This window comes from Platalea leucorodia (genome assembly GCF_965183815.1).
Source record: "Platalea leucorodia genome assembly, chromosome: 7".
Taxonomy (NCBI): Eukaryota; Metazoa; Chordata; class Aves; order Pelecaniformes; family Threskiornithidae; genus Platalea; species Platalea leucorodia.
The window spans coordinates 7,039,188-7,183,366 of NC_138829.1; the positions used below are offsets into that span (position 1 = coordinate 7,039,188).

Genomic DNA, 144,179 nt, shown 5'->3' on the forward strand with positions numbered 1-144,179 from the left:
ATTACTTCCAAGGGAGCCACAGAAAAGGAGTCACGGATAACACACATCCAGCACACGCAGCTTTCCAGAAAGCTACACAGATAAGCGCAAGCATCCCTATGGGATGCAGAACAAAAAGACTGAATAAAACGAGGAGTCAGATTTCACTCTGACATCTTCTGTTTGGGAATGCCAGCCTACAGACCTCAATATATCAATAATTAACTTTGGGCATCCGGAAAAAGAGAATAACTAACTTCCATGATCTGATTTGAAAGTAACCATTTTTTTACCTAGCACTAATTCTCTTTAAAAGAATAATTTCCTACAAGCCCTGTCTTCCTTAATAGTCAGTAAATGCAAGAAAGCATCTGTTTCTCCCACCCTTATAGCTGTATATAAAGATGCATTCCAAAACAAAAATCACTTTTTTGGTTTATCTTTAAAGAGGAGAAAGGTCAGTAAGAAAAATATTTGCTACTGCATGCATCATTCTAAAGAAAGCAAACACTAAACATATGGAAATATGCAAAATGATTATTTGGGGAGTCGGGACTAATAGCCTTTTCACAAACTAAAAAGAAGCAAGCCAAAAACCAAGTCCCAAGTCTGCAGATATTTTATGTGTATCTTAATTTTAAGCAGATGAGGAGTCCTATTAATTTCAGTGGGACTGTTCACATGCTTGCAGTTACACATTGTGCGATATCTGCAAAAGACAGCTGGAGGTTGGCACAATTCACCTGGAACAGTTTACTCTGTTAGCAGGTTTTATTTTATATAACCAAGAAAATTCTTAGAACTCTTAAGAGAAATAAATTAGTATGCTCCCTTCTCCAGGAAACAGCTTGGAGCTTGCACTGACTGAAATTCTGATTTATTCTTTTGAGCAAAGGAGAAATCATAGGAAATGAGGACAGGCAAGAAGCCTTCTCTGAGTTTTGAAAGACAAGCAGCAGAGCTTGCAAAGAAATAAAGCTAATGTCTGCTTCTCCCCTGCAATTTTTATTTAGGATTTACATATTCCACAAAAGAATCATCATCCTTACAAAATCGTAAACTGAATTGGTAAACTGGGACAGGATGAAACCTGTCAACCAAAAAGTAAATGCCTGCTGCCGACCTTTAGTGAATTATACAGAGATGCTATTTACCTTGGAACATCTATGAGACATATGAATGCTTAATTTTAATAGGATTGCAAAAGATATATTTGAAGAACAGAGTGAGTAAATCTTAAGTGATGGATCCTGAAAAAAAAAAAGACCATTTGCGATACTTCTATCTGTTTTCCAGCAGGCTGGACTCTGGTATCATTTGTGCCGTTGAACTTCATTCAAAGGAAACTCAGTAAAGGCAAATGAGCATTTTTCTTTGGTAGCATTTCCAAGGTTTTACACTGGATACCCCAGTCTAACTGCCTTTATATTAGCTCTGAAGAATAAAGATTAACAGACCTACAAAAAGGTTCTGATGCTTCTGATAAGAATTAAATTGATTACAGTAATTCTTTTAGTGTACCTAAAATTCCAAGCATATGCCTGTGTGTTAAATTTTATTAGGGATTCAGATCAAAATGGATGTAACTGTAAGGATTTATACGGTGATTGTTATAACATCATATTAAGGTAGACATATGCATGCCCTGGTGCTCTAACGAATACAGTGAGTTATACATTTTAGCATTATTAGATATAAATTATATTAACCATGCTCACTCTATTAAATATTGTCACTGTTTAATGGGTGTAATTTGAAGAGGTAAGTAGCATTGCAGTATTTGGATTTACATTTCAATTTGCCAGTGAATGCTCAAGTTTATTTAACCTAAAAGAAAACTGAGAACGCACTTGCCTCTACCTGAGGCTAGAACCAGTGTTCTCATCCTGAATTAGCTGAACAGAGGAAGACCGTTAACATTGAAGATTAAGGAAACTTCTAAGAGCATTTTAATATCATGTCAGAATGCTAGATTGAGTATTTGTGCTGAATGTTTTAATGTAATACTACAGTGTTGTGCGTTGAATGTCGTATGTTGTAATGATTAAAGAAACAGACTAATTTGGTTCATTTTGCACTTTTAATGTGGGAAGATTATGAAAATGGCTAAAAAAAGTGATGAAAAACCAGCCTCTGACATTTCCATGCCAGCCCTCAGAGGGACGGAAAGAAACTTGAGGAAACCAAAGCCGTCTGGGTGACAAATTCATCAGCTGAAGGGGGACCTGCCTTGAAAAGCGGCGCTGCTGGCAAGTGGGATATGGACTTATGTTGACAGAGGAGCCCCAGGAGCAGAAGGCCCGGCTCACGGCTGGCAATGGCTGCCACAGGTAGCCCCCGCCTGCCTTGCCACAGCTCCTCGGCAGGCTGAGGGGTTTTCTTCACCCTTCTCTTCACTTCGGGAAGCTGCTGGCAGGCCACAGAGAGCTGCCTCATTTTACAACAGACGGACGACGGTTATGTGTGGAGAGCACAGCTGGAAAAACCCGCGCGGGCGGGTGGCCACCGGGCGGGGGCCACCAGCCTGCCGTGGGGGCTACCCCGCCGCAGGGGAGCGGGAGGGCGATCGGCCCCTCGCCTTCCCCGCCGCTCGCAGCTCTTGCGCCCACCCCGCCAAAAAGACGCCCGGAGCAGCCCCGCTCCCGCCACCGGCCCGCGGGCCCGGGCCATTTGCCGCAGGCAGCGCGGACCCCCGCAGCGCCTGGCCGCCACCGGCTGCCTCAGGCGGGCAAAATGGCGGCGGTGGCCGAGGGGAGGGAAGAGAGGGCGGGGAGAGGAGGGGGCTGCCGCGGCGAGGCCGGGCCTCACCGCCGCCGTTAGCCACCGCCTCCCCCTTCCCCTTCCCCGCCGTCCTCAGCAGCAGCGCCGGGGCGGAGGGGCACCGCCGGCGGGGAGGAGCGTCCGGCTGCAGCCTGCGCCGTGCACACTCCCTCAGGCCAGCCTTGGGGCGGGCGGGGGGAGCGCTCCGCCATCCTCCCTCCTCCTCCCGCCGCAGGCTCAGCCCCGTTCCCCTTCTGCCCCCGCCCCGCAGAGCCCCTGACCTGCTCCGAGCCCGGGCCAGAGGTAGGTGCCCGCCTCGCAGAGGCTCTTTACCGCGGCTGCCTCTGCGGACACCCATCTGCCCGCTTCCCCCCCGGGGGCGGCAGCAGCCGGGGCTCCGCGGGGCCCTTCGCTGGAGCAGGCGGAGGCTCCAGGGCCTCCCCGAAGCGGGGAGGCGGCGGTGCGGGGCCGGTCGGGGGAGGCAGCGCGTCCCGCCCGGCTCTGCCTGGCCGGCCTTGCCCTCCCCTGGGTTTGCCCACCGGCCGTGCCTCGGCGGGCCCGGTGGCTCCCTGGCTCCCCTCCGGAGTTAAAAACAGCAGGGGCTTTATTTTTGGTCGCTTGGTTGATGATGGTCGCAGAAGATCGGCGTGGGGGAGAGGTGGCTGGGTAGAAAGTGTGGTGGCTCTGGTGGGAGCCCGTCTGGTCAGGTGCGGAGGTGTCCCGGGATGAAGGTGCTCTGCAGCCCTTCCCAAAGCGGTCCCGAGATGCTCTTCCCGTAACTGGAGCGCCTGGGCCTAAGATGCTTCGTCCCCGGTCTCGCTGGGAGATGGCATCGACGCTGCTGAGGAGAGGCCCGCAGCCTGCTCCGCCTGGCTCCCGGGCTGGAAGCGGGCCTGCAGCACAACCTTGAACCGTGGAGCGGAGGCGCGGGTGTCTGGGCACGCAGGTGGGCACGGGGCGAGTCTGGGTTTGCCTGGACAGGGGCTGTCCGCAGCTCCCCTGCGCCTCCGCGCCGGCGTTCCTCCCTCCTGTGCTGGCAGGTGGTTTGTAACCATTACTTAGTCTCGCGTGAAAAGACCTCGAAGACCACTGAGGTAAGTATTTTTAAGCCTTACGTGCTTCAGCGGCTTAGATGGCTGAGAGCTTACACGTGTTCTTCTGTAATCTGCTTGAAATAAAACCAAACCGCACTGAGTTGATCCACCATCAGTGGATGTGAAGGATGGTGGTCATTTAGACAAAAATTCATGCCGTCCTGTGAGTTTCTGCCTGAATTTGACCAAGTTTTGCGTTGTTTCCTTTTGTAGTAAGGACATAGAGAGAATGTTGTGGGGGGAGGAAAATGTTAAATGACTTTATGGTGTTAACGTCCTTTTACCATCCTTGTGATGATAGTATCTAAGTCGCATGGATCCCCGCTGGTGATGACAAACTGTTGTGGTGCAGGTTGTTTGGGTAACCAGGCAAGTTGTCAAAGTCAGGCCAGGCCTGTATGTTAGGAATGTATATTGAAGCCAAGTCCTGTAAACACTCACTGATGTGTGGAGTCTTGTTGCTAGGGCTTTGCACAGAAATAAAGAGACACACACGAGTGCCTCTTTGAAGTCCTAATGTGCTACCTGGCTGTTTGGAAGCCAAGAGGATAGTTGAGGGTATCGTTTCCATAGTTTGTGAGCTTTGGTCTTGGCATTTTCATTTATAAATAAATTCACTGCTTTTTATGGCTAGTTTTGGAGTGTAGCCAAGTAGAACTATATTGTTTATGTGCGTAGATTTCTGTGTCTCACACAAAGATATCTATTGTTTACACAGAAACTGTAAGAGGGATGTTTTGTTAACGTTGTTAGCAATATAAACTGACAAACACAAATGCAGGCTAGAACTTCAAACAAAAATAGCCCTTCTTAGAGCAGAAAAACACAGCTGCCAGAAAACTGTTTTTCAAGGAAAACTATGCACCTTTTCGTTCTACCTTTTCATTCTATGTTTCTCTTAAAACTCAGCTTCTGTTGTTTATGTGCGTATAAATCTTCTACTGCATGTAACTTTCACAGCAACTTAGTTTCATGCCTATGTAGCCCTCTAAATAGTGTTTCTTTTTCTAAACAAGATTGGCTGAATTGTGATTTTTTTTTTTATTACATTTGAAATTTGTTTTTAGTTGGGTGTGTCCCTGTTACATTTTCAAATTCCTGAACTGACTGCAATGAATTCCCATTCATTGTCAACATGTGTCTTTTCCATTAAGACTGACTGCTGCCATCTCCATCCCTTAAGAAACTTCCAATGGCTTGAAATAGGATGACCAAAAAACCTCTGTGTTTTCAGTATTCCATGTTCAGTATGCAATGTGTAAAAATTCCAAATTGGAATTAAAAAAAAAAAAATAATTCCACAGCCTACATGGAGAGTAGTTACAGAGCCTGTGGGGTCCTGCTTTTCATTGTGGAGTGTATTGAAATGGCTTTTAGTCTCTCTCATTTGTGCTGTTTCTAACTTAGTCCTCTGATGATCGGTATCTACCCACAGTCAAGTGATTGATTTCTGTTTAAATGTAAGGAGTACATGGTTCTCAGAAGCACCTAAAAGCATTTGGTATTGTACAAAGAAGAGATCACAGTAGTTTGGAAACTCCATGGCAGCTGAGTGTTTCGTTTTTACTATATCAGCAGTGATGGCTAATAGGTATCCGTCAGATTATACAGGTCCAGTAGAAGAAAGTCAGAATTTCAGTACTTGCATATCTCCTAATGCACATCAACATCTCTTTTTTTAGAATTATTATTAATGAAGTGCTTTGATACTACATCTTTGTGCTGTTTCTTCACCCTATTTCTTAGCTTGAGTATTTCTACCTGTCATTCATGGATTCTTGCTTTCGTGACTAGTAGCATAAAATTATATTTGAATATCATAGTTACCGTCTTACATTCATTTTTTCTACATTGCCTGGTCCTCTCTAAATGAGTGTTCATATCTGATTTCTATTAGATGATTCATTGTAAATGTTTACAGGTATCTTTTTTCCTTTTTTCAGCTTTCTCCATTGACATACAGAAGAGTATATGCCGGTTCTGCTACAACTCACAAGTATTGTGTTTATTTTGTTTATTTTATATGTTTTAGGAAGCGGAAAGTGAACTGTTTATTTTATGTCTTGTGTAGTGCTCAGTACAGTGAGATCCTGTTCTGCAGCTAAGCTGTGTAGGGAGGACAGTAAAAATGCTGATGTGGAAAACAATTTTTAATGCTTCTACTAATTTTTATACAGTTAGTTTATTTCATAAGGCTTTGATTTTTACAGGGACCTTGGTGTGACTGTATGCTTGCACTTATATGGCTATTCACTGAAGTCACGGACTCCTCTGTTTTTATATGGAGATCCTTAACAGGATTAATTGGAATTAGAGGTCTGTGGCAAGATGTGATTGGAATCAGACCGGATGGAAAACAATTTCCGTTTTAGGAAGGTGTTCTGGTGTAGAGATGAGATGGTTTTATCATCTCCCAAGAACAGACTATATGTTTTATTTGTTGCCTAAAGCTTCAGATCATGGACATAATCTTTATTTTAAAATAGATAGTCTTTTTCCATTTTAGGTGTTTGCTTAGTAGTTGTATTCTAGCAGATTCTGTGGGTGCTTTAGGATGATGTTTACTAACACCAACATGTCAGAATTTCAGTGTAACTTCACAAATGAAAACAGGACAAAAGAATTCCCTGGGTAAGTTCTGAGTTCCAGATTCAGTAATGTTTCCGTCTTTTTCTTTCTGTTCTCTTACAGGAAAAATGATACTCATCCAGCATTCCTGAATAATAAGAATGGGTCCAGATGTACCTCTGCTGAATGATTACAAACAGGAGTTCTTCTTGAAGCGCTTTCCACAGACTGTGCTGGGAGGTCCCCGGTTTAAATTAGGCTATTGTGCTCCTCCTTACATATATGTGAATCAGATTATTCTGTTCTTGACGCCATGGGTTTTGGGAGGAGTAGGAACACTTTTGTACCAATTAGGCATTATGAAAGACTATTGTACCGCAGCACTTTCAGGAGGACTGATGTTTGTTACTGCACTTATTCTTCAGATGACAAATGTATATGCAAGACAGAAAACAGTAAGAGTAGAAAGAATGCAAATTCAGAATACCCTAACAGATGAAGATGAGTTTGAATTTTCCAGCTGTGTAGGTTCAGAGACAGTAAAATTTATTATTCCTGGCAAGAAGTATATAATCAACACTGTATTTCATTCCCTTCTGGCAGGGGTATTGTGTGGGCTGGGAACTTGGTATTTGCTGCCAAACAGAATAACCTTGCTGTATAGCAACATTGGAGGAACTGTTATGATCTTTGTATTTGGATGGGTGACTATATGTATAGGAGAGTATTCATTAATCATAAATACAGCTACCGAAACGGCTGCTTTCCAAGCACTGGATACTTATGAAATCACTGCTCTGATGAGACCTTTCTATATTTTTGTCTTTATTGCAGTGGATCTTGCACACAGGTAAACCTAATACGGCATTTAGCTAATATAAGTAATGGTTATTCTATATGTTTTTGATGAGAAAGATGAAATGATTCTTCTGAGGAAAATTTATTTTGAGATTTTAATCAACTGTAGGAACTCAAAAGAAAGAAACTAGAAGAGTGTATGGTAAAAATTGATGCTCTATGCTGTGCATAAAAGGTTGTTGTTAAATTTTTATAGCATTCCATGTAAATTAGGAAGAGCAGTTTCTAAGTAAGGGACAGCTAAAATTATCTGCTAGTGTCAACTTCAGTATTTTTGTACAAGAGCATTTGCATCAGCGTCCTTTTAAAGGGTAAGTTTTCAAAAAACATGTTCCTGATCTGGAACCACAGATCTAAACGCTGCAAACTTCAGGAGCACTGGATTTATATCCAGATCTCATTCTGGAATATTTTCTAATTTAATCTCTGCAAAGTGATTGCAGAGGGTTATAAATTACTGGCAAAAAAGGACCATACATTTGTTTTTAATGAGTGGATAAGCAAATGTGAAGGTTGCTATGTCTTTGTTTTGAACTTGGATTTTTAAATGCTTTTGTAATACAAAAGAACTATGTCAGTCTACAAATAGGAGACTTTGATATTTCCGCTTTTCAGATGAGCGTCTTACTAAAGTATTTGTAGAATCTCTTAAAGCAAGATGTTTTTAGATTTTCTTTATGCATTCTTTCTCCCTGTCGGGTGATATTTATATCACTTTATCACGTGTACGTATTTTATGGTTGGGGTACTTCAAATGCTTTAAAAAAAAAAAAAAAAAAAAAAAGCATGTTTGATTTTACTAGTTTTGCACGTGGAGATGTCTGTCTTAATGATTTACCCTAGTTGCCTCTTCAGTTATGATATGAAAATTATACTCGTGGTCTTGGACCCCAAATTCTTCTATCTAATTTCCTGAGGAGAAAACTTGGACATTCTTTAAATTCCTGACAAAATTGCTCTGAAGCTTACTTACTTATTTAGTAAGAAGTAGAGAAAAACCAAATATCTTAGCAGTCCATCTTTAACTTAATTAGCTAGCTGGTGAACTACGTATGGCTTAGAATTTATGCAGATTTCTAATACTGATCTTTGTATTTTTCCAGGAAGATGTTAATGCTTTTATGTAGAAAATAACATTTTGTATTCCTAGAGAGAGTTTAATTCCTGGTGTACAGGCAACATGCCAGTTCTTTCAGTGTTAAGGCTTGCATCTTGGGTCTTGGACTTCCATAAAGTTTCACTTTTGTAATTCTGAAAAAAATACTTAGCATTTTTTTGTTAAATGGTTGAGGTCTTAGACCCTGTGGACCTTTCTTTTTGCACAAGTATTTCTTGAGTGTATTGTCACAGCAGTATCAAAACAATTAGGATACTTGGGTCATTTGATTCATCTGCGTAATCTGAAGGCTTCAAATCTTTTGAATGAAAAATTAGCTTGTGTTCTTATGTTCTAATTAGTGTATTACTGCCCCAAGCATAAATGTATGTCCTTACTTTTCCTTCTAAAAGATACTAGCTGAGGTTTTGTAGATTGAATATGTAATGTTTATACTTCTGGATTTGCTGCAGTAGTTATACAAAAAGTCTTTCCACACATCAGTTATCTTTGCCTTCACAGAAATCAAACACGTTTCTTCTTTTATCCAGGTTTGCTGTCAACACAGCCATTCTAGAACAGACAAACCAGATTTTGCACATCATATTTCTTTTTCTGCCGTTCCTATGGGCAATGGGAATTCTGCCCCCGCTTGACGCACTTTTTCTATGGGGAATGGAACAACTGTTGGAGTTTGGACTAGGAGGTTCACCTATGTCAAGTAACACAAAGTAAATGTTGTTTATATAATTGTAAAATATATCAATATTGTTCATAACCTTTTTCTTTTCAAGCAAATCTTTTTTATTTTCTCCTTCACAGGTTATTAGTAATGTTTCTCATTTCTGCTGGAACAGCAATAGCATCGTATTTCATTCCCAGCACTCTCGGTGTGATCCTCTTCATGACTGGATTTGGGTTCATACTGAGTCTTAACCTAAGCGAGATTGGTTTTGCCTTCAAACACACCATGATCAGCCATTTAGCCTCCAGCAAATCTAAAAATATGCACAGAGGTCTTAGAATACAATCTGGGTGGAGGGAATTTATTTTTTATTTGACTGTGTTGACATTTGCGCTCATAGAAGCTAGCCTGCTGCATCAATTTGCAGGCTTTTCGTCATTTTCCAAAGCCAGTCCTCAGGCTATAGCAAGTTACATTCTGATCATATTACTTATAATTATGTGGATTCTTAGAGAGATTCAGAGAGTGTACTTGTTTGGAGTCTTCCGAAACCCTTTTTATCCAAAGGATGTCAGGACTGTGACTGTGTTCATGGAGCAGCAAAGAAGGCTAATGAAAGTTGGTGTTGTCAGGAGGATTTTACTAACACTAGGTAGGAATATGCGCTGTCTTGTTGTTTGTTAGATGATACTTGTAGGAAGATTGAAACAACGCTAGAATTACTGTATGTGCGAGATTCTGTGAATGAACTAAGAAAAACGAAGTAGCTGGAAATATTTGTTGATGTTTTGCTAAATTGTGCATTGAGGTCAAAATTACTGGTTCAGAATATTTGGAAGTGATTAGTGATTTTTATTTATTTCCTTTTTAGGGGTAAACCTAAAAAGTTGAGCTTTTTAAAAGTCCAGCTCAGAAAGCAAGGCCTGTTAAAGGATTTTAGTTGTAACATCAGTACTCACTTTTGAAAAAATAGCTCGAGTAGATTTTTTAAAAGGTACTCGGAAACAAAAGTGAGCTGAGAGTCTTCAAGCTGACTAAATATTTGGTTCTTACAACTTGCTAGTAAAGGGAACAGTCTCCCGAACTCCTGGTAGGTTAGGGACAAATGTATCTACTTTGGGGGAACCAAAATTTGATCTAAGTTATTTAATTTTATAAAGAAGCATCAGTTTGGGGAAGTGGATTGATGAGTGCTATTCCCATGTTTACTTATTTGAGTATTTCCTTTCTCTTGGGTAAACAAACAAACAACAAAAAAGTAATAGCGAGTGACAACTAAGCATCAAGATAAATGTTTGCCATCTTGGGTCATTAGTGCGAACACGCTGTTTCGATATCCTGGAAGTGTACAAAGAGGAGTTTGTAATAATGAAGGGAAGAATAATCTCTTTTTACGCCAAGATTTCCATTCTGCAATAAGACTGCTTACCTCTGTAGACTTTAATTATGTTTTTGAAAGGAAATCAATGATTCTTTTATTTCAATTACAGTGTCTCCATTTGCTATGATAGCATTCCTGTCGCTAGACCGTTCGCTACAAAATCTTCATTCTGTGTCTGTTTGCATTGGATTCACAAGAATATTTAGGATGGTAATTTGAATTTTAAATATGTTAGCCTAAAAAATTCTCTTCTACGTGATTTAAGCATTAAGATGACTTGGAAGAAATATTCCAGGTCATGAAAGCAGAGATAGATAAATACGTTTTTAAATGTATGTCTAACATATCTCTATTTTAGGTCTGGCAGAATACGGAAAATGCCCTGCTGGACATAGTGGTTGTGTCAATAGCACAAATGTTGGTGTTTAATCCAGACCTCTGGTGGAACAGGAGCCTTGATACAGGAATCAGACTCTTGCTGGTAATTGTCATAATGTAAATTTAAGCAGATAGTTGTCACTTAAAGTCTTTGTTTCCTTCCCTATGAGAGAATTGCAGAGTCCAGGACCTAGCAAATAGAAGCTAAAAAACTGTGTAATAAGCTATACGCTCTCATACCAGTCAATGATAATCACACTTCATTTTCTTAAAATTATTGTAGATAAGGCGGCTTTGGCAGTGCTGAATACGGTACGACACAGGTTACGAATAAACGTGCTTGTTGTATGTATCTTGCAGGTTGGTATCCTACGGGATCGACTGCTTCAGTTTCTCTCAAAGTTGCAGTTTGCCATAGCTATTCTTTTGACATCGTGGACAGAGAAAAAACAACGTCGTAAATCTACCGCCACCTTAATCACACTCAATGTCGTTTTCTTCCCGATCCTGCTGACGTTCATCGCCATCTCTGCGCTCCTGTCTTCTCCCTTGCTGCCGCTCTTCACGCTACCGATATTTTTGATTGGGTTTCCTCGGCCTATCCGAAGCTGGCCAGGGCCTGTGGGCGCCGCAGCGTGTGTTTGTTCCGATACGGTGTACTACCAGCAGATGGTTCCAAGTCTGGCTGTTGCTCTGCAGTCTGCACTAGCAGCTGGTAGCTTAGGTAGGTACAATAGCAACACTGTGAAGGAATGTAGCTAAGTATTTTAGGAAACGTGATTTTGCTGGAGAACAGGAGAATCACAGCATCTGATTTAAAACACGTTTCACAGCATAGGTTAAATCTGATATTCAGAGACTGTTCAGTTGAGGAGGAAGTCAATGCTTTTAACCTTCCCATCTGTACTTGTTACATTCTTGTATAAAAATCATTCTGGTTTGTTATCTTTAAAATAAGGAGAAACTAAATGGTGATGAAACAGCATCAATCCTAATCTTTTTATACTGAACAAAAAAGGATGGTATGCGTTCATCCCACCTAATTGGAGGCAATCGATTGAGGCGTTCTCTTGACAGTCAGTGGAGGGAAGGAGGTGCGTCAGGCTGCTTTTTATGGTGGTGTATGTGTCTTCCTCTGCATCAGTCCCATTATGCAGGATCCAGAAGGTGACTTTGCTAATTTGGCTGTGTTAATTATGTACGGTAAATACGGACTGGGTGTTTGTAAAATACATGATGTAGCCGAACTAGCAGCTAACAGTTGAGAACAGAACCAGTAGGTAACACTTAATGTCATGTCTTGTGCAGGCAGTTCGGGTAGGGTTCTAACAGGACTTGGGGTCTTAAAGCCTGTGAAAGACATCACGGTGGGCATTTCACAGAATTATATAAACAGAGGTGAAGAAATGCCGAGTCTTTTTCCCAGCTGGAGACAGAATAACTGTTAAAATTGCAAGCTCGTTTTCTTGAGAAGCAGTCTTTGTGTAACCTAAATAATCAAAAGCTTGTTGCCCTTAGACAAGAGGCAAATATTTACACAGGCTCTTAGAAAATGGCTTATGACTAGAAAAAATGGACTAAGATTTGAAGACAGTGGAAGTCAACCTTAATTACACTTTTCTGAAAACTACATGCTAGTGCTTTACTAGGAAACATTTGCTGTACTTTTAGTACTGGTGTCGAGAGAGGTATTAAAAAAATAAAAGTAGGAAGCTTTTTTCCTGTAAAGAAGAGAGATGCTTCAGTTTCTTTCCTGCATCAGCCTGTGTATGTCTTATAGATATAATAGATATATATTTATATCGATCTGTTATATCTATCTATTTTATATCTACACATTTATATATACATTTCCGCATTGCCATCATGACTGTGGTGGAATGTATGCCTCAGATTAAATAATTTAAAACACTAGTCTTGAGGGGGGGAAGGTCTCTTCTTTAATGGGAAAAGCTGTGAATTAATGTCTTCAAGCAAGAAAAATGTGGTGTTCTCAGATGAGTTCAAAATGAAGAGGTACCACTTTGTGTGTCTCTTAATTTAAAACCATACTTTCTGTGTATAGGACTTTTAGTAGCTTTAACAGCTAGCAAGAGGAGAATTAAAATCTTTGCAAAATGTTAGCAAGAAAATGCACTTCATTAGCTCAGTGGGGTAGAAAAGGTTACTTAAATTTTAACTACAGCTTAATGGTTGGTTTCACTGATTTCATCTTACAACATTCTAAAACTAAAATTCTCTGTGCAAGTGAGTGGTCACTCGGACGTGAGTGACAGCAGAAGCAGGTCATAAACTGGCAGCAAATGTCGTGCTTAAGGACAGCACCATTGTATTGGAGAAGCTGACAGTAGGCTATAACTTAAAAGAAATACAGTATAACCACCAGTTGCTAGGAAGTTTGGCATTGCACTTTTTACTGAAATAGGTAGAAGAGAGAAAAGGTACCATTTTTTCTGGACATCTGTCATTGAGTCTTTAAAGCGTGAGCCAGGTTGTGGGATTTTTGAGTACTAATTACTTTGATGTGTGATCTGAAGTTGTTCAGGACTTGATTTTCAAATTCCAGTTTATTTTGTGTGGCTGTATTTTAATACAGTGGGATCAGATTTATTCCACACACACAGAGGTATTTCAGAAAGACTACAGGTGATTTCCACTGTGTCTACTGTTAGTGTTCAACGTGTACGATACTGGTTCACAAATCTGTAAAGATGCTCTGCCTCTATTTATGTAGCTGTAAAATGGGTGTGATATTATGTCACTGGTAAGCTGATGCTTGAGCAGAATCGTTTACACTCTGGATTTCGCATCCTAAGGGATATTTTCTAATCATTCTGGAATACAAGCAAGTCAATTTAGAAACTGGTAGTACAGGTAAAAAATCCTGTTGAACTACATTTTTATTTCTCCCATAAAAAATAAACTTTGTACTCCACAGCAAATAGGGCCATTAAGGTACTCGTGCTAGATGATGATTCTGTAATGCATTCGGCAGTCATTTTAGATCTCCAGGTGACATCAGTGGGAACTGTGCGGTTGGAAATGCAGCCGCAGATGATCCTTAATCATGAAAGTTGTCTCTACAAAGGGAATTGAGGGTGGGGTTGCTTAACCCTGGCCCAGTATGAATATTGTCGTCCTGCAGTTGCGAGGGTTTCCCAGTTTTCCACAGTTTTTTCAAAGATTGCACTACAATTTCAAGATCTAGCTTTGCAGCTAGTTTCTTTAGGATTCTAGGGTACTAGTTAGCCAGTTTTAACTGATTTTGATGCTGATGGAGAAATGTTTTGGTTTTGCAGTTGAATTCCTCAGTTGGCACGTATTTTCATCAATGTAATACCATGGGTTTGGTTTGTTTTGGTTTTGTTTTTCTTGTCTAGGTCTCTCTCTGCCTGGATCACATTACTTGTGCCGTTTTCAGGATAGACTGATGTGGATATTGGTGCTAGAAAAAGGCTTCACTTACTGTGGCGTTAACATTAAGGTAACTGCATGCTAAGGACTGACGTGTTAATGTTTTGAAATCATGAAAACGTTTCGCTGTGTAACATTTCAGCAATATAACTAATTTACCTGATGTTACAGTCAATTTTTAAAATTAGTGTTATTACTATATTAACTAGTCTTGCAACTAACATGCTTGGCAGATGTGAAATTTATTATCTAGCCATCTTTAATAAGCTGGCTAATAAGATCTGTATGAGGCAAAGATTATTTTTTTAAGACATTGATCTGTGTCTAATATTGTAGTGAGTGCTTTGCTATTACTATTATCTGTAGTTAGATTTGCAGGTTCAGTTGTGGAAATATTGACAATGGAACGTACCTTTATTTGTTCAGAAAAATTTTGTTGCAAGAAAACAGCTTGCTAGCATTTAAGGATACGTACTGGCGAAGACCAAAACCTAATTGTTTTCATTTATGCTTCAGGGGCTAGAATTGCAGGAAACATCCTGTCATGCTGCTGAAGCTCACAGAGTTGATGAAATTTTTGAAATGGCCTTCGAACATCAGGAGCACACAAAGATTCTCTCTCCTAATCACCATTTCGGACACATTTTGACTCCTTGTACTGTTCTACCTGTGCGGCTGTATTCCGATGCCAGAAATGTGTTATCTGGAATAATTGACTCTCATGAGAATTTAAAACATCTGAAAGATGATTTCATTAAAGTGCTTGTATGGATGCTTGTCCAGTATTGTTACAAAAAATCAAAAACGTTGGAAAGCCCAGGCAATGCCGACAAGAACAAAAAAGGATCATTTCTAGAAAATCAGCATGGTGGTGCAGTAGAAAGATCCAGGCCTCTGAGGGAAGAAGATAGCTTTAGTGTTGATACAATTGAGGACTGGACTGATGAGAGTGACATTTTTGATCTTGAACCCAGTGGCAGAGTGAAAGACAGAAAAGACCCTGGACAGTTGGCAGCTACACCAAAAGTGCATCTGTCTATTCCAGGATCTGTAGAAACACAGAGCCAAGGCGTCCCACAGGAAATGTCACCAGAAGATAAATTACACAGGGCTGTTGTGCTTGGGCTTCCTGCGGTAGACAAAGGGAAACAGCAAGAAGTTTTACCTCAGGTTGAATTTAGTTGCTGTTACTCAGAGCTACTGAGCATCCCTGAAGAATGGAGAACAGCCCCGGTGCCTGCTTCCAAAGTCAATGAAATGAGGCAGAGGTTTCCAGAAGAATGGTACCATTTCATCTTGAGTCAACTGGACTTTTTTCATCTGAAAGAAAAGCCTTCCAATTTACTTGAAGACCTTATGAAAGATAAAGCTTTGAAAGACTTGTACATCCATGGAGTATTGTCATGCTGTTTTGGTCTGTTTGGCCTGGATAACACCGTGCCTGCCCCGAGCCACGTGTTCAGAGCGTACACTGGTGGTATTCCATGGTCTGTTGGTTTGGACTGGCTAACCGGCAAACCGGAGCTATTCCAGCTTGCATTAAAAGCATTCAGGTAAAAGAAAAATACTCCCTCAGATTATAAAAATGATATAGAGTCCTCTACTTTGAAAGTAAGTATCACTTCACTAAGAGTAGTTCATGTTAAAACCGTATCATTTAAATATATTTGTAGCTTCTTCCTGCACAAATATTGCCTGATTCCCCAGGCAATGAAGACTGTGATACGGAGATTCCTCCCCTCTTGCCTTTCCCACAGCAGCTGCCTCCCGCACTGGAAATCCACTGGGTTAAGTGGGGAAAAATTAACCCATTTTCATTGTCCCCATAATCTAAGAGAACTGCGATGGAGTTAGATGTTTGGCACTTTCCATTATCAGGCAGCAGTAACAGCGTTTGAGGTGAATGAAATCTGTTTAAGCTAACGTGTTTTACGTCTGGGTGAGCTAAAAGCCTACCCGTACTAACTTCTAGTGACTCAGCCGACAAGCGATAACTTACAAAGCTGCTAGCGCTTGGTAACATTGGATGGTGCCTTCCTGCCTTTTCTAGCCTGAAGGGGGTTTCTTCCTCCTGTCTGTTGCTGCACTCCTCACTGTATGGCTTTTTGCACCTTCCAGATACACTTTTAAACTCATGGTTGACAAAGCAAGCCTGGGTCCGGTTGAGAACTTCAAAGAGCTGGTTAACTACCTGGAAGAATATGAAAACGATTGGTACATTGGGTTGGTATCAGATCTTGAGTGGCAGCAAGCAGTTCTCGAGGAAAAGCCATACCTTTTCTCACTGGGCCATGATCCAAACATGGTAAGAAATAAAATTCCTAGTAAGCAAGATCAAACTTTGGGTTTCTTTTCCACTGCTTTTTTTCTTTTTAGTTTGTGTTGCGAAACGAAGGCTGTGCAACCGAAGTTTATGTTTGTACTAGGCAGGAGCTGGCATCCCTGCTGTTGAAAGTCACACTGTTAATCACACTGTTCTTCAGATGCAGCGATATTTCCTGACTCTCTTCCTAGGTGGAAGAATTGATCCAAGGAGACTAGTTTATACACTTTGCCATTTTTAAAGGGACGAAAGCTGGTGAAGGGTGTGGAGCACAAGTCTTATGAGGAGCGGCTGAGGGAGCTGGGGTTGTTTAGCCTGGAGAAGAGGAGTCTCAGGGGAGACCTTATTGCTCTCTACAGCTACCTGAAAGGAGGTTGTAGTGAGGTGGGGGTCGGTCTCTTCTCCCCAGTAACAAGTGATAGGACCAGAGGAAACAGCCTCAAGTTGCACCAGGGGAGGTTTAGGTTGGATACTAGGAAAAATTTCTTCCCTGAAAGGGCTGTCAGGCCCTGGCACAGGCTGCCCAGGGAAGTGGTTGAGTCCCCATCCCTGGAGGTATTTAAAAGAAGGGTAGACGTGGTGCTTAGGGACATGGTTTAGTGGTGGACTTGGCAGTGCTGGGTTAAGGGTTGGACTTGATGATCTTAAAGGTCTTTTCCAACCTTAACGATTCTATGATTCTATGAAATATTCATAGTATGTAGCCCCAAAGCTTCATTTAGTGCTTTGTAACCAAAATGCTTGTGTATTATCTCAGAGAATGTACTTAACGTCTTGATCTGTTCTTAAAGGGAATTTACACTGGGCGAGTCCTCACTCTTCAGGAATTGTTAGTACAAGTGGGAAAACTTAATGACGAAGCTGTCCGAGGTCAGTGGGCGAATCTGTCCTGGGAGCTGCTGTACGCTACAAACGATGACGAAGAACGCTACAGCATCCAGGCACACCCCGTGCTTCTGCGAAACCTTACTGTGCAAGCTGCGGACCCGCCTCTTGGCTACCCCATTTATTCATCTGAACTTCTGCATCTGCCTTTGTTCTAGAACGTCCGTAGCACTTTTTTTTTTATTATTATTTTGTATTTTCTATCTGCATGCTGGGAATCAAATGCTCATGCTACATTTATACACAACAAATAAGATTTTACTCTCAAAATGGCGTTGGGTGGCAGTGCCAAGCCAGCGTACGTAATTTGCACAGAAATGGTGCTAGCCAGAACCTGCAGCAGGCAGGAAGGTTTGAACTGTGTCCTTGCTGCTGGAATGTGGGAGACACCATTGCCTGTGTGGCTGACGAGCCAGGAGATGCTGGAATTCTCTTCTCCAGGTTAGAGAAGAGCAGCATAATTCTGATCATTTACTCCTTTTGGTGTGTTCTGATTTTTTTTTTTTCTTTTTAATAGTTGGACAGGTGACTTGCACTGACAGTCAGGTTACAGCTCACTGTAGTACCGTCGACCGCAGAGTTGGTAACCAAAGTGTACATATGACTATTTATATGATTTTTTTTTTTTATTCTGGCCATTTTATATTGGACTGAGTTCAATTTTAGCATTTGTTATATTATATGACGTCAGCTGCTCTTCCTTAGTTGTAGTAAGTTATCAGCTATGCTTTAACAAAGTTGTAAGGGGCGATTTTCACCGAAGTACTTGTTTTGGGGGCAAAGAGAATTTATATAAACCAATGTGCATTCTGACACATTAATAACCTGTGTGACCTACTGATGAAAGTAACCGTGTAATTAGGGGAGAGGAGGAATTTAAGTCCAAATGGATTAATTTTATTTCCTTCCTCCAATATCCGTATATTTTATATATATAAATATACGTTGGTTTTTGCAACCTATGTCCACATCAACCAGTCTTCCACAAATACCCTGAGAGCTTGATGATGGCGGGGGGGTGGGAATCCAGCTGCCCCTGCCAGAATTCATTTATTTTTTTTAGCCTTACCAGAGGTTAGAACAGAATTTGGCACTTGGTTTGTAACCTTACGGCTCTCCTTGAAAACAGGTCCGGGTCATGTCTTCAGGGCTTGTTTATCCTGGCCGTTAGCACCAGACATTAGCACATAAATGTGTTTTCCCTGTAGATCCGTAGTTACAGTGTGGTCGCTGCTGGCGTACGCCGGACGGGGGTAGGGAATTGTCTGTCTTTAACCCGTAGAATCAATTTAAATCAGATCTGCTCCCTAACAGAATTCGTTCTGGTTTAGATCACCCAGAGTTGTATAATTTGGAGTTTGTTTATTACTTTTTACTCCTCACTTTTAAGACCTTTTTGTATCAGATAAAATTTGTCACAGGCCTGTGTACTGTGTATTTGACTATTAGCCGTTTCTTTTGATCAGTGACCGTAAATGATTTTTAAAAAAAATATGCAACCCTTGTAGTGGAATTCGGAGGTGGTACGGGAACACCCGTCAGCCGCCACGGTATAACACTTTACGTACAGGCTGAAATTCACGCAGAACAGTAAGGGAAGCAGCTTTTAGAAGGGGATTGTTTGGTGTGCGGGAGCGTAGGTCACGAAGTGCTGATAACCGAACATCGCCTTGCTTGGCCACGAACGGGATCTGGAAACAGAGTCATGGAAACTGATCTGGAAGGGGCTTTCAGAGAGCACCTATTTCAGCTCCCTCTCAAAAGGAGCTACTGGCAAGCGTTTAATCTGATTTAAAACTTTCAGTACCAGGAGTGTCATGAACTCGGCAAGTCGTTCGCTCCACTTCTTTGCTGTTCTTGCAGCAGTTGCAAAGTTTGGGTTTTTTCCTAAATCTAATGAAACCTCCCTGCCTCATTGTAAGCCTCTTACGACTTGTCTTCTGTATGGTCACTGAAAATTTAACTACCTTCTTTTGCAGCAGCAGCAGTCTTTTATTTGAAGGTGGCTGTAATTTCTGCCCCCATTCTTTGTCTTCTGTAAAGCGAATAAAGTAGTTGAGAAAAAGCTGGAGCGAGCTGTGATCCTTTTCCTCTTGCTTTCGTCTGGTTCTCTCCATCTGGCGCCCAGCCTCCTTGCAAAGCGTTGCTGTAGCGGGCCCTGGTGTTCCAGCAGGGATCTCCACGGGTGCCAGATGGAAGGACAGAACCAGCGATGTGCAGAATTCCGCTCTGTGCGCAGGAACGCGGAGCTGGGCTGGAACGCGCTGTGCCGCCCTGTGCCCCGCTGTCGCAGGCAGCGTGCCCTACAGCCCCGTCTCCCTTCGTGCCCTCAGCCACTTCACGCACCCCGGTACGTTGCAACCGTACGGCTCCAATTCGCGTTACGATTTTCTGTCGCCCTCTTCAGATTCCGTTTTTGGCAGACGCACGCGTTACAGCCTCTCGTTCCGTATCACAGATGCGCGCAGCCCAGCGCCCCCGTTAAGCCTGTTGGTTCGTTCGCGTGCTCTTGAACTGCGTCCTGTTTGTTTTGGAGCATTTCTCTGATTTCTCTGATTTCTCAGGCATTCAGAGCACCTTCAAGCCTGGTCTTGTCTGCGGCTCTCAAGCATATAACGGATTGCAACGGAATACCAGGATGGACGGGATATCTGGGACTGAGCTTAGGAGAGGCCACCATGCCATTTTCCCGTGCGAGCACCCAGAGCTGCTCTGCGTTTTCTAACGAGCTGCACGCACCGGCTTCACTGCAATTCTCATCAATGCCTACTTGCTTTACAGATTGCGCTCTTCGTCGCACGAAGGTAAGCCTAAGACTTGCATAGGGGCTTTGGAGAAGAACCTTTACTTAACAAGATCTGTTTTAAAGTGGTTTTCTAGCAAGTGTTTGGTGCTTACTAGAGGATTTTCACCCTCTTTTCTTGAGCCTTTACAAAAATGTTAAGTTCCGGAGACCGCCTCTGTCCCATTCGTGTCCCGTAAATCAACGGGATTCAGATTAACGGAACGAAGCGTTGGGGAAGTGAAGTTTTCAAACAGCAAACGCTTTGTCCTTTTTGGAACAACTCTACTTTCTGCATTTTCCTTGAAGGCCAGCTTCCTCTCTGGAAGAGGTAATTTGTCGCCACCCAGTCCCTCTCCTCTCTACCGTCGCTCCTTCCCTGCTGTTCCCTTGTGCACTGGTGGCAGGAACAGCACGGTCCGGGAAGGAGGGTCTGGGTTTACACACCCAGCAGCACCTGCCCGTAGCTCAGGCCAGGGAAGCGAACTCCTCCTTGAGCAGACAGGCTTGCGCTGCTTTTGGCAGGAGAAAAAAAAGCAGAGAAACCCGGGTATAAATGGGAGCGCGAGCCTTCTGCTGTGCGCGATACTGCCAGATCGTCTGCGGGCCAGAGGACGGAAGCTGAAGCATCCTGTGAACATCATCTGCGCGTGGGGTGTATTACGAGTAGCTGCGTTTTGTCACGCAGGCTTACTGCTGCCTTGAGCTGTGGTTTAGTGAAACGTGCTCTAGGAGCTGGCGTGTTAGCGGGCGGAATGAACCTTCCCTTCTTCCAGAACAGCACGGGAGCAGACGCTTGTCGTCATTTCATCAGTCTTTTTTTTTCCCAGACAGCAGTTTCCATCTTTGTTAAATGTCACGTTAAAAACGTCACTCTTTGCTATGGCTGGAAAGTTTCAATAATTTATAAATGGGTTGTTATTCTTTTACTACCACTCAATATTATAAGTAAGAATTTTTTTCTTAACTAGGTAGCGTGTGGCCTGAGGTACATCCAAACATTTCTGAGCTTGTCAGCACGGAGGAGTTACTGCTAGAGAGGTGCTCCTGGCTAATGGTTGAATTGGGTGTCCGTGGGATGGGAAATGGGTTAACAAGTACAGTCCTTGGTGCCTCCTGGCTGTTGCTGCCCAGCCCTCAAGATTAAGTACTTCTAAACCTTGTGCCAGAAGGTAAGGGATTTAGCCCTAAGTACGCACAATGATGACACACATTTTGCTCTCAGAGCACGTGATGATGAAATAGAACCTCTTTTTCCCAAAGGAACACTTCACACAGACTGTACCTCCTTACCCTTTATACCACAAGCTTCTACTTGTTTGGGTTTTTTTTTCCTCAACATCCATTAGGAATGAAAGTGAGGGAAACAGGATCCTGGGGGTATATAATTTTTAGCCTGCTCACCAAGTATTTGCCGATGTCATAGCAGCAGAAAAATAAAATAATAGCACCTCACCTCTTCTGTCTCAATTCTGTAAGCTTAAAAATTCAGCCTATGGGAGTTTGGCATGAAACAGGTATGTTTAGAAAGTGATTTTTATTTAGTCAAGTGTGTATACAGCTTCATAGATTTGTCAAGTTACATGATGACAAAGGTACAACAGATGATAAAAAAAAGCTTTTGTTTGCAGTCACGCAAATATGAAAAAGTTTCTCAGCCTTAGCACAAGCAGGACTTTGTACACGCTTGTCCTTACTTCTTCTTTCTTGAGTACGAGACATCGGCGTCCTGGAGTGAGAGTACATTAAATCAGTATTTCCCCCCCTTACTTAAGTCCTTCACCCACAGTGTTCTTTTGCTTAAAACAGCTTGTAACAGCGAGCAGTTACAGCGTGGCAATAGGAAGTTTTAAGTTGCATGTGCCACCCTTATTTTTGCATTTCCTGCTTTTGGAAAATTAACTTTTTTTTTTTTAATCAAGTTCAACAAAACCACAGTCAGAAAAAGACTGCAAGAACAGAGCACTGCACTGCACATCTGCCTTCTGGGAAGTGAAGGCGAGTGAAGAGCCCCAACAGACAGCAGTATTCCTTAGCGTAATTCGGGGAGGTGCTCGGATTACCTGCCTGATAGAAAAGCTAGACACAACCAAGGGAGAGATTTTCAACAGCCTTAATTCCAAGCTGCATTAATAATCTACGCTGGTGACTTATAGCTCAGCTCTGCGTTAATGCCGAGTTCTGAACTCGCAGCCCGTGTGATGGAGATGAGAGCAGACCTGTGGCACTACCGGACGCGCTGACTGCCCCGTTCCGGGATGCGACCACGCTGCAGGAGTCTAGACAGCCAGGCAGGCAGCGATGGAGCCCGGCCTGGCGTCAGCTGCTAGGAAAGCGAGGGGGGGGGAAAGGAAACGGATCCAAAATGCAATCCCAACATTCCTGTGGCTAAAGAGTCTGTCAGCAGAGTAAAAAAAAAAAATAAATAAATAAAAACAAGGAAGCGGAGGAGAGAGGAACAAACTTACCACTCCGCTCTTGAAGTTCTGTATCCTCTTCTTGCCCATTTTGTTCATCAGCCACCAAGCCCAAGTGGGTGCATACTGCCAGAGGTAGCAGACGGCCAGGTAGGGGTGGTCGCTGATCCAAGCCTCCTTCAGGTCGTTGGCTGCGCTCACCAGGGTGAGCCGGACGCAGCGGTCGGTTGGCATCTTGTGGGACTGATCGCCGCTGTTCTCTATGGACTGGAGGGGAGAGGGAGCGAGGAGGGATTAGAACTGGTTTGTGGGAGAGAAAGGGCCAGGCTGTGCGCGACAGACATCCTCCTCCCAGTTTCTACACCATGCACAGGGAGAACAACCCAGCCGGTACAGCAGAGGTGGGCTGGGGAACCTGCCCCTCGCTCTGCTAATCCTCTAGTGTTCGCTGCAGGAACACTTGCCACCTTCAGCGCACGTGCTTAAGTAAAGCACCCTTTTAATCAAGGCCTCGATTGATGCGTCAAAGGAGGTTAAAAAAAAATGGATCTCCAAACTCTGTCCTGCTTCAGCATGGCTTCTACTTTATTGTGAAACAGATCTATCAGAACAAGTTACCCGTTCCGCAGCTGAGGGCTCTGAGAAATGAGAACCTTCCTGTTCCCAGCTGCCTACCCCATTACATGCTACAAGTTACTCAGTAACCAAGTGAAAGGTGAGGCCACATTCCCCCTTAACGTAAATATTCCTGCCAGCTCTGCTCTGTAGGCACCCATCTCGAGCAAGAGAAAAGCACCAGGCTGCTTCAGTGGCCAGGATGTCCAAAATCTCGTTCACGTGTTATCACTTAGTGAATGTAAGCCACAGTCCTGTGAATTTATACGCATTTCATTCCAGCAATAAGACACTGCTCTATCCATCTCTTCTTCTATTTCCCAGAGCAAAAGCAATTCTGGCCTAGACTCAGCCTTCCTCCTAGGTCTTTTGCCATGCTGAAATCGGAGGAATTTGTTTTGCAAGCTTCCCAGATTGCTCAAAAAGTACATCTTTTCTTTCATGGAAATATGAAGTTTTGCAAGCCAAAAATCCTTTCAGAACTTGATTCAACAATGGGAGATTTCCCCCCACCACACACACTGGTGGGTTATCCTGAGCTTTACATCGATTGAATTTAGGACAGATACATTTTGCTGTATCATAGTAACAATTTTTGCCAGCTGCTTTGTCAGACAGCCTTTATTAAAAGCAATTGTGCAGTTGGAAGGGTTTGCCTTTTCTCCTTGAACAATCGCTAACAGGAAAAGAATGCATGCCTCGCGTCAGCTGACCCCAGCGGCTTTGCCAACAACAGCGTCAACCGAACAGGGGCCATCGTGACTAGGGCAAACAAAAAGCTACCTGCGCAGAAAGGATGGTATTTTGCATGCAGAATTCCGTCCAGAAAATCCTGGCCTTTCCCCCAAAAGTGCAGCAGCGTGGCTGTGCAGTAAATTTTATTAGACTTGGACTGTATGTGATGGAAGAGAGAAGGCATAACAATTCTCAAACCTTATTTTCATTTGATACGGACTTGATACCACAAAGAATTACAAGGCTATACATAGTTCTGCACCAATCAAAGCATTTCATGGTAGGAAGATGAGGTTAGTGTTTGCTAGGAGGAGAAAAAGAAAACCATGAAAGGATCACTGGGCCTGCAGCAAAAGTTGGATTTATCACAGAGAACAGAATCGAGTCCTTACCTTTGCGAGATTCTCCGTAAATACATTTTGTATGATCTTAGACTGTACAGGCCCTGGGCATATGTTGATAATGCTTATCTCAGGGTAGTCAGTCAGCTCAGTCCGAAGAGAATTAAAAAAACCCTAGAAGAAAAGACTAGAATGTAATCGTCCTTTGCCATATTTCCTCACACAAGTAAGGTTTAACTGACTACATATTTTCATTCTAATTGTATGCTGTAAAGATAACGGTATTCCACTAAAAGCAATTCCTACTACTTTGACTTTTCACATTCAACGGCTAATTTAAAATTTTATCTGCAATTATAGACACGAATATATAAGTCGCTGAGGAATCTATCCTTGACTGCTCAAATACACAATAATTTCTCTGAACTACGGCCAGATTCTGCTGTCTCTGTACAGAGGATGAGCCTCACTGTTTTGGTAGTGGTAGTGCCACCAATCGTAAGAACTGCAGTATCGTGGAAATTATCTTTTGCAGGTGAACTGCTCCTTGTGGTGACATTAAAGATCCTAAGTTGTTTCTGTTGAGTAAGTGGCACTGGTTATATATATAAGGAGATGATAAACTTTTCAGCATATTAAGTCAAAGGTGCACCCTGCCATTTTAGGGGGTAATTCTGCACCACTGAATTCAATACAGAGTTTGAAATTTGCATCCACATAGATACAAATCTCATTTCAGCCCAGGAATATGCTACCAGTGTATGTAAGTTAAACTACAATTACAAAAGCTGCAAGTATTTCTTTTCTTTAAGCTAACAGGATACAAGGTTTTTTAATCTCTGTAGCAACTCACATTTAGACAGCAACTATTATGGGGAACGTGATCAATTCAGGAAGGTGCTTCCTACCAAAGTTGCTGGTCAAGGCACTGTAGAGCTGTGATTTAGCAAACACCACATCATGTCTTATCTTTGACCTGGTTAACAACAGTTCCCTGTATTTATGCTAACATGTAATTTTGTGCCACCAGAGAGACAGAGTGAGCACAGGCTGATAAACTTCTCCCACTGTAGTAAAAATTCATAATTTGTACTCCCATCCAGCTTAGGAAGAGGGCTGGCTGACCCAGAGCTCTGAACTGAATTGCAACACAGGGCTAAAAAAGAAAAAAAATCGGTCAGATAGGCTCCTGCGATGACACAGTCCCCCAGTCAACTGGGGCAATCCAGCAATGAGGTACACACCTATGACCAAGAACACAGGCTCCAATTTCCCAATTGCTGGTGACTAATTCCAGCATATAGATTGCATACGGGCTTTGCAGTGATGTTCTGTAAAAGCACTGACCACGTATTTCAAGTTATAAGTACCTGCAGGCCCCATAACCAGTATCAGATCTTCACAGCATGTTATCAAAGCCTGGAGATGTGTAACTTCTAGAGGAGTAAGTTCTAACATAAAGACACTTATATGCCCAGAAGTCTGCTTCTGGACACATCGGGAAGCATCTCAGATCTGCCAACCACCCAGTTCTTTCGGACCAAAAACCCGGGCCCTCCCTTAGATTACCTCCTGCCCTGACAGGAGCCTCCTTCGCCCCGGTGCGCGCCTTCAGATGTGGCACCGACACGCCCGTGCTTTATCCACCGCTCTAAGCTCATGCGACAGCCCAGACCTGCACTTTCCACATCCCCTCCTTTCCCCAAGGGGTCCTGAGCCCACTTATCTCAGAAAAGCTCCTTAACCCCCAAGCTGCGCAGTCCTGTCACAAAAGTTGTGCCATCAGTCCAGCTGAGGAAAAAGTAACAAGTAAAAAGACACTAGACCCCCAAGGGGAGAAGGTGGCAGCATGTCATGAGCATGGCTGCTTGGGTGAGGGGATGATGTGCTCCTCGTTCACATCAGTGCTTTGTATCCTGTTCACTCAGCAACTACTGGAAGTCCAGGCTCTCCTAGAAACACAGCCTGAACAGCAGCCGACGCAGCTGTCTTCCCTCCTTTGGGCAATCGGTAGGTACTCCATCAACACCGAACTGCGTGAGCAGGACTAAGCCAGAGCCCTCCCAGCCCACACTCACTTTTCAATCCCTGGTGACTTAGTGAGGAACAGAACTGACTCCAGTTTTGCCTGAAGGAGACAAACTCAAGGTGTACTTCCAGAAGTCAAGGAGGTGGAAGGGTGTGTGTCTGGGAACGCTGCGATAGAAAGGAAGCCAGAAACATTGCTCGGTCACTTGTGACAAAGCACCTACACCAGCTTAAATGCTAGGAGGCTTCTGGGATACAAATTCTACCTAGAAATGGGCACCTGCCCGCAGTCCTGAGCAGCCACGTGAAGGCACACAACAGTAGCCAGCTCTGTAGGCAACTTCAGGCACCTCACTGCAGAGGGCACTGGCTCTGGCACCCTCCACTCTCAGACTGCTGCTTCTCTCCCCAAGTATTACAAAGGGAGCCCTGCTGACCCGGGCAAGCTGCGAGGTACCAGAAGCCGAGCGTTGGTCCAGTGAGCTTATGTTATCTTTGATCCTGTCCACACAGTAGCCGACCACAGGGCTGCTGCGGCTTTTTTCAGAGTGCTGTTTGAGTAGCGCTGTCAACGTCAGTGCTACTTCATTAAAGGGCCGCACAGCCTGTAAACATGAAATGCGCGTAGCCAGAGAGCATAGCGAGCTCCTGTTTCTGCTCTGTGGCCATTCTGCTATCCCCCTCCGTCTCAAGGGGTTTGTGTGCCCCCTCCTCCCTAGGGCTGCAGTTCCAAGTTTTTACACCACGGAAGAGGTGCTGTCTTCACCAGCAACACAGGACAGCCAGGGCACTGGCTCAGCTGAAATCCTGGCTGACACACGCTGAACAGAGCCTCTTGGAGACCAGAGTCTTACATACTTTCAGTCCCCCCAGAGGCTCTATCTACAGTACCTACAGGTTCTCTAATTCCAGCACTTAGCTATCCAAAGGTAGGTGGTATGAAATTCCTCCACTTCCTCCCAGAAGAGAAGCTTAAAATTCCTAAGTAAGAAAAGAAAGTGCTCTCATCTTTAAATTCAGGCAGGAGCAGACCCAGATTTGGGAGCAGTAAAGGAAAGCAAGTGCCAGGGGAAGAATCTGAGTGTTCCCACCAAGCCCCGACTGAAGCCAGCTCCGACATACAGACATAGGGTGGGGGGAACAGGAACTGCTTTAAGCCATCTCTGGGCCTTTCCAGCTTAGTGACCAAATCCTAGAAGATGCTGAAGAAGACAAGGCTGAACTGACTTCTACTATGACAGAAACATTTAGAAATTCCCCTAATGACCAGAGACTGAACAGAGTAGTGGTTGCTGCTCAGTGCAGCCCATGTGCTTACTACACAAGTTCCTGATTAAGGAGCATTTTGAAGGCCACCATTTCTGATCCACTCCACATGCCACCAATGATCTGAATTACAACTAGGTGGATGGCACATGATCTCCATGAGCAGCATCACACTAGGATAGAAACCGCATTGGTCAGATGCAGACTCCTGTGGACTTGACTCATGCTCTTGCAGCACTCCCAGAACCAAAATAAAGGGTAGTTTCATCACTAAAACATTGGTATGAAGAATTCCAATTGGCATGAATCAAAGCGTGATTGTTTCAAGAACAGATTTTAATTCTTAGCAGAATTCTTTCCTTCCTCCTCCAACTGCCATTTAAAAGAAATTAAAAAAAAAAAAAAACAACCACAGAATAAGAGGAGGGACTTTTTCAAAAAGAGGTATAATTAAGATTGCAGTATTAACTGTGTCAGCTGTTAATTTAAAAAAAAAACAAACCATAATAGATTAAATATGTGAGCCTATCTGACATGAATTAATAACTGGTGGCCAAAATGCAATCTGCATTTCACAAAGATCTTCGAGTACAAGCTGATACATGCTGGGAAAACAGAACAGGAAAAACATCGCTTTAGGCTTCATCTTATTTTTCCCCTACCCTCTCTCTAGCCATTTCTTCTTGGTCACCGTCAGAGATGGGCTGCTGGGGTATCTGCAGAGGACTGCCATTCCTACAGACTTCCTTTACCTGAACCGTACCGGTGAAGTTTGATATTTCAAAAAAGCTTTTCTAGTTTTTCAGGGTTTCATGCCCACACCTAGCCATAACTCCAGACTGATAAGAGACTCTCAGACAAAGTCTTTTCGAAATCTATATTGCAAATCACATGTTTTAACGCCTGCAATTAGTATTCACAGAATTACTGTGAAAGAAACAAGAAAGGAGGTTTGGAGCCCGGCCTGGTTATTGAGCAGAGGTAGAAGCTAACAAAGATATAAGGAGTTCAGTTAGTTTACTAAAATTTCTGAATTAACTAAAAATAAGCTCTCTCTTTAAAGCTTCTTTCATGTTCGTGGTCTTAACATGAGATTAAGCATTCTGAAAATTTTTAAAGCAACACGTGAATTCCTTGTGCTCTGCAAGTAATCAGCCATGCTCAGACCAACGACACCACACCCAAAAGATAATTCAACTGAAAGAACACTTAATAAAGGAGTATAAAGGGAATTCATGCTTCTGCTCATTGCATTCTTCTCATTTAAATCTACTAGACTTAAACCAAAAGCTGGCCTCTAATGGGCAATTTCATCGCTGCCACTCAAATGCAGAGCAGCAGGTCTCTCCCCATCACTAACTGAAAACCTTTTATTAGCAGAGGCCTGTCACCGTCTTCTACATCTTCATTCTTTCAAGTGTCTAGTGGCTTTGCAGTGTCAGCCACTTGTTACATTTTTGTTGTTGTTAGTCAAATTGTCAAGAAGATATTGATCCCATAGCTCAAGCAGTTATTTACCCTGTTTATGTGCTTAAATCCAGCAGGGCGTAAGAAGGTGCTGTTTTTTTAAATCATCACTGAGCACAGCTGAAGTTTATTTTACTGAGATCAAAGTGTACATTAGCAGAAAGTCAAACAGTGGTGAAAGACAAATATGTCTAAATAAATTTACTAGTTAAACAAATGATTCCTCAATGATGCAGGCTTTCTTTTTTCCCCAGATACTTTTCTAAGCTCTTCTTTTATGTTTTTCTACACAAGTGAGACTACTTTCAAAAACTCTTTCCAAGCAATACTGGGAGTTAAGTGTTACACAGAAGATACTTCCTAAGATACTATGAGCTGCCAGTGCTTCACATCACAGCAAGATTCAGAACTGCTGGGAAGGCTCGTTCAGATGTTCCCAGCGAGATCAGGAATTCTCATTTCTGAGTAGTCTGCTTTACCACTCACTGTTCTCACTTTACGGTCCTAAAGATTTCCTGTAGCCTTAAAACTCTCACCAGTGACTTTTCCCCCCCCAACTGAACTAAGATGAGAACATTAGGGCTTCTATGCCACAGAAAAATCCTCTGATTTAGGTATTCCTTCATCTGAAGGCCAGAGGCTAAGGTCTAGCGTTTCACATTGGAAGTTAACTACACAGTGGTTGGGACCAACTAAGATGGCATTTGAATTTTAGTCAGGAAAATAAATGTACACTGGGAGCTGAGATATTTCACGTTTCAGAGCAAATTAATTTTAAAGGACTTTCAAAACCTGAGGAAGCTACATATTCTGTGTGCAATTTCAGGTGAGACTTGCTTTCTGCACAGAATAAAGTCCTCTGCTACAGTACTAACTGCTGCTGGTCTATTACACAACAAGACTTAATTAATCTCAGAAATTTAACTTACCTGCAGAGCGTGCTTGCTGGCACAGTACCCAGAGGCAAGAGGAGCTCCCATGATACCCATCACACTGCTGACAGTAACAATCTTTCCTTTTTTCCTTTGGATCATGTGATTCAGGACATGTTTTGTTAAAGAGATGGTACCTAGGTAGTTGAGTTCCATTATGGCACTGTAGACATCCAGGTTTGTATCCACAAACAGAGAGCGTTGGGAACGTCCACCGTTGTTGACCAAAACATCAATCTCAGGAAAGATACAACGATAAATTAATATAACACATTTTCTTTAATATTTGCACTTCCTCAGGCAATTGTTAACTGACTATTCTCTCCCCTCTAGCGTCATCTCTGCCCTACACAAGTAAGATGTCTCAGCTGCTGAAGTTTCAGCAGTTGCTCTCCCCCACTAGACTTCCCCTTTGAATTGAAGGCTGGCTAATTTTGAGCTGAGTCAACAAACAGGAATACAGTGTTTGATGCCAAACAAGGTTAACCCCGAGTACAGGAACACTGGTGGCTGCAAAGTTGTTTTCCCACACAATGTTTTTTTTTAACTCTATCACCCTGTAGCACATAACACTTAATACTCAGGTCCTGCAAGGTAACCTCTGAAAATACCTTTTGTGCAAAACCAGAAACCAGCTAGAGTAAAGAACAGAAGAAACAAATCTGTTACCAATAATTTCACTGTGAAACCAAAACATGAAGGGACTAAAGGCTTAGCTTGAAGCTTTGCACATTGTACTTAACATTAGTTACACCTGACTGCTATTTTCTTAACTCCATACTCTGGACTAGCAAACTAGAAAACTATGCACAGAACAAGGAAAACAATTGTGCCTGGTGTCCAGTTTTGTCCCATATGGCTCTGAACCCAAATTCCATGCATTACTGAAACTACAAAATAAAGGTTCTGACTTTCATACACAATTCTAAGCCCTAAATATACAGCTGAGGATTGTTCCAGTTGGTCCAGAAATTCAGTGACATCAAGCAAGTGAATTTTTAGTTCTTGGTAATGACCAGTGATTATTTTTTCATTGCGGCATCTCTGTAAAGCCTGCTGAAACCCAGAAGCAAGCAACAGAAGGGATGAGAATTCAGGTACTTTTTGGCAAGTTTAATATTGAAACTTAGGAAAGGTGTAGACACTGGCGAATTTATCATATGATAGAATAAAAGTGAAATACAAATATAAATGCAGGGATAGGAGATGGAGAAGAAATTTAACCCCAGAAGCACACCTTACCTTGCCAAAATACTTAAGAACATTGTTGGTTGCAGCTTCATGAGAGCTTCTATCAGTCAAGTCAAGACGCAGGACAAGGATATCCTTTTCACTCAAGTTGCTAATCTCTAAAAACAACGATAAAATGAACGGGAACCAATAAGATTGCCGACATAGCAATTGTGGGAAAGGTAATCTGCTTTTAAACACCAAATTTTCACTAAAAAGACACCAAGAAACCATAACATTAAGTTGAAAATAAAATGCTTGCTTTGTTTTCATCTTCATCTCCACTTTTTAAATCTGTTCCTATTAAGTCTTTCTTTTCTCATCATTATGTTTTTGCTTATGAAAAGCTTGACTTTATTAAATGGGCTTGTGTAGCACAATACAGATAATTCAAGTCTCCAAATACATTGCAATAGTTGGGAATAACGTGCAACAGGATTATTTGATACTGAAATTTTTCACTGAGCCATTCAGAAGCGCAGTGTATTGACAGCATTGACACTTTGCTCGTATGTTAACTGGCCAAGTATTCCTGACAATAGGACTAGTACAATTTAGACACAAAACACAACATATATCCATGAGTAGCTACAAGGCAAAGTCTGGAGAAGTTAGATTATTGGGAGATTATTGGAGGAGGCAGAAGGAGAAGCGTTTTGTGTAACTGACAGCTTTTAATAGATCCACCTCCTGAAATAACTCAGCTGTCATCCAGTTCAAGCCTTCACATTGAGTGTCTCTACCACCGTCTCTTCAGAGCAACTGACTTTTTTCACAGAAAGTATTTCTTGAGCAGTGATTTGTTACCCTGGGGTTTTGGGGCAGATGACTCACAAAAATAAAATCTTCAATGATGATCTCTTCAGGTTTTTTGGGTTTTTCTAACTACATATAACATGATTTTTTTACCTTCTTTATATTAGTTTGATAGTGCTATTTGTTTCTAAATTGATTCCTAGCCACAACTAAGTGTACCTGCTCCCCTTTAAGCAGCTGCCCTCGTTAGAGGGCCTAAGGCTCTGATTTTTTAATTACTACCTCTTCCATACACAGGTAAGGTTGAACTTTGTCTTTACAGGAGGTTACTTAAACCCCTACGTTGCCTCTTTTCAAAGGTCACTAGTATTTAGGCTACTGATTGTAGTAAACCCATCTGTCTGGTTTAAAGCTACCAGTATTTCCATGTATTGCTCCTTCCAACCTCTCCATGTGCATTTTCCCCTCCATTTCTTCCAGAAAGACAGCAGGAAAATCCATGTAGTTTAAACCACCCTCTCAGAGACACACTCTACCTCATGCTTCCTCAAGCAGATTTGTGCAGTTGAAGCCTGCTGCGGTGTGGAGTGTTTCTGCCATGGATTAACAAGACCACATGGTTAACCCAGCCAAGAAAGCTACACAGGGGAAAAGAAAAAGCAGAGGAAGAGACACAGACTGCTGATAAGGAAGGAATTGCTCTTTTATATGATGTAAGAAACTTCTGACTTCAGGAAATATCAAACCAGAGGCCTAGTTCTTGGTTTGGTGCAATCAGCAGTCCAGTCTGATTTCCACCCTCCAAAGCACTCAGACCATACATCTCTATCAGCCTCCTTACTTCTTTTCTAGGGTGAGGAATCCTTGTCTAGTCACTCCTCAGGCAGCTTTTACAAAACTTCAAACATTCTTGTTACCCTTTTTCTTCTACCGTCCACCCATCCCCTTGTTTTTCTGGCAGATGACTAGAACTGTGCAGTGTCAAAGGCATGTGCATGTCCCAATTTATATACTGTTGGAATGATGTTCTCCATTCCTTTTACTACTAATAACCCCTAAGATTCCGCTTCCTTTTTTGCTGGCTACCAAACTGATGTTTTTAAGGGAACAATAATGATAACCCAGAAAAACACTTGCTCCCAAGTGGGAGACCTCAGTTTAGGGCTCATCATCTTACACAACTGCTAACACACATTAGTTAACACCCTTTAGTGAAGAGCCTCCAGCTACAAAGTGAATTGCACACAGCCACCAGCATTCAGATGCAATCTGAAACTGAGCGCTCAAAGCTCAGTCTACCCAGAAGAAAGGCCATTTTCAGAAAGCTGTGTGTTTTCTGGAGGTCTTTCTGGAAGTCTCCTTACATCGCAGCTTTACACTGCATGGCTTCTTGTCAGGATCAAAGTGCTCAACCACCAAGCAGCAGGTCTTCTGACAGACATTTTCCTATCAAGCAATCAGGGGCTGCCTCTTCCTTGTTGATAGTTCATTAAGTTTTAAGTTACTTTTTAACTAAAACATGGTTACAATCACCCAAAGCCAACTTGTTTTTTGAAAGACAGCTGCATAAGTAATGCTGACTTAGCATAATATTTTGTTACGACCTCAATGTACATCTCCTTCCCTTAGGATCTTCTAGAGGATTTCAGATCATCAACTCTTTTCAATACATGTTAATCTAAGATAGCAGTTTCTTGTAACACAATAAATGCTGTCACTCAGCACAGACCCTTTATTTTCCAGCTCTTCAGCACTTCCTCTGCTAATTCTGTCTTGCACAATACCCTTTAACAGAACATGAGCTTTCAGCAGCGGCTGAAAAACATGACCTCCTGAGCTCCATTCCAACCTCAATTACTGTATAATTCTATAATTTATAGGTTGTCTGTCATTCATTTGGCCTATCTATATTTCAATCATATTTGAGCTTTGTCAAATCAAGAAACACACCCCTCATCTACTTTTTTTTTTTCCTTTTTAGGGCTTTTGAGAGAAAACAGCCTCCAGAATTACTGGTGAAATTCAACTCATGTTGCAGAGAGTGGTTGGGGGAAATACAGAAGCCACTTGCAGGAACCATGTAAGTTACACAAGTTGTTTTCTCTCCCTCCTGCAGAGAAGAGTTGAGTTAGCGTTCACATGACTCAACAGGTATTACCATAGCTTTTACGGTACTTTCCTTCTCTCTCTCTCTCTCTCTCCTTCAGCTTTTAAGCAGTGTAGAATGCATAAACGTGTATCATAGGGTGGTGTCTCTGAATTTTGAAGAAGATAAATATGCTTGCTCCTGACATTAATATGAAAATTACCTAGTTAAGTTGCTGCTGTGTATAGCATCTACAGCTGGCATGTTAAAGCCTATTAGCTCCAATTATGCCATAGAATTCAGCCAAATTCAAGTTGATGTTACATCTTGTAGCTCAATCTTAATCCATCCCACGCTACTCAAACCTTACACAATACTCTTGAACTCAATTGCAAAAAGAAAACATGCAGGTGGAAGCAGGGACAAACTGCCCAGGAAGCACGTGGACCCACCGTCCAAGCATGCAGGGATGGAATGAGGAAGATCAACACTCAGACGGAGCTGAAACTGGTGAGGAATGTGAAAGGCAACAAGGGCTTCATAGGTACAGCACCAACAAAAGGAAGACCAAAGACAGAGTGAGCTCACTGCCAAACAGGGATGGTGATGAAGTGAAGGGCACAGAAAAACATGAGGTACTCATTGCCTTCTTTGCCTTAGTCTTCACTGGCAAGATCTCCTCTCAGGTCTCCCACACTCCTGAGGCTAGACTCTGGGGGAAAGAAATACTACCAACGTCAGAGGAAGACCAAGTTTGGTACAAATTGCACATATAAGCGGGGCAATATATACATCCAAGATTTACAAGAGCTGACCAATGTCACTCATCTTTGAAAGGTACTTGGTAAGTGGAGTAACTCCGCAGTGATTTGAGGAAACCAAATGTCATGCAGCCTAACCTCAGTCCTTGGGAAAATTATGTGGCAATTCCTCCCAAAAGCAATTTCCAAGTACATGAAGGACAAGAAGGTGACTGGGAAAAGCCAGCACAGATTTAGCATGGACATACACTGCCTGGCCAACTTAATTGCTTTTTGTGATGAGATGACCGGCTCTGTGGACAATGGGAGAGCAGTGGATGTTGTTTACCTTGACTATGTAGCTTTCTATGTTGTCTTCCATAGCATCCTTGAAGCTATATTGGGGAAATATGAGGCGTCTAGATGAGTGGATTACAATTGCATGTGAAAAGCAGGCTGGATCACCGGGCCCGAAGAATAGCAACCAACCATTCAAAGTCTAACTGGTGGCCAGTTATAAGTGTTATCCCTCCATGATCAATATATTTTACTATCTTATTTTACTATCTTCATTAATGACTCAGATGATGGGAAAGAACACAAGTTTTCAGCAAATTTTCAGTTAACATCAAATTCAAAGAAACAGTTGCTATGCTGGAGGGGAGGACTGCCATTCAGAGGCATCTTAACAAGCTGTAAGAACGGTATGACAAACCTCAGTAAGCTCAACAAAGTCAAATGCAAAATTTCACACCTGTGACAGAATAATGCTATGTAGCACTGCCAGCCAACATCCAAATGGCTAGGTATCAGCTCTCCAAACAAGACCGGAGGTCCTGATGGAAGGACAACAGCAAGCTGAACGTAAGTCAGCAATGAGCTCTGGCAATTACAAATGCTAGTGGGCTGCACTAGCAAGGGCAAACTGAGGGAAGTGACTTTTAAGTGCCTGCACTTCAAAACTGCACCTAGAGTACAGTGTCCAATTTTGCACGCCCCTAGTTCAAAATGAATACTGATAAAGCGGAGATAGTGTAGCACAGGGCCACTAAGATAGCTAGGGGGTCTAGCACATGTGATAATCAAGAAAAGGGGTGGAAAGCTAGGTTTACATAGCCTTGAGAAAAGAAGGATAAGAGGGGAAGGGGGCCCAGTTACTCTCTTCCACTGCTTAAGATCTGGCTATAGAAAATATGGAGTAACTGTTCCCAAAGAGTTCCAATAATCCTACCAATCTGACCTATAGTTAAAATAAAGTTCAGTAGCATATATTTGCAAAACACATGGCTACATAAGACTTTAAAGCTAGTATCTACCACAGTTAAGACATTCACAGGGTTACTTCAAGTTGGCAGAGCCAGAAATTATCTTACATAATGGTCTTACTCTTGGTTCACATCAATTGAAATAATCTTTCTGAATGTTCCTTAGCACATCGCACTCTCATACAAGTGTTGCCTGAAAAACGATATCCAGGATTATGGCTCCTGCCAGCCTATCTAGTGTTATCAGTTTTGCAATGACAACAAACGGCCACAGACGCAAATGTACTTGCATACTTTTACTGACCACTAAACATTGCGTCACCTGGCACTGGAATTTTGCCATGATTACCACTTAACCACACTGTCGTCTTATGTCCCTTTCTTCCTTTTGGAGATATCTATTTAAATGACTGCTTTTTTGAAGCATCAGAATAATAGAAATAAGGAGTCATGCATTTTTGAAGCTCCTTGACAGATTTTCATAGTAGCCTGCTGCAACTTTTAGACTTCTAGAAATGCTTAGGTGCTAAGCCAAGACAAACATTTCATTATTCACCAGCACTCATTCCAAGCAAACTGTGGACATTCTGTCAACATTACCAGGAACGAACTGTCAATGTCATAATATACTCAGTATAAAATACTGTGTACTGAGCCACAGAGGATATATAGTCTGAAAAAGACATAATGTTAATCATGTTCAAAACTTCTATTTATCAACATGAATTAACTGTCTATCCTGCTTGCTATCAAGCCAGAAAACAGGAGGGAAAAAGAGAAATGGGGAATGAAACCAGACTACTGACTCAGCAGGCATATGAAACATAACTGTAATAGTTAAACATTCCGCTTCACATTTGTTCCTCTTGATCTACAGGAGATCCTCTTTCTTGCACTTGCTCAGAACAACTTTTTCCGAACATTTCTATTCATTCCTTTTCCAAAGAGGAAAGTCAGTTGTCAGTCTGCCTGTAACATGCACAAACCTGAAGGAAGAAGACTTCTTAGTAGCGTGCAGCTACATGGTTTGGTTCTTAATAGTGTGATACCCCTCAGATTGTTTCCTCCATTCCCCACAGTATTTATTCCTTTTTCTTAATCTAATATCTTACAAGACCATTTGCAATTGATGACAAGATTTTTAGGTAACGTTGGCTTATGAAGGAACTCATAATGCAAGCCTATACAAAGGCTTCTCACTCACAAAAAGAAAATACCAGCTTCAAATGTACAGTGAAGCTATGTATAAAGTTCACCTGCACCATGAAATTTATTCTTGTGATATGTGGGTTAGTATTTCTGTGGAAACTCCATCACAGCAAGAGCAGAACTGCTCGCACAAAGTAGCAAGTTGTACTTACCAAGGCATTTCTTCTTCACTCTTTCCAGCTCATCCTCTCTTCTTGCTGAGATGACAAGCAAGGCTCCGATCTTTGACAGCTGGTAAGCCAATTCTTCTCCAATTCCACTTGAAGCTCCTGTCACCCAGACAACTCTGCCACGCAGTTCATTTTCTATCAAAAGAATCAAGACAGTAGTTCACACATCACCAAGGCTAGGATAAGCATTTAAGTCACTGCAGGGGTATAATCTGATGCTGTTTTTAAGAAATATGCTCAATTTTTTTGGCTATTACAAAATCCTGACTTCTTTATTTTTTGGTCATGTGCAGTTGTGAAATCATTCATAGCTGTTCTGTCACCACTTGAACTTTGTTCTAAGGCTAATCTGAATAAACACTGATTATCTACCTGATGGAAGAAATTTGATTGCATTTCTGCAAGCCATCCACACATAGCGTTTCCACTAACCTCATCAAAAAGGGCTTCAGAGGAAAAAGGAGAAGAGAATTCTTGGAAATGACAGGAAACAGTTACTGTATTGCAAATCCAAACAAAAGCCTAAGCAAACCTTTCCCAATAATGTTCTACCTCAAAAATGTTCCTAAGTAATTGTCGACAGAAGACAATTCTCTGAACAAAGACAGCTAAATCATAACAAACCAAATGGGTGTTCATCCACTCTGTTTCGTATCTGATGCAGATTAATTCCTGCATTGGCTGGAGTACAGTACACAGAGCTGCCAAGGTGTAAGCTCACATGTGAATTTCCCGTGTACTCGTAGCTCCTGTCCAGGCACGCTTTTTTAAACTGTAGTAAAAATAATAGCATCTTATGCCTTTTACTCCTCTGCTTATATGCCTGTTCCCCCTTGTTTGCAATCATCCCCACTCCATGATACACCTGGGTACTGGGAAAAGGCTTAGCTTTCCAGACATATCTCCAAAACCATCAAATACAACAGATGGGTCAAAATCACCCATTTAATTCTAGAACATGATTTAAGGATGAATGATCACTAACATTCTGGAAAGTGCTTAGATATATCACTGCCTAACACTTGTATGTTTTCTTCAAAATTAGTGCTAGTGAATATTAGTCTTAGTGAAAATCAAGTACTCAGAGCACTGCTGACAGGAGCTCTTCCTTCTATTTCTCAAGTTCATACAGAAGAGTATTCCAACAATGTCTAGCCAACCAAGAAAGATTTCATGGTATAATTCAAATAGAGTCAAATGCAGTTCCTAAGACTTAAAGCCAATTCTATTCTGAAAAAAGGCCAGAATAGCATTCTTCAGCTCACTGAAACCTACCCGCTCGTTTAATTTAGCAAAAGTACGTTTTCACTGCAGCCAATGGCTGGGCTGCTTTTACTTCCTGCTTACTTCAGTAATCAGTTCCTACACCACACTGTGTTTCAAATGTCTACTTTCAGCATCTTAATGACATAAAGCCCGTGAAGAGATCAGCTCCAAAACCTTCGACCCTTCTGACAAGAGCAGAGAGCACTCAAGACTATCAGAGCTCAGCTCGAGTCTGTGGGACTGGCAGTTAGTATTATTTGTCTGTTTTTAAGCTGACTGTATTTTAGTCAAAGAAAAATCCCTCCTAAACCCAAGCTTTGGTGGTGTTGGGTTGTTTGGGGTTTTTTGCTTGCTTTTAAAAACAGTAACAACAGCAGCAAAAACAGTCACTTTCCAAAGCAGAGATGTATTCTAAGGTTATGAACTTGGGAGGTAGAAAGAGGTGTTGCTGAAGTTGTAGGAATAACCACTGCATTAATCATTATACCAAACGGCTGCTGACTGTGAAGCTTATTCACACTCTTTTCCTACAGTTTTATTGCAATGTTACCAATTCATTGAATTAACTGCAAGAAACATGGGGGTTCATCTCTGCTATTACAGTTCTTTTGGCAGAAAACCTGTGTAGACACACACCACGCGAACAAAAGAACACACGGACATACTTTCAACCCTGCTTACCACACTCATCTCTTCTTGCTACTGAAAACAAATCCGCTTCCTCCTACCACTTAGTTTCCCTGTTCCCAACCTGTCTTGGCCAGCTTCACTGCAGTTATTCAGGATCTTGTTCTGTGGACAGAATAATTAGTTGAGATAAGGAAAGTTTTCCATTGATTCCTCAGTGCTGATAGTTACCAAGCACTGAGCTACTGGGAGTTAACATAATGGAAAACCTAGATCCAATGCTGTTGTAGAACAAGCATCAAACCACCAGCTTGCTCTAGAATAAATGTCCTGTTGTTACTGGAAATAAGTTTAAAAATTAAACCATGCCAAATTAAAAAATAAAAGCAGATTATACTATTACTAACCATTAACTACATGTTACAAGGCATAACAAATGAGAGGTTGAACAAAGTAGTACTGCAAGTAATTCAAGAAGTGCTTCTGCAGTTCTATTTAGGTTTTTTCCCCAATATTTTATAGCTCCTATAGCACAAGGTTGCCATATCATTTCATTCATGAAAAAAATTTGGGGTGGGGAGGTTTAAAGCAGAACATCCTTCCCACACCACTAGAGAATCACACCATTATTCCCAGTTTTAAGAGTAGGCTGTCAGATACACAGGCTTTCATACGTAAAAGGATCCTCCTTAGCTTGATATTATGCTGCCTGTGAAAAGCACACCATTTAGAGTGATTGCTGCTCAGCTAATGAAACACAACACATAAGGAAAGTCATCCAGCACCCGGTAACCCTTGTCTCCCGACCACATAAATACTTAGAAGATGGGAAGCAATCCAGCACCTCCCAATGACAAAATGCAGAAGTGAATTCTCCCTATAGAATTGAATCATTGAAAAGGAACCGATCTTGCCTATATTAAGGTCTGTCTTTGTAATTATAGTTCACAGCACAAGAGAAAGAAACATATGAGATCAGTCTGCTTGCTGGTAAGTATTTTTATCTCCAAAAACGTCAACATCCACAATAAAGTTGTAGAAGTGATAGCACAATATAATGACTGCAAGAGTGGCAGCTCTTATAACAGCTTTAAATAAAAATCAAGGTTTTTTTCCATGGGATCCACACGTTACTTACCTAGGCACACTACATTACGTGCACAATATGGGGAGGAGGAAGAGAAAAGGGGGAACATATTTAGAGAAACATCTTTTCTAGCGTTCGTTTGTCCCTTCTGCTCTCCTACCTGAACAGTTAGGATCAGCACTGTGGCACCACCATCCCACATGTATATGACTGAACTATCAGCAAAACGCCCCTTAAATGCTACCATTTCAGCTACATATTTTATTTAACTACAAGCACTGAGGCTGCAAGGCGCAGGTAGGGGGGAAACACAGCTCACCTCTTTGCAGAGCAAAGGAGCTTATGTTGACAAAATTCTGCCTGATTCTTCTTACCTTACATGTTGAAACAACCACATCAGAAAATTACTACATTGCTCTTTTTATGGGAACTTTTAGAGACTAGTAAAAAGGTTTCCAGGCTTCCAATAAGACCGAAGGATACATTCAAATAACACCATGTCTTCCTGAGAGCTCCTACATCTTGATGTGCATTGCACATAGATCCTTCAGGACAAAGTTTCAATTCTGTTTGTATTAGTCAAGATGGATCTTGTTTCTCTGCCCTGAGTCTTTCCATGATCTTTGTGAAGTCCGCACATGAAGCTTTTTTGTAGTTTTCTTACAGTAGGGGAACTACCTGATGGAGTTACTATAAAACTTTGGGCTGCATATCCAAAGAGTTACAGAAGATTGCACGCACACATTTAAATTTACTATTTCTTAGAGTTTTATTACTTGTGCATGCTTTTCTGTTCTCTTCTCCAATATATGGACTAGCACTTTTGCAGTAAGCTTCTACTGAAAGCAAAATACAGAAATATCTCAACAAGTTTGTCCTGCTCTTCTCTCAAGCCCTTCCTAATGCTGACCTTCACCCACGCCACCATCCCTACCAAATCATGGTCTCAAGCCCAAACCCTTACTCCACATTTCCCCCCCAGTCACACACTGCTGATCCGCCTTCATTCGATGCAGTTCTATCTCCCTATCTCAGCCCAACATCCCGTTTCATTTCCCACATGGGACAGGCTTGTAGTGTCCCTTGTCCCACCTTCTTTCAGATCAGCTTCTTCCCCAGAGCGGTCAGATGCCAGGAGAGCTCCCTGCTTTCACCTCAGCCACCCGCACCCAGCACAGCCCACAGCAGCCCCGAATCGCCACTGTGGGCTACGCTGAGGGAATATTCAGAAATTTGTGGCTTTTCTGATCAAAAATCTCTATTAAGCAAATAAAACCTATGATTTTTAAAGATCTTTGTCCAGAAGTAGGCAGAATTGCAGTCAAATTAGAAAGATTAACTTTTGCAAGAGTTGAAAATCCCTGTCTGACAGCATTTTATTGAACCTTTGTACCCACAGGTGTCAAAAGCAGCACCTTACAGAAAAGCGGTGTAAAGCCACAGACGGCAATCGTGTGCTGCTCCCCCCCCCGCCTCTCGGGGCACAATTCTCAGAAAAGGAAACCTATTTAACCCGAAAATTAATATTCATGTTTACTATGTTGTAAACACCTTCACCACTACCGTGAAACTGAAATCTGCTTGAGGATGTAAGAACAAACCGAAACCTCAACAGACTGCAAAGCACCTCGCCCTGGCCACCGACCCTCCTTCGAGGCCCCCCGGACCGCGGGCTCCCCGGCAGCCTCAGCACCCCGCAGGCCGATGTCAGAACTGGGCACCTGCCCAGAAATGCTGCAAAACAAATGGGTGTGGGCCAAACGAGCCAGCCCTCACCACAGACCTGCTGGAGCTGACCGCTGCTGCCAAGCTGCTCTTAGACAGCTCCTTTATTGGCATGAGGGGCACCCCGCCTTGTTGGATACGGGCAGGAAAACGATGCTTTTGGGGTTATTCTTATTGATCTCCAGCCAAGCCCGCGCGGCAGCTGCCGAGGGCTGGGTCCTGAGGCGACTTCAGCCCTGCCCTCCGCTCCTCCCCACACGCCGCCATGCCCCCTTCCCTCACGGAGCGCCCCAAACCCGCCACCGGCGACACCGCGCCCCGGACCCCCGCCGCCACCGCCACCCTCCCGGCGGTCGGCGGCTGCTGGTGGGCGGCTTTACCTGGCTTCTTCCCCCGCCACTCGGCCCACAGCAGCGTGAGGTCGCCGTCGGCCCGCAGCCAGCGGAACAGCTGCGCCAGCAGGGCCAGGAGGGCTCCGCCCGCCAGCGCCAGGCAGAGAGCGCAGCCCCACGCCATGGCGGCCCACCGCCACCCGCGCCTCCCGCCGCCCCTTTATCAGGGCCGCGGCGCGGCGGGAGCCGCCCCCGCTGCCTGAAGCCAGCGCCTGCCCCACGGCAGCGCGGCGCCGGCCTCCTCCCCGCCTCCCGCCTCCCTTTCCACCCCCTTTCCCCGCCGGGCAGGGGTGGGCAGCCCCCCCCCGCTCCGCACCGCTCCGCACCGCTCCCCCCGCCGCGGCCCGCCCCGCGGCCCTCAGGCGGCCCCGGTGGGAGCCCCGCGGCGGCCGGGCTGGGGGGTAACGCCGGGGCCGGGGCTGGCGCAGTCAAGGCTGCGGCGATAGGCGCTGGGTTTGTAGGGGAGAGGCCACGCATGTGACAGCGGGTGAAGGTCGGCTTCTGGGAGCGGGGCCCTCTTTCCTTTCCCCCCCTCGACGTGCCCCCGAGGGGAGAGGGGGCCTGCCCGCCCTGCCCTTTTCCTGCTCGCAAACAACGCTGGCCGCTGCACGTCCTGGGGCATTGGGCGAGTGTCTGGGGCGGTTTGGCTTAGGTGTTTAGAGATCAAAACCCGCTGCCCGTTATCCTGAGGGGAGTCTCACGGCTGTCCCTTGGGGACACTGGTGATTCCCCCCCGGCGGCCCCCAGCCCAGCTGCAGTCACCCCTCCGCTCCTGTCACAGGCCGTGCTGCGTCCCTTCTGCAGGAGGCGGCGGCTCGTACCGCACGGTGGAGGCCTTCCCCGCCCGGGTTTCGGCAGTAACGCTACGCTATGGCCATGCCTCCCGCTGTGCTGCCTGCTAAGGCAAACCCAGTTCTCAAATACACCCGGCTCTGGCCAATGTTTCACACCTTGGGTTTAAAGCCTGGGCTCTGAAATCAGTGGTGCTGGATACCCACAAGTACTAAAAACCCAGGGACTGCGGCATTTCTGGATATCATAAGTTGGAAGAGACCTTTAAGATCATCAAGTCCAACCATTAACCCAGCACTGCCAAGTCCACCACTAAACCATGTCCTCGAGCACCATATCTACACATCTTTTAAATACCTCCAGGGATGGGGACTCAGCCACTTCCCTGGGCAGCCTGTGCCAGGGCCTGACAGCCCTTTCGGTGAAGAAGTTTTTCCTAATATCCAACCTAAATCTGCCCTGGTGCAACTTGAGGCCGTTTCCTCTGGTCCTATCACTCGTTACTAGGGAGAACAGACCGACCCCCACCTCGCTACAGCCTCCTTTCAGGTAGCTGTACAGAGCAATAAGGTCTCCCCTCAGCCTCCTCTTCTCCAGATTAAACAACCCCAGCTCCCTCAGCCGCTCCTCACCAGACTTGTGCTCCACACCCTTCACCAGCTTCGTTGCCCTCCTCTGGCCACGCTCCAGCACCTCCATGTCCTTCCTGGAGTGAGGGGCCCAAAACTGAACACAGCACTCGAGGTGCGGCCTCACCAGTGCCCAGTACAGGGGGAGATCACATCACTCTCATCTACAGCTCTTCACTATAGATTTGCTGGTGCTTATGTGCAGAGGCACAAAAGTCTGTTCTTACTACCTTGATGTTTCAAAGTCTTTCGCAGCAGGAGGTACAGATATAAAAGGGGAACCCATAATAATTTCTGCCTCCTTGCCAGACACTTGACACAAATGCATGAAGAGTTTATGTAGGACAGGCTGCATAGTTGTTCAGAGAGGCACGCAGACCCTGTTCCCAAAATCTCACAGGCTAAAGCCCCTGATCTATCAGAAGACTTAGCACCGGATTACCACATTTACCGCACACAGCTGCCCAGTCTGTCCCAGCACCACAGATGACCAAAGGATTCATGAATCAACACCTGAATTGCCACAAAATTTGCGTTACAGCTTCCTGAGGCAAAACACAGCCATGGTCTACCTTTAAACCTTTAGGTTCTGACCGATTTTTCAGCAAATCAGTCAGAACCTAATCCATATGACAAGGGAAAGGTGACAGAAAAATAAAAATAAAAATACACCGCCAACATACTCTGTTTCTGTAAATAGCACCAATCCTCAACTGTGTCTAAACCAATCGTTAATTAAATGGTCGTGGTGTTTCAGAATACAAACAGGCCTTTGGAGGTTATGAAGGAGACTATCACAGGAACTGTGACTGTTCACAGTTATACATCACGGTTACAGGTATTCTTTGTATTTCCCTGTTTTCTCTTGTTTTACCAAGTTGAGAACTATTTTGTGTTAGCACAATGCATAGCATAATGGAACCTTAATGCCACACAAAACACAAATAATATCAATAAATAGCAAGTAATTTAAACTGTTTTCCTTACTTTCCAGTGGAAAATTAGGGCATGATGTACAAATTTTCTCATTGCAAAATTCAGCTGTCCATCCCTGTCAGACCTTTATCAGCTCTGGTAAAAAAATTTTCCAGGTCTTATTTCCTCCTTGTGCTAAGTGCAGATGGTGCACACGCGATCATGGAGCTCTGCAGCACAACACACCAAAACAGGCAGGATAAAGTTGCAAGAGGACGTTTACTGCACCGCACAGCATAATCTTAGCGGGGATTTTCCCAGCTATCCCCGAAGACACAGGCATCCAGCAGCTCGGGCCGCGCGCAGAACGGATGCGTAGGAGAAGCTCACGAGGTCCCAGCATCCTGTGACTGGTGAGCGGTGAGAATTTATCCTGTAACTCTGTGCTTCAACCATTCTTTTACAACAAAACTGAGTAAAATAGGTTTGTTAAAAAAAAAATGTTCAGTTACAGAGTTCTTGTGCATTTGTACAGCTGCACAGTCACCATCAGTGGGGTTTTTACTGCCTGTCCCCAAGATTACAAAAAGACAGGCATGAAATGCCTGCTCAGTGCGGGAAGGCATGCTGTGTCAGACTGAGCATGGGAAGGAGAGCACTGGAAAAAGGTACAAGGTCCTTTACAAGGTAATGCCCATTCTTGCTGTTTTCCAACTTATAAAAAGTAAATATGCTCATCTCATTAGTATTATCTTGATGACAGATAAATATACTTAAGGAATTATCTTAATTATACACACCCGAGTCTATTAAAAAGATTCCTTTTGGGATCCCCACCAGCTAGAAAGCAGCAAAGCTACCACAGGCTGCAGCTTTTACATACGGCTGCTGTAAACCACCCGAATCATGCCAGACTGTGAGATCTCTTCTCAGCCCCAAAGCAACGGGCAAAAGACTGATGGGAGTTCAGGGTTGCCAGCGTCCAGTCTCACCTTGATGGCCAGCAGTGCTCTGATTTTCCTTGCTGGAAGTACAGCTTTGAGTGTTGACAGTCACATACGCTCTTTTTGTTGCTTCAGAGACAGCAACTACTTGGAAAAGAGCTGTTTGACAAAGTACCAAAGCAAAGTGAAACATATCTTAATGGATCACATCATAACGAAGCCCTTCAATTTGACCAACATCTAAATTCCCAAGGACAAGCAAAGATATTTCTCCTTCTAATGCCTGAACTTGGTTTCCACATGAGAAGCTAATTTTCACTTTCTGAAGAGGCCATTACTGCTAACAGTTTTTAAAAGTCAACCAAAGTCAACCTGAACATCAACAGAATGAATGACAGTTCTGTTGCACTTTGTGCTGTGATAACTGATGCAGACAGCACTTTGGAGTTCAGTAAACATATTCTGATATCTATACAAAGTACTTAACTGTGGTTGTGAAGTGCAAGAGCCAATGTAAAGCTGAAGTACAAGGCTCTGAAAACAAAATGAGAAATAGTTACGAATGTGGGAGGTCACAGTCTTGCTCCACACCCTGCTGTGAACCTTGCTGAGGTTCCCCATGTTGACTCTGTGGCACCAGATAACAGATCAATTAAATTCAGCACATAACATGACAACATGCCTTATTCTTAAGAGTTACACAAATTATATTGACCCACTTAATGTAAATAAAAGCCAGATAAGCTGCCTTCTGTCTCCAAAGCAATAAGGCAGAAATAAATGTTTTATTAGATTGCTGTTTCTATATATTTCTTTTTCTCCAGTTGTGCAATATTGAGAAGACCTTGTGCAAAAGTGCAATGGCACAATGGAACTGGGGGATGAATAGATTGAGAGCTGTCCTGCAGAGAAAGACTCGGGGATACTGGTGGGTGAAAAACTGGGCATGAGCAGGCAATGTGCACTGGCAGCCCACATTCTCCCCCTCTGCTCCGCTCTGGTGAGACCCCACCTGGAGCACTGCATGCAGCTCTAGGGCCCCCAGCACAAGAAAGACATGGACCTGTTGGAGCAGTTCAGAGGAGGGCCACGAAAATGGTCAGAGGGCTGGAGCACCTCTCCTATGAAGAAAAGCTGAGAGAGTTGCTGTTGATAATAGTAGCCTGGAGAAGAGAAGGTGCTGGGGAGACTTCATTGCAGCCTTTTAATATATGAGGGGGCTTATAAGAAACACAAAGACAGACTTTTTACCAGGGCCTGTAGTGACAGGACAAGGGACAACAGTTTTAAACTGAAAAGATTTAGTTTGGGTTTAAGGAAGAAATCTTTTATGTGAGGATGGTGAGACACTGGAACAGGTTGCCCAGAAAAGCTGTGGATGCCCCATCATTGGAAGAGTTCAAGGTTGGGTTGGACAGGGATTTGAGCAACTTGATCTAGTGAAAGATGTCTGTGCCCATGGCGGGGGGGGGTGGGCTAGATGATCTTTAAGGTTCCTTCCAATCCAAACCATTCTGTGATTCTACGATTCTATAAAATGAGTAAATTTTCACAGATTTATGGGTGAAGTGCTTCCTCTTTGAATATTCACAAGGGGGCCCCAGATGACTTGATGCCAACCCTGGTAATAATACTGTGAGAGCATGGGTGTGAATATTTTCCACAGTACTGTGATGCAATTTCTTTGATCCATGTTAGAGTAAGTAAAGCTCCAGTGCAATTATCTGAGATTATTTCAGTGTCTGTGTGAAACATAGGTTTGAAAAAGGCTCTTACTTCACTAAATTATTTATGCAGGTACAATAACATTAAAATGAATAGCAATTAGAGCAGCACTATATTCCCTTTTCCTGTATTTCCCCTTCCACTGTGAGCATAACAGAACAGCTTCTAAGGAGAAAAGCTCTTTGCTTTGTTTAGGAAAACAAAATTTTAAGGAGAATCCGTCATAAAATGCATGCAAGTGAAGTAAGGACAGTTTTGACTCCATGCTATCAGCTTCAGAATGTTACCTATGCCATATGGTCTAGTGCTGCTGGAAGAGGAGACAAACACACACACATCCAGGCCAAGACAGTCCCACGTAAATGTAACGGAGTGCCAGAAGTACTTCTTACATAAATCTGTTTGATCAGACAGTGGATATATACATTCTTTCTCTAGTTTTTATTTTACATCTCGTTTAACCGCAAATTATTATTTAATAAAATGTTGTCTCTTTTGTAATAACATTTATTGAAAACTTAAAAATTTATCCTAGGTAAGGGATATCCATTTGAGCCTTTTAAATGTGGGAATCATTTTGATCCGACGCTGATATGAAGTACAATTCTGCTGTCACTGTGTCAGTGAAATTTTTCCTGTTGCTTACAAAGAGCAGAAGCTGTCTGCTTACTGCATCAGAATTACCTTCTTGAGTTCAAGTCTCTGAGTTTTTGTGCACTTAAGCCTCTGAATTCCTAGCTACCCTAATCTCCTCTCATCTCAGCTTTTAGCATGTTGTGCAGTCTTCATGGTTTTTAGCCCTTTCTGCCTGCCTTCTTACTCAGAACACTTAGAGACAGACTTGAAGGAAATAACTTCCATCGTTTCTTCCTTCAAATCTCTCCTTAACTTTACTTACTCCTTGCATCCATTTCATTTCAGTCTGTTTAGTTAAGGTTTTGTGTGTGAGCTCCCATCAGTTTAAAACTTGGGAGTCTAGTTCTAATTAGGGCAGGTTGAACTACTGTGTCTTCTATCCGTTTTTAAAACAGTAAATAAAACTGTAGGTACTGCCTTCCTGGCCACTGCATTACCTGTTCCCAAACAACAGAAGGTAAACCAGAGAAATCACGTTTTTGCCAGGTACATCTACACCAGTAAGTCAAACAGGGCCAAGGAGTGGAGTCGTACACTGGTATGTGATCATCTGTACTTTCAAACTGTTCTCGTGGTTCATGGTACGGCTTTGCCCACACACATTCTCCCAAGGAATGTGGGATATGTCAGGGGGGCTACAGACACAAGCCAGGCCAGGCCAGTTGGTCTCAGGACTAGAAAGTCCACAGATTGTAGCAAAGACATAGCAAAGAAAGTCACACAACTCTTCGCAACTGTTCAGCTAAGCAAACTCTAAGTTAAAGTGGTGTAACTGTTAGTAAATCATTCTTTCCTCTTCTTTCCTCCTTACACCTCACTGTTTCCTCCCTCAGAAAAAAAAAATAGAGAAAAACGTCTGACAACAACAGAGCATCACAGAAAAATACAAAATAGTAATATAAAAAGACACAGTGGCAAGGCAATTCTTATTCAGACAGCCAGGAAGCATCTTCAGACACAGAAGCAGACGACCCCCGGTTGTTCGTCAGTGACTTTTTGTGGCGTGCCCTGGGAAGGATTTCCTCAGCAAAAGATGTAAGAGCCATTTTCTACCTTCTGCCCAGTGTCACGCTTGTGTTTGAAGCTATAAAACTCTGCAGTGATCCCAGCCACCTGCAGCTATGCTGGGCCCTGCCCTTCTTCCAAATTTCACATCCATGACTTTTCAATTAGATTATAAACTGCTTGGCTTTGCTTTTTGTTTGCAAAGTGCTTCCCGTGCTTTTATTGACTCCTGTGTTAACTCTGTTTAAAAGGGGCATGTTACTTTTTAAAGGACAATGTTTGCCTCCAGACAACAAGCCCCTGCACACCAAGTCTCCTTCACTGACCTAACTGGATATTTGAATGTGACTTAAGTGTGACTTCCAGATGTGTCCCTCACACAGGGGTGAATTTTATTCAGGACTGCCTGCCCGAGCTCTGCTCATTCCTCTAGGCCACACTACTTTGACTTCTCTTCCTGTTTATTGACATGAAGAGCACTTTTACTCAGAAATAATAAAAAGAGAAATCCAGAAAAACATCAACCTTTTCTGCAGGAGATGGGCCGTTTATATGAAGATAAGACTTGTTTAGCATGATGGGACAGTGATGGAACCCAGAGTCCTTAAGTCATATTATCCATTTCCTTTTCGTAACATACTTTCTTTAGTTTACACTAAGGGGTATGACTAAATCACCTGTGTTTATAGAAATAACAGAAATACAGAACACGTTCGGGTGAATTGAACAAAACTCCATTTGACGATAATGCCATTTTGTTTGTGTGACATTACTATTATGTCATTCTTCACGATTATTCAAATGAAATATTAGAAGAAGTCAAGGAACAACTACATGAAGGACTTTTCCTCAGAGGAATACCTATAGGTGAAGGCTAGAACATATCTGACGTACCATGCCATGTGAATGTATCATATCTGGATAAGTGAGGGAAAGCAAGTATTTCATGTTTTTCTTTAAAAAAAGCTTTCTTGCTTTCTTGATATGGAACAAACCTCTCGTGACGGTGAAGAAGAGGAAGGCATTATCACTGATATTTACATTCTGATTGTTAGATCCCTGTTCTGCGCCTGTCATCCCGGGCTGGGTTACAAGGTCACCAAAGTCAACAGGAAGATTTGTGCCCCCTTTTCCACATTTGGACTTTTCCAAATACATACACAGATACATAAACCAATATTTATTCAATTTAAATCTGTTGTAATGAATCTAGAAAGGTTCCTTTCTGTGCAGGCTCACTCATTGCACTAGTACTGAAAAGACTGCTCATACAGGGAACTAGTAAAAACTGTCTCTCCTGCATCACTTAACGTTAAGTGAGGGATAGGAGGAAGAAAAGGAGGTGGTGTCCAAAAGGCTGATTCTGCAGAGCTTCGTCTCCCTGAGCACCCGCTATAGTCAGCAGAACAAACTCCATCGTAGGGGGTGGCCAGCGAACATAAATTAGGAACCTGCTCTGGATCCTCCACTGAAAGATGTTCTCTTCCTCCGCCTCCTCACACAGAGGCAGCGTACGGAGTAGCTTAGGGAGGGAATGTCTCCCAACCCATGAGAAGATACTTCAGGCAACCAGTCCTTTAGTCGCCGTTAGCTAATGACAGAATCAGATAACTAAAATTCCTTTCCTAATCCCCAAATTATTTTTTTCCTTAATTATTAGTACTACTTTTTTGACAGCCTCTTAATAGTGCAGTTTTCTGAAGGCAGTTAGTTTCCCTTCATTTTCATTAATCTATTCCTCTTCGCTTTTAATAGAGAACTAAATTAAAGTTTCTTTTTTTTACACTCATATTGTTAACAATTCCAGCACAAATTTGGGACGGGGTTTGCTCGCTCTCTCTCAGGCACCCTCTGCTGGTCTTCCCAAAGCAAAACACAAAATACCAGAGAATTTTCATTATCAACATTTTTAAGAGAAAAATCTAGCTTTCTGTTTCTAAACCTCTTACTATCAGAATATAAGTTATGAGGAAGATCGGTGTTGGGGCTGTAAACTGAGCATGGAGGGAGTTTTTTAATGAATTCAAGAAAATAATTGCATAATCAAGCATGTGAACCTGTGGAATTTCTCAGGCAAAAAGTCCGAAAGTGAACACGACCTAAAACGCTGATCACAGCCTGCCCTGGCTCTTAGCAGAACCCTGTGATTGGCATGTTAATGAAGATATTATGTAAGGAGCTCTAGAAGCATACGCTACGGGGGACTTTTTTTTTCTGTGTATCTCAGTTAACAAAAGTCATAGGCAGTAGTCCTGCTTAGACAGTACATATTTTAAGGAGGTAAAGAGGTAAGGAGATACAGTGGCTAAGTATTATCTTCCATTCCAGCAACACACTAAAACAGAGAGCTGATCTAATTATTCATCTGGGAAAATCCCTGGGTGTCAGAGAAGTGAATTAGAGCGCAGTGCTTTCCTAAGCAGCTGACGGAGGGGACATGCTGGTGCTGGGAGAGGGTAAGTTTGGTGCACCTGGTACTCCAGCAATCCCTTTCTGGTAACCAAAACCAAGAAAAAGTAGCTCTGAGGTCAATTTTCACTTGACATTAAGCATGACTGCAAGCAACCGGGTGCTCTGTTGAGGATCCATCAGCTTTCTGTGTATGGTAGCACAGGTGTCACAGAATCACAGAATCGTTAAGGTTGAAAAAGACCTTTAAGATCATCAAGTCCAACCCTTAACCCAGCACTGCCAAGCCCACCACTAAACCATGTCCCTAAGCACCACATCTACCCTTCTTTTAAATACCTCCAGTGGATGGGGACTCAACCACTTCCCTGGGCAGCCTGTGCCAGTGCCTGACAGCCCTTTCGGTGAAGAAGTTTTTCCTAATCTCCAACCTAAACTTCCCCTGGCACAGCTTGAGGCCGTTTCCTCTCATCCTATCGCTTGTTACTGGGGAGAAGAGACCGACCCCCACCTCGCTACAGCCTCCTTTCAGGAGAGTCACAAAAGATACTAACATTTTATTTTGCATAGCTGAGTTTTTTAATGATGTTAAAAAACATTTTCTATGACACAGCAACAGGCAAGACACTAGCCACAAGTATTTAAATCAAAGCTATGTAAGCAACCTCCTGTTACCTTTCCTGGGTAAGTAAATTCCTCGACATGCTAGAGAAAGTGCAGTGGAGGGCCACCAAGATGAAGAGAAACTTAGAGAGCCGTCTTCGTTCAGCTGTAAGAAGAGAAGGATAACGGGCGATTTTATTGCTCTCTTCAACTGCAGACTCTTTTCAGAGGTACACGGTGATGACAAGAGACAACGGACACAAATCGCAACACAGGAAATTCTGACTGGAAACACAAAAACAGGTGCCCAGAGAGGTGGAATTGCCATCCTCAAAGATATTAAAAATTCTGTTGGACAAAGACCTGAGCAACCCCATCTCGTTGGACCTGCTTGGAGCCAGAGGTTGAACTAGATGACCTCCAGAAGTCCCGTCGAACCAAAATTATTCTATGATTGTATGATAAATGACTACCGTATCATTAATCCAGCTTAAACTGATGAAAGTCATTTTGACAGTACTAATGCTTCCCCAAGCAAAGAAGAAATTTAAACCCAATCCAGACTCATTGAGCTCAGTGGGAACCTTGAGTTTAACTTGAAAGGCATTGGATCAACTTCAGCGCTTTTAGGATTCGTATTCAGAAAAGATCCCAAACTTCATTTTTGTAGACAGCATTAGAAATTGCATCAGGGTGGTGGGGTTTTTCACTGGGGGTTTCTCAGTAGGTTGCCTTCACAGCGAGATGAGAACGAAGCATTCCACAACCGCTATCTTTGAGTATTCACAAATTCGAGCCAGAGTTAGCAGCAGGATGAAGTGTTTGCGCAGTGCTCTGAAGGGATGGAACTTTGCCTTTCAGTTTGCACTCGCAGGAAAATTCCTATTTGCTAATTGTCATTGGTAGTGAGCCTCTCATCTCAACTTGGGTTCAGCTCAGGTCAACTGCTGCTTTCATGTTGAGACACTGTCTATATTAATTGAAATTTGTGTCATAGAATGGCAATCTTGTGACCTCTGTACAGTGAGCTAATGATTCCAATCCCATTTTCGGCAGGCTGCTGTGAATTAACATCACCAATGCTTTCCCTTTTTCATCTCATGGTTTGTCTCATCTTTGTAAGACAAGCTTTTTTCCTCCTCCTTATCTTGTCTCTTACAAGGGATTATATTATTTATCTTGAACATGAAACAGAGTAAAACAACACAAGGGAGTAATTAGAATACGACGTGATAAATGTCAAGTACTAGCCAATTATTTCGATTATGCCTATAAAGGTTAAAAAATGCAAAAAATAAATGTGTTTGTAAAAATATAATGTATGCCTTTACACACACAAATATAATGGAAACATAGATTTATCATAATAAATACATGAGTGATAGAGTACAATGAATGAAAACAAGCAAGAAAACAAACCTATTTCACATCCTTAAAAGAAATCACATTTCCAAATCTCTCAAGAAGTAGTTGAACTCCTAATCCATTGGATCAACTGAAATTTCCTGAGAAGGAAGGATACCTTTCTGTTTAGGGTGGAGACTTGGATTATCTCCAAGTAGTATCCATGTTTTGAGTAATCCTCTGATACGAAGCTGCACCACATTATTTGCACTTCAGTGTTCTACAAAATACGTAATATGACCTGGAATATGAGATTTTCGTTCCCTGGTAGGTTCCTCCTCCTGAAACTCTGAGCTGGAACTGCACAACAAGCAGGTTCTTTTCATAAAGGCCCTGATTGCTTTGCTAATATTTCGTTCTGCACCATCCCCAAAGAAACACAACATCATCGGGGGGGCGGGTGTTGTCATTAAAATGCTAAAAATCCACGTTACTACTTCTTCTGCTTTCCTAAGAAAACCATCACATATAGCTTGTGATCTCATATCCATTTTTGTCACGTCCCTTATGCCAGCAAACATGAAACAATGTCTTGACTTCTTACAGTCATACCACATCAGCACCTATGTAATGAAACTGAATTTAAAGTTCAGTTATGTTGTCAACTAAAAAAGGCGTAAGTGGCAAAATCCAGCTTCAGAACAAGATTATCCTTTAAATCTTGGACTCTCCAGCGTCCTTGGTACTGTGTAAAACCTATTTTGCAAAATACTGAGCAATGTTCGTATTTCACGTATCCCGACAGCTCAGCTATTTGATTCTGACATGTTGCTTTTAGTTTCATTTCACTGTTTAATTGACACCAAAAAAAAAAATTATCTCCTCAGCTGTGTCCCAGATAACAGGCTTGTTAAAAGAGACAACTGATTGAGCAGGTTTATATGAACAAATTTAGCAAAAAGTAAGTTGTGTTTGGTTGTACAACGGAGGCGACTAGAACCGGCTATTTAAAGAAGGAGTAGCAACACAAAAAATTGAGTTTACAGAATATAAATCTTATTCTCTCATCAGAACTAATCTCCTTCACATCTGGAAATTCCAGTCTTTATCGAATTTCAGAATCTCTCGCTTGAATGTTAATAATTATAAAACTCTAAGAGCATCATAAGACTCTTGATGACTCAGTATGAAGTATTCTTCTGCATCAACAGTCTGACATGTAATTTTAGCTGTGATTGCTAAGCTAATTTTTAGGTTAAACAACTGACAATTGTAGGCAGGCCCATGAAAATTGGCTGGGATAACAGCCGTTTTTACAACATGCTAATGACTAAGGGTTTGATCCTGCAACGCTGAGGTCAATGGAAGCTTTGTCACTGACTTCAGTGAGGATACAGGCCTTCATGCACGGACTACTAATAGCAAATGAAAACAGCAACTTACATATACCCTCACGTTTTTAAAACAGAAGAACCATCTAATGAACGGAAAAGGCTAAAGCCTAGCTGATAAAATATTCTGGTTGTTCTCTACTTCACAGCTTGTCTTATAGCAAAAGAAGATCTTGTCAAGAAAACTAAACTTTCAGCAAACACAAAGCCTTTTTAAGCAGTCACCACCGACAGATGAAGAGTCAATAAAGTGTATCCCCTTCAGGTTGGAAAGAACCGTAGAAAGGTATCTGTGCTGGAGTCTTGTCGCGTGTGAATTCGACCCAGCCTTTAGAATACTTCAAATCAACTTACGTTTCCTACTAACGTCACTTTAAGCTGATTCATGGTTTCTGCATTGAAGAGCAATGCAGCTGGTCCCAGTGAGACCATTTACATCGTACCATCATGAATCTGGTAGACAGCACAGGGGACAAAATGAATTGGCGCACCCTGGAATGCCATGCCAGCGCTTCTTCAGGCATCACGCCTGTCTGTTTTGTCCCTTCCTATACAACAGGTTCAGGACACACCGGCTTTCTAGCAAGACTTTTCCATTTCAACTACTGAGGCAGCTGAGATTCTAAAGGGAGCAGAAAAAAGAACCCAATATTTAAATGGTTCTTTCTTTTCCCCTCATTTTTTATTTTCTGTAAAATGCTTGTAGACTATATTGACGTTCTTTTTAATTTCCACATTTCACATGAAAAGCAAATTTTCCAGGCCACTAGGTCTTCAGTGACATTTTGGTACAGACAGAAGGAACCACGTGCAATGCAGGTGATTTGCAGATGAGCTCTGAAAACCTTGACGAACTGCATTTATCTTCCTGAGCTGTCAGAATTTTTGTCTTCTTAGTTTTGTGTAAGTTTTGGACTTCTGTAGAAATTGGGAGGTCCCATGCTTTTCCCATATTTCTCCTACATAAATAAGAGAAAAACGGCAGGAGAAAAATAATAACAATATTCTAGAATAAAGCTTTATATTAATTTTCAGCATAAAAGAATTTTCCCTCTATTGATATTTAGGTCTTTACTGTACTTTGCTTTTGCTGATTTTCCTGAATTGCAGGTTACTTCCATCAGCAAATTCTCACCAGAAAAACAAAACTCATGACTGAGCATTGCTTTCTGTCTCTTACAGCTAGAATAAGAAAACCAGATTGTGATGTCCTAATGATTTTGCACCGAATTTCGTAGATTGAAAATTACTAGCATTTGTTTTTAACAAATGTCCTAAATGTTTGAATGTGGTTTTAAAAAGCTATCAGGAGAGCATAAATCTCATCTCGGGGGGGCAAAGTGTGGCAGCTTGCATAGCACTTTTCAAGAGTCTAGCAGAAAGCAAATATTATCAGAACTGCTACATCTCAAGAATGTGGGACGTTGGCATACCATGTTCTTCAAAAGTCCAAAGTCTTTGTGACATCTTTCAGATAAATTCAGTTTGGATACAGGATACACCCTAGGTGTGCGCTTTTGATGATTTAAACATCATGTGGTTATTAATCATAGCTACAGTACTGGCATTTTATGGAGTTCCCAATGGCACAGCTGCCTGAGCAGATACCTACAGATGTCATCACACCAGGGTGTTGCAGGAATAGTACCAAGAAGACGTAAAGCCTGCAGCATAGTCATCGAGCTGGCTTTTAGATTCCAAAAATAGGTACAGCCCGCTGGAGGAGATGGGGCAGGGCATCAGTACTTCACAAGCCACGTATAAAACCCTGGCAAGTTCATGATCACGCTATTACAGGCCACACGTGTCATTAATGTGAAGATTTCTATTAGATAACCTCTAAGCACCACAGGTAATTAACTCATTTTAGCCATCTAAAAATTAAGGGTCTAGTCTAGGTGGTCATCTCAGCTTCTTCTGTAGTCACAGAAACTACAGGAGAGAAAAAGTCACCTTCAGAAGGCAACTCACCCAACCTGCTTTAGACACCAATGTCTAATGGGAGTAATGATCACCTGAAGGTGCCTCTCTCTCTCTGCTGAACCAAGACAGCCTGGAAAACAGCTTGATTATACGTCTAACATTTAGATGAGGTGATATAAATCCTACTGCAAACAAAACAAACTCCCACGGTCCAGCAGCTTTTTAGGCTGCAGAGTAACTTCAAATACATTATTTCCCATATATGTCAAATACTTGCGGTAGACAATAAGAGAAACAGGGACGATGAGTAAGGGAAACTGAAACCAAAAGGCTCTGCTTTTCCTGACCTGTTGAATAAACTACACGTGAGGCACTGAAAGAAGTACAGCTTTTTCACTTAGGGATCCAGAAATCTAAATCATGCAACACAACAGTTAATATTTGTCCCCTCTTTAAAGAATATACAGCCAAAATTCCAACACTTCATGATATACCTTATAATAAAAGAAGTTTAACCAACTGGTATTAAAACTGAAAGAGTTAAAAGGAGCATTGGGCAACACCAACACGCAGAGATGACAGCAGACTCATACAGAATAAGGCCATTACGATGGAAACTTATTCCAAAACACAGTTAAATTGCCATGTGATCCCAGAAGCAACTGCAGTTCCGTATTCTCTTTTTATGGGAAATTATGTCATTGGGAACAGCTTCATTGGACAAAGTGTGGAATTTTCTAAATTGACAGTTTCAGTGAATACACTGGACAAAATCATCCTCCTGCCTGCAATAACCAAGTGTGCATACGTGGTAAATATCTGTTTATTTAGACACACAGATTTTTTTAGAAATACTCTTGGCAACTACCATCCATCTAAAGACTTTTTTAAAGCTTTTTAAACAGGAAGCAGAAAAAAAATCCTCTAAAAATAATACTCTCTAAAAACGTCCTGTGGAACAGCACATCATTTTAAATATGCTTTATTATGCTAATAGACTTTTCTTGTTGCAAAGAGTGAAATATCATTCTTCCCAATAATTCCCTCATGGTTTATGATGCAGTGCTGAAAGAGTTTCACGGTGGTTCTTGTTAGTGCCTCCTCGACTGTGGTGCCCATGACTCTAGCGACTACAGGTCCCAATCAGCTGTAGCCCATCTTGAGCTACAGCTAAAGGGAAAATAGAGTTGTATGCTGGGAGATGTAGTCTCATCGGCTACAAATATGCATAGTCGAGGCATACGTTGCACACAGCTGTTTTATCCTAATTAAATGCAATGTTTGAATTTCTTGTAAATATTTATTACCATCATCAGTACAACAGGCCAGGCAGAACTAGCAAACTAAATAAAAATTACACTTTAAGAAAATACTGTGGTAATTTGACTCCATCCAATTTCCCAAGAAAAACATATAAATAGAAAATGACAGCAGCAAACTCTCTGCTGTCATTACATTCCTGCAGCTTAAAACTAGGGCATCACAAAAAAGCTGGGCCATGTTTTTCATTCACTTTCATTTAAAAAAAACCACACACACAAAACCCCAGCTGTAGCTAACATAGAATCTAAATGAAATCCACAATTGTGTATAATTCAAAGTGTTACGAGAGATTTATTGAAGTGGAAAAGGAGGGTGAAAAATTAAATTTATGTTTCAGTGTAGAGGTTAAAGAAGCATGGCACATGCCTACAGGAACAATTCTGCGTAGTCTCTACCTTGTCTATATATTGTAGAAGTTCTTGGGGGGGAAAAAAAGAAATGCAGTTTTTAAAATCTGAACTGCATCAAAATTGTAACTAATTGTCTTTGGATACCAAGAGGAAATTCAAACTTGCATTGACGAAGATTATGGGAATTACTCCATGACCTTCCCAATGTCCCTTTTCTTGTGGAATACGCTGCAGGTATTCTGCCCCCCCCCCCCCCCCCCCGCAACATATTTTCAGAGTATTTTGCATTTCAATCTCCCTAAAGGTTTGTTTCCACTAACAAATTTTATTGCGTTTAACTACAATTCAAAGGCCTGAAACGGTTAACACGACATCGAGCACTACTGAGCGGCGTTCAGTATCATGCTAACAAACACGATTAGGCTGAATACAGCGAGATCGGCTCCAAACATACCGTTCAGTCACAGTCAGCAATGGAAACTGGGGATTTTGTAATCACACTGAAATACAGTCACTTTATCTGTTACAGGAAGGCCCCACAACGATGAGGTTTTGTTATATTTGTTACAGCTTTTTTCGCTATCTCAGGGTAGGGCTTTGCTGGTTTTGTAGGGTTTATGTGTGCAAGAGCCCTCATTAACTGTCTTCAGTCGTTGGCACACTCGGGTTGGAGCTGCACTGATTGGTATCTACAATGGCTGGGGGAACATAACCAGCAATTTGAGGGCATTCCAAACATTCAGTTTAGGGAAACCTTAACCTATGGCTGTTTGCTCTGATCGCTCTTAACGATGGAAACTATCTAAAGTCGACAACCTTCCCGATTCTTTAGCTAAGTACCCACTTCACCCTTCCCCAGCCCTCTTCAGTATCTCTCCCTCTGTAGTCAATCCCTTCTTCACAGCCTCAAAACTACTCTGCATCTCTAATCCTCCCTTTAAAAGCACTCCTTGTCGCAGTCACTCCACCTTCAAAAATCCCCAGCCCCGCGATTTAAGCCTGGCTCGGTGGAATTAGCCACACGGAGCGTTGTGTGCGACCCCCCCCAGTCACCCCTCTCCCAGCCAGGCCCCGCTCCCACCGCAGCCCCCTTGAGCATCCTCCCCCTATTAAACAAAATAGGGGTTTGTTTATTAGCTTGCCCAATTTGTTCCCTGCAGACTGGCGGGGGGGAGTCGCTCCCTGAACATACTCCCGTCCCCTTTGTCAACAGGCCAGCCTCCATCAAAGGGTATCTGAAAATCATGGGATTATTAAACCCATTATGCGTTCATTACTGGTAATCCGCTGCTGATTTTGCCAGCAGTTGTGCTTTCAGCAGGGCAGCCTGCAGGGCTCTGCTTTAGCCGGGTAGGAGGATACCCCAGCGTGTCCCTGCGCCTGCCCGCGGCTCTGGGGGACGGGACACGACCAGGGTGGCTTCTCCTCGGCCTGTCCCCGGAGCGACAGGCGCTGCTCCCCGCGCACGGCGGCCGCCTCCTCAGGGAGACGAGGCAGGCCGCTGCGGCTGGGCCCGCCAGGGCCTCGGCCTGGGCACCGCTGCCCCCCCGATCCCTCGGCCTCAGGCGAGCAGCGACCGCGAGCTGCTGCCGCTGCCGCCGCTGCTGCTGCCACAGGTCCAGGTCCAGGTCCAGGTCCAGGTCCAGGTCCAGGTCCAGGGCCCGGGCCCGGGCCTGAGCGCCTCTACCGCCGGCTGCCGCCCCGGCCTCTCCCCTCAGGGAAAGGGGCGGTGCCGATGACGTCTTCGCCCCCCCCACCCGCCCGACTCGTGCCTCTCCCACGCGCTCCGCGCACGCTCAGTGCGGCCCGGCGCGGGGGGGGCGGGAGGGAGGGTGATGTAATACCCCTAACGGCCTCGCTCCGTCACGCGCCCCCCGCCCCCCCCGCCGCCTATTTCAGCTCTCCCAGCCCCAACATCCGGGGATCCCGCCCGCTACGCCAGAGGCGGGTTTTTTACCCTGAAAAGCGGCGTTTGTCGCGTTTTGGTGGTTTTTCTTGGGTTTTTTGTTTTTTTGTTTTTTAACGGGAGGGGCGGCCGGCGCCTGCGCACGCACGCACGCGCCCCCGGCGAGGAGGGAAAGGGTGAGGGGGCGCGCGCGCGCACTCGCTCCCGCCTCCTCCCCCCCCCCCCCGCGGCGGCGGCGGCGCCCGGCGCGCCTGCGCAGAGGGGAGGCGGCGGCGGCAGCGGCGCAGTGCGTGTGCGTGTGTGTGCGGAGAGAGCGAGAGGCGGGGGGCGGACGGCGCTGCGCCGAGCTCGGGCGGGAGGGGGCCGGGGAGGGGGGGCCGCCGGCGGCGGCCGAGCGAGGAGGAGCGGAGGCGAGATGAGCGCTGGGCTCCCCCTGGGCAGAGAGCCGCCCTCCACAGCCGCCGCCTGTGAATGAACTGAGGCGAGGCCGCCAGCCGGGTGCCCCCCCCCCCTCCTCCTCCTCCTCCTTCTCCCCCTCCTTCCCCTTCTCCCCCGGCCGGCCCGCCCGCCGCCGGCCCCACCGCGGACGTCCCCGCCTGCCCCCGGCCTCCCTGCCCCCACGCACCTTCGGGAACGCGGAGCGCGGCCCTGTCCGCCACAGCCGGCGTCGACCGCCGCGGCCCGGGGGGGGGTAAGTGGCGCTGCGCAGTGCGGGCCGGGCTGAGGCGGGCTGAGGGGGTGGCGGCGGCGGGGCCGGGCTACGGCGGGGCGGTGGAGGGCCGCGTCCGCCGCCGCCTGGGCCCCGGGGCCTGTAAACAGGCGGGGGGGGGGGGGGGGGGGCCTGCGCAGGGCCTGAGAGGGGAGGGCGGCGGCGCTGGGGGGGGTCGTCCCGGTAGCCCGGGTGAGGAGCGAGGCGGCATCCCCGGCGGCGGCGGCCGGTACCGGGGTCGGAGGGAGGGAAACGGGAAGGGGGGCGGCGCGGTGCGAGCCTGCTGGGGATGCTGCTGCCGGGGCCCCGGGGCTGGCGGTGGCCTGGCCGCGGGGCTCCGCGGCGCAGCCCCTGCATTGCAGGCGCCTTGGGGGGTGGCACGGCAGCCCCTTGGGGCTGGGCATGGGGGAAGAAAGGGAGGCGGAGGGCGAGCAGGGGGGTTTGGGCCTGGCTCAGGTAGCAGCAGCTTTCCTTTTCTCCCTTCTTCCCCCCCGCCCTTTCCTTGGCCGATTCAGAGTTCATTTAATAATGGCTATAAACAGCCTCCTCTCCCATCGCCACCCAAACGCTTGGGGCACGGCACTGGGGAAAAAAAAAAAAAAAAAAAACAACCACGCATCTATTTATAAAGCACCCCACCCTAGCGAGGGTCGGAGCATCAAGCGCTCCCCAAATAGTGACATTATTATGCAGCGGGCGGTTTTCCCTTCCCAACGCCCTTCAGGCGTTTAAAGTTTGAGAGAGATTTCGCTGCCTTCGAAAACAATGTCGTGAGCGAAGGTTACGCTGACGGTCTGTGATCTGTCACAGCGTGCGCGTTAAAAGTGGATAGAAGAAAACGCTCTCCTCAATTAAAAAGTTGTCCCGTGACGTACTGGATAATTGGGCTCGCACATTAAATGCCAGGGGTTCTGAGCATACATCTGACCTTTTTATTGCATTAGCATGTATTAGAGTAGATATGATATAGCTTTAAGACTGTCTGCAGGTTAATAGTTCAGAAGAATTGATTTTGTAGACATCTGTTTGTTATAGATCTGTATCTATTTAGTACAATTAAAATATTTCGATGTTGCCATGCGTATGGCAAAATTTTGTTGTTGCAAAACTAACGTTTAAGTTTACAGTAGTACTTGTGAGGAACTAATTTTTTTTTTTTTGAGTTGTACCGTTTGTCAAATGAGAAAGTGCTGGTCGTTCAGATGGCCTGTGTGGTAACCTCAAGGCTTAAGGTCCTATATGTCATACAAAGGAATTTTTAAATTGTATTTTTTAAGCAGAAGGCAGTTTTAGGTCCTGAGAGCAGTAGGTTCGAAGGTAGTTGATATGTTTTCCTTAGGTTGTGATGCTTAGCATCAGAGTAAGTAGAATCATTTTTTAAAGTAGAAGTTCTAACTTGTGGCTCTAGGAAGTGACTTTCCAAATATGAGCCCGTGTAGCACTTTCCTGAGCCTGTACCTGTACCATTTCAGTGGTTAGGTGGCTGAAGCAGGATTTGTGAAGGACTAGTGAAATTGAAACAAGACGGCTGCTGGACCCTGTGTGAATTGCCAAATGACCAAGAATTGTGCAAGTTCTATCCGCGTTTCTTCTCTGATAGCTTCCCTTCTGTTACTATTCATAGTTTTTCTATGAATAACATCAGAGACAGGCGATGGGGGAAAAACATGGGTCAGGGAAGTTTTGCGTTTTACCTATCCAGTCAAGTAACAATCGGAGGAAAGGTGTTGAAGGAAAACAACTTTGATAGGTGTACTGGCATTTTTCACTGGGGTAGGGACAGCTGCTCCTAAAGCTCTCCCTTCCAGGCCGTTCTGGGTCTCCCTTTTATACATGAGACTGGGCTAAGAGTAAAAGACTTGCTGATGCATCATGCCAGTTATTAATGTTTTCCTCACAGACATGGATATCTGATAAAACTCTCTGATAAGCGTAGCTTCTGCTGGAGAGAGCTGGTCTGTACTCTCACACTCTTCTGGCATAGCCATGTTTTTCTCGTATACAGACCAGGCCTAGCTCTGGTTAATAGGTTTAGTCCTTTGGTTGGTGGTTGTCTGGTAAATCTCTCCCCTTGAGGTACAGTAGAAAACTATACCTGTTTTCCAAGTATTTACTTAACTGTCTATAGGTAAGCTTGAGATACTTTTGTTGAAACTGAGGAGGAGAGGTGGAAATGCCAAATGACTGGTAAAGCTTGCAGGTCTAAACAAGCAGAACTCACTCAGTGCAATTTGAATTAAAGCAGCATACAAAAAAGTTTTTTCTATAAAATCAAGCTAGTTGCTTCTTATCTGGAGTGCAGCTTATGCAGTGAAGTTGAGTCATTCTTGCTGAGATAGCATTTTAAGAACTGTCGTTAAAATGCTTAGATATTTAACTCTGGCACGGCGTAATTTGCAAACTTATGTAACTGGTATGTTTTTGAATGCAGCTGTCAATAAGCGATCTTATTGCACTTTTCCTTTCTAGTGGAACTAGGAATATAAAGCAGCTGCTTTCAGAAGATGACCTAAATATAAGTCATTTAACAATAACGGATTTCTTACTAAAATATTGACATTACTATTGACTTAATTTTTACATGTTCGAGTCTATTCTGATGTAAAAATATTTTTTTTAATGTAATTGGCTAAGCAGAACTGCATTGGAATTAAGTGATTGAATAATGCAGGTTGTGCTATTAAATAAGCAAGTTTTGGAATGGGCAGTACTGTAAAATAATTGTATTCATTTTGTCTCTGCAGACCTGCAACTCATTTAAAAGACTTTAATAGTAACCATGTTTGAAGTCAAGACAATTGTGGCTTAGCATAGCTGCACGTGAGCCAAACAACATTTATTTTTACCATTGCATGTGGCCCTTTGTAATTTTTGCTCCTCTATTTGCATAAGTTGTACCTCACTTTTATATTTTTTTGAAACATCGGTGTATCATCTGTAACTGTTTTTAAATGATGCAACCTGTAGTCTCATTTCTTCTTTTGAAAATTAAGCTCTTTTTGGACACTGCTTTGTTGCTGAATTCTTACTGATCTCTGTAGTTTTAGTCACACGATACAAATTTCAATTAAAAATGCTAGGATAAGAAATAAACCTGTGTAAAATTTAAACATGCTTAACTACAGTGCTCTGCATTGAAAGGACGACAAATTGCAAAGTGTAAAGTCCATGTAAACAATATGTAATCCCTGAAAAAATGCTGGTGGTGGTAGGTTATTTAGAAGATCCAGGGGAATGTACATAAAATGTGATTTTTATGACATTTTATGTACATTCCATTAGCCAGTGCATAAAAATATTGTTTAAGGATTCATGTGTTTGAGTCATGATGTGGTGTGGAGATAACATTAGCTCCTTGTAGCTTCTTTATGTTGTTCCTGTTGCTATCTGTCTGTGAAGGAACCATTTGAGATTTATTAAGATATAATATTCCTAGAGTAAATCATTTAAATCTTAAGACTAGGAAGAATGTTTAGACTAAGGAAATTGTCAGCAAGTGTGATACCATGGGAGTGAATGATTTTTGTTCCTGGATAGAAGTAGTATCTGGCTGAGTGTTACTGATGTGAAACCCAACGCTGTAAGGTCTGCTTTTCTATATTTCTATCTGCTATAAGGTCTAGTTTTCTATTGTTCTGTCTGCTAAACTCTGCTCTGTGTTAAGCCACATACTAAATTACAGATGTCTGTAAGTCTCTTATCTTTTTTTGATTTTATTTCTGTTTGTGTTTAAACCAAACAAGCCTTTGTTTTACTGGGTGTTCATTTTAAATTTTTTGTTTTCACATACTGGTAAAATTAACTAATGGATATTTCAGCTTGCTACTGAAGTCTACAGAACAGAGCGTGTTTATAAATGTATGAAACAGTTGCTCAGATTTTTTTAACAGCTCTTCTGAGAAGGTGGTTATATGTGACTAAAACAACAGAATAAAAACTTCCTTCATCTACAGATCGTTCCAATGAAGTACACTTCTACTGTTTAGAGTGTAAACTTTAGAGCAATATACTAGCAAAAGAGCATCTAAGAGTGATACAAAGGAAAAAAACCAAAACTGGCTAATTAGGTTTCACTATTGAAATGTAGATAAATGCTAGCAGTTTACACACAGAGGAAAAAGAACACTAGCCTCTTTTGCTAACATCTTAGTTCTCAGTTCAGGTAAGAATATTTTAATAGATAAAAAGGTCTCTGAAGTCTTCTAAGATAATAGTCTACAAACCCAAGAAACTCAAGTGTAACATTACTTGTGTTCTGATAGCTGCAGTTTAAATACAGCAAAGCACTTAAATGTGCTTAACACTGATAGGCCACGTGCAACTGAATTATGTGGGACTCCTCAGATGTATGGTGTTGCTCTTGCGCTTAAATGCCTTGCTGGATTGTGACCTAGAGGATGAAACGTGCTTTCATGTTTGGGTCTCAGCTGTAACTTGAAGGATTTTCTGTATCTATGCGTACAATTAATTTTAACTGCCCACTGTACTTTTGATCTGGAATTTGAATGGTAGCCTGTACTTTTCTTGACCATGTATCATAGCTATTTCTGCATAAAATTATTTTGTATTTTTTACTTACAAAATACCCTAAAATGCAGTAGCCGTGAGAACTGTGTAAACTGTGCCTAAGCTCTTTGTGTTTGGAGATGAGTTTAAGGAATTCTCCAGCTGTCTGCTAAGTTAAGTAAAACCCAATCTCTGGAAAGGGGTGCAGAATGCAGAAAAATGTGGGCAGGTAAGTGGTTAGTATTAAATTGTAGGAACATTTCATGAAGAAAGAATCAGTTTCTGTCAGTAAATAATTTTCTGGTTCCCCTAATCAATTATAGACCCTTCTTAAAAATCTAGTGCTGCTTCTCTCTGTAAAGAACCATTCTGAAGCTGCAGAATGAGGCCCTGTAAGCTTACGAAATGCTGGCATTAGCACTGCTTATATTTTGAAGAACAGGTGAATTTGCCAATGTCCTCTTTCGGTAACCGAAATATTTAGAGCTGCAGTGAAGTCAAGCTTGGACTCAGGAGAGCACCTTTCTGCCACGTTCATCATAGGCACATCTGTCAACTCTGCACTGATAGTGGTAGAAGTGAACTTGGTAATCAGGGTGACCCTCAGAGGAAAGCCCTCTGTCCTGAAAGTTATTGTCTGCATAAAAGGCTAAAACAATAGGGTTTTTCCCTTGGTTTCTTTTTTATATTTTTATGTAGTCTTGGGGGGGAAAAAAACCCTACTTTATTGCAGCAGTCATCCTCTATCCTTGTTCTTTTAATGAGATAGGAATGCTGGGGATGTGAGGGCAAAATAACTTTGTAAATAAAAGCTCTGTGTGTGTACAAATGAACAAACTCCGGCTTTTCCTAAGCTTTGAGGATTTGACTTCCAGGTCTTAATGTGCTTCTGGCATAGTTTTGATGTCATTTCCTTGCAAGCAAAGCCAGGGTACAGCTGTACACTTCAGAACATTTCCTATTTTATTCCCATTTGTAGTCATCAGATTTTAAGTCTCCTGTATGCTGCTTTTCCGATGTCCTCACCAGAATAGTGGTAATGTTGCTGAGATTAGAACCCCACAAATATTTTCATGTAAAGTGAAGGCTCTGGGAAGTTGCTTATGTATCTTACTTTGAATTATTTCATAATATTGAGTACTTGGCCAAACAGGATGTTTTGGGGCCTTCATGCAAACATCATCTAATCATTGGGCGCACGCATACTGGTTGCGTTTTCTCTAAATAGTTTATTTTTATTTTACTCCCAAGCAGTAACTGTATAAACTTTATTTTCACTTAGGTTTTATTCTTCCATATTGATAAATAAATTACTCATAAGACAAATGAGAAATAGATGGCTGATGCTTATTGTTGAAGTTAGGGAGATCTGAAGTTTGAAAGCTTTAATGATTTTAAAAAATGAGCGGTGACCTTGGTGAGCAACTGGAGACGCAAAGACTAAGAATTAAGAGGAGATAGCATGACGATTCCATGTGTTCAACTTTCTTTAAGGTATATAGCCCTGTATTAACTTAGATTTTAAGATGTTTGTGGTGAGGCTTTCAGTGAAACAGTACGACAGAAGGATGGTGGGATTCTATAAGAATTTGTACACGCTACCACAGGCGACAATACCAAGTTATGCTAACTGTAAAAAAGTAGCAGTTTCCTGAACTTCGTCGCCACAGATGAGAGAGAGTGTGTGTGAGTGTCATTTTTTTGCCATGTTTCAGGAATGGTTCAATTAATGCACTTGGTGTTCTGTTGTTTTTTAAATTATTGTTATTCAAGCCTCCCTTTGTTTTTGGAGTCTCCGCAAGTAATCCCATTGGGACCTTTTTCCATGTAGTGTCTTTTTCCTAGTTTATTTTAACACTTCAGCTAAAACACTGACAAAGACAGATTGGCAGTAGCTTGACTTCACTCCAGTGGCTTTTGAACAACCTGAACAGTCCTGGCCATTCTAGTTAGTCATTCTGGTCTAGAGGCTTTTACCCAAGAACTTCACTTTCCTCTTTCGGGTGGTGGCAGGACGGGCTAGGACTCCAGTTCTGTCTGATTTTTCTGAATAGGTTTAGCTGAACTTGATAAAAAAAGCAAATGCTTTTTGTTTGTTTGTTTTCTGGCACACAAATAGCAGTGGAATAGTGTGGTTCTTCCTCTAAAGACAACATTCCTCTATGAATCTTCAACCTTTTTTTTTTTTTTTTTTAATGGCAGATCTTGTTTGGTTGATAATACTAGCAGTGAATGAAGATGCTGAGTTTTCAAGCTGTAAGTGAGAGATCAAAAAATGAAGTTTAAAGAACAGGGAGTTTTTAGCTACTACTTGAAGCATTTGATATGTTGAGATCTGTTCAATTCTTGGGCTTTCAGTGGCTTGTACTCAAGAATTGTCGATTAGGCCCACAATGTCTAGGAGTGGGGTGATACTCTGTTATGATGGGAGGTGACAGTGGCAGAGCACTCTTGATATTACAAATACTGGAAGAAGTTGTAGTTCAACTTTTATGACCTACTATAACTCCATTCTTCTGTATTGTCTCTTTCTGTTTCCTTTTCGCCTGTATCTTCTTTCTGATGAAAGCGTATTGCTGTGCATAGCTCTGTTGGAATAGCTGCATAGCCCTGTATACTCTTTCTGACACGAGCAGTTTCGTTGGAATTCTTATTTTTACTTGTTTGCCTTGCTCTTTCAAAAATTTTGAATCTTACTGCATCTCATTGATATATAAAATGAAGCAAGGCCTTTCTTTCTCCCGACTTCTGTCTACATAGACTGCAGCTTCCTTGGATCTTCCAGTTCCTTTTTACAGTGCTTGCTTCAATGGGGCTTTGAATTTTGGCTGGAGTCTGCAGGAGTTTGTGTGCTATTAACAAAGCAGTTGTCTAATCTCTGAGTCTAAAATGGGTGTCTTTTGTTTATCTTCCAACACTTTTAACTAAGAAATCTTTGGAAAATGAAGTATAACCAGAAAGGTGCTGAACTAAACACCAGCATGGGCATGTTTTCTGTTTATTAATGCTTTCAAGCAAGGACCTTGCCTTTTTCATTCTCATACTGTTCAGAGAGCAGCATATGAATTTATGCAGAGCTACCTCATTGATTTTCATAGTACTTGTTAATGCCATTTTGGTTGTCTACACAGTTTTTCATAATGATTGGGCTGCTCATACTTTGATACTGCTGCCTAGTGTTTGGGGTTTTTTTTCTTATGCTTTCCCACCTCTAATTTGTAGTAGAAATATTTAGAAAGAAGCAAGAATTCTGTCTGGGCCAAGAAATATTGCCTTAATTGTGTTCTGAGGGTGCCAGTCATGTTATGATCCTGATCAGTGACTGGTACTTGTGGATGCAAGTTGTATCTCCTCTCAAAATCAGTGTAGTAATTTTTCTGTTCCCAGAAGGTGGTCCTAGTGATTCTGGAAAGAAATTATTTTCTTTAGTAACTGACCATAGAGCAAAATGAGAACAACTCCATAAAGAAATCTTGAAACTACGTAATGGTCTTTCAGATTTCTGCAGGAACAATTTGTTAGAGAGATGAATTCTCTTTTTCAATGTCCAGGGCTTTCTTTTTCAAAAATCAGATTACATACATCTCCTGTGGAGAGAGTTTGAACCTCGGCCAGTGTACCTTCATATCGAGAATAGCAGCTCCTAGTTTAACCTTGGAACAGGTTTAGTTGTCTACAGAAAAGGTAGGTAGGAGCAGAAAAAGATGCTTTAAGAAGCTGAAACATGTTGTTGGAGGGAGGGTGTTAACTTAGAAATGGTTACCTTCTGTGTTCCAGAAGACTTTTGGAGGCTTTAGCAGTCCTCTCCTAAATCCTGCCTACCCCGCCATACACACACACAAAAAATAAATTGACATAGGAAAACAAGCAGGATAAAACACTTGCTGCTCAGTATGGGTGGGCATTCAGAAAGGCTGTCAGCTCTTAGCAAGGAGAAGGGATTTTAAGCAGAAGTTATGTTTAGAAAACAAAACAACTCACAAAACAGCCTAGCTCCGTGAAATGGCAGTGCCTGTGGACCAGCTCTCAAGAGGCCAGAGCTCATAGGCGTCTGTATCGGAGGTGCAGTGATTTAGTGGTTTCTGCTGTGGTATGAAGTTGTAATTGTAATCACTGTTGCTTATTAATCACAGGGAGAGAGGGAGGGTAAGTGGGGAGAGGTTGAAACAATTCATACTTTCCTTTGTACACACAGAGTCATTAACTTGCTTACCTTTGGGTTTTTTTTTTTCCCTGTCTCACTTGCAATCCATTCTTGCCTGTCTGAAGGCCTGTTTCTGAGAGCTTTGCTATTTCTCTTTACTTTCTTTGAACTACTGTTTCCAGCTGTCTACCTTTTCCTGTTCTCTTTGTCTGCCACATGCCATAGCTCCTACATCTGTTCTGAAACAACAAATTGTTAATGTTATTACGAACTTTTTTTACCCCATGGGTAGTTTCTTCTTATGTTCTTCTATTTGCAGTTGTCTTACTGAAGTGTAACACAGACTAGAGTTTCATCTCCAAGAAGCAAGTATTCTGGTGGGGAAATTGTGTGTTAGTCCATGTTTATTAAAATAGCCCTATTTCTGTTTGGGTTTTTTTTTTCTGTTACTTCTTCTTCATAGACAATTCACGTCTCCTAGTTGGCCATGTATTCCTGTGTCTGAAAGTACACATTCAGAAACATCAACTGTAATTTTCAGTACTTTATTGATGTTGAACTGTGAGTGCCAGAACTCAATCATATAGCCTCCAATAGTTTTTAAATAGTTTCATTGGCAAGAAGCTTTTTCATGACTTCATTCAGCCCATGACTGTGGTGTCATTATGTCTCCTCATTTGCGTGTCCTGTTTTATTTTAGTCATGCTTCCAATCCCTGGGATGATCTTTGACATGTTGTTTGTTCACGTGAATTGATTTGGGGCATCCAGTAGGTACCGTCAGTTTTTCATTCAACAGGCACTAACTGCTGAAAACATTTCCACGTTTGCACAATTACATGCTGACTGGTTACTGCATCCTTAAGGCAGGGGGAGAAGTACCACGGATCAGATTGAAGGGACCAAATGCCCTTTTTCTGTTTAGTAGCCGTCTGTATAATTTGGTGACTTGCTCTGTGTCCTGTAGTTCAAGTAAAGGTGGTAATCTTTCTTTATGGTGCTCATTACAACACACAGGGCGTAATGTCACTTGGAAATTGTTCCAGGAAATTGGAGTATGGAGACATTTCTCAGCTTGGTTTGAACAAGTGCCTGTGACTCCAGTGTGGTTCATATAAGCAGCTTATCCTAGTGGAAGGAATACAACTCGAACATTGTTTAAAAAGGTTTATTAAATTACATGTTGTTAAAGTACAAGTTTCAGATGGGGGTGGTTGGTTTTCTTGGACAAGATGATCAAATTCTTGTCAGGATTCCTTGGGAAAACTGTCCTTCGTGAACAACTTAAGACTTCACTTCACCTGAACCTTCAAGCAAATGAATAAGCAAATAGCAAAACAGTAACATTTATTTTTGTGTGTATCAGAAGGTGTTACAGTTGGGCTGTCTGGATAGCACAATTTGAGGGACAAATGAAGGGGCAAAGAGATTTCATGCATTCCAGTGATGTATCTGTGGTATATGTATCCATGGTCCAGTATACTAATTACCCTCCTTTTCTTTGCCACTCTGTTCTCCAGTTGTGGCTATTTTCAAGGAGTTTAGCTACTGACTCTTTGGCATGCTCCATTCATTATTTCAGTTTTGTTTCCAATGCTGCAGTCTTTTGAATTTTGGCACATTTGTGTTTTATCCAAGATCTTGTTGCTTGTGTTGTTTTTTCTAGGCCCTGTACGGTATTCTCGCTTTTCTGTCTGCAAACTGCAACTTGAGTCTTTCGTGCTCTTGCTATAGAGGCTGTCTTTCAGTTTGACCTCCACAAAATCAGCATTTCAGAAGTCATGGTTTAGATGTACTTGTAGATGCATAGGTGTGTCCCCTGCATATTTGTTTTTATGAATAGGGGTCCTTTTTCACTTTTAATTTTGTTCAGAAGCCTCTCCATTCTTCAGAGCCAAATCCCAGGGACTTTGACTGCAGATAGCTCTTTCTTTTAGGAGAAACTAATGGAAGTCACTGATAAAGAGATGGTGAACCAAGAATCATCTTAGGTTAAAATTGAAGTTTGCTTGACTAATTATTGCGGCAGTTGCAGTGCCAGGGGATGTTTTAGAGTTATCATTTCTGAAGAAAATGTTGTACCTCTGATCTTTTTACAGGGCACCGCTGCTATAGTGCTGTTCAGAATTGTCCTTCTCTAAGAAAAAAAAAAAAAGGTGGTATACATTTGCCGCTAAACTTCATGATTAAAGTGCATTTTCTCTTACTTTGGCTTTAATAGGAATAGGAAGAATTTCTGTCTCCTTTAGTACCTAAGTGCATCGTTCAAGCATCCTGAAAGTTGAGGCTTCCAGAGCAGAGGACTGGTTCTGTCTTCCGCTATGGGACTGCAGTTTTCTAACAGGATTGCAGAAATGTGTGGCTGGGTTAAAAAGGGCAAGGGGAGGGGTAGTAAAATTACTTGGAGAATAAGGTTCCTAAGGTGAGGACTCCTGTTTAAGAAGATGACTAAAGAAATAGAGGGCTAAGTTAAACCACGTTCAGAATCCGTTGCTGTATCGCACGTCATGCGTGCAGGCTGTTCTGGGTCTGACTTCTCTCTTTAGTGTTACTACATAACAAAGTCATGCTGTAACTTGGGTGCTTGCACTGCTATAGGTTAATCTGATTTGCATACAGAGTTATTTGTTTAACTAAAGGTGTCATGCAACTTAATCAGTGTAGTACACAAACTACCGCATGAAAGAAGGAAGAATGTACTAGTGATTTAGATAGACACTGCTGTGTGAAAGAGGTTTCCCTCGATATGGACTCAAAAAGAGGTCTAAAAGATATTTTTTTAGTAGGAAGGAGCCGCCCCTTTCTTACGTCTTGTATGTGTGCATGTGTCCCTTTTAAAACTAAAATTTTTTTTTTAACTAAGACTCTTTAAATTCTTCAGGTTTTAGCCACTCATAAGGGTGTGGGGGGAGAAGTAGCAAGTAGCCTCTGATTCATAAGAATTCACAGATTGGTCATATTAAACTTAAATTTTTCTGAACAAGAATTGAAATTCTGCAAGAACTAAAGGCTTGGCATATTCATCCTATCCACAAGTAAACTATGCCTTCCCTTCAGATACAGTGAGGATTTTGAAAACCTGGGCTACTCTTCTGCAGGTTTGGACTGACATTCTGGTGGAAGTATGGTTAGCTCGAGTGTTGCAAGGAAGGCAACTGCAGTCTGTTATTGCTGTTTTCAGAAGGTGACTACTTTATGCTATGGGCTGTGAATAATTTCCTAAGTAGAAGTTATGTGACCACATTGTGGTTATCCTTCTGTCTGGTTGTATTCGCATCTGTGGTGGGTAGCTCGCACCCTTGAATTGTGTCAACATCTCACCTACAAGGCTTAATTTAGAATAGCAACAGCTTTCAGTTCACCTTCTGGGGAGGGATAAGGCAACTTGATTTTAAATGGAGAGTGGATTTGTTAATTTTTGAAGTGCGCTAGCAGTTCTGTATGAGTTGCTAGAACTGCATACGACCTGTCTGTATGTATTTTTAATTGTGGTTTACGCGACAAACTACTGAGAGGGACAAACAGCTTACAAAGCACAACTCTGAATATTGTGTACTTAGTAATGTGAGAGATTAGAAGGAAAACTGCCTTTTTTTGTCCAGATTTGACAGTGCTTGTGGTCAGTTTAACTGTATTCTGTTCTCAATGCTTTTCTGTTTTGTTTTAAACACAATAATAATGTAAAATACTTCACAAAAATGTGGCATTTTCCAGAGCAGTTTCTGCTTTTTTTCAGCTCTAAATTAAGGTGAAATAATTGAATATCTGCATTCTGTTTTATGATCTCTTCAACAATAAGAAAGTGTTAGGCGTTAGTTTAAACTCTGCTGCTATCATGGAATGAATAAAAAGTCTATTATTCTGCAAAATAGTTCCCCATTTGATTTATGGCAGCATTCTGTAATTATTTCGATCACTCTGACTTCACTAGAGTTGCATGTGAAGACAAAAAAGTATAAGTCCTATTTTTTAACTAGCAACTGCAGTAATGTGAACCTCATGCATGTGCTTAGGATACAAGACCAGTGTATATTATATTTTGTTGGCTAGTTACAGTTTGTGTGGGCATCAATATTTTGTGTTTCCTCGAGAAGAGACAGAACTTAAGAGCAGGGTTGGGGTGAGAGGAAGCAGAGGTGTGCTGCTGCTGACATCTCTCTCTGTACAGCTGAAGTATGTGTGGTTTTTGTTAACAAAGCATGGGAGCTGAAGAGTGTATATCCAGTCCCTGTGCCTCACATTTGACTCACTGTTGTGGTGAGAACAAATATAAACGTTTCTTGACTGTTTATTCTAACACATACAGATGTTTTAGAAAGGTTGATAGTGGCTGGAAGAGACAATGTGAAAAGCTTTCTCGGATATATAGTGTCACTTGTAGCTGGAGCTGTATTGCAATAAAAGCATGTTATCAAAAAGTGGTTATCACTTAGAAAACTGATCAGATGTATTCCATCTACAAGTTAACCTTCTAAAATCCCTAGGGTACTAACTTTTCTGCTAGTGCAGCTGCTTAGTTGGGGCATCAGGTAAGATCTGTTTCGCAGACTCTTCTCACAGTTAATTTTTGTCCACTGTCTTCAAACAGAAAAGCTCGTAGTCTTGTTCCATTACCTTGTATTGTATAACAGTGATTCACACGCTCTTTGATGCTTCCCAGGGCAGAATTTGCAAGTATGTAAAATGTGTGACCTATTTTGTATGATTTTTTTAATAATGAATGCACAAATAAACTGATGTGGATTAGAAGGGTGGGTTGGATGGTTAGGGTGTGAAAACCATGAAGATAAACCAGTCAGTTTACGCTGCCTGCAAATATAATTCTAATTCTCTTAAGCATGGATGTTTGCTGCATCACATCCCAGTGACAGGAGGTAGAGGAGGATAGGGTGTGCAGTATATTGGTCTGGCTTGAATAAGGAAGCGTGAATTTACAATACTTGTGATTTTATTTCCAAACAGATTTCCTTAGACTTGTCAGGGACAGTTGTCTTTCAGTGAAGCATGAATACATTAAGGTTTTAAGCAAATCTGCAGCACAGACATCTGAGAAGCTTGCTGCGTAATTTAACTGAAAAGCTAAGGAAGAGCTTTCGCAAGATGGCTGAGCCAAACTAATGGCTTGCTGCTGCCTAAAGGGACAGCTGCTCTGTTCCTTCCGAGTCCTGCTCCTAGTTATCCAGTGTTGCCTCTTCCTTTATGCAGACTCTGGCATCATCTTGATCATTCAGATCACTTTATCTGTTGGTTTTTTTTTAAAAAAAAAAACAACAACAACAACAAAACCCCCACAAACCTAACCAAACAAAAAGCCCTGAACCTCCTCACCCAAAAGAAAACCTAATCAGTTTGCTTTCATTTCCCCATCACCATCGGAAAAGCAGAGTGTGAGCAGGACTTTGTGGCCAGGAGGTAGGGATCTAGGGAATGCTACTGTCCTGGAAACATTGAACTCTTTCATTGGCTCAGTAATCGCAGGGAACATAGCTATTCAGATGTGTGTCAGTTAACAGATCCTCTTTCAAACTAATTTCATACATAGTTATACTAGAGGCTTTTGTCAGAACCATGAATGATAGTGGAGTATAAGTTGTTCAAGTAAAACAGCTGAAAATACTTACAAAAATATGAAAAGTGCAGTTCAGCTAGTAGCAGTGTCCTTGTTTAAATTAAAGCAATGCAAATTTGACTTGAGAGAGACACAGAAAAAGTCAGCTTTCTGTCTGTGTATTTTTGTCATCTTAACATTATTTGGGCTATTATTTAATAGTTTCCAATAGGATGTTTAAACAAGAGACGTTTAAGAAATATTTTAATAATCCTTTTTTTCTTTTTAGAACTGAAGGAAAGTCATCATGGGAGCATTTTTAGACAAGCCAAAGATGGAGAAGCATAATGCCCAGGGGCAAGGGAATGGGCTTCGTTATGGTCTGAGTAGTATGCAAGGCTGGCGAGTTGAAATGGAGGATGCACATACGGCTGTGATTGGTTTGCCAAACGGACTTGACGGATGGTCATTTTTTGCTGTATATGATGGGCACGCTGGATCACAGGTTGCCAAGTACTGCTGTGAGCATTTATTAGATCACATCACGAGCAACCAGGATTTTAAAGGGCCAGATGGGCCACCATCTGTGGAAAGTGTAAAGAGCGGCATCAGAACAGGTTTTCTGCAAATTGATGAACACATGAGAGTCATCTCCGAGAAGAAACATGGCGCAGACAGAAGTGGGTCAACAGCTGTGGGTGTCATGATTTCTCCCCAACATACATACTTCATCAACTGTGGAGACTCGAGAGGTTTACTTTGTAGAAACAGGAAGGTCCACTTCTTCACACAGGATCACAAACCGAGTAATCCACTGGAGAAGGAACGTATACAGAACGCAGGTGGCTCTGTAATGATTCAGCGTGTGAATGGCTCTCTTGCTGTTTCAAGGGCACTTGGGGACTTTGATTACAAATGTGTCCATGGGAAAGGTCCTACAGAACAGCTAGTCTCACCCGAGCCTGAAGTTTATGAAATTGAGAGATCAGAAGAAGATGATCAGTTCATCATACTGGCTTGCGACGGGATCTGGGATGTTATGGGAAATGAAGAGCTGTGTGACTTTGTAAGATCCAGACTTGAAGTCACTGATGACCTTGAGAAAGTTTGCAATGAGATAGTTGACACCTGCTTGTACAAGGTAGCCAGACTTGAGAGAAGAAGTTTACTGTGTTTTCACGATAAGATGTTTATGAACAAGTTAAGAATAAGTTTTGATTCCAGTCTATAAGTAGCCAATGGTTTATGTTAATGTGACTTTGACAGTAATTACTGTGATTCCTGCAAAAATGGTGATAGAGGGAGAATGAACACACAACAGAAACAGTGTGGCCTTCTGGGTGGTTTCGGTTAATGAAGAGTTTAAAATCATGTACAGATACGTTGTGATCACTGGGAAACTAGAAGCTGATGGCAATTTATGGGCCAAGGATAACAACTGCCCCTTTCTGTTTCACAACGTACTTTACAAAACCTTCACTCTTAAGACTTATTCAGGCTAGTGAATATTCTTTCCCTTCCTAATCTTCCCCTCCTTTCTTGAGCATATAGTAGTAACATTACTGTCGTGATTACACCAAGATAAATGCAGAATGAATGAACATTGGCTTCATATTTTGCAGTTTAAAATTTCTTCTTGCTTATATGAAGATCTGACTTCCTAAGTTAGTTTTTATTCTGGTTTAATTACTGTATTTCTTATTCAGTGTTGTGTGGTACAGGTCTTAAACTAGCTCAAGTAGAAGAAGATGGGACTGCTTTGTTTAACAAATCTGTGTAATCTTGTCTGCAATAACTTCTACTTTGTATCAGTAAGTTGCAGGATGGTGCAGTTACAGAAGAGATTTGAAGTATTGAATTTCATAGCGTGACACTTTATTTTCCAAAGGCAAGCTATAAGTCATAATGTAAAAAAGCCAACATTTTTGGTATTAAGGGACAAGACAGCATCTCTGCTCTTGCCACATGGCTAACAAGGTCATTGTTTCCATTTTGGAAAAATGTAATTGCTTTCCAACAGTTTTGCAGATTGATAATGCATGTATTTTTGTTTAAAAATTTTGTCTGGTTATCCTGAAAACAAATACCAGGGGAGGAATGGTGGCTTGTGGATTCTGTAAGCTTTGCAGTAGCAAACTGTCAGCACCTCCCCATACGCCCATATACTCTTGTTTTAAACACTGGCTTGTTCTTGGTCTAGCTGACTTCAGTGGATTTAACTGGTGTTAAAAGTTAAGCATACGGATGCATGTTTGTAGACCGGAGCACAGGGTTATTGAAAGTAAACTAAACAGTTACTTTTCATAATCAGAATGTGTTTGTATTTTAACGTATTCAAGTATTAGTGTTCTGTTTAGTTGGAGTTTTAAATGTTTCCATTTCAAAGAATGATTTTGTAAAGGCCTGGGCCCCTTCCAGCTGGTCTTTTAACAGATTCTATCACTTGCAACTTTTCTTGTTTTAAAAAGAAAAGGGGGGCAGGGAGGAGGCGGAACTAATAGCTGTGATTTTATGTGGAAGCACTGTCTGAATTCAGCACCTCTCTACCTAGTGCTTTTAAGCAGTAATAGTTTTCTTTACCCATCTAATATTCAGCCCTTTTCCCAAAGTGATTGGGTAGTACTTAAAATAAGATGGAAAATAACTTTGACATTACTAATGAGTGATATGTAATTACAGTTTTTAAAAGACAATGGGCTGTCTGTAGTTGATTCTGTAGTCTGCAGACCATAAAACAGGAAAGAACAAAGTGACTTAAAAGTTGTACTGAAGGAAGGGGCAGACTTCTGGAATTCTCTGAGGGGGTGGGGAGAAATTCAGGCTAATGATAATGTTAATCCATAGTAGTAAAAGTTGTATTCTAATACCACATGATTTTTTAGTTTCCATGTGTAAAATGCTTTGATGTATATTTAGCCTGGTGTGTATACATTCTCAAACCATTTTTTCTTTTCCACCAGGGAAGTCGAGACAACATGAGTGTGATATTGATCTGTTTTCCGAACGCACCAAAGGTATCGCCAGAGGCGGTGAAAAGAGAGGCAGAGTTGGACAAGTACCTGGAAAGCAGAGTAGAAGGTGGATCATTTAAAAAAAAATAAGTAACTTTGTTTCTAAACAGACCCCCGGCCCCCTTCCCCTTCCAAACAACTAAACTTTTAACACGTACAGGCTTTTTAATAGACCTTCAAGTGCCATTGGCCATCTAGTGTACATCTCTGAGAAAGGCACTCGTATAGTCCTGTTGTATGTCCTGAAAAAATCCTGCTATGGAAGTGCAGTAGCCTATAGCCCTGAAAATTATTCAGGATGGCAGAGAAATAATTCATTTGTGCTCAGTGTTCTTCATGAGTCCGTTGAAAGCACAAACTTCCGACCAGTAAATCCTGGTTCCTGTTATGTGAAGCTAAATGAAACAATCAGAATATCTTGCAAAGTGTCTGTGAAGATGGTAATTTGAGTGCCATTTTTCTGTATTGTTATGTAAAAATTAGCCATAATATTTTATTATCCAATTATGGTAGGGTTACAGCTTAATTACTATCTTCTTTAAGGCACCTGCTAACATGTTTACTTATTTGAAAGTACGTCAGAAATTTATTAGGGCTAATCTTTAAGCATTCATAATGAACAAAAGCTGGGAGCTCATCTTACTCGGATAATAACTTCAAAATTTTGCTTTAAGTTTGTATTTTGGGAGTTTTTAAACTTTAAACTGAAACCGCAAGTCTTAGGCATTTTGAGTCACCTAACTAAAAATTATATTTGACATCAATTGGATTTAAAAGATTTTTCATTAAAACTGGATTTATAGTGCCTTTTGGTATTTAAAAATGACCACAGCTTGGAGTTTGTTTCTGAAACATAAGACACGCTGTATGCATTATTTGCATAGGTTAAGTCTATTTTTGAAGTGGACTCCTCTAGACCTATATGTTACAAGTCTAGTTATGTGTGTGTACTCCAAGAAACCTTAATAGCACACAGGGCACGATATGCAGAGTTCTTCACAGCTATGGTATCAGTGATTAGTAAGTTAGAGGAATATATTGTGCACTTTTTTTCCTCCTTAAGTCACATGAAGATAACACAGTGCAGCTTCAGAAATTTCAGAGAACTTGTCTACGTGGGAATTCTGGGTTCAGACAAATCAGTGTGCAGTTTTAAAGCGCTTACTACCTGTGTAGGTGCTCCTTCAGAAAGTATCACCGTTTTCAAAGGCCTCATTTGCAAGGTCTTGGCAAACTACATCTGTTCTGCCCCTGAACAAACGTCCAGACAGACGTTTCTGTGTTTTAATCTAACACTTGCCTAATAAGAGAAGTTGGTGCACAGTAAGCAGTAGTGTGAATCTTTTTGACAGCGGAGCAGGAATATCCAAGTGCATGGTAACACTGCTTGAGTTAAGTGTCAGATGGCTTTCTCCATTTCAAAGCAGTGAGCAGTTTTGCACCAGGCATTTGAAGAGCTTACTATGTATGCCCACTCACAGAATTGGTGAAGAGCAAGTAAATTCATGTGTGAATTTACAGCATGCTAACTCTCCTAATTTGGGCAAGTATTACCTTCGTATCTTAGATATTTTGTCTGAGTTCAGACAAACCCATGACCTAGAATATGAAAATACGTTCAAATTAAGGCTGCATCTTCAGCTGGCCTCATTGTACCCCAGGAATATTATGATGAGGAAAGCTGACATTTTTGTACGGACACTTGATTTTGTAAATGAAGAACTTAAAACACTGGAACTGCATGTGATTATGGTACATACAATGAATTTGGCTGCCGGTACTTCATTTATACAATTACAAAATTTCAGGAAAGAGTGAAGTGTGATACTTGCATAGAGGCAGAAGGATTCTGTATGTAGTTATAAAGCACTTTAATACTAATTTAATGGGATAATGTCTGAACAACTTGAGGAAATTCATTGTACTTCACCTCAAGGGTCTTTGCTTCTTTTTTAGACTTGTCCTCAATCTTGTCTACTGTTGCACAAAGATATTTAAATTAATGAATATGTAGTAAACACTATTCAACCCAGCAGTGATTTGTATCAGCTGTGTACAGAATTTGGCCTTCTAGGTCTTACTCATGAGGGAATTTGAGAGGCTGAACTAAAGCAGAATTTCAAGAACAGGAGTCGATTAAGTTTAACTTAATTCTTGTGCAATTAAATTGTTTCCTGGTGTAAATGGATAATGCAGTATTGGCTAGTAAGGTAGGACTGCGACAGCATCTGAAATGTTCAACACTACAGTGAATAAGCTTGCTGTTATCCTAGGATACTTTAAGAATGGCAGTGCTTAACTTTAAAAGCCTAATCTTCAGCTGAAAGAACTAGAAAATTTACAGAGTACTTTTAGAATGATCTTGCTAATCTGTAATGTCAATTTAAAGTTAAAATCCATTAAAATAGAAACTTGGTGAAAATGCGTAGTATGTATTTTTATGCACTTCAGTACTCAATGCAGTCCAACAAGTAATGAGACTTGACGCCTACTAATGTGCATTTTTTTTCTGGTTGTACTTTTATTCTCTCACCCCAGAATATATCTTCATACTGTTAAGAAGTAGTGCAAATTTTAAGACTGAATAGGGCTTAGTACTGATGGTCATCTTGAGTAAGGAGAGACAATTCAGATTTTAAAAAAACGTAGAAAGTTTTCTACTTACCATGCCACCTAAGACTCTCCTTTTACTAATTTTGATGTGTTTGTGGTCCAGATTCATAGCTACAATAAATAATAATGGAAGAAGCAGCAAGTGTGGAGAAGCATCTTTGTGCCGTTACTTGCAATAAATCAGTGTTACTCCTAAAATATCATGTGAACTTCATGGTAGAAGTAATCAGTCATTCCCAAATGTGTTGCTATTATTTGCACTAATATGTGTTATTGATGTGTTGACTCTAAAAAGAAACTTGTCTAAGTTTTTTTTTTTCTGTTCTCAGTTTTTTACATAAACACATTCCATAATAGATAATCCTTGCAATATTTATACCTATATAGAGATAATTTTAAGTTAGCTATTACGTGTTCCTTCCCATATTTTCATAAAATCAAAGCTCTGGCTTTTTCGTAAACTTTGTATGGAATTCCCATTCAGAATATGAAAAAGCAGATATGTTTTGAATCCTTTATTTTAGGGTTGTAAGTACATTTTTCCAGTACTTGATGCCATGGAAATGTGTAGAAGGTTTAAAAGTAAATTAAAGGTTGGGGGGAGGGTTGTAAGATGTATTGAAAGAAGATAATGCCAATAAATTAAACACAGCTAGCAGACCGACTCCATTTGTTGTGTCTTCAGTGTTCATTCAGTCTGTATCTATAGTTTTATCAAAATACAAATGTATTCATTTAGTGGAGACTGTATGTTAAATGTACTGCAGTTACAGGTTGTGAAACTGTGTAGTATAGGTAAACTATAAATTCAATATTTTTGTACAGCAGAACTCTAGCACTAGCACAATGTAGAATATACTAGATGTTCAAAATTGCACAATAAAGGAACTTGGCAAACCAAATCCGAGATCTTTGCTTCTTATTCAGATTTAAGAGTGTTAGATTATTTATTTACTAAATACTAGATGGTAAAATGAATTTTGGCTATAGGTTTTGAGGAAATGGCGAGTTTTTGAGGTGCCTATGGTGTGTGGTGTCATGTATTTAAAACGTAGGTTTCGAAGTAAACAGCTTAAAGCTTTGCGTTGCAGAGTTTGACACTGGTTGAGGGCTAGACAGCGTTTCCACTGTACCTTGCAAATAATTTACACAGCCTGACTGCAAAATAGAGCTGATGCTTTTTGTAAACGGACACAGCCCTGAAAAACTATTACGTGCACAAAAATTAATTCACAATTGTTTTTAATTTTTTAACTAAAAAAGACTGGATACATGTTGGGTTTCAAAGCTTCTAATGCGCCTTATTTCGCTAATTAAATTATAAAATGGAACCTTGGTATGCTCTTCTGGAATTGCCATTTAGGGCAAAAACTGAATGCTAGAGTGTTTTTCAAAAGTGGTACTGATGAATTCCAACTACTCTTCAAGCTGTATAAATGCTTTATTACATGAAGAATAGTCTGCATGTACATACATGCATGTATAAATATATATGCACATATGTACGCATTATTGTATGTGTGCTGCAGTATTCACTTGAAGATCAACAGCGCCAAGTCTTAATAATTCATGTCTCTTATAATTTCTAAGAGCTCATGTTTACAGAGAAACTGATGAGATGCATTTTAAAAAATGTGCTCGTTCTTTAAATTTCATAAAATCCCTATTTAAAGAGCAACTCTTCAGGGGTGGTATTGTCTGAAATCTCTTGAGTTCAAATAAAATTGTGTGTTCACGACTTGGAAAAAAATAAAACAGGCCTAAGAATAAAGTTAAAGAATTAATTTCTTAGCAAACATGTACTGTAGCCACAGTCAGATTCTCTTCACCCAGAAGCTGGAGTGGATGAGCTTTAAATAACTGCCCAATATTCACATATCCTCTAAGTGAGCTGAGGATGGAACTCTCTCTTAGATATGATGTCCCTGGCCTTTAATCTGTATGTAATAGTTCTTGAAATTTGCATGTTGCTGTAATGCAGTGAGGTACAAGTATTGGCTAATATCCATACAGCCATGGGAGTTATTTTTAATATGTCTAACCTTTTGTTTCTTGAAAATACTGTGCCTTCTATGATGGTGATAATCTTTTATCTTCTGTTGCAGTGAAAAAGCTGATGTTAATATCTGCCTCGTGCCCAGGGCATTTTGTTGGGAAGATATTACATCTTCTATTTTATCTAATGTATCTAATGTATAGCAGGAAAGCCATTAAAGAATTTTTTCCCACTTTTATTAGGTAGCGGTTTGTTTTTAAAACAAGTGTGCATGTTAAGTTAGCAGTATGTCTTTGTCAAATCTGTTACAGGTTCTTTTTCTTATGGAACCAAAGTTAACAATTACCATGTTGAATGTGGTCTGTCATCTTTTTTTTTTTATATATGTTAACAGAAGTTAAGCTGCCTTTTTATAAAACTGAGTGTTTCAATCTTTTTAAGTTAAATTTGGACTGCACTTACAAAAAAAGTACTTCTGATTCCCAGAGATCATAAAGAAGCAGGGTGAAGGAGTCCCAGACTTAGTCCACGTGATGCGTACGTTAGCAACTGAGAGCATCCCAAACCTCCCGCCAGGGGGTGAATTGGCAAGCAAGTGAGTTCACATCAGTGTCAATGTGGTTTTTGATTTAAATTGAAACTTAACTGTAAGGCCACTCTTAAAAGTGGGGGGAGGGAAGAAGGGAACAGGACAAAAGGTGGTGATCTGTTCTCCAATTTTTATTACTCAGTTGTTCTGAATGAAAAGGACAAGCATAAGAACAGAGTTAACTGTGAATCACTACTAAAATTAAATCCCAAACTGTAGTTTTGGGAAGGACTGAGTGTTTTTTAAGGGTGGCCTGAGTGTGTCTGTGTCTTGGAATTAACTGGGGTTTCTGGGTGGGAGGTTACATTGAAGATGCAAAAATAATGCACTGGCTTTAGTAGTTACTTGGTTATGTTGTTCTACACTTCAACAAGAAGTGATACGCATATGATGTTTTGCTTGGCAGCTTTCTTTTCTTGTCTGTAGCTAAAGCAATGTTGTAATTGCTTAAAAGTTTGCTTTTGTATCTCTCTGCTTGTGACAAACCTGGAAACTAGATAGACGTCTATCAGAAAAGTGGGAAGTTAAATTTACAGCTGTATATAGGCTGGTTTTGTCCTTGAAGAGTTCAGTGTCGATGCTCTGTGGCTTCTCAAATTGCTGTTCAGTCTTTAAGGAAGCAATGTGCTTTGCTCATTTGCACACCAAGTGCTTTTTGGTTCAAAAGATTGATCATAAACCTGTGCTGTGTTAAAATGGATTGGGCACGTACGGTACAGACTATATTTTTTTAACCCTTCAGAGTATGATTTTTGTATTGTTACACCAAAACATGAAGACTCTAGGTATGTAGTTGAATAAATGATAACTGAACTGTAAAGATGACTTCTACAAAACAAAATTGTTCTCATATGAGCTGTTTGACTAAGAAAAGAAGAGATGGCAATTTTATATGTAATAGCAGCATCTATTTAGGATGTGTTGCTGTAGTCTTGAAGTATTGATGAGTCAGTTACTCATGAAATACGTCATACAAATTGATTTTTCTCAGTCTCCCTTGGCTAACTAGCATCATGGTTATGAGGAAGTGCTGAAGTGACTGACTTCCCTGGGATTTTGTGTCTTAGTGATGCTAGTTTGAATAGGGATTGATCGAAGTATGGATTTAATTGGATGTTAGCATAACTCAAAGCACTGCTGCCAATTTGGAAGGAATATAATGCTTTTCAAGAAACCTGCCATTAGAATCAAAGATACCTGTTTCTTGAAAGATAAGGGAAACTTCCCAGTTCATATGTGCAATGTATTTGTGTGTAACTGCTTGTTTTTATTGCTTTAAATTCAGCCTCTTCTTGTGTGCCCTATAATCATTCACTAGATTCACTATGATGTTTGTACTGCTGCATGGTAGTTTCTGACTTCAGTGTTATAGGATGATTATAAAGCCTATCATCTGCTTTTTTTCTTCTAATGCACTCCTTTGTGATTGCTCTGCATGCATTCATGAGCAGTTAAAAGGTTGTTCTTTGAAGTTTGTCTTGTATCGCGGTTGTAGTCTGCTACTTCATCATACTTGGTTCTGCAGAAGGGGATCTGGAAGAAAGTTGCTTTTAAAGTCCAATCTATAATTCCTGTCTTTTACTGCCCTCTTCCTTCCTGTTCCCCCTCCAAAGTTGTTTCCTTGTATGCTGGGTAAGACAAAAGCTTCCTCTTCCTTGAGCCTCACATTGGGTTTTTTGAGTATCAGTTTTCAAGAAAATGTAACAAAAAACAAAACAAACAAACAAAAACAAAACCCAAAGCTCAACAACAACAAAAAGCCAAAACACCCCCCATGTTGCTCATTTACATGTTGTTTGCAATTTTTCTATTAATATTTTAGCAATATATTTCCTATCAATAGTTCTATCAATATTAGGAAAGCTGAGAATCCCAGAGGCAAAAGTTAATTATGAGCTATCTTACATATGCTAAGCAAGTTTTTTTTAAAGGAGGAAACTGTCAAAATGCTTGAATTTTTTAATATTTTTTACCAGACAAAATTCTTCTCAGTCTGAAGATACAATACGTAGAACTGCTATTTGCAGTGTAAATTTTTCTGAGAAAAGTTGCAGGAAAGTATTGGACATATTATTGTAAAAGAGTATTGCTTCAGAAGTAATTTTTCCAGGTTTGCACATGGAAAGTACATTTCAGAATGTAACACGACCAAAAATGTACTTCAGAATGCAATTTTTGTGCATCCAGAAAATAAAAAAAACCCCACTGCTCCCCTATGAAAGTGCCATAATACATGAAGTAGTACTGCAGTGTTCGTCAGACACAGAAATGACCAGGGCATTCAGCGTCCATCGAGTTTTCTGATGCCCTTTTTCAAAGTCGAGACATAGCACCAAGCAGCGTCCAGCCTCATCCGAATGTCAGATTCTGCTCTTCTCCTGCTGAGCTCTGAGGGGTATTCAGCCTGCGTTTTCTTGCACCTAAAGGTTTTAAAGGATGCAGTAGCTGTGTTCAAGGTATAATGACACTTAGTGCTAACTTGCAGTAAACTTGCTTCTGTGAATTCAAAATTTTCTAAAGTTTGCATTTTAAATTAAATTTGTACGTGGGGAATTTGACTTTAAAAAGAAAAAAAAGACACAACCTTAAAACCCTGTGGTTTGTTTTTTTTTTTCTCTAGACGGAGTGTGATTGAAGCTGTTTATAACAGACTGAACCCGTACAGGAATGATGATACTGTAAGTATCCTTTCTCTTACATTATCTCCCCCTCTACCCCAATTATTTTAGCTGTTTTGTAAAGAAACATATTGCTAGTTCTTGTTAAAAGACCCCTTTCCCCAAAGAAGCAATGGCAATGTTGTGTTCTTTGGACTATGTTTTGTAATTGTTTTCCGCTGTTTTCTCTTGCTTTCTGCTGATCATAGTCTCAAAACTCCGGTATGGTTGATTAGTTTGTCCTCTGGAATTTCATTATTTGAATCCTGCCCGGGTTTCCAAATGCTTTCCTGCCAAATGGTGCAAAGAGTCATGTATATTTTTTTTTCCTTCTTCTGGGAGACATTTCCCCCCAAATATCAAGAAGAAAAAGGCTATACTTGTAGGTTACACAGATTTGTAACTATCAGCTTTAAGGATATATTAATTTTCCAAATGGACTGCATAGGCACTTCTATTCTTAAGCGTACAGCATCTTACAGCAAGCATACAGTTTAGGTTCTTGTATGTCAGTGATCAGAGTGACATGAATCTACTGTCAGTGGGGGGAAGAAACCCCAAAACTGTAAAATATGAACAGTGATCACAATTGCAGGTAGATCACTGGAAGCAACATTCTGTCACCAAATGTGCCGTACTTCATGAAGTAGTTAAATTGATCGTTTACCTATTAGCAACAATTACTTGGGTGCTTAGGTGTGACAGAAGTGAAATGCATCCAGACAAAGAATTGTGTGTTGGCTTTACAACTGGGTGCTAGCTTACTTGGCAGTTCTCATTATATCTTTAGCATAAAAATTCCTAAATAGTGGCTGAAAGAGGATGCTTTACCTTTAAAATACATTCTGTAGCATGCTACTGTTCTACAAATGTACAGTACACAAATGTCTTTGTTTTGTGATGATGCTGGCAACTTGGATACAGGAATTTGCATACTGAATAGCTGGCATGCAGCTCCTGCGTTTTTACTCACTACTGCTTTTATTCTTCATCCTTGCACTTGAAACAAACACAACCATTTTGGTCTTTCATATAATTGCTCTCCTTTGCTACTTCTGGTCTTGAAGAAAAAAATGGAGGTGGTACTTTTGCAAAGGGTAATTTTAGTGATTTGGGTTTTTTTTTTTTACTACACCTCCGTGCCAACTGTTCTTCGTTATGGTTTGTAATGAATTCTGTCTGCAAGTTTGAATGAAGGGTGCAGAACTTCAGTGCTAAGAAATTGTCATATGTGGCATTGCTAGAGACTTAATTAGCCTCTTTTCTCTTGAAGGAATCAGTAAGGCGGTGCTTCTAAAGAGGAGTAATATTTCTACCTCCTGCAGTCTTAGTAATGATAGGGAAGTGTAGCTGTGGAAGCACCAGCATACGCTGCTGTTAAAGCCCATCATGGCCCTTGATTACTTAGGGGAAGGTAGCAGGTAATGCCGAAACAGCCAAAGATTGCTCTACAGAAGCAGTTTGCTCTCATGCCTGTGCTACTGACTTAGCTGTTGCTTCAGCTACTGGGCTGTGGTCCCACTTCTTAGTCGTGGTGTTAACCTATGTACCGAACGGATGAGGCAGAGAAAGCTGAATACAGAGCAGTCTAAGCAAGGGAAAAGGAAAAAGACATGACACAAAGGTAAATGGGTTAAAAAACCCTTACTAGGATTAAATATTCGATTTGTACTAGGATTTTTTTTTTAACTGATAGCAGGGATCGATTAAACATTTTTTGGGGGTGTCGTAGTTACACAAAAGCCACTGTCGCCTCTGAGCCTAAATGGACCAAATTTTAGGGATACTCAGGTATTGGATGCATGGTTGTAATGCCATGTAGTGTGGCCATACGGTTATGATTTAGAGCACGGCATGACTCTGCTTCCAGTTTTTTTCCAATATACATTTTTTTTTTCTCCTTGCGGTTTTATTACCATCCAAAATTAGGGTTTCCTGCAGTTGCCCAAATTACACTTCTCTAACCTTAAATTATAAGTGTTAAAATCGATCTGAATTATAACAGGGTGTTAGTTGATGACTGTATCTTCTTATGCAGTGAGGGAGGGCTGAAAACACAAAAGATGGTAATGATAATAACAAATGGCATGAGGCACATTCTGCTCTTTTATTGTACCTGTGTAGTAAGTGTATCCATTTTGTATTACTTCTAACTACTCTGGGAATGCTTTTGAGTAACGTTCCTAGGATATTATTTTGAGGATTGGTAAGGCTGTTATAAAACACTGGGTCAAATTTTGAAATGTCTTGGTACTAATGCTTCATTAATTAAGCATATGTGGTTTTTAGCAGCTACTTGAATGCTGTTTCTGAAAGGAGAGAGAAAACGGACTTCTAAAATGATTTAAGTCTTTACCCTTTTCAGTCTGGATTATCCAGAAACTGCTGCAACTATGGGCACTCCAGACTTTAAAGGGTTCCTTCTTTTTTCTTTAAGGATTCTGCCTCAACTGATGATATGTGGTAAAACTGCTCATCTAGCTGTGGAGTTCACGTTTCATCCTTCAAATGAAAGTGCAGCCCAACCTCAGTGACCCTTCTTAACATCCATCCTCAATCTTCATTAAAGAAGGGAATACGATGTGTTGGCGAGAGTGACTACAGCAGTACGACATCTGGCCCAGGAACTGATCTTTTTTGTAAAACAGACTTCTGTAAACGTGATTTCAAACCGTAATTCATGTTGTAAATCAGACTCCAGCAATTTATGTTGTATGATTTTGTTTTTGTAAAGTGCAATTGTCTTTGTACAAAATGCTCATATTTAATTATGAACTGCTTTAAATCACTATAAAGGTTAGAAGAAATGTTTGGCTTGTGTGTTGCAACAATATATATCCCTTTAAATTCATGTTGTGGTTTTGGATTGCAAGGAGCAGCAGCCTAGCCAGCTAGGTGCTCAAGAGGTGCACAAAACTGTAAAGATAACTTTTTGTTTTATTCGAAAGCTGAACTTGTGGGCAACTTACCAGAAATTACAGTGTGTGAATTTGCTTGGCAATGGAAAAATAACTAAGTTGTGCACATTCTTCAACAAATGTATATCGTTTTCTTGGACGCACTCCTGCTCTCACATTGAGTTAAAGGGAGTTCTGATTTTGACTTCAGCGGGAGTTAAATCATGCCCTATTAATAGTGTCATGTTCATACGCATATGAACCTTGGGATTAGGATGCCTTGATTCTTTGCACCTCTTTTTCATTAACCCTTACCTGAAACTACTAATCAAACAGGCAGCTTTCTACATACAGTAGGAGTCTGCAGCATTTTTACAATCCTGATTGGCTGGGTCTGCTGCTGTTCCAAGTAAAATACTTTGAATTCCATTTTATCAATAAAGCTTGATTTAACAAACAAGAAGTTTATCCATAAATGTGTAATTTCCTTTTTTCCTGCCTTTTAAAATGTCAGTGCCATTGTAAATGATATTTTACTTGTGGAAGAATATTTTTATTAATTGGTAGCCCATTTTTAAAATGGGAAGGATTTTGATTATTGCCCAAGACATAGCCATATGCTAGAGGATGATGTGGGATTAATCCGTTACCCTATTTTTTACAAGTGTGGGTTTTTTCAGGCTTTTTGGTGTTTGTTTTTTTTTTTTCCCCTCCCCACTGAAGATGTGCATTGGTTTTGAATTTGCCTACTGTTTGATAAAAATACATTTGTCAAAGCCTGACAATCTTTAACATTTTATGGTGTGTGTTTTTAATTGACCCACTTACTTAGAATGAGAGACTAGTGGTTAAACAGTACTTGTGATTTGAGATATAGCATGTTGACTATTTAACTGTTCGTTGTTTAAAATTCTAATTTAAAATTTTATAAGATAATAAACTAATTTGATTTAAGCTTAGCTTTCTTCCATTGAGCATACAAAAATTAAGTTTTCAAGTCAGTCGTGTTTGCAAAACTGCTGTTTTGTGCACCTTGTATTGTCTTTTTGGTTGAGAATATTGTGTTTAATATGTAGTTTACTCATTTAGGAGGCAGACTCCCCAAAAGGAAAATCAGTAAAACAAGTAGATTGTAACATTTACTGCAGTTAAACAGAATCAAAACGTGGTGTATAATTACTTTTTGATAGGAAAATGTAGTACAATGCATTTTGCTATATTTGTCTCTCCCTAACTTTGAAATATACATATTTGTATATATAGCCTTAAAACTAATGCAGAGTTAGGGAACACTGAACAGTGAAAAAGTAACTTATAGTGTCTTGGAACTAAGTATAGTATATACCAGCAAACTTTTCTTTAATCCCTCTTGTCTCTGTGGGGTGCTTAAACGTAACTTCATTGTATTCAGTTTGTAATCTGTTCAAGCATGAATGAAGAAAACATAAGCACTATTTGTATTTATAAATTTATAGCAATTTTTGCTTAAAGAACCAGTTCCTTACCTACCTATGAATAAATGCTTAAAATGTCTAATTTTGTTGTAGAGTGCAAAACTATAATAATGTTAAGTTATAGCTTCACAGGCACCTAATTAACAAGCATATTTAATAATACATGGCGTATTAGTGCAAAAAGCTAAACCTAATTTAGGACGAGGCAGATAAAGTTCTGTCCTTTTTCGTAGAGACTAAAGTTTAGTTTTGGAAACTGCAAAACCTTGAACTGGACTGTGGAACCTTTGCGTTTTAAAGTTTAAAAAATCGGAAGCAAAACTGTGGTGTGAAAAGCCATATTTCAAACTATAATCACTTAAACTGTCTCAGTGACAAATGATGTATTTGAAGCCTCTTCTTATGAGGTCTCCTAAAGGTTAGAAAGAAAATAATTCTGCTATTGCTACAGGCGATGTAACTAGGTTTGAGGGTAGCGGAAGAAAGCCCGTTTCAGGCCTTTCTCTCTCCCGCCTATGTTCAGCATTTTGGTGAGGTCAGAGCACTGAATCTATTATGTATGCATAAACACTGCCATTTTAGATACAGATTTTGATTACAAAATGTACGAATTAAGTATATAAAGAATCCTAGAAAAGAGGCAAGCTGTACTTTTCACTGCTCTGAAAAGAAAAAGGCACTTTTGCACCTTTGTGCATCTCCTTGTTGCACCAGAAACTTTTTTTTAAATGCTAAAAACATTAGCACCTCAGGGGCAAGGCAGCAATTTTTTTTTTTTTTTTTAAGTATTATGTGCTATTTATTTCCCTCTTGGAAAAAGATTCTTGTGTGACAAAAATGAAAATTGTGTGATGTTAAAAGATGTATTTTTAAATACATGTTCAAATAGGATGGTCCCAATTTGCTTGTTTTTAAAAGGAAATGACATTTGTAAAGCTACTTTGCTTCGTATGCCATGCAACTTTGTTTTCCTTCTACATTTGACAGCTTCACTGGCTTCAGTTTCTGTGAGTTTTGTTACAGTCAGATTAAATGTTTCACTGATCGTTCTGGGAGAATACCTGTACTGCTTTACAGACAACTGTTTCAAATAATTCTCACTAATTCAGCATTGAGATATGTTCAAGACAGAGGCTTCTAAAAATGTGTTTTAAAACCAACGTCGGATTAACTAAATGCAATGACATGACGTAGGGTCCTAGATTTGCAAGGCTTTGTCAATCCGTTGTTGCCAATGGAGTCCCCGGTACGGGTGGCGGGGCGGCAAGCTGCAGCTCCCCTGCCAGTTGTGAAGCCAGGGCCTTGTAGCTGGGGCGCTCTCGCCTCGCCAGGAACCAGCGCCACAAAGACCTTGGTGCCTGGCCGTCGTTCGTTTCCATCTCCCAGCAGAAGTCAGAATTGGAGAGAGAAATTTCATCTGCTTGTCATTAAACTACGCTGAATTGCGGTAATCCTAGGTTGTGTCATCCTAGCCAGAGATGCCTGATGAGTAGGGAGCAGCAGATGAGTCATGGTGGCCCTCACCTTGGTTGCTTGTGCAGGTGCCAAAGCTAATTATTCTAGCATACTTAGGATAAACTGACTTCAGCATCCATTGAATTGCTTAGCACAAAGCTGGTACTGTCTCAACTATATAGGTTAGATTGCTCAGCTCAAGAATTAGAAACTTTAAAAGGTGATTTAACAAAATTAGGGAGCGCTTTTAACTTCAATTGATTCCTTGATAAGAATCTCATCTTAATTTGTTACGCTGGGATAGGATAGGCTTCCTATTGCCTTTCACTTTCTAGTATTTTATGAACTAAGGATATGGTTTCATGATCAATTTACATCAAGACTAAACTATTGCTATAGGTTTGCCTCTGCTGTCCTTTTCGTGCCAGCAGCCATGCTTATGTGGCCAGGCAGTTAGGAGTAAAAAATCTGTACGTTTCAGCTGGGTAAGTTGATAATCCAGCCGTGGGATGCTGGTGCTAGGGCAAGATGCAGAGTGGGGAGATGGGACTGGGAGCAAAGCAATGACCGCACTGCCCCTTCTGCCACGGTTTGGGAAACCACACCCTGAACACAGGTGAATGACTGACCTGTGTAGGGAGTATCGGAGCCTTTGCAGATCTTTCTCCACTCTGTACTTAAGACAAACATTTTGCGTTGGTAACCATTCTTTTTCTTAAAACTGGGATCGTGAGACTTTGGGTCTAGTGTTGTCTTGTGTACGAGTTCCATGCTGACAAACTTATTTTCTGTTCGCTTTCTCTAGATGTATGTAGCTCTGTCCTGTGGGAGAGGCAGCGTGGCTGCCACAATTAGGTTAATGATATGGCTGTTACTGTTCACCTTATTTCAGTGTACGTCAGGATTTCATCATGCTGAGATGTTCACCTTCATCTCTACCTGCACCTTCTTGAATTGCTTTTATGTGCAAACGACTTTGTATATTTAAATTTCTTGATATTTAAACTCGGCCATGTCTGTAATGGGCTAACCTTTAGTAAAACGTTACCCTTTTCCTCATCATTTGGCAAATACAGTATTTTAATACAAACCTGATGTACCTTGCCATAGGTTCAGAAACAGCAAAATTGTATAGACCTATAGAGCTGTACCTGACAGTTTTCTGTAGAAAATGGAATTGCTATGCTCTGCCAAGCTTCGTGAGGTGTGAAAATAACATCTCCTAGATAACTAGTATAGCTCCTTGTTCCTACAGCTGCGTGCATTTGAGATGATCATAACCCGAGCCTTCATACCAATACAGGTCTCTACTTGACTGGATAGATTCTTTAACTCTTTAAGTGGTAAAAAGAGGCTCCACACATGAATTTCTAGGATGCTGTAGTGTAGAAAATGAATGCGATTCCTGCTATAAGCCGTAAAAATGGAGCAAAATTAAAAAGCAGCAATCTGGGCCTAAGTACTTTTGACTGACCTGTGTGAAATATTGATCAAAGAATGGGACCTCCTGGTGAGCTCTTTCTGTGCTGTCCCTGTGGAGTGCTTGCACGGTCTGCAGGTCTCTGCGGGCCCAGGCGTGCACCTTCTGAACCTCTTCATAGCCTTATTTTGCTTAATCGTGTTGCTTTGTCAATGAGGTAGCAGTCACCTGGGCTGTGGCATTTGTTCGCAGAAGTTCAAGAAGCTGTAGGAAAATGTAAAGCTCTTTATTCTCATGGACTGCTAAATGCTTTCAAGTAAAAAAAAAGAATATACAGCCTGCTAAAAGTTGAGTTTATCTCCCACTGAAAACTTGTTTCCAGAAAAATCTACAAATATTGCTACTATTTACTTAATACATGAAAAAAATGTCTAGAGCTTTAATCTCCTGATTGTCAGAGTTGTTGACCTATAGTGACCTAGACCCTATGCATAGCCCTTGGTCTATCTGTGGTTTTACTTGATGTTCCTTTTGAGTAGCAGTAAAGCAGATCTTTTTTTTCCCCCCCCTCATGTAGACACTCCTCTAAAGTCTTTGCTTCCAAGCAAAGAGAACAGGAGTGATAACGGTGTCTTAGGAAAGGGGCTCGGGGGAGGCTTGCTTTAAACGCAACAACAGCAAAACCCCTAACCTTTGCAACCACAAAATACGGGAAAGTGGGCTTAACTTTAAAAATGCCTTTTATAGAATTAATGAAACAGTTCTGTTCTGAAAGTGTCGGAACTTCAGTAGAGTTGGGAAGACAGGTCAGTTTTTTAGAGTATATATTGTTTTATGCCCAGCCAGATTTTTGCACTTAACTTGTACTGATTCCTGCCCAAATGCTTTTTAAAATATCACTAGACATCTACTTATTGCTTTTTCTTTTTTTTTCCCCAAAAGAAGAAAAACAAAACCAATGGTCCTTACTACTGTGTAACCAGCCATTTATTTGCAAGGGTGAGTGCTGTGTCAGATAGTAACATTTTCCTTTAAGAGCACTACATCTGTACTTCTCCGCTCGCTCGGCGCCATTGAGCCAAAACTGAAATTCATTTTTGCTTCCATTAACTCTGTGGCTCTGAAGAGCTGGTGGGAGCATGGGTTTTTTACAGCTAAAGTGGACAGGACTCTCCATGTGTATTGTGAATAAGCCTCCGGAGTTGAAGGAGGTGCCATTGTTGTTTCTTTTGAGAAATAGCTTTGAGAAGAAAAATGAGAAAACTGAGACTGGCGGGTCATAAAACATTCTATACTTTTACTTCTATCAATGCCTATAGACTAAGGTGCAAGGTTTAATTTTACTTGCGTTAGAGTTCAACCCACTCTGAGCAATGGAAATACTGAGTAGCCAATTTCATTTTCACTGTTGGGTTTTCAGGCTGAAGCACAATATTTTTGTTTGTAGTTCCCTAACTACAGGGGAGAATGAAATTAAGATAGTCTTGAGAAAATCAGGCACGTACTTAACTTTATATTCTGCTGACGTTGATGGAGCTTCACTCACTGTATAAAGTTTGCACATGTATTGTTGGAGCCTTAACTGTCCCGCTTTTCTTGGAGTGAAAGAGAAATGTAATCTTTATTCAGTTTTGGTTTTGAAAAAGCTTTGCAAAGCCAAAGGGAAGAAGGTGGTAATGTTAAAGCAAAATGTTAGATTAATTGGAGATAACAATTTCATAATTCTTTAAGTCAGCAGTTTTTTCTTTTAAACCATCAGAAGGGCATGGTTTAAGAGGTTCAGTCTTTGATGTAGTGCTTTTAGCTGTAAAGAACAAATAAAAGGATGAAACCCAAAGTGAGCTACCCGGGATGGAAAAACAATGAGACCCTAAAAATCTAGGAATAAATGCACTGAATTTACGTAGCATCATTTCCATGTCCAGTGATGGACCTACTGAAAGGACCTTTGTCGGTGTTTTTAGGGGAACTTTTTATTCTTGCTGAGTGTTTGATGCTAGACTGGCATGTCTGCTGCAATTTGAAATTTCCAGACTCTCAAATTGCAAACTGGGCATTGTACAACAGAGTCCCCAGTACGTGAGGTGCCGCGGTACCTGTTACCACGCGTTCTGCGGGTTAAGGCCGTGCAACCGTTTGGTGCTGGAAGCTGGGGTTTCCTAGCACGCGTTATATTGCTGATGGTGTGATTCGCCGTGACCTTGAGTACCAAGAGTTAAGTTGTACTTATTAACCGGATCTAACTCTTTGGTGCCAGGAATCTAGTTTTTGGAGTAAGTGCTGAATTAAGCAAATGTTCTGGGCAAGTCGTGGCGGGTAGTTCACTACCCAGAAAACTCAATTACTAGCGATGAAGGGTTAATACGAGACAAAAGCCTAGGTTCTCCTAGCCAGGGCATACTGGAGATTTGAGAGGTGTGAAGTTTGATTTCCAGAACTGGCTGCTTTATATAAGTCTTTCAAAGCAGAGATTTTGGTTTCTAGCATCTGTCTTGTTACTAAGACCACGTACAAACATGCTGAATTAGAGAGTTTTCACCTGTCTTCTCACAGGATGGACTCCACGTCGTATCATACGAGTCTCGTTTGTAGTGACATGCTGTGCCTGTCTTTTTAGAAAATTCATGACCTCTTTATATCTATTTTGTGGAAAGTGTAACTTTTTTCATTGATGACCTGTATAAATGTGTGTTACGAATGGAGAGATTTAAGCTTGAAAAGCATGTTTGCAGATTACACAGCTTCAGTATGGAATTTATAAATTTAACAGAGTAATATACAAGAGCATAACTATTTTCCTTAAGTAGAATGTATAACAATATATAATAAATTATTCTCCACGTAGTTCACCCACTATTTACAGTTTTACACAATTCAAACTGTGTGTTTACAGAAAGTTCAATAAATGTATATTTTGTACTATGTACAGATTCCTGGTCCCAAAGAAAATGTGTGAACTTAGTTTCTAACTTAACTTTGAGATTGTACTTTTTTTTTTTCTTTTTTTTTTTGGTTTGGAATCAGTTGAACAAACTGCGTTATGCCTGTCGATGGTGGAGGCTTGCATTGGAGTAAATGGGAATTGGAAATATTTCTAATCTACAAAATTGATTCCACTAAATAAAACAGGCAATTACATCATGTGTGTGTATTTGAGTGGTATGCTATAAACCATTTCCACATCTGTTTTATTGTCACTAATTTACCAACTTATCAGGCCTCCTTCAGTTTTCTGATTCAAGCTAGTTATATTAAAATGGAATATTGAGTGCTTATTTTGATCATTTCTAGTTATAAAAATCCCCCTTTTCACTCGTTTTCCCCTTGCATGTTGAAATTCCAAGATAAAGCAGCATGCGCTTGGCTCCAGCCACGGTGTTCCCCAGAGACCACCCGGTCTGGGCTCGTCGGGAGAGCTAGGGATTGATTGGGATGCCCAACTTATGGAAAACCAAGTCACACAGGAGCAAAATGTATTTGTGCCTTCTCCCCTGATTCAGTACTCTAAAACACAGGATAGACTTTTGTAAAATAATTTGTCAGAATTTAAGGATGCTAAAGGATAAAATAAATCTTTACACTGGTTTTAGCCAGTATGATTTGGAGGGAGAACGAGCCTAGATGTTATCGGTTCACATTTGTCTTCCCTGGAAATCTTTGTAGGCAGAGAGCCGGTAGGATTCTGACGTGGACTCTACAAATTAAACCAGGGGAGGGGGTGGGAGGGTGTTTGACCTGCTCCAAAGTTGTCTTTCCTAAAGATTCAGCCCCATCTCTTTAAGGATTAAACATCGGAACTACTGAGTTGTCTAGCAAAATGAGGGAATATTTTCTGTGGATTAAAAACCTGAAATTGCTACGATATGATTGACTGTTAGCCTTGGGTCACACTAGTGGAGCAAACATGGGAGATGAAGTATATCCCTTTGTTTCCTAGCTCAAAGGTTATAAAAAGAATGTTTTATCCCATCTCATTGGAAATTACATTTTAGTGTATTTTTCCTCAAAGCCAAATAATTATATACCTCTGAATAGCATTGTTGGTTAATTTAAACAGGTTTTTTTAATCTTGACATGTAATAATAAATTTGAATGTCACCCGAGCTGTTTAGACAGAAATATGAAGCTAACTTAAGATGTTCATTGTGGCTGAATTTAATCAGACAGCATTTACATGGGCTAATTTAAAAGAGGTAGAGCACTGAAGCCCAGTTAAATCATTTAATGGAGATTTTGATTTCAGATTTCAGCAATTTTTAAGAATGTAAGAGTTTACTCTAATGTGATGTTCTGAAGGAATGAAGGTGGATTTGGCAAAGAGTAGCAATAAGAACTGTTTACAGTTACTGATAGAAATAACCAAGACAATTAGCCCTGCAAATGTGCGTACACCGAGAGCGGCTCTGGGAGTTGAATGAGCTCGGCATCTGGCTCTCATTTGTGAGCTTGCAGGACTGGAAGTTCATCAGTATAATGAGAATTCATATGTTGGTTAGGTTAATTTGTACTTACGAATGCTAGTGCAAACTTTCCAATGTTTCTACTGGAAGTAGGAGAACTTAAAATTATCCGCAACCTTTCAAAGATCCTACCTATGAGCCACAGCTGTGAGAAAGATTTATTTTCTTATCCCAGTTAGCAAGTTTTTCTGGTGTTCACCCTCTACTTTAAGAAGATATTTGCTAGCCAGAATTTTAATCCTATTAAACAGGACTGAAAACTTTGCTGCGACCTACCACTTAGACTTGCCTTGAATTAAAAGTTTGCTGAATAGACGTTTAAACCGGTGAGTATATTTCTACGGTAGAGCAGATAGGAAGGAAATACAATGAGCTCTCTGTGTTTCTTGTCTTTCCCTCTCCTCCTTAGCAGCAGCACTGTCTGTGACACTGCCCGGCGTCCTGCTCACCCTCTTTCGGAAGGATCATCTTGGCGAAGCTGCAGCGTGGCTCTCCGCCTGTACGTACCACCTCCGAGTTTGCTGCTGGCTCGTCCATACCAAGTGTAACTCGGTGAGAAGAGTCCCCTTCCTCTGAAACTTGAATCCTGTCCCATAAACTGTAAAAAGGTAGAGAATAAAACAGCTATGTATAATTTACTTCAACAAAATAATTCAAGGTATGTCACAAGCATGAAAAAAAAAGACATTTAAGGAAACAAACGCTTTTCTGGTCTGTTTTTAAAATAACCCGTGGAGTCCCTTGACTAAGATCTAGACAGTAGGAATAGGATATTGGACATGGCTGTCCTCCAGGTCTTTTGTAGCTGTGCTTTTTTTTTTTCCCTGCATTTCCTACTTAGCCAAATTTTTCCAAAAGGCCAGAAGCCTTTCAAAGTATTCCTTTAGAAGAGTAATTTATTGTTTTCGTAGCACTCATGCCTGCCATAGATATAGGGGGAGTCTGCTACCTGAAGAATATGAAGTGACACAATCAGCTTAAATCAGTCTTAATCCTAACACATTTTACTTCATAAGTATCCTGAAGTGTGCACTTCAGAGTGGTTTTGGATTTTTTTGCTCTTGTTGCAATGTTTGGTTTATTTGAGGGATTTTAATGCTCGCCTTTGGCTCTGTTAGAAGACTATATACAACTGGAACACGAAAGTAAGTGAAGTCACCCTCCAGTTGGTTGTTGTTGATTCCCAGTAATGAACTGGAGACTGGCAGGATATCAGGAATCAGTTTCAAGGAAAAAAAACAAAACAGAAGGCTGACTTTAGAAGGCTTTTACTGAAAGTAGCAATGAAAGGTACAGCATGAATTGAAATAATGTAACTATTTAATTGCAGAAATATATTAGCTTAATGCTTTTACACTCTTAAAACTTACAGGAGTTTCAATATGAAAACTATCTTGTTCTGTTAGGAGACATGGTTTAGTGGTGGACTTGGCAGTGATAGGTTAACGGTTGGACTCAATGATCTTAAGGGTCTTTTCCAACCTTAACGATTCTATGATTCTATAACACTAATAGGTGGCCAGCCTAATGGGCTGAGCCTCGCCCCAGTTTCAGATGATGAGCTGAGGGTGAGGGTCTCGCTTTACCTGCATCTGAAAACCTCAGCATGGGCATGAGTTCAGTGCTAGAAGAACACTGCTCCAGGCCACAGCCCAACTTTTATTATCTAATAGCTAATGCAGAGCTTTAATATTCAAATTTGATAAGGGGCTGTACTCACCTTATCACCTCATTTCTAGGTAGACTGTAACCTTTAGCCTAATTTTTATATTCCCTGTGTACACAAATCAGTTGGGTCTTGTTCTGTGGTTGGTCCTTGCTTTGCACACAGCGAAGCACATTCCTTCTGCCACCTCTCGCATACACCCGATCCCTTTGATTTTTCTTCCTTAGCCATCTCCTTTTGGCCCGAAGCTGCCAGACTATTCTGTAAAAGTCTGCAGATCCTCTAGGTGTTCTTCTGTTCCCTCTTGCATCTTCTGTGTGCATTTTCTACATTTTCTCTTATTAGGCGTAGTGCGTGCTTGCTTTCTACACCACCTGGTCTAACAGGGTTTGAGGCTCTTAGGTGCACTGCTAAAAAGCTGAACTCTTTCTGCCGTCTCTACAGGCAGCTAATTGATGCTGCAATGCGAATACCGTGTCTCAGCTTATCTGACCGCGCGGAGACATTTTGACCGTTTCCACTCGGTAGGTCCCGCCGTGGCAGAGCCCTGCAGCATACGCTGAGCGTTCAGGCCCAGCTGAAGCCAGTGAGCTGCTCGCGTGCTGCAAAGTAAGCTCATTCATATGTTTTTGTGGCACTGAACCCGCAATTCATTTCCTCTGCTGTTGCTATGGGTTTTTCTGAAAGACGAAAGAGAAACAAAGGAAGACACAATCGTACAGTCTACATTAGCTAAGGCAAAGAAAATTAATGGAGCTACTTTTGACCCTTTTTTATTTTTCTGACTTCAGTATTGCTTGACTTCAAAAGGTTTTGCAGCATTGCCTGGAAAATGTGTTTAGTCTAGTGAACTGGTGCTGGTGTATCATGATGTTCTCCATGTTTTAAGTGTGTATGCTTTTAAGCAATATAATCCCTGTGCTCCAATTTACAAGTTTTTTAGAAGTGGTGGTCTCCAACCTTATTCCCAATTCCTTCATCTTTATCAGTTTAAACATGTTTTTATATGGTTAGCATAAATATCTTTTGTGCTTCAAGCACTGATGGAGAGAGCGGACTCGATGCATGTCACTGAACCAAGAACTTGACTAGTTCTCCTGCTCGAATGAGGATGATGGAAACAGCTATCGGAAGCAGAGTCTCTCCCAAGTAGTAATGCAGCAAGACCCATTTTTCTGTGTCTGCCTGAGCATCATGAGTCTTAATATTGCCACTTCTTTGCCACCCAAATCACACTCAATGGTTCTCTCCTATGTTTGAATGCTCCGCTCACTGGGAGCAAAACCCTTCCTTCTCATGCGTTGGTTATGGCTTACGCTGTCTGGGCAGAACAGCTTTAACTGGACAATAGTTAAAAATCCTGAAGGGTGCAAGCTTAAGTGCGAAAAAGAAGACATTGGCAATTGGGTATACCAGATAAAACTCACCCCATTTCGCCAGTCCTAATTCTCCTGTACTTCTAGCTAGAGAAAACCTTAAGACAAAGACGCTGGGCAGCCCAAGCCCTCGGGCCAGCTGTCCCTTTTGACATATATTTCATTAGGCAGTTGTAGTTCCTGAATTACACACGTTCTTCGTCTATTATATCGTGACCCCTAGCACAGCTGGTGATGTTTTTTCGAAGGGGAGGAGGAAAACCAGGGTTCGTCTATTTTGATCTCATGGAAATTAAATCTTAATGAAAAGAAAGCAAATGTTTTCCTCTCCCGGTCTGAAGAAGAAGAGCTGGGAGGGGCTGTTTCCGCAGGTCCCCTTTTGCTAGCCACCATGAGGATCTTGGGCCAGGAAGCCTCGTGTGTATTAGCTCAGAGAAGATGTGGCTGTTTTCCTTTTGCCGTGCATAGATAGGGTCATTGACTCTGTTCAGCTGAAGGCCCTCTGTAATCGATTTTCAAAACAGTCTGAGGTCGTTGCGTACTGTGCCCTACGGCATCGCAAGGATTTGTGTATTGTGTGCTTTGACCTGATTCTTTTTTCCCCTCTCTCCCAGCATCCTGAGGTAGATCTGCCACGCTTTGTTGTCCCTCACAAGCGTCTGGGGGGGAGGTGGTGGTAGAGATTTGATTTGATTTTTTAATTAATGCGTAGAAATCTACATGTAGCATCAGCTTTTGGCTTTCAACCGCCCAACCTTTGGTGTCATTGCCCTGAAATACCGCCCTGATTGGGGCCTTTGCATGATGTGTTCAAACTGTTTGGACCTGTTCTGGCAGCACATTCACAAAAATATTCGTGAAGCCACAAGACCAGACCGTGGGTCTCCTAAGATGTTGAGAACATATACATTTTGAGTCTTGCTCCTTGCTTCGTTGCAAGATACAGAGATAAAGGCATTGCTTTGCGTAGATCCTTGGTCTAAGGCAATTAACTGAGCATTCAACAGAGCTTTCTTATTCATTAGACTCTGCTCAGAATATTTTGTTTTAATTCTCTACCTGTACGAGTTAAAATGTTTATACTGATCTGACCATGCATATGGCTGGTGCTTTACAGTCAAACCTAAACAGAAGGTACTAATGGAGTACTTCTCACAGCGGAAATTTAGAAACAAAAGAAATTCACACAAATTAAGTGTAGGGAAAATTTGCAGTGAAAAGAACCTTAGAACAAGAAAAGATAATAAGTGTTATTTCTCTAGATTAAATGTTAATTAGTTAGATCAATATTTGCACATATTGCATACTTAGGTTAATATTTGATAGAGGTATGAAAATAGGATAATTACTCTTTAAAATATAGTTTGGCAAATCAACTTACTTATTCCTTATAAATGTCAAATATGGTCTGTGTTTAAATGGAGTCACCCTGCTGTCAAAAACAGACACGAAAAGTCTCAAGACGTTGCCAAAGCAAATACATGCCTATGTTCCCATCTCATTTAGGAGCACAATCTCTAATTGCAAAAGTGCTTTTGAAAACTGTATTAGGAATTTTCTCCCCTAGCAAATCAGCTCTTTTCTTTGCAGAAGCAAACAATGGAGAACTGACCTAAATACACACAATTATGCAGGAAATTTTGCTTTGGGGCACAAAATGGAATTGTAGGCTGGGTATGAAAGTTAATTTGAATTTCAGACTGAGTCCCAACTGTTGCAGAAGGGAGAGTCAAAGGAAACTATATTTGAGGGATTTTTCCAGCCAGCTGTGAACACTGAATTTTCCTGCAGTAATCTCCTTTTTATAAATGAGACTTGTAAATGCTTGTAAAATAGGCTGCCACTGCTGAAGTTTTCTCACCCTCTTTCTTCCTGTGCTTCCAATAATTGTCTGCCTGTTCTCAGGGAGACGTCCTAGAATAGGATGGCCTCTTTCTCCTGCTTACTGGTGAATGCTGGGGCTGGGCTCTTGCCACTAAGTCTGGCTGCTGCAGAACTGAGCAGCAGAAAATGCGGCCGGTCCGAAGACAAGGTCCAGGCATCTCAGCAGTAGAAATTTGGACAAAAATTTGAGGGTCAAAATGCTGCGCTTGCCTTGTCTTTCTCTTTGCAGGCAGGGTATGCTTTCCAGAACAAAAAGCAGCAAAGAGAGAAACAAGTTAATGAAAACCAAAACAATCCCATGTGATGAATGGGAAGAGGCCAGAAGTGTCTATTCATCTCAACTGATTATAATGCAGAGCGATGAAAAAATAGCAGAGGAAATGGAATAGAAAATCAAAATAGAAAAATTAATAGAAAGTTTATAGAAAATCAAATAGAATTAATACAAGGTTAATAGAAAATCAAATAGAATTAATAGAAAAGTAATAGAAAATCAAAAGCTGGTGGTCTCCTATTTATCTACAGGCTGAATCTGTAGTCTCTGATAAAAATCTTGCATTTGCAGTATGCTCCAAAAATCAGAATGCTGCAAAATGGTAAACCTACACCTGTGGTCTGCAGTGCTTCTTACTGAGCAGAAGCCTTCCCCTAGGGGCATCAAAGCCTTCCAAGGGGAGGATGTCTCTAATACTGCCCTTCGGCTGTAAAACAGCGCTTGCTCTTCGGGGAGAGTCAGGCGGTGAGGGGCGGCGGGGTGGGACAAACAGACATGCTGTTGTCCTGTCTGGGACCCAAGTGAACCTGAAAACCCCAAGAATGCTGCAGTGCAGCCTCTCACCCATTTCTGCGCTCTTCTTTTCAGCAGCTGAGGAGAACCCCTACGGGTGGTTGTGGGGTGACATGGGGAAACCGTGGAGATAAAGGCAAGCAAAAGCCTGGTGAGGGCTTGCATATTGAACAGGACCCTCATCCCACTGGTGTGCCCATTTCCTACAGTGCTTGGGATCAAGTCCAATTTGGAGATAGGCAGGTTTGATTACTTTTTTATGCTATTCTGTTCCAATTTAAAGTAACTTGTCCATAGGAGAAATATTTACTGCATCAAAGAGCAAGGCTGAGACTGTTATTTCAAATGCCCTAGAAGAGAAGTGTCCCTCAAGAAAATTATTTTCTGGTGCTCCTGGTTTTAACTCGCTAACACCAGTCTCAGTGAGTGCACAGATGGTCCTGGGCATGGCCCAGTGTCCTGGGAGCTCTACAGGTATCTGCAGGTTTATAGGGAAAAGGTGGGGTGATAGGAAGGAGGGACAGATCTTCATTTGCCCCAGAGGGAAGTCAAACTTCTCCCATATCGCAAGCTACAACTTGGGGCTGCGCACGTGCCTTGCTTATACCTTAATTTCTTTAGGAATAATTATGCTTGGCCCCATTTATGTCTTAGAGTTCATACAGATGGAGGATATAAAAACCCAGTGATGTAATGTCTCCCTTTGCCACATCTGCCCAGTTCCTCCTCCAGCCCGCGGCTCAGAGGAAGCCATGAAAAAAAGGCTCAAGGACATTCCTCCTGCCTCTGTCTGATTTCTGCCTTGATAGGGCTCGGACAAATGTTGCTTCAATTAATTTATTTTCTTTTAAAGCACATGTTTCAGAGCACTTCAAAAGCTGGATTCCCTAATCTTTGGTAGATCCGCATGAGTCAGAAGCATCTGCAGGAAGAGCGGAAAGGTGCCTCGGTAGCGTATTTCACAGCAAGCAACAGGCACGCTCGCGTCAGAAGGAGCAGCGCTCTGGCAGGGTAAGTCAGGCAGCAGAAGGGCCTTTAGCAGAAGGTTGTGCCGAGTTCAGCAAAGCTGCCCGCCGCTGCAGCCAGCAGCATGCCCTTCCCCAAGTCTGTTGTAAGCTGCTGCTTTAGAGATGTTCAGAGGAAGCGACTTCTGTACTGCTGCCCTCCCCTCATTTTCTTTGTGCGTTTGGCAATGGATTAGAAAGTGAAAGAAATGGAAAAAGTTATAAAAAATTAATTTTTATATGTGCAGGAGCACACTCGGTCCTGCCTTTCCCCGCTGGCAGTCTCTCCTGCAGCGCTGTCTGTAACCTCTGGTTTGATGGCCGTGCAGCGGGGAGTTCCCGTGGCAGCTGTCAGCAGGGCTGAGGTTTTGTGGTGGGACTGGAAACCTGCAAGCGTCTGTGCACGTATGGCAGCAGAGCCGAGAGCGCTCTGCCGAGGCAAGGCCACCACCGCTGCAAAGCTCCCAGCGAGCCTACCTGTCCAAGACAGATTTCCCCGTACTCTAACGGGGCTTTCATGAGTGGCACCTCCCTTGACCCGCTGGCAACGCTCTGCCTAAGGCAGCCCAGGAGGCTGTTGGCCTTCTGTGCCATGAGGGCATGTTCCTGGCCCGTGGGCAACTTGGTGTCCAAGAGGACCCACAGGTACTTCTGTGCAAAGCTGCTTCCCAGCCCGTCGGCCCCCAGCCTGGGCTGGTGCACAGAGTTATTTCTCCCCTGTGCAGGACTTTGCATTTCCCTTTATTGAACTTCATGAGATGATTGCTGTTGACCTGCTTCTCCATCCTGTCAAGGTCCCTCTGAATGGCAGCACCACCCTCTGATGTATCAGCCCCTCGTTTATTTTATACCACTTGAAAACTTGGTGAGGGTGCACTCTTTCCCATCACCCAGGTCAGTAATGAAGAGGTTAAAAAGTATTGGCCCCTATATCAACCCTGGGGTACACCGCTTTTCCAGGTGTGACGTGTGAATCATGGTGTGGTGACCCTTCCCCGGTGCACCTTTCTCTGGCCTCTGGCCTCCTGGTTGGAGGTCAGACTAGGAGCAGTGGACTGCCACTTTTAAAAGGGAAAATTTGGGGCAGGATCACAAGAAAGCGTGGCCAGAGTGTGCCACATATGCATTGAGAACCAGAATTTCTTCTGGAAAGAAGGGACCGGGGCTCCCACTGCCTCCGCTCTGTAAGTTTGGATGAGACAACAGAGGCTGGGGGACACAGGCTGAAGCTGAACAAGCAGGAGTTTCTCCCCTCTAGCATCCAGGACTTGTTTAGCTTATTGCACACGCTTTTCAGGGAAGAGGAGCAATGCAAGTGACGGGAGAGACAATGGCATCATTGTCTCAGTAGTTTTATTTGCATCTCTGTGTGGTCCGTGACGTTGGGATTTTCTGGGAGGGAAAGACAGGAGACACCTTTGACTTAGACAGGTGAAAAGGGATTGTGCTTGCAAGCAGCCTCGCATGCAGGGCATGCGTGCTACACAGCCAGGGCTAAGGCAGGAGCACTCAGACTCGCTTCATCCCCCGGTTCATCCATGCCTGGACCTGCTACATCAACCCAAATCAAAGGACAGGAGCTGCAAACCGAAATAACGCCACTCCTCACTTTCCCCTCATTACTGTTGTCACTGTTTATTTGTTTTATGGCAGTGCCCAGGGGCATCTGTCATGGATCAGGCCTGGCCACACACAAAGGGACGGTCCTGCCCCGTGTGGGTGCAACAGGCAAATTCCAGGAGCTTCAGTGAAACAAAGAGGCAGCATCACGGGTGCCACGAGACCTGAGTTTTCACAGCATTTCTATTACCGCACCTGGTCCTCAGTGCAGCCATCAGCAAAGTCTAGGGCAGCTCCGCGCACAAAAGGCCAAACCATGCGGTCTGAATCAAGCAGCGATGGGGCAATCTCCGTTAGCAGCCAGGAGGGGAGGGGGTGAACACTGCTTGAGTTGAATACCCTCCATCAGCGCCAAGGACCCTGCCAGCAAAAATCTTTCATTAACTTAAACTTTAAATAGCACCGGCAGCGTTTACCCGAAGTAACGGCACAAAGCAGCGTGGTTGCGCGCAGCCGCGGGCTGCTGCAGGTGTAGCTGTCTGCCGGCACGGCTGCCACTCTCACGGATTTTATATGACCCAAGCCTTCTGTCACCAGAGACCCTGCGGTCAGCTCTGTGCGGGCACCCGGGGTTAGAAGCAGGGAGCACTAATACCCTTTGTTCACCAGGCAAATTCTATTTCCCTTTCCATTGTGCCGTGCCGCTTGTCAATGTAACGTTACACCCAGGGTAGGAGACTTGTACAAAGAAACTTCAGTGAAGGCTGGCAAATTACAATCCTTTACTTGTGAAAGGGGACGTCATAAGAGATGGGCTGAAGCAATGCACCTGGTGTAAATAATTGCGTGCTTGAAATGGGGGGAAAGGGCTGAAGGCAAGCTAAATGCCAGGTGATTGTTTTGGATGGCAGAGGAAGGACTTTTCATGTGGGACGAACAAATGCCCTGCTCAGGAGTCTGCTGGTGATGGAACGATTAATCTTTTCTCTTTTCCTCCTTATTCTTTGCTTGACTTTTGGGGGTTTTGTTCATCCTCCACTACCTCCCCCTTTTGCTCTCATTCCCAGAGCAACACCTGGAGGTAGGGGCTACCTTAGGAAAGGAACCCCACGGTGGCTTATTCCAACGAAGACTGTATTTCAAATAACCTGGTTCTTCATTTTTTCCAAGACCCCTTTGATCTGCAAACTACCCTTTAAATGATTGAAGCAGGAATCCGAATGCCAGTGAATTTGCTTTACCAGCCATCTGAGTTGGATTTCTTAGACCTGCAGCAACTATGCTGTGCTCAGCTGCTGCTGTGAGCGATGGTGGTGGTCCTTGACTTGCGCTGAGATGTGTAATGCAGCTGAGCTTACCATGATCAAAGCTCTTTTTTGGCAATTCTCTGTGCCTTCTGCCACTGCAGGAGTCAAACAAGCTCATATGGGTGAAATATGAAATGCAGAAACATCCTTTCTTGGGAGAGTAGCGCTCTTTCTTTTGAGAAGGAAAGAGCAATGGGATCTTTAGGGGGTCTGTGCATAAACCCTGGTGCTCAGTAATGTGTGTGCACACAGGCAAACATTCATACCAGTTCCATCCCTTGTTCCCACACAGGTGGGAAGAACGGTATACCTGTACTCAGTGCTTCTCCGGTCCTCGGGGTTGTGCCGCAGTGAGCTACGCCTTTCCCCTCCGAATGTTGTTTTCAATTATACCGGTTGCCTTTGGACTGATGGAGAATCTGTTTATCCTGGGACAACAATCCTGCATCTCCAGAAGAGATCACGAAGAGTTGCCATGATGCTTCCATGCCACTTCTAGACACGGTAATACCAGGGAGGACACCCTGAGGCCAAATATACAAAGCTTTGGTTGACTTCCCAGTGGTGGAGGGGTGAAAGGGCTGGTTAACATGTCTCTCTGCTTGGGTTCGGGGAAATCTGCTGTGTGTTGCTACTTTTCCAGATGAATTTTTTGACCCTGAAATGAACAACATGATAGAACAGGCATTGTGGAGGTAAGACTAATGACAGGAGATAACTCAACCCATTAGCAAGGATTATTTATAACCCCTTAAACCAGATAAATGTAAGTTCTGAAACAAAGCTCTTAATTTCCATCTTGTCTTCTTTTCTTCATGTGCCTTGTTTTTCAAATTTTAATACAGAACACCAGAATAACTGTAGTCATTGTACATTTTCCTACTGTGTGATTTTTTTATTCATCTATTTCTCTATTATAGTGCTTCCCTCTCCCTCCCCCCTTCCCCTCTCCCCCAGTAATCACCGTAACTCGAGGGGAGAGTCAGGATTCTGGCAAAACCTGTTTCTAACTGTACAAGTGAAATCCTGCCCCCACTGACACCGCTGGCACATTTGCATTGCCTTCATTTGGGCCAGAGTTTCGCTGAATATAGAGTTTACATTCTCTTTTTGTTGATTATTGTGGAACGGGCATCAGTGAAGAAAAGAATTCGGAAAAAAGGATAATTTAATTAAGAGGGACCTATTGCCCCAGCTGTAAGAGCATACACAGACTGAGGACTGGCCCCTTTGAAACCAGGGTCAGCAACAGGAGAGCAGTTAAACGTTAGCGGATCAGCTGCTTTTACCACCCCAAACCTGAAGCCACTTGAAAGAGCAAACGTAGAGTTCTTGTCTGATCCTTAACAGGACCCGTGGCTGCCTTATTCATTGTGCAAGATCTACCTTTACGAAGCATGCTTCAAAAAAGAGCGGTTTCAAAAGAAAAATAAGCCCCCTTTAAAAGCATTTTATAGCTGTTCATGTTTAAAAAGTCTGGGAAAGCAGAGTGGCTGGTGAAACCTGGACATTTCCACCCTCACAACGTTGTTTAGCTCTTGTCATGCTCTGTTTCTTCGTGTAGCCATTACGAGTGACTAATGCAGCAACACAGCGCTGAGCACGGCTCTCCCTGGGGCTGGGGATCTCATGTCAGGAGGTTACGATCCAATTCACATTGAGATGGATACATTAAATCTTTTTACTCGATGCCTTGTCAAGAAAAGCCGATCTGCCTGCTATCAAACGCACGGAGAGCGCCCCGGCCCATAAAAGCAGTTTTATGTGCTCATTGATACAGAATAGATTGTCGCTAAACCTTTCAGGCGTTGTTGTCAAGGTCAATAATACTGATCTATTTTAGCACAACAGGGGGGTAAAAAAGGAATTCTGTCAAGATATGACCTTTAAAAGACCTCGTCTTTGGAGAATCAAAATAAAGAAAATGTGGAAAGTATGTTATTTTGTTACCTTTGGGCATATCTGAACTGGCAGTAATTATATTCATTAGCAAGGAAATAGCTCGAGAAATGATTGGGTTAGTAGCGAGATGTTCTAACCTATAAAGCAAACAGTGCGCTAATTTGGTGAGTTCACATAAAGATGTATAAAATTCATTTTTCTAGCCATGATTTTTAGCAATATTCAACTAGCTTTCCCGTAATGGGGCACAGACATCGCACATCCAACTGCCCTCACCCTTCCCTCCCGCTCCTGTTACCCTACGCTTCTTTTCTGCTGGTTTCAAACCAACCGGCTGGTCCTCACGGCAAGGACTGCGCCTGCCTCTGCACAGCCCTCGGGTCGCGAGGGGGACCTTTGCGCACCGTGATGCCACGAAGCATTCGGCGGGGGTCACACACATGCCTGCGTGTTGGACAAAGTCTTCAGCCGTGGAGAAGGCAAAGCAAAGGCAGCGGCAGGGGTCCTAACCAGACTCACCGTGCATGCTGAAAGCGGCTTAGTTGTTTTAATCTCAGTCTCAACTCACTACTGGGCCAGCTCCTGGTATTGGTACAGAGACAAGAACTTAGTTCTTGATCTTCTTCTGTACAACCCCTCTCAGGTCCTTGAGGATGGACGTTAGGGCAAACACTTTTCTCCAGTTTTCTGGTGAATGTGAGCAGACTTCATTGTCATTTTGCAATTTAACCCTGCTAAATATGGATCAGAACATGACCTTACAACATTTCTTTAGATGCACAATTATTTCATCACTGCTTTTCCTCCCTTTATCGGAATGAGGATAATTGGAGATGGAGTTACATGTCTTAACCCATGATTCACTGCCAAGTGCTTTAAATTACACGTTACGTTAGCCAGCATCTACAGGCATTATTGTGTCTAATAAATAGATCCGATGATATGCAAAATCACCAGGCTAGTTAGCCTTACTTGGTAAGAGCTAGAGGTAGGAGAAGAACAAGTGTATAGAACAAGCAGTTTTTCCAGCCAGCATAAATAAGTTGTTGCCTACTTTGCTTCAGGGAGCTAATTTTTCATGTGCCACCAACACTGGCTTTTTCGCTTGACTTGATCTGTATTGTGGCATATGCAGCAAGCCGTTCTCCCTTCCTCTATGTTACATTTATTTTAGGCCAGTATAAATACATCGCCAGAAATCTGAAGAGAAGGAAGTCTAAAGGTCCTTCGTGCATTCTCTTAAAAAGCTGGTTTTACATGGTGTGCTCAGAGCTGCCATCCTGTAGCCTGCAAGCAAAATCCCAGATTTCCGAGATATAGTATCTACCCCAATAGCAGTCCATGCCGCTTGCCTTGTCCGTTCTCTTCAAGGTCTCATCCTCAGCAGTAGCAATGGCAATCATGGGTCTTACATCAGTAGTGACCGGACAGGGGATTAAGGTCGCTGTTTCCAGAGGTTCACCTATAAAAAGTTTCCCAAAGAGATAACACATAATGCTTTTCCTTTAAATGGGAGTAGTGTTAGGGCTTCAGAAGTGCTGGCAGAATCCGTTTAGCAGGCGACAGAAGTTCCTTCATCCTCCCAGGTAGGCAGTGCAGAGTTACTGGAAGCATCTCTATCTGTATGACGTCTTTTGCACACAAACCAAGGAAGTTTTGTCTGAACAGTTCCTCTCATTCAAACCGTCCTGAGGCCTCCATCAAATCTAATGTTAGATGGGGGGTGGCTGAGCATGGGAATCCCTTAGAGTGTGAAAGTTTAACCATGTAAAAAGGGAGCTTTAACTATTATTTTACCTGGAAGTTATCCATTTCCTACCAGTTCTAGCAGAGATCAGGGACTGGAGCTACTTGAGTCCTGCTTGGATGGGAGGACCTCGGGAGACCAAAGACAGCGGGCATCTTCCCTGTTGTGCAAGGAGCAAAGCCATACTTTGACATAGTCCTCTGGAGTGGAGAATTCCCTCCCACTTCCCCGTCTTTTGCTATAAATGCAAGACACTGGCTACTTAGGAGACTCTCTGTTGAAGGATTGTGTGTTATGGCACCTGTCTTATTGCAGTTAGGCAGTATTGCATGATTAGGAGCTTTTGGCAAGAAACTGGCTCAGAGATCACTGTACCACCCCTGAATCTGAGGCTGAAATTAATTTCCATCCCAAGGCCTTTGCTCTTGGTCACTTAAACATCTCTGGGAGAAGCCAGACTCAAACTAATTGCTACTGATGGTCTTCAGCTCTTCAGCTTGGCCTTATCCCAGCAGCAAAATCCCTGGCCCAGGATTGTTCCATGCCCGGTTCAGCTCCAGGCTGTATTGTGAAATTCCTCTCTCTTACCTTTTGGAGCAGGGCAATGACAGCATTCAATTGGAAAGTATTTCTTGGGTCACTGAGCTAAACTTTCCACCACGGGGAACCAAGTCCTGTAATCCTGTTGATAGACAAAGGCATACACAAGAAGTGAAATGGCTATTAGTCTTGTTGGATTATCTCCTAGCGTATAAATGGACAGACATATAGAAATGGATGACTAATTCAGAGTAGTGAGTAATCACAAGATAGCTATATTTCCATAGCTTGGGAAAGGCCAGACTATGTGTGTGCTGTTTGGTGTCAGCTGAGATGAAAAATGGTGGGTTTAGTAAGTCAGCTAAGATACACCCACACAGAAACATGGCTTTTGATAAAGCAAGCAAATACAGGCAGTGATGCCTAACAGCAATATTCCATAAACCCCATGCATTATACTTTTAAAAGAGAGACCATATGTACAATTACATGATAAAGTTTAACAGACTCTGTGAGCTCTGCCAGTGTCCTGAACCATGAAAGCTGCAGATATTTATAAATGTCAGCAAGATCTCCAGTGAAACCGTAACATTGGTATTTACTTCAGGACTTCATTACTATTTATTAATGTATAAGAACATAGATTTGAAAGTATAAATAGATGGAGGAATTTTCCGTGGACAGCAAAAGCATGATTCGGAATATATGCATCTGGGAGACAAGTGGAATATCTGATGTATAGGAAACATTAAACAAGGGCTTTTTCTTGGAAATCTTTTTATACGCTCTAGTTCAGTTTATATTTCTGCCATCACAAGCAGGGCCCAAGCACAGGCAAGGAGGAATTACATAACTTCCGTTTATATTTCCATTATTTGAGTTGGTGTATTTAGAAGAGCTTGATAAATTAATCATGACTCGTGGTCCAATCCACAAAAGTTTGTTGGCCAGGTTGCATTCCTGCCTTTGCAGAACTTAAAACATGATGCACTTAAACTTGGGACACTCAGCAAATTGTCCCTTCATTGAACCTAACCTGTGCTGAGTGCTTCTTGCCCTACAGCACCCACTCACAGAGTGATACGAACCAGAAATTCAGTGACCACAGCGCGGTTCTTGTGGCAAGAAGGGAATTACGTTACGTTTTTGCAAGATGAAAGATTTGCCTTGTCAGGGGATTTACTGGCTGACTTCTGTCTCCCTCCTCCCTCATATAAGTTAAAAAAAACCCAGGGTGACCATCATGTCACTGAGAGAATTGCACTTCAGGTCTGGTCACGCATGAATACATTTGGTTGTGGTGTTGTTGGTTTTTTTAACCAACAAGTTATCATCTTCTGCATATTTCCTTAAATAAAATGAAAAATTCTAGTAGGATTGATTTTAGATCCAAAATTGTCCTTGCCTCTTTTCCCTCTACTACTCATTACCCACGTTGCTCCTAGTTTCCCAGAATTTCTAACTTACCCACTAGTTTATATCAGTTCTTCAGATCATCTGTCCCCAGAAGTAAATAAGGTTCAGCTTCAAAAAGTGCAAAAGAACTTGTCATTTTTCTCTCCAGGTTTCCAGCCACTCTAGCTCCCTCATATTATCTCCCTGACCTCACTGTCAATTCTCATGTATTCTCCACGGCCCTAGGAGCAGTAGCAGCTAGTGACATCGCGGTGCCGTGTCACAGCTCGCTCTGACTTCAAGGCTGCCCCCCGCCCCCATGGCAGATGCTGCTGGCCATCCTATTCCACGATGCACATCACTGCAGAGGGCTCCTTGTGCAGTGGCAAAGCTATGAGCAGCTGGGGACTGCCACGCTGCAGGTTCCTGTGTGGTCCTGCCCGACTCTCGGCTGCGTGGGGCATGCCAAGCTGTTAGCCCTCCTCTGAGCTTCATATCACATGGCGTGGTACCCCGTGATGGATGGCGTCGGCTCGTGATTATCTTCACCCCTCAAAAGGGGCAGCAAAATTGCACACAAAGCTCCTCTTAGTTTGCCGTGTTCAGTAGGTTTCAGCGCCATGTTCTTCAGCACCATCTTCTTAAGCCACGAGTTCCCGATTTACAGGCACCAGAGTCAACCCTCAGCCATCCAATTCTTGTGGACCCACCAAATCCACGCCTCCACTGGAGGATTTTAGGAAATCTTTGGACCGTTGGGAAGATGTTAAGTATGTATGAGAAAACACTCCACCAGCAGCGGCACTCTTGAGCTCCTGATGTGTTAAACGGTGAGTACCAGGCAAAACAAAGTCAAATACCTAAGGAGTAGATGCCACCTTCATAGGCATACAGTGTCTGAGGAGCAGGGAGACAGTGAAACAGATGCTTTCAGAACAACATAAAGGACACACAGCTCTGAGCCCCAGAGCTCAAAAGGGTCCCTAGGTAAAATGCGGAAAAAGATTTAGCTGCAAAATCTCTCAGCCAAGACAAATATCAAATAAACAAACAAATAATCCCTGGTTCAGCTATTTCAGAAAGTTGTGAATTGCACAGATTTAATTAAGCTGTTCATAAAAAGCCATTTTGCCATTAACAAAATTAAACATTTTAATTTCTGTGAGGATTTTCCATTTTAAGTTTCCTTAATTTTAGGGAAAATTATGTCAAGGAACTTTGAAGAAAACAAAGGTTTGCATTTCAAGTTAAACATAAGATTTAATTAAAACGACAAATGCAATTTATAGCTTAAAGAAACCATGAATCCTTTTATAAATGCAAGCTGCGATCTCAATAGAGGAGATGGGACGAGGATTGGGCCCTTATGGTCTTCCCTTGGCCAAGACCAGCATCTCGAGGGGCAGAGCAGGAGTAGCCCCACCAGCTTCTCACAGGGCAGCTGCCTACAGCACCCAGCCCATCTAGGCAGCACCTGGCCCATCAGTGACTGCGTACAGATGATGAAGCCAACCATCTTTGAGAAGGTGGAGGTCGTGGAGGGGGATATTCTGGGGGAGGGTGTGCAGCAGCAGAAGGAAGAATGGATGCTCTAATCTGGATGTAGAAGGAGAGGCTGGATTGCAAAAGATGGCTGAAGAACAAAGTGCTGCAGAGGTCAAGGGAGTAGTAGACTGTAATCATTTAATGGTATACGTTATCATTATGGCTTCCATCATCCCTTTTGTTACAGTGTGTGCTTGACTCAGTCGGGAGGAGCACAGTGGTCACCCAGGGCCTGGGCTGAGGCACAGTACCATGCATACAACATGGGTTATGGTAGTCTACAGCTATTAATAGGTAAGTTTATTAATGTTTGCTTTTTTTTCATTATGAATGGGTAATAAAGCATGTTTATTACTCTAATGACTACAAAGACAAGCGTTAGCTATTTTCTGAGACCAGTAGTGTTTCTACAAGTGACAGGTGACTTTGTGCTGACCTTGGGCTTGGGACAAATGTTTCAGTTCAAAAGATGCATCCAAGAGGTAAACTACGGGAACGCTGCCACAAAGCTTGTTCATAGCTGTCAGGTTTCCACTAAGGGATGAAGTTTCTATGTATCCTTTTTAAATTTTTAAAAATAAAATAAATGGAAAAATACTGTAATCTGGGCGTGTTGGCTTGTCTCAAATTGTATTGACTGGAAATATCTTAAATATAGAGTTGTAAATAGGGCCATGGCACACCGTAAAGAGGCTGTGGAGTGTTTAACATGCTACTTTATTCAAATCAGCAAGTCCCATTACAGTACATTACCATAATGTCTTCTGTCAGAGTCTTCCTTCTTTGCTTCGTTAGACCGCTGTGTCTCTCAGACACACAGCTGCTGTGTGCATGAGGTATTAGGAGCGCTCTCTCAGTGAAAGGTATTATCGGCATCAATTATTTCCATTTCAGCTGTGCCGGGGTGAAAGTCAGCAACTGCGCGCTGTTGTTCAATCTCTGATGTGCTCTGCAATCCAGCCAGTAAAAGCGGAAATACCTATAACTTATCTCTTCCAGTGGTTGTTCCTGCAGTCTTGAAACATAAAATATCGTTTTGTCTGGAGGTGTGGTGTCTCACCGCAAGCAGAGGAAATGCATCACTTGCTGAAGACACTTTTGTGTCAGATTATAATCGTGATCTTTGACATATGATGACATTCAGGAAGCAAAATGGACAAAAATCAAAAATTACCTTCATCTGTACTGAATATATCGACATTACCAACCAAATATAGACAGATTTTTTTTAAGTAAGTGATTGATTAATGCTTTGGGGCATTTTTATTAATGCTTTTTTTTTTTAAGAGAACAACTGAAAGCCTCTATAAAAGGCCTGAATTTTGAGAGGGTGTCCCAGCAGTTCATAAAAAACCATGTCCTTGTATTGCCTTACAAGCTGGCAGCCTGGAAAGCTTTAGTCGCTACAGAGAATCTTGGTCCACAGCTTAGGTTCTCTCTTTCACTGAGGAAACACATGGTCTGGGATTGGATTTAGAGACAGGGGAGATGGCAACGTGCAATGAAAGCAGTGAAAGGCACAACATTTGCATCCCCTTCTTTGTAGTGAGGACATTGTCTGGGAAAGTCTTGGGACTCCGTCTTCCAAGAGTTGCACTGGTAGCAGAAGGGGCTCAACTCATGCTAATAACGTGACCTTTCTTTTTCCCCAACTTCAAAACCCTCCTAAGAAACTGCTTCCTTCGTGGGACCTTTTAAGGCTGACTTTCACAGGGAGCGTGTCTCCACAAGGCCATGTACTACGTGATGTTATTCCATAGATCGTGTGTCTCTGAGCTAAAGTGTGAGTGTTACAGGGCAAGGACCTTGTCATCTCACTAGTCAGTAAAATACCATTGCAATTTGCAGCAAATAACAACAACAACAACAACAACAACAACAACAATAATAATAATAATAGTACTAATAACTTCTAATAAAATGGCCTTAAAAGGCACAATATAGAATTAAAAGATCTCTGTTTAGAGACTGTTGGAAGCCTGTATATAGGACTTAAGAGAACAGGTAACATTTTTTTTAGGATGTCTTAAATGACTCCGCAATAGAAACAATTTAAAATGTCTTTGAATAGATTGTTTTATAGCAACTTTTATCAAAAGGGTATTACAACAAATAAAAATCTCTCCTCACATACAAACCTAAGGCAAATATAATCCTAGGTTTTCCCCAACTTTGAAAAAGTGGCATGATTGGTGTTGCATATGTAATAGTTTCTCAAAGTAAAATACTGATACTCGTATTTAAAGTGGGTTCAACATCAGCTTTCACTGTCAAGCTGATATCACTAAAAGAGGCAGAAAAGCATAACTGATGAATAAAATTAATGAAAAATAACAGCAGATTTACAGCAGTTTCAAATAATCCTGGGAATTCGCAGCAATTAAGATGCTGCCTCTTTCGAAGTGTGTGTGCTGTTCTACCATAGCCACATACTGAAAGATCTCAGGTTTAGGGAAACTCACTCCAAGTTTCCCCTCAGTGGAAATCAGTCATTTTGCACAGCGCTGTAGCAGGTGTGAACAGAGATGATTTATTCCACTCAGCTTTGAAATGCAAGTGAAATTGCAAATCCTATAGTCATCACTGCTCTTTCTAGTATATGCTTCCTAGGTAGTTGACATATATATAGTACCCTATTTGCTAGAGCATCTCCAGAGAAGGGCAACGAAGCTGGGGAAGGGTCTGGAGCACAAGTCTTATGAGGAGCGGCTGAGGGAGCTGGGGTTGTTTAGTTTGGAGAAGAGGAGGCTGAGGGGAGACCTTATTGCTCTCTACAGCTACCTGAAAGGAGGCTGTAGCGAGGTGGGGGTCGGTCTCTTCTCCCAAGTAACAAGCGATAGGACGAGAGGAAACGGCCTCAAGCTGTGCCAGGGGAAGTTTAGAAGTTTAGGTTGGATATTAGGAAAAACTTCTTCACTGAAAGGGCTGTCAGGCCCTGGCACAGGCTGCCCAGGGAAGTGGTTGAGTCCCCATCCCTGGAGGTATTTAAAAGACAGGTAGATGTGGTGCTTTGGGACATGGTTTAGTGGTGGGCTTGGCAGTGCTGGGTTAATGGTTGGACTTGATGATCTTAAAGGTCTTTTCCAACCTAAATGATTCTGTGATTCTATGATTCCGTAATTCTCTGATTCTATGATTAATTAAACACCAGTGATTAAAAAGCCACCTTTTTCAGTAGCTGACTAGGCTGGTTTTATATCATAAGATTTTTTTATTTATCTTTTTGTAATTAAGCCTGTGGCTTTTGAAGCTGAACTCCATTTTGGAGCATCATTGTATGTAATGTTGCTACTAAAGCAAAGAGAAGCAGAGCAGACGGGTTCCTATTAATAGCAGCTCATCCGCAGCATCCTGGTGAAGCTGGGGTGGCTTAACCTGAAGGGATTTCTAAAGGGATTGTTGCAAGCTTCAAAACTCAACACAAGAGGGCTCCAGTTCCTTTTGTCAGGAAAAAAAATCACTGCTGATGAAAAGAGCACAGCAAGGCTGAGAGGAGCAGTTCCCTCATGGTATAGCGTTGGAGCACGGTGACAAAGAGCAGCACGTAACTGCTGGCAGAAGATGTTTTGTCTGTGCCTGGCTCGTTGTTCCCCAGGGGATGGAAACAGAAAAACCCGGAATAATCACAGCGTGAACGTATCCGTAAAAATGAATGAAAATGTGTGGCGTATGAAAGCTTGAGGTTTTGTGCTCAAACACTGACAGATTAGGGAAAGGTCAAGAGAAGTTCACCTTGGCTGCTCCAGCTCTTGCAATCTGCAGCCTGATTTAGTCTTCGTCTCCTCCTCGGACCCCAGCTCGGAACCAGGCAGGCCGACGGCGAGCGCTGCCTTTAGCCCTCGTCCATGGGCAGGAGAGGAGGTGGCCTCGAGGCTCCCCTGCTCCAGGCGCTCAGCTCAGGAAGATGCAGCATCCCACCTGGTCGGAGGGAAGGTTGGCTCAACAAGTTGTGCTGCCACAGGGTTTCCCTCAGACAATCCTGCAGCTGCATTGCCGGTGTTTCACAAGCCCTGCCTTCGTAGGTTGGGCCGCAGAAATTGAAGGAGAAGACGTGTCAAACAAGAACTTAAATCAGAGGCATCCTAAATGTGAATATCAAGGTGGCTCTGATATAGGCTTGACATGATCAAACGGTATAAAAGTAGCTTTACCACCTTCTTGTTCTTGTTGGGGAGAAGGAGGAGTGTGACCAAGCGTTGGAGCCATGGGTGGGGAACTCAAGTGCCTTTTCTTCTGTTCTTGGCTGTACGATGACCTCCTGAATGACCAGGGGACTGATTATTTCTGCCTGTGAAATGGAGATAGTGGTGCTGCCACTTGTAAAGTGCTTTGAGATCTGCTAGTGAGAAGAATGCTATATAAAAGCAGTGCTTTACTGTTGTTAGCACGTATGGAAATTGCTGCCGGAGCATCTTCTGGGAAGAGCTGATGATGCTGGAGCCTGCTCTGCCCCAACAGACTCTCTGGGGCTGTGTCCTTTTTCTCAGGCTGCTTTGGGAAGGCTGCTCCAGGGAAAAATAGTTGTGCAAGCACACTGCCATCTTCGTATGCACAGAAAGTAGCTGCTCTCTGTGTCTGTGCTCTTGCTAATAGTGATAAAGGAGGAAGGAACTGCATATTTGCTAGAAAATAAGTGGACTTCAGAGGAAGCAAGTAGGAAAGACATAGTCAATCATCTCTGAAAATAGCCCACAACGGAAGGAAGGAAATGGATGTCAGTCATTTCTGCCGCTCGTCTCTCATTTCCCCTTGGAAAATTTTATTCCAAAATCATTACAAGGCAAATCTGCTTTCTGGCAAAGATGTTTAGAGCCTGCCACTGCTTTTCTGTGCTATAAAGCATTTGAAATAAATGTTTTGATTGATACTAGTAATTAAATTATTTCCCTTGTGATGGGTTTCTAGCCTGTATGTCCAGGGCAAGAGGTATCCTGTGGAAGTACTGCATTCCAGATAGGCAACTCAATGCACCCAGGAGGGATGGAGGGATGGCAGCTGGCAACTTTCAGCAAAAGGTTTGGTTGGGCCGAAAACTGTAGTGAGCCAGAATGCAACCATGCAGCACTTTATGTAGGGACCATGAGAGTATGATCAGGCTGGATGTGAGTAATGAGGCTAGTAATAATAATAATAATACCACCTAATAGAAATAGGTATTTATTATTAATTTGAAGCACTGCTTGAAATATGGCCATGGTACTCAAAAGGACTCATAGCTGGACCCCACCAAAGCTCACAGTGCATTCATAGCAACACTGATTTTAAATACTGTCATGTTCTCAACCCTGGACTGGTAGCATGAGGAGGAAACCCCCACTTCCACTTGTACTTGAATGAGCTCTCTAAGTTATCTTAGCTATCACCCAGCTCTGTTCAGTGGTTTGCCTCATTAAGGTCTCTATTCCGCACACCCTCAGCACCAGAACTTGTCCCTGGAAGGTGGATGCTCTGCCACCTTCTGCTCTCTTCACTGCAGGAATCATCTTTCTGCATTTAATAGAGCTTTTCAAACTTCTTCCTGCTGCTCTGACCCTTTAGTACACTAGGAAACATGGACAAGCGGTGGAGAAGGCTCTTGCTGAAGTAAGGGTATCTCACCCAAGATGTATCCCCCCCTTATATGATTCAATGTACGAATGAGTGTTGGCACAAGGCAGTGTATATTCTCAGGATTTTAACATGCTTTTTACAAGGAGGTAACTCTCGTGTCTCTGATGGGAGGGATTATGTGCACTTAGCAAGTTGCTGGTATTATGACATGGACGTGTGCACATGAAGCTTGCATGGCTGAGTGTGTTCTGTCACAGGCCATATCCTCAACTGTGTAAGCAACTGCAGGGCCACTTCATCATCAGAATGTTAGCACTTCATTCCTTTAGAGATTAATCTTGCAATCCTTCCTACTGCTAGTAGCCCTTACTCAGGTGAGTAAGCAGATCTTCCACTTCAGCCCTTGTAGCCCGTAAGCTGCTCCCTGTTCCTAGAAAATCCTCAGTGCCGGGAGGCTTTCCAGCCTTAGTGTTGTTGCTGTTATGTTCTTTGCAACCATAATATTTATTCACTACAAGCTACCTCATTTTCTCTGACCTGGCTCTTGAATGAAGATGGTGGCAAAGAGCCTACTGGCTTCAGTTCTGCAGGCTCAGAGGCCTTATCTAAGGTGCTGCATCCTGTAAAGCGCTGAGCACCATCATCGGGTCCAGGCAAAGGCTAAAGCACGGGCCAAAAGGTTAATCGCACAAACTGGCTCCGCCGCCACTCTCTGAAAATCACTCCCATGCTGAATTCCTGCAGAGAGCTCAGCACTATCCAGGATTTAGCTCTGGTAGTCAATAATTTGCAGGGTTTCATGGTACAAGTTATTAACCTTTCCAATTTAGTGGTTCTGTGCAGCCCCAGCCTCTTAAATATCACTTCTGCATAAACCACAAGCTCTGACCCTCCAAAAATGCAAAAGTTCTTAATGATATTCAGCTTTAGAAAATGCAGGTGTTGCAACACCTGTTTTCACTCGGACAACACGTGAATGCAATTAGCTTCCCAAAGCCTTACTGTATGGGGAGAAATGCATATGGGAGCTCGAGGCATCGCTGTAAGCAACAAGTATCTCTTTTCTTTCTGGTGTCAGAATTAGGAGACAAAAAGTTTCATGGGTGGTCCACAGCGAAGGGAGAAATCTTTTCCTTTCCTCTCCTTTCCTTACCCTCCTTCACAAACAAGCAGTAAAGAATACATTGCTTTCAGCAGGCAGAATGTCCCTATCGCTTTTAATTGCACCTTTCAGGGAATTTACTAACCGCTCCTTTGCCATTTATTAGCCAGGGGCCTGAGTGTGAAAGGTGGCTATCTATCTGAAGTGTGCTCTGGGAGGCTGAACTCGCTGTGAGGTGGGTGATATCCAGCCCTGGGCCTTGTCTGATTGCATTCCTGCCCAGTCTAAGGTTGTATTTTTGACCTGCAATAAAAATAAAGCTGGAAAGCTACAGGAGTTTTCATTTTCTTGGTTCTTAGAGAAAGCAGCTGCGCATCTTTGCTCGGATTTGAAGTGAATTGCATCTTTTGTGTTGCCTGTCACAGGTTTCACAGATCTTTATGTTTAATTAATGCCTTCCCATCCACATGCCGTATCTCCAGGCAGGTATCAGCGATGTTACCCAGGTCGCACCAGTTTAATTTCCAGTGCATCTCCTTCAGTCTCTCTAGCTGTCCCCTAGAGCTGGATGTGCATCCCCATTTAAGCACGCTGGTGACCGTGGGAAAAGACTTTTTTGCGCTCCGATATTTCAGAGTGTTCCCATGAACAGTGAATGTCTGTGTCCAAGCCCAGGCACATTTTCGTTCTACGTGAGAAGAGCAGCTGGCCCCGTGGTCAACCAGCGACGCTGTATGGTTGGCACAGATGTGGTTTGCGAACCGAGGTGGAGTTTCAGGATGCTGGCTCGCTCCTTGGCTTCGCTACAGGCTCCGTTTGGGGTTTTGCCCATGGCCTGTGGCTCCTCTGTCTCTGAGCATCAGGTTTCTGGGCTTCTCTGGGACATTTTGTCTAATGACTTCTTCTTGTAGAATTAGATGTGGGCAGATGGGAGAGGTTCCTGCTTCCCCTTCTTGACCTACTTCAACTTTCATCCCATCACAGCAGCCAGAGAGAGGAATCGGCTCCATCGCATGATTCAGTAGCAGAAGCAGATCCCGAGGCCCACGCCTCGTCCAGGGTTGGGGACGGTATGGCATCCTGGAGAGCCACCGTGCTTGCCTTGCCCACAGCCTTCAGAGGAAGAAACCTCTGCCGTACGCAGAGCTGGCACAGGCGTAACATTTAATCCTGTAAATTCATCCCCATGGAAGTACAACGTGTTCATGTGGGTAGCTGAAGTCTTTCTACACATGAAGCAAGTTGCCATTAACTTTTACAATAATTTTGAAGGGGAATTTGCTGTTTGCTGGAGTATTGGATTAGCAACATCCTCAGGACTTGGACTCTTAGTTTGAATATGACTTGGACCACAGCTAAAAAGAGTTATTTAAGAAAGTAGAAAAAGACTGACAGCTTAAACTGACTTCTTTTACAGCCAGATCAGGTGGTTATTAGTATTCAAAATGTTTTAAGATGTGTATTTCTTCCTGGTAAAGTGAAGCATGTACGAGTGCGACTTTAGGCTAGCTGATCAGAGATCCAAGATAGGTTCAGTGCCGAGCAACAGCTTCGAGGGGCCTGCACAGCCCCTACCAATATTATCGCACTGGGACTCAGCGGGTGCGTCTCTGATAGAGATCAGCCCGTGACACAGGGCAGACCAAGTCAAGGGCTACTCTGGCAATCTGCCCTCCTTTTGGGGCATCACTACCCTTACCCAACAGAGAATGGAGAGAGCTGCTTAAAAATGCTTCCCTGCCTTCTTTTCACATTCCTCTAATGTTACAAAATACAGCATTGCTGACCAGAGTTTTGTATATGCTGCAGTTCCATTTAAAAAAATGGTAAATTTATAATATGTATAAATATATGTTTATATTTTATACATAGCTACTTTTTAGTATTTTGGTGCAATTTTTTTCAATTATTATTTCATCCGTCCTGGATGTGTGTTCAAATGTGTCATTTCCTCCTGAGGACTGTAATTTTTACGCTGTGGGTAAAGAAGCCTCAAAAGAATAAGGTTTTTCAGGCAAAATATCCAGGGCACAATATCTGCTTTCATAAAGCTCTGGACATGCTGTTTGCCATTTCCTAATCTTATTCCTGGTTTTTTTATGCTGCTGGAGACTAACTTCTGGTGGCAAAGTCCTTGTACAGAAAAAAGTGAATATTTTGACCAATAGCCTGAAATCACACATTCTTTCATTGAAAACAGTTAATTAGGAATTGAGCTCCGAAGTTAATTTCACCAAGGTCATTCGCTGTTCTATTGGGTCCAGTGACCCTGTCTTAAGTAATCACGGCATTAACATACAAGGTTATAGCTTTCTTTTCAGTTGATGACATAATCTCTTTAATTGGTGTCAGGAGGCCTGCTTATGAAAGAACCATGGAAAACACCTATAGACTATAATTTTACTTTCCCCATTCACAGAGCAAATGAAACAAGCCTTAAGAATGTACTAGAGGCTCATTACATCTCCTAGCCTGTCAACACAAAGCCCCTCCATTTCAGCCAAAGCATTAGGAATGATCAATTCTGTTTACTTCTAACTTCAGCCTGTGAACTATTAACCTTTTCAGCAAAACTGGTGAATAGTAAATGTCAGATAATCCTCTCTGAGAAAGTTAAGAGGGTAGATAATGCATTTTAATTGATTAAAACTTGCACAGACAAAAGTTTAAAATATCAACAGGAGAATCCCTCGCGTTTCCTATTTTTGGTGGGACGTGATCCAACTATTCCGTGTTGACCCCAGTGTCCACTTTAATTTTATCTTTTCTGAGATAAAACTTTCCTAAAAACTATACCTGAAAATTAAATATCCCACTTGGCAGAAATTCTGCATTTAGAAGACAAGGTCCCTTCCGCAGCTGGTGTGCACTGGCTCAGCAGGAGAGGAGATACACAGATTTAAGCTAGGGCAGGATTTACACAGGTTGTTATTGTAGGTAGATTTAAAACAAATATCCCTGTTGACCGTATTTGTAAAGCTCCAGAAATGAGTGTAAATACTTATATGTGTTCTCTTCATTTTATAGTAAGAGCAGTTGCTGCTTAGCCTAAATATTTGGCTTTTTTTTTTCCCCAGCAATTTGGACCCTTGCATAGCCTATGATTGATCCAACTCCTTCACAGGGGATTTTCTTTGTAACTCTTACGAAATCTGTCAGCACTCTCGAGTCACAGAGGGCCTTAAATTCTACAGTAAACAACACTACACTGTTTCTGGAGACAACAAGATGTATTTCACCAGCACGACAACTATTCATGTCTTCTGTTCTTTTTCCCATTGCATTCATCTAAACTTTCTACTATTTCAGGTTTTTAGCATCTCTTTGGGGGGTTCACATAACCGACTTTTCTACTGTTGCACATTACCTTCTGTTCATTCCCAGTTTCGTGAAGCTATCCCTTAAGTTCATATTTATCGGTTGAAATTATCTTTACAATTTTTGTACAATTTTTATTTTCTGGTTGGAAATAAATTCTGGTTTCATTAAAAGTGGGAAGAAAAATTTTGAAAATTAATTCATTTTTTTCAAAGGAACAATCCTTTTTAAAAGAGAAACTTTCAAAACTCTACTTTTTCTTGGTTGTGGGTGCACAACACATTCATTGGCAGCCCTTCCCAATATTTTATTTTTTATCAGTCTGTGTTATATTCACATTGAAACAAATACTGCTTACATTAACCCTCCTTATCTTCAGTGCCATGGCTATTAAAATAAAGGAAACAAAGAACCCAACTTGTTATGTGATACACAAAACAATGCAAAAGACTGGCAAAAGCATTGAGATGGAAAAGAAATTGTTAAACATGTTTCAATAAGCCAGAGAATAAACTCAGCATTACCCATCTCTTACTAGCAAAGCATTATTCCACTATTAATCTTATTCTGCGAGATGATCCCTAAGGAAAGCCACCAATTGCCCCTGGCTCTGTCATGCCGAGCACAAAAAAAAACAAGATCTGGGTGTAAGTTATCAGCTGAGATACATCCATTGGCATTTTTTCCCCGCAACTTGCTACAGCTCAGAGCAGCCCGTACGGCAAGCTGGGCTCTACGGATGAAGTCAGGAAGGGAACGGATGGTCAGCTGGGCAGAGCAAGGTTGAGGACCAGGCAAGCTGTAGCCAAATCTCTCCCCTTTTGCAGGCATCAGTGATGGCAACATGCCCAGCGAGTGCCTGGTGGTGCTCAGCCCACGAAGGGAAGGGGGCATTTGGGCAGGAATGCGCATCTGGGGGTTGTAGGTACAAGCGGGGAATGTGTTTTATCACTGCTGGAAGTAGCCACTGGGTAAACGATGGCCCTTGCCTTTCATCCCTTCCCTCTCTAGGAGAGCAGAGGATGGAAACAGCTGAGCTGGAGTGAAATCCAAGTGGGTCTGTTTTGATGGGATGAAGTATTGTACCCATCAGCCTTATCCCGGCCTGTTACAGCCCTCCAGCTGATGCCATTCTCCGAGCATCGGATTATAAATTATACTGCCACCTTTCCCATCGTCTCTTAGCTGGGGCACCAAGGTGTTTTTTCAGTCTTTTGTGTAGCTTTTGGGGTGACAAATCTCACTGCTGCATTTCCTTGTGCACAGGCACATAATATTTTTTTTTATACTGTGGAGCATGAAGAGAAGGCGGTTCTGATGTCCAGGGAGGAAAGAGCTGTTCCACCTGCACCACCAGTGCTTTAGACAGTGAAACGATGGGGCTTCTGCCAGTGCAGCGGGAGCCTATTTTGTTAGCCAAGGAAACTGGGTTTTCATGATGTTCCCTGCCTGTGCTGTGCACTGGGACTCACTGGGATCAGTACCCTCTCCTCTGCAGTCTCAGTTTTGGATGTAACGATGTGCTCCGCACAGATGTGCTGGTTAGTCTTATTCCACAAGGGACTCCAGATCATTTCTGGGATTACCACTGGTTTAGCTGGAGTTGCACAGTTGCAGAGTCAACTGGTTGCTCTCAGTGGAAAACTTGCCATGTGTTATTGCTGTTATCTGTACTTGTGGAGCTCCCAGGATGCTGGTCCTCCACTGCATTAGATGCTCTACAAACAGGACAAACAAACCGCCTCCATCCTACAGAGCTGAGTGTGTTAGTTGGGCTCAAGCCCCTCTTCAGAGGGCCTGTTTTCATCTGTTGAGTTTGCTGTGGGCACCCATGTGAGCTGGATGGGGCTGTAGGTTCTCTCCCATTACCTTCTTCTCTCCTTCTACTAGCTTCCGGACCCAAGAAGAGAACTGCCAATAAGTCTTAGGAAAAGACAACCGGCACTGCTGGTCCAGCACCCTCAGGTGTCCTGGTGGTGGCAGCAGCGACACTGCTCTGTGAGGAGCACTCGCCCAGCCTTCTGCCATGGACCGTAGTAGAGTTCCCTGTGCCAAGACTTTGGTCTTTTAAACTCACCCCCCTGTTTATTCTTCATATTTAGATGATCGTTATCTCAAAGCACAGTCCTGACTTCCATGCAGAGGTAGGGATCTGGGTGTATGTGGATGCACGGGTCATACATGGGCTTGCTTATAACTTATTGCATGGATTCAGTAATAAAATGACTCTTCTTCTTCTAGACAGTTGTACTTCGTACTTAGTCAAAACGATTATAAAATATATTCTGCCCTCTACACCCCAGCTTCCCTTCAGAAGGACCGCATCTTCCCTCCAACACAGAAACACACCACAATTTTCTTATTTGTCTTCTCTGTTTTCAAACTTGTTTAAGTCTTTAGGAGCTGGTCTTGCCCATTTAGCCACAAAATGCATGTGCGTGCGTGCGTGCGTGTGTGTGCTTCCAGTGAAAAGAAGGGAAAAAACCCACAGGTTTGAGTTTGTACAATGTTTGCCCCTTTTCCCAGCAGGGATGGGTTTTGAGAGCCAGGAGACAAAAAGCATGGCCTCAACAAGCTGAATTTAAAAAAGAACATCATTTTCATTATGTAGTCAATCTCAATTACAAGCAAATGTTTTCTCTGTTGAGACTTTTCTCTTTTCAGAGCATTATGCAAGCCTCTTTTGTGGGTTGAGAGAAAGGATCAGTGGTCAATAGGGAGCAGAGTGTTGTGTACAGTGGATTTTTGTATCCTTTAGTCTACTACATAATGCGTTTTGTCAGGAGAACAGCCCAACATCCTGAGCAGATTTGCTGAATTAAAGAGCACAGCAGGGATAGGAAACTTGTTGCTAGGTGACTGACAACTGCTGCATGTCCGCATCTCTGCGCCGGAGGTTACTCTTCCCTTTTCTTCCACCACTCAGTCTTGCCTTTTAATCTGCATCTATAATTAACTCTCTTAATACCATGCAGCCATTTCTTTCCCTTTTTGCTTCAGATGGCCGTCTTGCCATTATTTAATCTCGAACGGAGAGGAAAAACTATTTAATTTTTGTGCTTGGCTTGGCGGGGAGAAGTTGGGAGCTTCATGCAGCGCAATGTCTCATGGCTGCGCTGGGATGAGATGGCTCTTAAAAGGCATTTCAGAAGATATATGCTCTTTGTTCATCTTAATGCTCAGTGAAACATTTCTGTGTTTACCGTTCTTTCTAAAGCCTGTTTGTTTCAGTTCAACTTAATTGAAACGCGATTGCTTTTAACTGTTTAGGTTTGGTGACCTTCCAAGCTCTTTCACTTGTGTATTTTGCAAAATAGATTTTCTTTGTATGAGGCTCTTTCTTCAACGACTGGAAATCCAGGGCTGCATCTGGCCTAGATTTGTAGTAGCAGAAGTCAATTAAACAACAGTGTTTACCCTGCTTATTTTTACTCTTATTTTTCCTGCGCAGATCGACCGTTAGTCACATTTGTGAAGCTCTATGTTGTTCCGAGGATGGATCTGCATTCAAGAATTACATCCCTAGTTTACATCCATCAGTTGCTTCAGAAATGTGTTTATTTTCATTTTAGTTTTTAGTCCAACAGCTGATCCAAAATACACGGTATTTAGTGAATGTCCCAATTGCAGGAATGTGATGATTTGCTTGGGTGTTTTCTTAGAAAATGACAAGAAAATATATGTCAACCTTGATTCTGGGCACTCTAACATAGCACTTTTTTTTCTGCGTTATATGTGCATGTATCTTGGGGAAGCTGAATTCAGAAGTTCAAAGGAATTAAAATAACAATGAAAGCTCTTATTTTTTCTTGCGGGTTTGTAATAAAGCTGCAATCATGGCAAGCATGTACCTTCGGCACTCTTTATACTGAAAATTAGACAGCAATTTAAGAAGAATAGCCAAGTAGATGTGAGAAGTGCTGCTGGTGAAAATAGGTGGCAGTCATTGCTTCTAGGGGCCTGTTCCCTGTTTGCTCAGTAGACTGCTGAACTTGGGTAATTTAAAGGAAAAAAAAATCCCAAAGACCATTAAGTAGCTGTTTCTAAGCAGGAACTCTTTCCCCACCAGCGCGAAAGTCTTTACTGACACCAGGAGCTGTAATTTTTATCACTCTCTATCGGCTTCTGGGAAACAGATCCACTGAGGGCAGATTCGGTCACCGGGAGCAGGTAGCATAATTAGAGCTCATTAATATCCATGATCTCCGACTTCAAGTTTGTAGCGCAGGAATGCGAGTGGAGGGACTTTCGCCCATACCCTTGGTATTATTTCTCCTTCCCGTTAGCCAAGGGCAGATCCTGCCTGGGGAAACCCAGCTTCATACTTGAGGAGGAGAGGAAGAATTTGCAAACTCAAGTGTTTTGAGGAGCAGCACACGCAGTAATAGGGAGGGCCAGGAGAGGGCAAGCAGTGAGAAGACACCAGCATGGGGATGCGTTGGCACCCAAGCCTTGAAATGTGGGGTATGAAAAAACTTGCAGGGGCTGATCAAGAAGCACCGAGCACCCATAAATGATCAACGTGTTCAACTGAGGCTTGCCAACCCAAACAAGGTACAAATCTAGTCACACTCATTCGCTTCTTGGGAGCCGGAAAAAGGAGATAAAGACCTGATCACGTAAGGCAGAAGTGTGGAATTGAACTACAGCAATTTCATCCTTTTTTGTGCACAACGAAGCCAGCACCGGTGTTGAACAAAGCAGTTTTGCCTTATGCTCTTCTGACTGCACTGAGACCAGAGTTTGCTCTTTGGCCTTTGCAGAAGGTTCAAGTGTGCTGGGACAGGAGCACAAGTCTGGGGCAGGCTGGGGTGGGATGGGTGGCCTGAACGGTGGGCTGTTGTGTACAGTGCGTCGTGGTGACATGGCTTTATTACAGCGACGTTCAGCGTGTCCTAATTTCTTCACAGTGGCGTGTCGCCCACATTTGGGCTGACATATTTTGCAACCAATTTTGGCCAAGTAGAGCAAACACCGATCCTTTTGTGTGATGTTGTGGATCAAGTTCTGCTCTCTTTACTCGGGTAAATAGCCTCTTTCAAGCCACCTGGAGAAGGTGAGTTGGGTTCACACTACTACTTGGGGGACCATCTATGAATTCAAGCAATTGCATTAGTCTGACTTGTAATCTTCATGATCATTGATTGATATTGAAAACTTGATGATTAAATTATATGCTATTAGTAACAGGGTCAAGTTCATGGCAGTCCCCCAGCCTCAGGCTCATGCTCTAAGCACAGACGCAGGTTCTTGTTTTTCTCTCCCTGGCTCTCAAGGGTGATGGACACACAAGTGTTATGGCAAAGTAGATGAAAGTGGGAACTTCCTGCTAAGTAACTAAAAGGTGTAATTTTCCTGAGTGCAAGCTCTAACCCCAGAGAAAGCAACTGATGCATCACACAGACCATTCATGTTTGCCTTCACCAACTCCTGAAGTGCATTACTGCAGGAAAACAGGCTCTCTGGCAAGAAAAGTAGTACAGACCACCTCCATTCTCATCTGACACCTTTCCTCCCCCACACCCTTGGCTTCCAAGCTCCCTCTTAGCTTTTTCAGTTTTTAATATAGTCCTTGTTGCAGATGCAGCTGTTGCCAGAATCAGCCACTGTGAAGCTGAACGAGCCCCTTGCAGACAGGGATCCCCAGGCATGAGTGGGAGAAGAGAAGATAAAAGGAGATGGTGGGAGACAAGGAGACAGCATGGACGCAGGAGAAGATGGCAGACAGAAGTAGCTCTAAGCAAATGCCTTGGTCCCTCATCCAACACTGACCAGTTTCTGGACACAAGGTCTACACCGTGTGGGACTGTTTTCCCAAATGTTACACATAAAATCTATGACCCTACTGGCTGCACCTGTGTTGTCCTTGCAGAAGAAATGCATTGTATGGGGCAGGAAGATCATGAGAGAAATGGGAGACATGTTTCTCAAGGTCAAGACTAGTGTCTAGTGCCTGGAGAAGCTTCCAGGCTTCTTCAGGAGAGAAGTTCTTGCCATGCCATGCCATGCCATGCCATGCCTGTGAAGTGTAAGGACATAAAGAAGGGCAGTAAGACAAACTATGCCATTAAGTACTCTGAGATGACTCCTGCTTGCCTGCTCTCCTCCCCAGGGAAGATGAGATTCAGTCCCTCCCTCCAGTGAAGGAAACCAATTCCTGATTCATATCCCACCTCTTTTCCTTCCTTGCCATGTGATGGATCTTCTGCTTGACTGTATCCTCATTTGTGCAGCACTGGGGACAGATCACTTATTCTTGGTATGGATTTGTTTTCTTACCTGGAAAAAATTATGAAATACCCAGACACCTCCATAAAAAGTCCAAGGTAGAAGCTGTGTGGTACTGTGTGAGGAATATGACTGACCATCAGTCATCACACCTGCTTTGCAAAAAATATGCAGGCACCAGCTAGGGCTTCAAATAGACTCCCAGGGACTCCTTTGCTAATAACACATAGGAAATACTGCTTATAAAACAACATGTTACCCACCCACTGCTGAAAAAGACAGGAATCCCAAGGGTAGAGGAAGAAGCGTGGAGTCACGAGGCTGGAACAAGCAACCGCTCAGCATGGGGAAGTCCTGCTCAGGGCTGTCCAGCCAGTTGCTCTTCCTCAGTGCAGTTTTTTTCCATAGTTAAGAGAATTAAACCTAGACTTAGACATGTAAATTAGAGAATACAATGTGTGTTTCATATCCCAAATTATCCTTGACCCACTAAAAGGAGAAGCAGCTCTGCATCTCAGGGATTCTTTCCTGACTCGTCTTGATCTCCCTTATTAATAAATTTATGGGCTCTGAGATGACTCAGCCAGACGATATTCTTGTCTAAATTTAGCAGTCAATTTGGTTTATTGCTTCAGGGCTGCACTGAAGAAGAATCAACAAAAAAGCATCCCTTTTTTTTATCACTGAAGTTGAAAGTGCATTTGTGTGAAAATGGATCTGAGCTTGGAAATAACAGCAGTTAATTATTTATTAAGCGCACACTGGGGACAGGGCTTTAAAAAAAAATCACTTCGCACATCTTTTCCTCGGAGTCACTCGTTTCTCCTTTCTCTGCTCGTTGTCTGTGTTTTGTACCGGGTCTGCCAAAACTATTCCCCTGACCCAAATGATGCTACAGGAGACCGTGGCGAGGAAACGGATGTCTCTGAGCTCACGCCAGGGGAAGAGGTGCTCTCGGTGACAGACTGATGCCATAGCTTCTTTGAGGCAGGTTTCTGCCATTTCAGAAACCTAAAAAGCATCTCCCATATTTTAATCTGCTCTGCTGAGAAATAAAATTAAATCCCTTCAGTGAAATCAACAGGACCAAGTAAAACTTATCTGGAGCCATCTGCTGCCTCGCTAGAACACAAAGAGAGACAGTTTCCCAAATTACTCTTTCAATGGAAAATGAGTAGCAGGTTTTATAACAGAATTTCATCTTGCAGGAAACCAATCAGAAATGCTTTTGTATCCAAACTCCGTCGCTGCCTGCATCTCTCATAATCTCTTATGGAGGCTCCAGCTCCAGCAACTGTGAAAGTCTGCTGTTTTATTTTGTTGAAGGAAAAAACCCGGTGGGAATGAGGTTAAGATCTCTTCTCTTTGCCCCCGTTATCAGACATCTGAAGAGTTGTTGGTTCGGTCTCTTATTTAAACTCATTTTCAAGGCTCGAGTGTGTTGGGGTGAGGAAAACCCTCGCTGCATCTTCACTGCAGTCTCCAGTCCCTCTTTTTTCCCGCCCACTTACAACCAGACTCACAGGCCAGGGACTGGGCAGAGCCCAGTTCTACCCTGCTCGTGCAGCCCTTCTCCCGCCCTGCCCTGACTGTGGCAGGTGGGTGCTGGGGCAGAGCAGGGTGCTGGGTCGCACAGAGCGGGAGCATCGATGAGGGTGAGCCATGGATGAGCACCACACAAGGATGCCCAGTGCTTAAGTTGGGACAGCGTCATCTGACTTCAACTTTGCACCTAAACGACTGCCCCAAGACACAAGTGGACGCAAAAATAGGTTCACAAAGAGCAGCTCAGGCTGCTTTGACCAATTTTCTAGGGCTTTCTTAATATTTAATGAAGGAAAGGGGCAAAGATAATTAAATTCTTCTAAATGGTCCCCAAAGCTGTGTTGTTTTGGCTGGTGAGATGTTGGTGAATGTTCTGCTGAGCCCAGGTTTTTTTTACTCTTTATTTCAAAACACTTAAGAATGAGAGAAATGTAGAATATTATCAAAACTGGAATTTCTATTCATCTTTTTCTTGTTAGAAAATTAAATTCTTTAGAAATATAACGAAACTTGTGTTTGTTTATGGAGCAGGGAGCTCTGATGCCATTAAATTAGTTGTGACATTTTAATGTAATTAGACAACATTAGTGTCAGATAAGATTCATTAATGGACCTTGATCTTTGGTGGTTTTTCAAAATTGATTTTTGCACTGGAAATCCATGTTGGATGAAAAAAAAAAATTCATAAATTCACCTTTCTGCTAAAATGCTCAGCTAATTGAAATAAGTACATTAATGAGAGCAACACGCTAACAGGATTATATCAATATTCCCCCTGCATCAGTTAGAGACCCAGCAGCAATGGTCATTAATTATTGCCTTACGGTAATCCTTGGCAGCTTTTGCAGGAGTTGGATTGTCCTTCTTGGAGAAGATCGTTCTGCTTTGTTATTTTTCCCAGATTTGGGGCTTTGCTGTTGTTTATACCAAGGTAATCTCATTGGTCAAAACTTCAGGCCTGGGTGCCTAAAATTAGTCTTCTAAATCTATACTTTGATATCTCTCCAAAATATAGTCGGATTTCCTCCGCTCAGAACAACCGCAATTCAAAGGCAACAGGAGAAACATTTAAAATACAGGGTGCTTTTGAGGTCAGAGCGTAACTCTGCATTTGGAGGGCATTTGCAAGAGCAGGAAAGATAATGGTTCCATTCTTACTAAAAGTCAGATTTTCTCAATTTTTTTCTCCTATTTTTCAAAGTCCAACCTGAAAATTTTGGCTAAAGATTTCAGCAGAATTACTCTTAATTTATATGAACACCTTTATACCCATGGCCTTGACTGTATTACACTAAAAGAAAACGTTAGAACTACTGAGTTTTAGATACAAACCAAAACTGATAAAATAATTCTGATATTTTGGAACTGACTTGGTTTTGCAATGTTAAAAACAACAGTGATATTTAAACAACGTGGGTTTAGTGATCCTTGTTTAACTTGTACACCAGTTTTTGTTTATCATCTCATTCTATTTGATTTGTACCCCAAATAGTGCAAAATAAAGCAGCTCAGTGTCTGTTAGCACACTGGGCTGCACACAATCCAGCATTGTAGCTACATTTCTTCCACTGGGTTTTTCTGAACAGAGAGTATCTATATTTATATAAAACAGCAGAGATACGAATAATCCCACTGCTATGTGCAAGAAACTGTACATTTATTACCAATACCACTCATCTGCTCAGGAAAAGGCAGTCTAAAACCAGAGAAGGTTCCTCTATTTATAAACTCGCTCATCGCAGTTAGATTTAATCCACAGTGTTCAGAAGCCTTAGGGAAACAAAATGCCATTAATTCCAGGTAGCTTTGGACCAGGCTCTGTCTGAAGGGAAGCATCTGCACTTGCAGATACAGCTCCACCAGCAATTTTCCTTTCGGAGTCTGAATCTGATGCACAACAAAACCATTTACTGCTGAAGTCGAGGAGCGCACACACAAGTACGACTCTCAACAATGATCTGAGATGAGAGGGTTGTTTCTCAGTAAATATTTTGAAAGCAAATATTTCAAAATACCATCTTATTATGAGCTTGGGAGACTGGTGTCAATGAAAGTAAATCTCTACAACAGGTACCAGACACCTTTGCACCAGCAAGCACAAGTTAGCAGCTTTCCAAACAGAGAGGAGTCATTGAGCCTGCCTGAGAAGATACAGCGATAATCCTCTCCAAGGAGGCAGGACAAGCCTTTGCCCCAGCCAAAAAGAGGCAGAAAATCAACTGAAATGTTCACAATTCGAGAATTACGCAATGGCTTGTTCATGTGAATGCACAAGCCAATTCGATGAAGATAAAAGGAGAGTGCAGAGTAACAAAGTAATGCTGCAACGTGAAGTAGCGATGCCTCAGTTGCAGTGGGTATCGGCTCTTTGTCCCCCAAATTTCTCCCCACGGCAGTGCCCCCGGCTGCCTCCCCCTCTCCGGCAGGACAGCATCACCTTGGCTCGGTCGTGATGCTGCCAGGCCAAATGCTCACATCCAGACACCAGGTAACAGCTAAATTCTGCCTGTCCTTCCTTCGGGGGGGACAAACCTGCCTCTCTCTGCTAGTCCTTCTTGGCAAAACTTTAAGAAAACCGACTGTCAAACGTGATTGAAAACGGCTGGTGAGTTCAAAGGTTGGGAGAAGCACAGTGTGATTCCCTCAAAAACAAATTCAATGAAAATGTGGGACATTTTCCTTAACAAAATGATACTGAGGGGTCGGACATGCCTGAACACCACCTTCACTGCTGAGTCTATCCACCCAGTACTTCTTTTACATAAACTCAGGTTTTTATTGTGCTGAGCCTCAAACACGAGCTTTGAAAAAGATGCTGATAATGGTACAAATTCACGCATGCACATCTGCTAAAAAGAAAATCCAATTGATAGAAAGGAGGAGTGAAAGCAGACCTCGTTACCTTCCCAGTTTGCAAAAGACTCGGCGTGCGACAGCCTGCCTGGGTAGGTAGACAGAGGGATAGAAAGGCAGGGAAGCCTACGGGGTTAGGGCCGGAGAGTTGTACTGCTAAGCAGATAGTCAACTCGTTTCCCTCTGTTTAGGGTGATGGTCCTACTTAGAACACCATCTGCACAACACATAACGGCCGGTGTGATTTTTCGTTGTCTTATAACTTACACAATATCTTGCATATGTGCAAGTGAGCATAAGAAGCCACTGTCTGGCTTTATAACCACGTTAAACTCCCCGTGCAGAAGAGATCACTGCTCTTCACTACCTCCAAGGCACATCCCCAGTCGTGAGAGAGGCCCTCAGCTAGCACAAATACCTCTGCTCAGGCAGCTTTACTAATTTGTCTGATCAGAGGAAGCCAACGAGTGAGTGGTAAACACTTGCCCACTAGTGGTCTGCAGATCCTCGGGAAGTTGTGTGTGGTGCTTCAGAGACCCATGGAGGGCAATTAAGAAAAGTCAGCCTTTAAAAGGCATGATATATTGGTGCTTACTCACACTAGAAAAAAATGTAGATATTTATCAATCAAAACAAGCCAAAAAAATCTTTTTTGCTGAGACAGCATAGCTTAGGAGTGTCCATTCTGTCTGACCTTATGAGCCACACCACCAAATCCTGTTGTGGATGGGACTGCCCAGGCACAGCCCCTGTCCCATGGAGGTCTGTGGGCAGGTGGGGCTGTTGGACACAGCGAGGGCTTCCCGCTGCGGGCAGGGGACCAGCTACTGCCCCAGGCTGACCCGAGACCCCAGCCACCTCTCTCCCTTCCCCAGCCCCACACCATACCCCTGCTGCAGGAGCCACAGCTAAGGAGTCAGAGGCACCATGAAGGCACCCAAATCTACATGCCGTTCCTCACGGTGCAGGTGGGACCCCACAGCAATTCACCGTTCCCATCCCACAGAGCTCACAAACCTCTTCACAGCAGCCACCAAGATGGATGGGCTGGGGAAGCGTGGGCAAACACACCGGCGCTGAAGCTACATATTCAGTGAGGTTAATGTGGAGAGGAGGAGCGACAATTCCTGTTGTCGTGTGGTAAGTGGATGAAGCCACCAGGAGTTGTGTTTATTTAAGGTCATGGACAAAAAGGTTCTTCAAAAAGTATTGAAAGTAGGTGAGGGGGATGACTTTGTGAAGCACCTCAGGAAGGTTGTGAATAGTGGCAGGAGGGGAAAATGCCAAGACATTCAGAGAGACGCAGATGCACAGGATGCTGAAGTTGGTACGTAGGGCATGGAGGATGCGCGGGGGGCAGCACACGAAGTGGGGAAGAGCTGGAATTATGCAGGGCACAAAGGCAAGGACAAGGAGCTTGAACAAGATGCAGCAGAGAAAGGGGGAGTGGGTGATTGAAAAAGGCTGGGCTGATCCTGGCAAAGACAGAAAGGGATTTCAACAGCTGTGTTCTGCCTGGGTAGCAGGGAGGACGGAGAAAAGGAAGTTTTATTTAATAACTAATAAGCAAATAATTAGCCTGGATTTTTAGCAGTGCAATTTGAAAGGCAGAATTTAGCCCTTTACTTCGCTTTCTCCCAGCACACAGACTTTGTTTGATTCCTGCCATTGCTGGAAAGAGCGCTGGCATTTTATTCAGCTTTGCTTTCATTTATATTGAATTTTTCCTCCTCAGCCACAGGCATGGTAAATGTTTTCCTTTCATCCTGGCTCAGAAGTGCTCAGGACCCACTCTGATCTCTCTTACTCCAGCTCTGCATCGCTGCAAATCCCTCCGTAACATTGCAGTTGCCTCAAATTTTCTGCGGATGTAAATGCAAGAAGCGTCAAGCCTTGTATTTGGATCAGGAGGACTGACTGCCTCTTAATAGAAGCATAATGAAACCATCAAGAGTTTTCATTCAATTAGACTTTTTTCCCTCTGGCAAATGATTATAACACATTTATAGTGTAATGGGCAATTACTTTATACTCCTTGTCTGTTGACATCTTATTAAGTCTACATTTTCTGTCCCTAACAAAGAGATCAGATATAATTGTTAGGAACTACAGGGAATACATAAGAACTACCAGAATACATTTAAGCAGAATGAATATGTATCTGTTAGTGAGATGCATGATACGCGGTGGCAGATTTCTCCACTCCTTTCTGCTCTGGGGAAATCTCAATTACATATTCTTTTATTTCTTCATACATTAACTTTTCCTCTGGTGTCAAGAATGATCTTTGTGCTGAGTGGGTGTGGATTATACAATGAATTCTGTGCTCGTGAATGTGAGACTGAGAGATGCGACAAAGGCTGCAGAGGAAAGTTTTGCCCCTGGAGGCTTTGAAGATATGTGTTTTTTAAACCCGTAGCAGGGAGGCAGGGAAGGCAGGGCAAGGGTGAGAACTGATGGAGTCAGCTCCGTCACGAAGTGCAGCAGATAGTTCTAATGATGCTGATGTTTTGTTTAGCTCAATAACATTTCTTATCCAGCCCCGAAGAACGTGAACCTTCCTGCAGTACTCTACCACCTTGGGATGTCCTGGTGCCGGGCAACAGGCAGATGCATTCAGCATGAACGGGTATCGGTGGGAGCTGTGCGTACATACCCCTGAGAGCAGAACACAGCCTTTGGATGGGGCTACTTAGCAAAACTCTCACACAAGGATTTTAACAGTAGAAATCCAGTAGATCATCACTTTTGAGCAGCAGTCTGCGGAATCCACTCTGTCACACACAAGCTACCACCGATTTGGGACTCGCCTGTCTCAGCAACAGCCTGGAGATCTCATGTACGAGGCAGCAATTCCCCTTTGAGTAACCCTGCTCACCCTGCTGCAGTGCTCAAAAGCCTTAGGGACGCTGTTAGGTGGCGGGCCTGGGAGCATCTCACAGCTGCACTGTCCGTGTTTGCGGTCCCCCTTGCTGAATTCCTCTGCTTGGAGATGTATTACACCAGTAAGACCTAAGGCCACGGGTGGTGGCAAACTGTGCGAACTTGTGTGGGACGTGTACTGGCCTTTGCACGCTGTGGATCATCCGCGAGGTTAGCAAACACCTAAATGCTGCTCTCCCAGTCCTCGGTGGTGTTCCAGCTCATTGCGTTAGAGCTGCAGCGTGACTGTCTCTTTGCTGACAGATGAAAGGGCCACGAACAGTACGTACAAAGACCTTTCTCACCTGCTCGGTTTCATGCTCTTTCATTACCCTCTGTGGTTACATATCCGTGAATGACAGGGTAAGGAACGCCGCATCCTGACGCAGCTGCCTGGGAATCCTGAGCACACGCCAGTAGTTCCTACCCGGCCGCCGCAAGGGGACTGGTTTACAGCTCAGAAATCATCTTACAAAGCAGAGTTTTAAGAAACAGTGACAGAGTAGTCACGCAGAAAGAGGTGTTACTCAGATGCTCTATCCACAGTGTCGGGGGAGCGGGACAGAGCTTGGCCTGTAACCATTTCCACGGCAGCAGAGTCCATGCCAGGACTGTGGGACGTCTGGAAGAGGCGATGAAATCAGCAAGTTGCACAAAATCACTTCATCTGCAAGGCCGAAATGACTTTTAACCTGAGCACCCAAGTTGGCACTCTTCTTGATCTGCCTCGTACACCTCCCTGGAGCGCGAGATAGGCAAGGGGCACACGCGGTGGGCAGGGGCACACCTCTCATCTATGGCCTTCAACACTGCAGTTTTAGTGCCCCCATCCAAATACCGAAGCGCTTCTCCGTTAGCTCTTTGCTGCTCATTCTGACCATTTGCAAGAGACTGAGAGGATTTTTTTTTTCACCCTTAATGCCACATTTTGGGTTGCTTTTCTCCAGCCTCTTCTGAAACACCCACATGTGGATGGATTTTCACGCGAGTTACGTTGGTGCTTCTGCTGATCCCGAGAAACCTCTCAAGTAGTGGGTGATTTATGACAAAGCTGGGGTTAAATTGATGACAGGCTTGGGGTCAAGAAGGAGTTTGTGCCATAGATCAGACGGACACAGGTTTAGGGCTACAATTTTTTGCTTTTAGCCATAGCACAGTGTCCCAGTGTCACCCAAGTTCTCGCTGACAAACAATAGAGGTGTTAAACACACCGAAGGTGTTAATTTAACACACTGGAGGTGTTCGGTTTGCTCTTGATGTCAGTGCTGTGTGACATGGAGGCCAGAAACGATGGCACGCGGGGACTGGCGCGTGTGCTGCGAGTCTCTCTGAGGTATCTGTCACCAAACTGTTGGTGGCGCCAGGGGTGGACTTTGGTGAAATGGGGGCCCTTTCCAAGCCTTTGTACCCATATATCAATGCATTCCTCTATAGAATAAGAACGCAAACATCTGTGTTTCTACCTACTGTCGGCTCTTGCCTCTTCCTCCCATAGATTTAAGCATTACTTTTTTTCATGCTCTACCTAACTTATCCATTTTGCACCAATTTGTCATGGATTTCTTTTCTAAGGCAATTATCTGGGTTTTCTTAAATAAAATACCTGTATGCATTTTGTTTTCAGAGTAAATATTTCATTATACTTCGATTATTGTTTAATAGCACCGGGGACACGACGGTTTGCAGGCAGCCTGAATTTTGATTCAAAATGTCAGGTCTTTTTCTGAATAGCTCCTTCAACTGGAGACCTTCCCCATCAGCTCTTTTCATAAAGAGAAAGGAGACAAATGGGAAGATAAGCTAACTAGGAAAGAAAGAGATATTCCTTCCCTTGACCTAGAAGCCTGGCAGGACTCTTTTTCAATGCAGCGTATTATGTAGTGGTTTTCACTATTATGCATATATTTAGCAACTGCCACTCGCCAATCTGCAAAGGGAATAGGGTGGTGAAAGACGGAATTCAAGGGAGGAAACAAACACAGGAGGTGTTTTGTCTCTGCTTTTATATTGCAAAGATTGCACTGGAACATGCACAAGAATATATCTCCATTAAAACGCAGGACTCTGTAGCTTTTAATACCTTTGGCATCTCTCCATTAATATACTTCCTGGTGACATTTCTGAACAAAAAACTCCCTTCAAACTGCTGTCAAAACCAATCAAAAAGCAGCTCTAATTATAAGCAAAGGTAAAAAGATGCACCTCAGTGCAATGAGCAATGCAGGGGCCTGTTGGAGAACACATACCAAAGCTGTCCTCATCCCCCAGCTGGAGGATACATAGGGGAAAGGCTTTGCCTGGGAGATGGATTTTGAGCATCTTTTAGGCAGCTTCTTTTTGCTGGGTTCCTACTTTGCGTGCAGTACGTATACTGGCTTACAAATAACTTTCACCAGTAAATTCTGGCATCTTGAGTGCTTGGTACCTGCTAGTGTTTAGATTCTCTATTTTAAAGACCTGCCAGGGGAAAGTGCCTATAAATGTCGATGTGTCGTTACATACTTTGAGGGTTCTTTGTTTCCTTGCCGTTATCCCCTGGTAGATTATCCAGCGTGCAGATAAACCACTTCTGCAGGTGGGCACTATGCAAGCAATACAGATGGGGAGGGTCTAGCGCCAAGTCACAAAAATGCTGCTCTACTCTTTCTGAGTCTGCTCGAGTATCTTCACACCGTCCAGTCCAGAGCTGCCGGCGTTTGTAACGCAGCTCCCATGAAGCAGGCCAACAGTGAGCAGACCTGGCCACGCTCCTCAGTGCAGGGACTGAGCCTGCACAGCTCCTACTTCATCCTGCTGGAGGTTCCTAGATGTGTCCACAACGTACGTTATAACGAGTAACGCTTCACGCTGGGATTTGTAAAACAGCAAAGAGGGTCTGGTTACTCACTTGTTAATTTTAAAATATTACAGGCAGACCATGAAGACAGAACTTGGTTCTAATGGAGGATACGAGAGTAAATGTCCTGCTTCAGTCATCGTGTCTCTGGGCCTCCATAAGGACACAAGATGATGATAAGGGAGCTGTGATTCCAGAAGGCGAAATAAAACCCCGAATCTCAGCACTGTGATAAGCAACAGGAGGAAATGCAGGTCTGAAAGGCATGGTAAAGCCACAGTAGATAGGAGGAAAAAAGGGTATGAAGGTAATTGGAAGATCTTAAGCTTGTAACTGATGCAGGTTTATGAACTAGTCCATCTGAATAAAGATACAAGCCAAAAGGAAATAAAACCAAGGGTAGAGATAATTTTCAGTATAAAATGTATTCAATTAATACATGGTAAGTGTGGCATCTCACAGCATGTCTTACTTCCTTTATGTGTTCAGATATTTGACATTATTTTTTACGTTTATTGCAATGTCTTTGTTTCAGCTCCCATCTGGTCAAAGGCAGCTCTGTGAATACTGAGTATTTGGTATCAGAGAATTATTCACTGGATTAAACTGAACGTACAGTGAATGTTTAATCATCAGTCATCATCTTTAACCATCAGTCCTCACCTGCCAGAGTCCCTCTGCAATTGCAGCATGAATTCCTATGCAAGATTTTGAAATGCCTCTTCTGGACGCAGAGGAACTGGTACAGAGGACATGTGCACGGCCTGAGCCCAAACACGGGAGTCAGCCCTCAACCAACCAAACTCAGAGAGGGGCTGAAGCAGAGCCACTCGAAGTGTCAGCATTGCTGGTGTCTCTTTGCTGCATTCAGCACTGGACGTATCACAGCAGATGAAGGTCGCTGGGAAAGCATCCATGAACAGAATAAACCAAGTGCTTACCAGGTGCCTGCTAGGGACCATTCGCTCTCCATTCTTGCGGTCTTCAACCACAGACTGGAGAATAAAATCCTCCAGGTGAGCCCACATCACACACCTCCTGCGCTCAGTGGCCTGTACCGACAGCATTTCTTCAGGGCCATTTTTTGTTTATATTACAATGAAAGCCCAACTCATTTACAGGTTGCTTAGTCTCTTTTAAAGGCTTTTCGAAGAAAGGTGTGTGGCTCAAGTTAATTCTGTCCTTGGCTCTGTAGCAATCCCAGTAATGAGAACCATTTCCTAAGTTATCTACCAGCCATTGCAAGCATTATTTTTGAGTGGACGCTGAAGTGACCGAGAAGTCCCTAACACCTGGGTATCACTTGGTAGATGCAGCATTCAGAGCCCAGCGACTGACAACCAACCTCTCAACAAAAAAAATCCAAATTTATCTTTCTTCATCAAAGTGATTATTGATTGACTTAAGGCAAAGCCGGTGACTAACCATATGGGGATGTCTGTTATACGATTGGATTAGTATTTGCATCTAACTGCACTCCATCTCTATCTTTAGGATCAATAGAAGATGATAGAGAATGATTAGCTTTGCAGCTTCATTGTTTGTTGTAATTCTTCAGCCACACAGCAAAAAAAATTGAGAAAGTAATCGAGAGATTTAGAAAAATTACTATTATCGCTAAAAAATGCCATTCCATTGTTTCCTGAACTGAGGGCATATTTAGCAGCAATCAGCAACACAGAAATGTCAAATGTAGATTCTTATTTAGTTCAACTTTCTGTTCCAGGAGATGCCTCTGCTGCCTAGAAGATGCAAAATCTTAAATGCTTTGGCTGTAACTTTGCCTGTAAAAATTGTCAGAGAACTAGATCAAAGTAATTTCTTTCTTAAAGGGTGGAGATGCATGGATTTCACTCAAAAACACAAATTCATGAAGATATCATAAAGTTTTCTCTATATTCTTTCAAAAGTGTACTACCTTCCCTTTATTCTGCTTTTAGAATGTAGCACAGGGCTTTTCTTTTCTGCTTTGAGATGAATATGGAAAAAATAGATTTTAGTGTAAAAGAACCCCCTACCTTCTAATATGAGAGACGGCTTGGGTTACTAATCCCTATTTCTAGGAGCAGATGCTGATTGTCCTATTAATCAAAGCAAATCATTAGGCATTAATTACACTTAGTAACACAATAATTGCTTGGTTTATCTAAACTGTGGTAGGAATGTTTTTTTCTTTCTGAGTAGGATAAGCTGATTTAAATTACGTCATGTGCACCTCACAAAACCTACTGGAAGTAGATCAAAATCTGGTTTGTTTTGCAGCTGTATGAGGTGAGCTGATCTTGGAAACAACGTCAATGGGTTGATGTACACGGTCTAAGAAATGCTCAGTCCCAGAGATGTTCTGGCAGAAGGGAAGATTGTTGTAATATAGGAGGAAATAGTCCATAAATCTTGTATCTTAATTGGTGGAAGTGCTGGCAACTTTATTTTTTTTCTGCTTTCCCCGGTTGAGGTATGAATGCTGAGTGATCAGCCCTTCCACTGATGTATAGAAAGATGGGTCAGTCAAATATAGCCCCAGTGTTAGTGGAATATCTTCTCTGCTCAAACAAAGCAGTAAATAAAGACAGAGAGGTATCATCTAACAGTACATTATCACCTCGAGTGCTGTGTTCAGGTTTGGGCCCCTCACTCCAAGAAGGACATTGAGGTGCTGGAGCGCGTCCAAAGAAGGGCAACGAAGCTGGTGAAGGGTCTGGAGCACAAGTCTTATGAGGAGCGGCTGAGGGAGCTGGGATTGTTTAGTCTGGAGAAGAGGAGGCTGAGGGGAGACCTTATTGCTCTCTACAGCTATCTGAAAGGAGGCTGTAGCGAGGTGGGGGTCGGTCTCTTCTCCCCAGTAACAAGTGATAGGACCAGAGGAAACGGCCTTAAGCTGCACCAGGGGAGGTTTAGGTTGGAGATTAGGAAAAACTTCTTCACCGAAAGGGCTGTCAGGCCCTGGCACAGGCTGCCCAGGGAAGTGGCTGAGTCCCCATCCCTGGAGGTATTTAAAAGACAGGTAGATGTGGTGCTTAGGGCCATGGTTTAGTGGTGGGCTTGGCAGTGCTGGGTTAAGGGTTGGACTTGATGATCTTAAAGGTCTTTTCCAACCTTAAACGATTCTATGATTCTATTCTATGTATAAGAGTTTATTTAACTTCTTTTGATGAGATGGGCATATACGTTCCACCTGGATTTTTAGGGAGAGAGGGGACCC

General features: G+C 42.4%; 3 protein-coding genes across 5 annotated transcripts; 2 read left to right on the forward strand and 1 right to left on the reverse strand.

The window, feature by feature from the left end:
- Positions 1-2,961: 2,961 nt before the first annotated feature.
- On the forward strand, positions 2,962-22,662 carry PCNX4 (pecanex 4). The gene is made up of 14 exons (XM_082318241.1): positions 2,962-3,042; positions 5,777-5,829; positions 6,525-7,251; positions 8,907-9,086; positions 9,178-9,692; positions 10,531-10,631; positions 10,780-10,902; positions 11,160-11,523; positions 14,180-14,283; positions 14,730-15,766; positions 16,332-16,518; positions 17,328-20,225; positions 21,175-21,375; positions 22,126-22,662. Exons 3-12 carry the CDS (start codon positions 6,563-6,565, stop codon positions 17,577-17,579), a joined length of 3,552 nt encoding a protein of 1,183 aa, XP_082174367.1. The 5' UTR covers positions 2,962-3,042; positions 5,777-5,829; positions 6,525-6,562; the 3' UTR covers positions 17,580-20,225; positions 21,175-21,375; positions 22,126-22,662.
- On the reverse strand, positions 21,730-42,762 carry DHRS7 (dehydrogenase/reductase 7). Its single transcript, XM_082318240.1, has 7 exons — positions 42,546-42,762; positions 37,443-37,595; positions 31,247-31,353; positions 30,002-30,241; positions 24,363-24,485; positions 22,672-22,887; positions 21,730-21,932 (listed from the first exon to the last, which is right to left on the reverse strand). Exons 1-7 carry the CDS (start codon positions 42,679-42,681, stop codon positions 21,897-21,899), a joined length of 1,011 nt encoding a protein of 336 aa, XP_082174366.1. The 5' UTR covers positions 42,682-42,762; the 3' UTR covers positions 21,730-21,896.
- Positions 42,763-60,744: 17,982 nt separating this feature from the next.
- On the forward strand, positions 60,745-89,991 carry PPM1A (protein phosphatase, Mg2+/Mn2+ dependent 1A). 3 transcript variants are annotated; one of them, XM_082316665.1, is made up of 6 exons: positions 60,747-61,143; positions 75,648-76,499; positions 78,319-78,436; positions 83,465-83,573; positions 86,188-86,245; positions 88,662-89,991. In XM_082316665.1, the coding sequence occupies exons 2-6, from the start codon at positions 75,666-75,668 to the stop codon at positions 88,689-88,691; spliced, it is 1,149 nt and encodes a 382-aa protein (XP_082172791.1). In that variant the 5' UTR covers positions 60,747-61,143; positions 75,648-75,665; the 3' UTR covers positions 88,692-89,991. The 3 variants fall into 3 exon arrangements, with proteins under 3 accessions (XP_082172792.1, XP_082172790.1, XP_082172791.1); XM_082316666.1 differs by lacking the exon at positions 83,465-83,573 and having other exon boundaries at positions 60,745-61,143; XM_082316664.1 differs by lacking the exon at positions 88,662-89,991 and having other exon boundaries at positions 60,745-61,143; positions 86,188-86,311.
- The last annotated feature ends 54,188 nt before the right edge of the window (positions 89,992-144,179 follow it).

What these genes read in the sequence shown, in the direction of transcription:
- PCNX4 (XM_082318241.1), top strand. Translation starts at nt 6,563, where the DNA reads ATGGGTCCAGATGTACCTCTGCTGAATGATTACAAACAGGAGTTCTTC. An exon ending in GAGGATTTTACTAACACTAG is followed by an intron (nt 9,693 to 10,530) that starts GTAGGAATATGC and finishes TTTCAATTACAG; the next exon opens with TGTCTCCATTTGCTATGATA. An exon ending in CTTGCATTAAAAGCATTCAG is followed by an intron (nt 15,767 to 16,331) that starts GTAAAAGAAAAA and finishes TGCACCTTCCAG; the next exon opens with ATACACTTTTAAACTCATGG.
- DHRS7 (XM_082318240.1), bottom strand. Translation starts at nt 42,681, where the DNA reads ATGGCGTGGGGCTGCGCTCTCTGCCTGGCGCTGGCGGGCGGAGCCCTC. An exon ending in GTGGCGGGGGAAGAAGCCAG is followed by an intron (nt 37,596 to 42,545) that starts GTAAAGCCGCCC and finishes TTCTTTTGATAG; the next exon opens with AAAATGAACTGCGTGGCAGA. An exon ending in CCAGCAAGCACGCTCTGCAG is followed by an intron (nt 24,486 to 30,001) that starts GTAAGTTAAATT and finishes CTTTTCTTCTAG; the next exon opens with GGTTTTTTTAATTCTCTTCG.
- PPM1A (XM_082316664.1), top strand. Translation starts at nt 75,666, where the DNA reads ATGGGAGCATTTTTAGACAAGCCAAAGATGGAGAAGCATAATGCCCAG. An exon ending in TTGACACCTGCTTGTACAAG is followed by an intron (nt 76,500 to 78,318) that starts GTAGCCAGACTT and finishes CTTTTCCACCAG; the next exon opens with GGAAGTCGAGACAACATGAG. An exon ending in CCTGGAAAGCAGAGTAGAAG is followed by an intron (nt 78,437 to 83,464) that starts GTGGATCATTTA and finishes TCTGATTCCCAG; the next exon opens with AGATCATAAAGAAGCAGGGT.